General features: G+C 39.3%; 6 protein-coding genes across 6 annotated transcripts; 3 read left to right on the top strand and 3 right to left on the bottom strand.

The window, feature by feature from the left end:
* The first annotated feature begins 16,620 nt into the window (after positions 1–16,620).
* On the top strand, positions 16,621–17,738 carry LOC122320572 (putative nuclease HARBI1). Its single transcript, XM_043208763.1, is given in 4 exon segments — positions 16,621–16,739; positions 16,794–17,220; positions 17,281–17,419; positions 17,422–17,738. Coding segments are annotated over 4 exon segments (1,002 nt in total).
* Positions 17,739–59,702: 41,964 nt separating this feature from the next.
* LOC122320566 lies at positions 59,703–96,841 on the bottom strand. The gene is made up of 3 exons (XM_043208753.1): positions 96,379–96,841; positions 73,420–73,826; positions 59,703–59,997 (listed from the first exon to the last, which is right to left on the bottom strand). The coding sequence occupies exons 2-3, from the start codon at positions 73,733–73,735 to the stop codon at positions 59,888–59,890; spliced, it is 426 nt and encodes a 141-aa protein (XP_043064688.1). The 5' UTR covers positions 73,736–73,826; positions 96,379–96,841; the 3' UTR covers positions 59,703–59,887.
* On the top strand, positions 84,532–85,356 carry LOC108093384. The gene is made up of 2 exons (XM_017193401.1): positions 84,532–84,629; positions 84,683–85,356. The coding sequence occupies exons 1-2, from the start codon at positions 84,536–84,538 to the stop codon at positions 85,354–85,356; spliced, it is 768 nt and encodes a 255-aa protein (XP_017048890.1). The 5' UTR covers positions 84,532–84,535.
* On the bottom strand, positions 93,273–94,020 carry LOC108093385 (arylalkylamine N-acetyltransferase-like 2). The gene is given in 2 exon segments (XM_017193403.2): positions 93,273–93,426; positions 93,429–94,020. Coding segments are annotated over 2 exon segments (648 nt in total). The 5' UTR covers positions 94,009–94,020; the 3' UTR covers positions 93,273–93,358.
* Positions 96,537–98,701, top strand: LOC108093386. Its single transcript, XM_017193404.2, has 2 exons — positions 96,537–96,851; positions 98,594–98,701. The coding sequence occupies exons 1-2, from the start codon at positions 96,537–96,539 to the stop codon at positions 98,609–98,611; spliced, it is 333 nt and encodes a 110-aa protein (XP_017048893.1). The 3' UTR covers positions 98,612–98,701.
* A 28,542-nt stretch (positions 98,702–127,243) lies between these two features.
* LOC108093450 (UDP-glycosyltransferase UGT5) lies at positions 127,244–129,034 on the bottom strand. Its single transcript, XM_017193524.1, is given in 3 exon segments — positions 127,244–128,253; positions 128,309–128,808; positions 128,810–129,034. Coding segments are annotated over 3 exon segments (1,647 nt in total). The 5' UTR covers positions 129,026–129,034; the 3' UTR covers positions 127,244–127,322.
* Between the last annotated feature and the right edge of the window lie 15,145 nt (positions 129,035–144,179).

Here is a 144,179-nt window from a genome sequence, read left to right as displayed (position 1 = left end):
ATGTATTTGGTGAGATTGCGGCAGGTTAACAAATATTCTCTTGTGTTTGTATTTTTCGTAACGTCAAGTGCACAAAGCTGTCCATGCGTGCTGCACATCGACATATTTGTATATCGCCGACATGAATATTTTCTACTTTTTTCAAAATAGTCAATTTTCTTCATATACTCCATATTTTGTTCAATGCTGGCTTCGTCCATATCATTATCGCTCATATGCATTTGCGAAAAAGAATTTTGAGGTTTTTATCATATTTACCCCGTTATCCGATGTTATTAATACAATTTGGTTCTGTGCTATTTCGTATTTGTCGAAAACAGAAATAGTTTCCCTAGCAAGATTTTTAGCAGTACTGAGCCAGCTCCTCTGAGTTCCACCATTCCAAGAATTCGCGATTTTATTTCATCTGAGCTGATGAATCAAGCACTGATGCCGAATATATTTCGTTAAAGCCGCGTTGCACTATCTATTTTTTAAGAGATAAGCCTATTTTTACATTCTTTATGTATTTCAGGTTTTCCGCCACGTGCACTTGGTTCCATCTAATATAAAGTTTTTTCCACTTTTCTCTTTAATACCTTGACATATGGGGTCAAATATATTGCGCATATTACCAGAATTAAGCACACTGAAAGGAACGCTATTTTCAGTGACTAAACCAATGTAAGACCGGATTACATTTTTTTTATTTATTTGAACTTTATTTATGTAATTAATTTTATTTAATCGGCCGGATATCTATCCGGGCAATTCGTAGCTATCCGGTATTCGGCCGGTATTCTTTTTACAAGTTGCACCTGGTCAGTGCTGTTTTAATTTGCAGTCCCAAAATGTCTCATGAGCTTTGCAATATACAGCTGGCTCTGTCTACTCTCCTCTACTCTTTTTAGCCGGTGTTGAAGATGAACTGCTACGTGAAGACTCTTCACAAGACATTTTTAAATATTCCAATAAGATCTCCTTGCGAGCTTTTGCTGTAGTAATTTTCAAGTAGTTTGCATTGAATCTAGGGTCTAGGTAAGTTGCAGTCAAGTAGTTTGGGTCTTGACTTATGGAGGTAAAACGAATTTCTAACTCAGCTTTTAACGAAGCTCGCATAAGTGATAAATCAGGAGTTCTTTGCTCGGTTTCAGTTTTATCTGAGTATTTTTTTAAAGCAGTAACGTGTGGTATAACTTCCGACACGCATGATAATTCTGATCTTGTTATTTTAGTAATTTTTTCTAAGGACTTTAATAAAATGGTACACTGCTCAATTAAACTCCACTGTTGAGCTGTCAAATTTATGAGCACATCGTGATCAGCAACATACAATGATATGGCCCGCTTCTGTTCTAACAAACGCTCAATCATGTAAAAAGTGGAATTCCACCTAGTGCTATGTCTTGCACTAACATATGCTCGGGTAGACTTAGCTCTTTCTGGATCGTCAGCAGTTTTTCTTGAGCTAGACCTGAGTGATTGAAGTGCGTCACAAGTCGCCTTCCAGCAGCAATTGTGGCTGTTACTTCAGTCTGGATTTTGAACGACTCGTTTATGGTTCTTTGAAGCGTATGTATAAAACATCTAGCAGAATCGTATTTAGCCAAACGAACACCCTTCACCATATTGGCACCACTATCATAAATGTACAAATGTATTTTAGTGTGCTCAATATCGGTTTGCGACATTGTTGAGTTCCATTTTCTCCTGTGTGTGAACCTGGGAAAGGCTTCATTTCAAGAACTCTGTGTTCTAGTTTAAAATCATATGATATCCAATGAGCTGTGAAGCGCAGAAAGCTAGCATTATTGTGTAAGCATATCCATATGTCAGATGTCACTGAAATAGCGAAGGCACTCGAAATGTTACGCCTAATTTTCTCGTAAATTCTGTCATACATATCAGGAACGATTTTTTGGGTAATATTAGTCCGGACTGGCAGTTTATAGCGGGGTAAAGCTTGTTCTAAGAGCCTGATAAATCCGGTTATTTCCACTATGGGCAATGGTTCGTTGTCGAGTGAAATCATTTCGGCTACTAAGTAATGGTACTTTATCGCTTTAGCATCATTTATATCCCAGACCAATTTCCTTTCGTAGGATTCTGTCATAGTCAGAAGCTTGTTCTAAGAGCCTGATAAATCCGGTTATTTCCACTATGGACAATGGTTCGTTGTCGAGTGAAATCATTTCGGCTACTACACTACTGGCCAAAATAATAAGTACATAGGTATAGGTATCATTTCTTGAGCCATAGCTTGAAAGCAATCGAATGCAGGGCTGCTAGTTGATTATATTTTGAAAGATTATAGTGTTGTAAAACATTTAAATCAAAAATGAAAAAGGGGAACCCCATTTATCCTGTGCTAAGCCTAAATTTGTTCTGGATGGTCGTTTTTGGTCTGGTCAAAATAATAAGTACACATCCATTATTCACAAATTTGAAAGGATTAAGTTTAGAATTGGACTACGGTATGTTGATTTTTAATGATTTGTTGCATTTTAAGTAAATTTGGGTTACAAAAAATTCATTAGATGGGCCGAAAAAAGCATTGTACCCCGGAAGAAAAGAAGATTGCCTTGAATCTTCAACAAGAAGGAAAAAGCCTACGAGAAATTGCGACAAGCCTTGGACGCTCGGTGTGTTTTGTTCAGAATGCCTTAAAATCGAAAGATCCTACCGAAAAACGAGGAAGAAAGAAGAAATCTTCCCAAACGACGGACACCCGCATCGTCAGTCTGGCAAAAAAGGATCCCTTTATGTCTTCCAAGTCCATTGCCGCTGAAATCGGCAATGAAATATCATCTCGAACGGTTCGGCGCAGACTTAAAGGTGCCGGCCTAACAGGACATATAGCCAGAAAAGTTTCTTTACTTCGGAAAAAAAATTTACAGATGAGGCGCCAGTTTGCACAAAATCATTTGGCATGGTCTGGACCAGAAGGTTCTAAAAAATGGAACAATGTGTTATGGAGCGACGAAACAAAAATAAACCTTTTTGGTAACGACTCTAGACGTTATGTACGACGCCCAAAAGGTAAAGAATTCGACCCCAGGTACACGAAGAAGACCGTTAAGCACGGAGGCGGATGCATAATGGTTTGGGGCTGTTTTTCTTGGCATGGCGTTGGTCCGATACATCGCATAACTGATGTTATGACCCGATTTGGGTATAAAAGCATACTCGCTGATGTTATGCTACCATATTCTGAGGAAAACATGCCTTTGAGATGGGTCTTTCAACAAGACAACGACCCAAAACACACCTCAAAGCTGGTCAAGGCTTGGTTTACCGAAAACGGAGTAAATATTATGAGTTGGCCAAGCCAGTCTCCGGATTTAAATCCGATAGAGAACCTATGGGAGCACCTAAAACGTCGTATCGGCACAAATACTTTTCGAAATGCCGAAGAATTGTGGACATTTTTTATGTTTTTTAGATATAATCAACCACAAACTTTATAAATGAATTGAAAAATGCCTATGTTAACTATTTTTATAATCTTATATATATATAAATGCTATAAGTAAAATTGAGGTTTTCTTTATGATCATTAAAAAAGTTTTACGAGAAGTTAAAGAAACCGTACACGGGTGTACTTATTATTTTGGCCAGTAGTGTAAGTAATGGTACTTTATCGCTTTAGCATCATTTATATCCCAGACCAATTTCCTTTCGTAGGATTCTGTCATTGTCAGATTTTGAGAGATAAAATAAGCTAGATTGATGAAAAAAATAAGCTAGAATAAGCTAAAAATTAAAAAAAGCTAAAAATAAGCTAACCATGGATAACATTAAAATAGTTGATTTTTTACTTTTATTGATACGATATTGATATGATATTTATATAACTATTGTAGTAAAGAAATAATTTCATCAGCTTCATCATTACATTCCATATATTTAGCGGATGATTGAACTAAGGCGATGTATTTCGTTGGAAGTTGGTAGTCATGGCAACATTTGCCATAACGTCGCAGTCCATATCTATAACATTAAACAAAAAATACTTAGTATATTTTAAAGAATTTAAAATTTCAAAAACAAATCTTATTCTTAATATTGCGTTCAAGCTTTTTAAACACATTTTGTTGCGCAACTTTGTTTTTAGATGTTCATTTGGCTGAATACCCTCTCAACCGCAGCATTCGCCTATGGCAGTGTAAGTACACATATGCAAAGCAAATAACGCCAGTTGCTCGAAAGCTTTGTTTTGGCCAGCATCCTTGTACATCAAAACTTCTAACTAAAACTCTATACCAACAAAAAAATACCAACAGCAAATATGACTTTTGTCCAAATTACCGATAAAAATTACCAAAAATTATAATACAATCGAAAAACAAAACATGTTTTGTTATAAATTTTTTTAAGCCGAAATTAGCTAAATGAAATTTGAAATAAGCCAGATTTTCAGCTATATGCATTTCAAGTATTTCTCAAGCTATTTCATTTTAAAATATGCTAAATCTAGCTTGAAATAAGCTTAAATGGCAACAATGACTGAAGATGGCTAAAGAAACTGTAGTAGGCTTGAAAGCGTCCTTGTCTTTATTCAAAGCACTAAATTTAACTGGATGTTTCGATTTTAAATGATTATTTATAGCAGAAGTACCTAGAATAAGTGACATAGTTAGGTATAAATAAATAAAGATAAAATAAGTAGGTCTACCATATAAATACTACTATACATAACATAAATCATTATCTTTACTTAAAATAATATGTGTCTTACAACTAGATACTCGTAAATAAATAATCAATAAGTTACAATTAAAAAAAGAAGAAAAAGAAAAAAAATTCAATAATTTTTCGCAACTTAAAAAAAATTTCTTCTTCTGTAATAAAAATTTCACTTTAGGTTGCTGAAAACCAGGGTTAATCATAACTTTTTTTTAGGGTTTTTTACATTAAACAAGAAGAGAATTTAATGCTGATACAATATCTTTTGTCTCGTTTCGACAAGACATTTTCCTATCTTTCCCGCCAATTAGGCAACATGGAAAAAAACGCACATCAAAGTTTTGGTTTTATATGTAGGGGAATGTTGTCAGGGTTGGGCCGTTGTCAGGGTCGGGACATCTCAATATTTCGAATATTCGTTCTAGAACAATCTGTTTGTGGGTGTCTAGAAACTTCTATCGGTCACTCGAAACTTTCCACGTGACTACTTATTTCGGGATTTCATTCTTCTACGCGTCGTTGCTCCGTGAAGAAAAAGTGCTCGAAAAAGTTTTTTTTACCTGGCCGAAAAATATCACAAGAAAACAACATGTCATCCGCAAGGTGAGCATAAAAATACGTTATATAGTTATTTTTTTACAAAATACTAAGATATAGTTTCATTGTGAGATATAGTTTGGCTATATCATACCATAATAGATTAATACCGCATGTCGTCAGGGTTGGGCCACTTGTGTAGTCAGGCTTGGGCCATCATAATTTTTACATTTTATTCGTGTATTTTCGATTTTTGTTGTAATATTTAAGTTTTTTGTAGCAAAAATATGCAAAATAAATTAAATAGATTTTCTTAAAAAAATATTTCGATGGATTGAAAGAAGATGAATCATTTTTATCTTTTTCTTTAGTGTTTCTCGCTACAAACGAAAAAACAACTCTGAATAATTTTTTATTTAGGGGAGCATGGGGCATTGTCGACAGTGGGGTAAAGTCGACACCCGTTCTTAAAAAAAAAACTATAAATCATATCGACGTAATTTTTTTACCGAATGTAGATCCTAAGAGCCCCACATTACCAACGAAGTTTGGTGGCATTCTGAGTTATGGAAAATTTGTTATTACGCCACATGTGTTTTTGGCACACAAAAGTAAAATTTTCCGATCGTGTGAAGTTTGGTTTTTTAAGAATTGTGCATTGCGAAGAGTTATCAAGGTATGTTGGCTTTATTCAGTAGAGTTCACAGAAGATATAAATGACACTCGTCATAAAATTTTATTAAATTATCATGATTTTTATGTAACTTGTTTGCAAAAATGTCGTGTGGGGCATTGTCGACACTATGTATGTGGGGAAAAGTCGACACCGACATTAAAGCGTGTTTGCCTTTGTGTACTGAACAAAATTGAATGCGTTGCAGAATTTTGGTCAACTTTGATACGTTTGCCGACCGATGGTATGCAATTATAAAAGGAAAACGGTTCCCGTAAGCGTGGAAAATATCATAACGGCCATCCACGCAGTACGATCGGAATGCTTAGCTGTAAAAAAGGCAGCTGAAAAATATGACATTCCCCGAGGAACATTAATTGATTGGCTGAAAAGAAAGTGATGGGTAGATGGCTGTATTTTGTAAACATTTTACTTATTGACGAATAAATTTTGATACCTGATGATTTTGTGTTCATTTTCTTCGAGTTTCAGGTATGTGTCGACTTTGCCCCAGGGGGTGTCGACTTTACCCCACGATTTTTCAATTTCTGAATTTGACAACACTTCAGATTTTTGGTTACCACACTCACCGCCTTGTTAATAGACCAAAAAACTTTTTGAATGTTATTAGCCAGATTTTTTTCGAATACGACGATATGCATTACATTAACAAAAAATATATTTTCACTATGAAAAAACGACTTTGAAAAAAAGTGTCGACAATGCCCCATGCTCCCCTACTGTAAAATCCCAAATAATTAAAAAAATGAACAAAATAATGTCAGATAAACCTGAATTCAATTTTATTCCACCACGTTACGATATTGTCAACGATTTTCTGAAGGTGGCCCAACCCTGACTACATGGCCCAACGCTGACTACATTTTTTTTTTTTTCAAACGCCTATAACTTTTTTTGATTTTGTTTTTTTGTTCTCTATTTTTGGTGAACACTTCCTCTTGCTTGTACCTTTCCAAAAATGTATAAACTTATTCTGAATTGTCATTGGTTCAGAAGTTATGGACATAGGTCAAAACATGGCCCAACCCTGACAACATTCCCCTATACCTGCTTGATGCTTGCTCACTATTTCTTCTGTAACTTCGTAATGTAATAAATATTGAATATTTTACGAAACTTGCAAGGTACTATTTTACTCGATATTAAAATTATTGCATTTATTATTAGATATGTACATACCTGCTTTTTTCCCTTCGCCGCCACGAGAAAAGTAAACATTGCATAGTAAACAAAGATCTAGCTTATTATTTTTACTGCTTATGGCAAAGTATTCCCATTAAGGTGATGTTTTTTTTACCAATTTCTCTTTGCTAATCTTTTTAATTTATTGAGAGCACAAATAAAAAGATAACCGAAAAACAAGCACGCACGTGTCTGCACTGCATGCAATTGACGTCAATGAATGATACAACCATGATACAATTATACAAGGTAGTATTATTGTAACTTCACTCATTAACGAAAAGACTCAAATCGAACCGAGTCCACCCGATCGTTCGCGCGACGTCTACGCAAACGACTAAGTTTTGCGAAGTTTCAACGGTCGGATATTCGGCGGCCGGATATCCGGCCAAATGGCCGGCCGAATATCCAACTAGCAGAAGTGGATGTTAGTAAAGATTGTTTCCAAAAATAAAAATGGTAATACGCCTGAAGGAAAGAGGTATGTGAATACTGTACCTGTAATATTACCAAGGGCACAAACTAATTTGCATAAGGGTCACAATGACGCTGGCAAAGGCTCAGTGCAACTAGCATCTTTTCTGGGACCGAGAAAAGTTTTTTTCTTAGCCAAGATGATAAAGCACACATACGCGTTGGTACTGGTAATTCATTTATCCACCTTTTTAGTTCATTATATACTAGCTATAATCATTATAAAGCAGAATCATAATGATACTATTCGACGTCCAAAGATTTTTTTAAATCTCTTCGTTTTAATAGCTGCCAACAAACAAAGCCCTCTTCTGATGCATATGGAGTATTCGATACGTCTACCAGACCATGATTGGGTAGTCGCGCCATCCCACAAGCTCATTCCATCAGTCTATGCCGGTATTCAGATCGAAGGAAATATGTTTGGGAATTCGAAAGCAGTTAGATACTCAGGATCACTTATGTAGCTGTAAGATCAGGAACACACTCTTCATCAACCGCCCTATCCCATGTATTGAAATTCCGAAAAATGTAGACTTGATCAGTGTTCGATGACATAGCTAAAGTCAAAAATGGTTCCGTAAAACAAATTTTCATTTTCAACGTGGACGCAAGAGTTGTGGCAACAGGGATTCACCGTTTGTCAAGCATGATTAGATGCATTGTATATTGCATTAGATGCATTATATATTGATTAGATGCATTGTATATTATTATTATATTAAAATTATCGATTATTTTTACTGTAAAGCTCTGATGACATAGAGGTGGAGAACTATCGATAGTCGGCGCCATCGATAGCCGACGATTGTTTTTCTCGAACCCTCGATAGTGTCGACAGTGCCATCGATATTCACCGATACTATCCTCCGACATTAAAATTGTTTTATTTTTACCAAAAATTTTGATTTAAAAATAAGAGTATGTTAATATTTTCCTCTTTGAGCCGGGTGCTTCTCTCAGAAACAATTTGCCCTGCCTTGCTGAACGCTCTTTCCGATTCTAAGGATGTAGCAGGAATGCAAAGGTATTTGCAAAACAGGCCTTTTATGAAGGGAAATCAGTTTGATTCACCTGGAATAAAAGTAAAATATGTAAATATTGATAATTTATAATTTGTTTTCGATTATACCTTAATCCATAACAGTGGGTCCACATTGGGCCACAGTGGGCAATTGCCCTCTCCAGATATTGCCTTTTAATAAGGATAGCATCCACTCGTGCGTTTCCGACTTTGCTATTTGATCGCTTACCCAAAAAATTAAATAATGTTTCCTGGGCACTTGTGCCCGGTGAAATGGTCAGATTATTTGAGGTCTCTTTGATTGAAGAATTTGCCAGTTCGATTTCAAAAAAGACTGATGCTTGTTCAGCGTTTAAAGCGTGCTGAAAACAATGGAAAGGCGTTTCTTTGTTGATTTTATTAATATGTTTTGGATAGTTTTTCCTTGCAAAGTTTGTAGCAGAGGTGAAACACTTTCGATTTTGCGGAAAAGTCCATATGCCATGGGTATGATAAGTGATATGGTTACATACTTTCCACCAGAAATTTTTTCACTTGCTGGAAGAAAGACAACATTTTTTCTATATGCTTTAGCACAAGTATTTCCTCAGCAGTAAATGGCTAAGGTGCATTTTTTGTTCCTAATAGGACTTTGGCAATGGCAATTTAAATTTTTCGTTAGCAATCGTGCTTTGTTTGAAAAATCTCACTATTGATTTGCACTTAGTAAACCAATCTTTTATGACTGCGTCATCAACTTTGAATGCATCTTGCATAACTAAGTTGATTGTGTGCGCAAAGTATGGCAGATTTCGAATTTGCAACATTTCACATGCTTTAAGCAGGGAGCTGGCATTATCAGTTACAATGCACACCGTCTTAGTTAAAATGTTCAATCTATTAAAATATTTCGCAAAGTATTTGCAATGTTTTGCGAACAGTGATTTGTTAAGTTTAACAGTTTTTTTTGTAGCCAAAGACGCTGTTTTTAGTTCATAGTTATAAATAAAATGACACGTCACTGTCAAAAAACTGGCATTGGCACTCGATGTCCACAAATCACATGTTATTGATACATCCGACACTTCCTAAAATATCAATGACAATTTGGCAAAGGTTTCCTTTTACAGATTGGACATAAACACCATCGATAGTGGTTGGGTCACTATCGAACGTGTGTGACACTATCGATTGCGGCTCGATAGCGGCCAACCATCGATAGTGTCGATAGCGCCATCGATAGTTCTCCACCTCTATGATGACACTAATGAGAAAGAAAAAGAGTGAATTGAAAAGTAGACGCGCCATAAAACACAAAATTGAAACGCAACGAATAAATATAATTTAAACTTGAATACCTTGTTTCACAGGATTCATTTGAATAAAAGTGGAAAAACAATCGATACAAAAAAAGAAGAAGAAAAATTTGCTTTCGCTGGTGAGACTGCAATTGACAATTTTCCTGTAGTGAGCGAATATTTGCCTCCAGATAATTCTGAAATTCAAGAATGTGATCTAGCCAAAAATTGGCGTCACGAGGTTTATGGATAGCCCCTGAACAGAAATTTCATAGGATCGGGAAAATATGGCCTCGTTTGCTAACCCTATCGGCTTACTTTTGTAGCGTCACAGGCATCACAGATGTCACAGGTAACGAATTAATAAGTCTAATATAGCAATAAAAGGGCATACGACTTAGTCGATAAACAATAGCTTTAAAGAGCCATCGTAAAGTGGTCGCTGCCATAGGCTAAAAATAAAAAATTGATTTTGAGCTATTATAGCGAAAACCGGTTTTACTATAAGCTGATTGTACAAAAATTTACGACGTAATATAGTCTGCTAGAATTTTTTAAAGGGACTTTCTACAAATAGAATGACAAAAGCTAACTTATTTTTATGCATTTTCAATTTGTCCGCAGTGGAGTGCACACACAAAATTGAAAAGTCTTAAATATATTATAAAACGCTTTTAAACCAAAAACGATTGGAAAGGATATTGTATTTAATGGTACAGTCAGCGCCACAAAAAAAGCTGCACTTAAAAAAATTTGGAAATTGTGCAGTCACTATGCTGGGGTTCCTCTAAATTTTATTCTCTGGGCATTATTTTTTTAGGCGGGTTTCCCTTGACTATTTTCGACATAATTTCGTCATTTGAAGAGCGCTGTTGCTTAAGTTGCTTTTGGTAGAATTTTTTTTGTAAAGACCCCTGTAAAATCATGCCAAAGCAAAAGCAGTTCACTGATCGCGATAAAGAAAAAATTATTTTATTGGCTAAACAAAATGTGTCAAATCGGCAAATAGCGGCTGAAACACATTTCAATGAAAGCTCAGTGCGTCGTTTTTTAAAAAAATATCGTGAGACAGATGAAATAAAAAGGAAAAAAAGGGACAGGTGAAAAAAAATACACCACGTCACGTGAAGATCGTTTTATTATGAGAACGAGCCTGCAGGATCGTTTCAAAACTGCAGCGCAGATAAGATCTGAGCTACATGAACAGTTTTCAAAAGATATTTCGGAGCGAACTGTTCAACGTCGGCTTAACTCTATGGGAATGCTCGCAAGATCACCTGCAAAAAAGCCACTTTTGAATCCGCGAATGAAAAAAAATCGTCTAAACTGGGCGAAGGACAAGGAAAATTGGACTGCTTCTGATTGGTCAAGAGTGCTTTTTTCAGATGAGTCCAAATTTAATCTCATTGGATCTGATGGAATCCTCAAGGTGCGCCATAGACGTGGGGAACGTTATTCTGAAAATTGCTGCATAGCCACAGCATTCACCGTATGTTATGGTATGGGGATGCATATCCAAATATAAAACGGAATCAATTTTAATGGTTTAGGGTATGGTCAATGCAGAAAAATACAAAGAAATAATTTTAAGAGGAGTTGTGCCTAGCATTGAGTCCATAAGTGAAGAAGAAGATGAACCCATTTTTCAGGATGATTCTGTACCTTGCCATCGAGCGCGATCTGTGAGTTACTCAGTGTCCGATTATTATCAAAACAACTTTTTCAGTTGAATTTAACATTTTTCTATCTAAAGATAACAAATTTGAAGGAAGAATTGGACATTAAGTCCTTAGATTGGCCAGGAAACAGCCCAGACCTTAATCCAATCGAGAATGTTTGGGCCTATATGGGTGCCAAAATAAGAAAGCGAAAGCCCAAAACTATGGAGGAGCTAACACATATTATAGAAAAAGTATGGATACACGATATAAAGAAGGAATATTTGTGTTCCATTTACGATTCTATGCCCAATAGGGTAAAATCTGTAATTAAGGCCAAAAGCGGCATTTCTAAGTATTAAGCTAAATTAAAAAAATATGCCTATTGTTAAATTGCCCAGAATTAAAATTTTTGTTATAGTTAGTAAGGTGTTCAATTGGAAAAACAAAGTTTTTGTTAAATTTTTTCATTATTATAAGTTTTATGATTTGTTTCCTTAAGTTTGCCATAATAGTGAAAAGTCGTTAAAACTAGGGTGAAACCAAAAAAAAACATTTTTTTAATATTAAAAACAAATTTCAAATAAAAATTGGTATGCACTTTTATTAACATATCATAAGTTAACTTGTTGAAAAAAAAATTGGGCGAATCCGCAATCATATAATGAAACAACAGGCCCTGAAAGTTGAAAATTCGTAAACCTTTAAAGTGCGGCTTTTTTTGTGGCGCTGACTGTATATACTTTACTTGTACAGATAAATACATATATAAAAAATTTGTGCTGTGTTTCAATGTTTATGTACAGTTTTAAGTATTTCCCCCGGTTGCCCCCAATTGAAATGTATGTGCCGTTATTTACTAATATTTAAAGATTATCAGGCAGGCTCCGGTTTTCACTTTTTTTTTCGTTTTCGTTTTTGGGCGAAAACGTACGTTTTCGTTTTAGGTGCTCCGGTTTTCACAAACTTTTTGTCATCGTTTCGTTATCGGAATTGTTCAAACAGCTGACTTTTTTTGGTCAAAAGTAAACAACGCGAAAAAATGACTTTTATATTTTCAATTGCCTGTTTTTTGATGCCAAAAGAAGGCAGAAATTGATTTATTTAAGAAAATCGAGACATCTTAGATGCAACACATGTGTTTTTAATATGTCTGACGATCGGTAAATTAAGTTGTCTTCAGTGGCGGATTAACCATATAGGCAATATAGGCAGCTGCCTAGGGCGGCAAATTTTTAGGGGCGGCAAATTTCGACTGTTAACACTACATAAAATACTACTTTTTAATAGACACAAACAATTTTTACTCTAAGGTCTTCAACTCTAACATATTGTTCAATATACTTCTTTTCGCTGCCGCGAACAAGCGGAAATTCAAAACGCACAATCATTATAACCGAAAATTACCGTGCGTTTGAATTTCCCGCGCGTTCGCGGCAGCCATCTTTGCGCCAATTCGCGAAGGTACGCTCCCGATGTGACCAGGCTCGTGTTATTGTTGTGAAGACATATGTGCAATATCGCGCAATCACATAAAAATTTCTTTTAAGCTTTCATCAATTTGAATTGAAAGATCAATATGTATATCGATAAAGAGAACAGTTATTTTTTAACTTTCAATAAAAATGAGTGACGGGCGAAATCGATTAAGCGGTGCCGAATATCGCAAGCAAGCCGCAAAAAGAAAAATAAAAGATGACGAGGTTATAGCAAAAACCAAAAAAATCTCCTCGTATTTCACGCTTCACGGAAGTCAAAGTGATGCGGGTAGTTCGAGTAGTTTGACCGTTGCTGAAAAAAGCCAAATTTCTGAAGAAACAACAGATTTCGCAGGTAAATTAAAGTTTCGAATTCCATGAATTTTTGTTCCTCTATAATTTACTATTTTTTTTAAATTCTTTTCTCATTATAATTGATTTAAGGTTATACTCCTGGTTTCTAGATTTTCTGTATTTTTGTTTAAAAAAATTTGTGCGCAGATTAAAAAGTACATAACATACATAAACATTTGAACAATTTTTTCAGAATCTACGGAAGAGATAGCATCAGACGTTCATAACAAGTCGAAATTTTTATTCAGCGATGACCCTGCGGAATGGCTTATAAATGACGAATTACGTGATCATATCGCTAAGTATAATTATAAGAGAAATGAACATCTGGATTTTTCGCAGTCAAAAAGAGTGAACAATAATATAACGCGGTCTTTAAATTCATCCATGTTCGAAAGAAAACTTGCGAATGGTGAAAAAACTTCCCGTGTCTGGTTAGTATATTCTGGAAGCAAAGGATCGGTATATTGTGCTCCATGCCTTCTTTTTGGCGGTCAATCTGCTTTCTGTGAAAAAGATGGATTCAGTGATTGGAAAAATGCGGGCGTAAGAATGAGTCAACATGAAAATTCTGAAAAGCATCAAACTTCTTTGAAAACTTTGAAAGATAGAGCGAGTGCTTTTGGTCGAATCGACAAAACTCTGCTCGCAGAATATGACAAAGAAATAGGTTACTGGAAAAATGTTTTGAAACGAGTCGTCGCTGTCATTAAGAGTTTAGCTTCACGTGGATTGCCTTTTAGAGGGCACGAAGAAAAGTTTGGTTCTTTTCACAACGGAAACTATTTGATGCTTTTAGAATTGATAGCCGAATTCGATCCATTTTTGAAAGAGCATATTTCGAAACTTGGAAATAAAGGCATCGGTAGTACCAGTTATCTGTCCAAAACAATTTGCGAAGAGTTCATCCAAATATTAGCTGATAAGGTATTAAATGTAATCATTCAAGAGGTCAAATGTGCAAAATATTACTCTATCATTGTTGATTCCACACCTGACATTTCACATGTGGATCAGCTGTGTCTTTTACTGCGTTACGTGAAAAAAGACGGTATGCCAGTAGAGCGTTTCGTGAAATTTTTACAAAATGCGGGCCACAAGGCTGTCGAAATGGAAAATGTTGTAATTTCTACTTTGGGTGATTTACAAATTGATATCAAAGATTGTCGAGGTCAGTCGTATGACACAGCCCGAAATATGTCCGGTATTTATGCGGGATTGCAACAATTGATCAAAAATCGTAACGAATACGCTGAATATGTTCCCTGTGCAGCTCATTCGCTTAATTTAGTTGGAAATCACGCAGTTGAAAGTAGTTCCACAGCTGCTGCTTTTTTTAATGATCTTCAAAGTTTATATAACTTTTTCTCAGCATCTACGAGTCGTTGGGATATTCTCCAATCTTACTGCAAGAAATCTTAGAAAATTACTGTGAAATCTCTTTCATTAACACGTTGGTCAGCTCGCAACGATGCCGTTCGCACTCTCGATCAGTATATACTGAAATACTTCAAGCTTTGTATTACATAGAAAACGATCTTTCACAAAAAGCTGTTACACGAAATGAAGCCAAAGGTATTAGGACTCGTTTCGAATTGCTTGAAACAGCTTTTATGCAATCTTTTTGGAGTTTTTTACTTTCCAAATTCAATGCTGTGAGCAAAAAATTACAATCCACGCTTACCAACCTGAATGAAGTAGTTCAATTGTATCAAAGTCTTATAAAAGTTGCAAGTGATGCACGTGATGCACGTGATGATTTTGACTTTTTTGAAAAAAAGCATTCGAGTTGTCAGTCAACCAAGAATACAAAACACTTCAAGGCAGGGTTAAACGTCGGAAAATTTATGAAGATGAAACAGGAACAGAGGAGGTAACATTGCTTGGAAAAGATGACTTCAGAGTCAACACGTACAATGTCATCTTTGACAATTTATTATTTGAATTACGTGAAAGGTGCCAAAAATATGAAGAAGTTTGCGATAAGTTCTCTGTTTTGATTGATTTGAAAAACATGAATAATGTGGAAATCCGTGAAAAAGCAAAAGCTTTGCAAGAAGCATTCAATGAAGATTTGGAAAGTTGTTTGGATGATGAATTGATTCATTTCAAAGCATATCTTGAATGTGATCTGGGTTTGAAAACACACACACCTATTGAAACTTTCAACTTTTTCAGATGTAAAGATCTTGCCGAAGTGTTTCCTAATGTCGACATTGCTTACAGAATTTTCCTTTCCATGGCTATCACAAACTGCAGCGGTGAGAGATCGTTTTCTTGTTTGAAACGAGTTAAAAATTACTTTAGATCAACTATTGGACAAAATCGCTTGAATTCTTTGGCTTTGTTGACAATAGAAGCGGAAGTTTTACATGAGGTAGAATGCGATGCAATCATTTCTGATTTTGCGATTCGTAAAGCACGACGTAAGAACACATAAGCCAAATAAACGAACAAACGCACAGATATACAAATACTTATGTTAATATGTACAACTGACACAAAAGGTGATATTAATAAAGAATTCTGAACCATCACTACCTGCTTCTTTGATTAAACCCATATTCCTAATGTGGAAATTCATGCAACCGTGTAACACAAGGTCAATAAAACAATGATATAAAGGTAAAAATTAGGCTGCAGTCTAGGGCGGCAAAATCAAAACTGCCTAGGGCGGCAAATTGTCTTAATCCGCCCCTGAATATGACGTATAACTCATTACTGCGTCTAGCATTCCAGTTTGAGCCCGATATTGAGTATTATGCTCACTCAAAAGTGGTAATTGCTGCTATGGACAAGGAATGTCCGCATTGTCATGCTCTGAAATTTAAAAATGATCCAGCTGGGATGTGTTGCGCGTCAGGAAAAGTGCAACTACCAGAAATTGAAACACCACCTGCACCATTGAACGGCTTACTTATCGGCACGGATCCAGATTCTAACGTGTTCCTGAAGTCAATTCGAACATTTAATTCATGCTTTCAAATGACATCGTTCGGAGCAACAGAAATAGTTCGAAACATAAATGCAAAACTGTTTAATAGTGTTACTGTCGTAATTGTTTAATTAATAATATATAACTGTCAGGCAGGCTCCGGTTTTCACTTTTTTTTCTCGTTTTCGTTTTTGGGCGAAAACGTACGTTTTCGTTTTAGGTGCTCCGGTTTTCACAAACTTTTTGTCATCGTTTCATTATCGGAACGGTTCATTTTTTCATCGTTTCTCACTGTTCAAACTGCTAAATTGTTTTTTTGGTCAAAAGTAAACAACGCCAAAAATGCCTTTTATATTTTCAATTGCCTGTTTTGAAGCCAGAAGAAAACAGAAATTGATTGATTTAAGAAAATCGAGACATCTTAGATCCAACACATGTGTTTTTAATATGTCTGACGATCGGCAAGTCTCATTCACAGATATTTAAAATACCTCTAGTAACTTAAAATTTTACAGGTTTGTTAAATCATTTAGGATTGACAAAAATACTTTCAAAAGCATTTTAGAGACAGTCAAGCCACATTTAAAAGTAACCACACTGTCACACTCAATGCAATTGGCTGCTGTGTTGCGATACCTTGCTACTGGCTGCTACCAGCTTTCAGTGGCCAAGGACCATCATATAAACATTGGGCGAAGCACATTCGGAAAGATTCTGCACATATTTATTCCGTTGATGGACAGGCTTCTATGTAAGGATGCTATTTCCCTTCAGATGTCCAGGCAACAAATGCAGAAATATTCCGAATACTTCTTCAAAAGGTATCAACTTCCAAAAATAGTCGCCTGTGTGGATGGAACTCACATAAAAATTCAGAAGCCTGTAAACAATTCCTCTGTTTTCTTTAATAGAAAGGGTTATTACAGCATGAACGCCATGATGGTAAGTATATCGGTCAAATCTGTTAATTGAAGTTATGTAAAAACCTTTTTATTTCCTGAGGTTTGCAACTATAATATGGAGATCATCGCCATTGATGCCACACACCCTGGGTCCTGCCGTGATTCTTTTATTTGGAACCACTCCGACATCAGGGAATATTTTTCCAGGACTATAAACGGGTTTTTTGTTTTGGCGGATTCCTAGAGAGTTTCGTTTTAACTCCCTACAGGAGCACAGAGATTGGGACGCATCAGCATACTTTTAATTTAAGACATACAGGAGCCACGAATATTATCGAACGGACAATTGGGGTGCTTAAAAGCCGTTTCCGTTGCCTGCAACGATGCTTAAATTACGAGCCAGTTTTTTGTTGCCATATTGTCAATGTATGCTGTGCCTTGCACAACATTTGTAGAAGACGAAATGTGTCAATTACTGAGGACTTTTATTTTGACGACTCTGTCTCTTCCAGTATAAACTTAATACTGATTGTTCCTCTGCTGCAAACTTCTGAATAAAATCTAAAAAAACCCTGCAAGTTTATATAAATAAAACATCTTTACATTTACTTATTTTATTTATTCTCCTAGTTTTTTAATTATTTCATTGAATTTTGAGAGGAGCTCTCTCTTCAACTCCATGTCCTCCCGTTGCAGAGCCTCCATCCTCTGAAAGTGCTCGGACATGGAGTTGCTCAACTGCGACAGAACTTCGAGCTGTGCTGCGCAAAGGGTTTGGAGATCATGTTCAGGGCCACGCCGACGCTTTCGGCTTGGCTCCTCGGCTACCGGGTCCTTATCTGGGGTTTCTTCCTCCTCCCCTTCTAAATCAGGGTTCACGGTGTGCGAAACTCCATGTGATGGCCCAGCCACTCCCTCCACCATTTCGTACAGGCCGCAGATTTTGGCCACCTCCTCCTCCACGTCCGTTATAACCTGCTGCGAGTAAGGACCACCGCCAGTGGCCCTGGCCTCAGCCTTGTTTTTGGCTATCTTCTTTCGGATGTTGGACTTCCAGTCGCACCAAACCTGGAATATTTTTCTTTGATATATTAGCTTTCTTTTATATAGTAATTAATAGTCATACCTTCTTCCATCCTGCAACGTCTTTAATGGGAGGGCCAATTGCGTTCAACGCGCCAGCAAGATCTGCCCACTTCGCCTCTGCAGCCACTCGATCTCCTTTGACAAAGCCCCGGGCCAGATCTGGCTTGTCTTTCATGAAATCCAGGATAATTTCGTCCTGGAGCGACGACTTATGCTTCCCCCTAAAAACAATAGCTTTGCATTTAGTTTTAAATACACGAATTAAGTTGTCTTACTTACATTTTCAAAATTTCAAATAAGCTGTTCCCAGAATAAGGGGCTGCCACCTTTTTTGCAGTTTTCATTCCACTATTCTCAACCACATTTTTACTGCACTTTTGCCATTTAAGAAACTAAATTAATCATATTTATTTATAAAAAGCTTATTTAACTTTTCTTTACAAATATTTTTTCTTCGTTTTCATTTTATAAGTATTTTTAAGTGGGTGTTTCGTTCCACTACAAGTACGGCAGCATTGTCGATAACTTTTGGCAATAGATTTATCGGCCCCTTAGCAAAACGAAATTTGTTGCTGCCGACGGCAAATATTTTATGTATGAAATCAAGATGGGGTCAGAAAATAATTATTTAAAAAATAAATACGAATTAGATTGACCTATTGATGATGTTAAATGAACATCAATAGACCAAGGAGTCAACTATTTTTTTCTTTTTGCAATTAAGAACCGATCTAATGTAGAAAAAGGCATTTACTTTTCATTTCGACAAAAAAAACTTGCCCGTTTTTGAAAACGAAAAAGTCTTGTGAAAGTGAAAACGGAAGCACCAATTCTCGTTTTCGAAAACGAAAACGAGAGAATCTTGTGAAAGTGAAAACCGGACCCTGCCTGTATAAGTAGTAAATTATAATAACTTAAAAATAATGTTTGCTCTTTGTTATTTTTATATTCCCTCATGGTTTACAGCGCTCCGGATGACTTTATAATACATAAGTCTAAAACTGAGTAAATTTTGTACAGAAATTATAAAGTCAAAACAACGTTTGCCGGGTCAGCTAGTTTTTATATAAAAATTACTCAATAACTTTTATTTTCAATTTTTATTATATAAATTGAAAAGTAAAAATTATTCGATAACTTCTAATTTAAAAATTGAAAATAAAGATTGAATCTATATATCTTTTGATCCGTAGAAGCCAGATCCAATATATATGAATATATATGATCTACACATCAATACCTTTCAGATGGTATATAATAAGTATGTATATACAGTCGAGTCCCGATAATTCGAAATGGCAAGGGGATCACTTTTTTTTACGAATTAGACGGGAATTCGATTTATCGAGATTTTTTTCAAGGGAACAGAATTTTGGTAATTGTTTACAAGTGCGGTGCACGGTAAATACAGCTTTAAAAAATAAAGTAAAATATGGAATCGATGTGTTTTTTTCTAAAACTTCGAAATCCGTTGGCGGAGATTAAAAATTTTGCACCGTTTTTTTGTTATTAACAATTAAAGATTCGATTTGTAGTACAAATTCGGATCTGAGTAGGGGAGAGTGGGGTAATGTCGTCAGTGGGGCAAAGTCGTCACTCGCTATTATCTTAAAAAATATAAGGGCTACCAACCCAATTTTTTTAGCGTAAGTGTATTGCACTATTCCTACATTACCAACGGAGTTTGGGAGAATTATAGGTTATGTGTAATTATTTATTCATCAGAAAGTGTTTCGGAGCCTCAAAAGTAATTTTTCTCCGGCGCAGAACTTTTTTCTTCCAAGTACATTTTTGATCAAAGAAGTATAAAGATGAGTTATTATTGTTGAGAAATGTTTGGCGAACACGAGATGGTAGGTTGTGTAACACCTGATTCGAGTTTCGATTTGTTATTCATGTTTTTATCAAAAAATGTCGCGTGGGGCATTGTCGTCACTCAACGGGTGGGGCAAAGTCGTCACTGTATTATCTCAGACTGAAATACAAACTCGTATCAATTTATTATTGTTTTGTGATTGTTTATGTAAAGTATTAAATATAAAATATAATTTCTCCAAAATGTTCTTCAAAAAAAATAAAATTCTAAAAAGAGGTCGCCCAAAGAAAAATCTTTAAGAAATTCTGATTTTTGCTTTCTATCCTTCACTTAGATCTGAATGTGTCAAATTTTTGCAAAAAATAGGTATAGTGTTCCACTTTTTTATATGTATGAATATCAATAAATGTGTGTTTGACAAGTTGAAATAGTTTTGTGCACATGGGTTCCTATATTTGCATTCATTATTCTATGTGACGACTTTGCCCCAGGGGGTGACGACTTTGCCCCACGATTTTTCAATTTTCCAATTTTGACTTCTTTCAGATAACAGTTTCGTATTAATAAACAAGTGAGAGGATGTCCGAAATACTTACTGCATTTTATAGCCAGATCTTTTCCGAATCCAACCATGTATATTACATGATAAAAATAAATTATTTTATCAACAAATTACGCAATTAAAAAAAAAGTGACGACAATGCCCCACTCTCCCCTAACCGTATTTGCAATAATCCGCGACTAGACGACTGCAATAATCGGCACATCACATGCAAATACGGTCACTCAGATCCGAATTTGTACTACAAATCGAATCTTTAATTGTTAATAACAAAAAAACGGTGCAAAATTTTTAATCTACGCCAACGGATTTCGAAGTTGTAGAAAAAAACACATCGATTCCATATTTTACTTTATTTTTTTAAGCTGTATTTACCGTGCACCGCACTTGTAAACAATTACCAGTTTTTTTTATGAATTATCGCGATTTTCGATTTAGCGGGGTACGAATTATCGGGATTCGACTGTATATACATATACAGTATGTCAAGAAACACTTTACACAATGAAAATAAACTTTATTTTTCGACTTTGGATTAAACAAGAAAGGAAGCTAGCTTCGGCAAGCCGAAGCTTATATACCCTTGCAGTCGTCAAACATATCGAACAAAATACCTAAAGGCTAACAACATCGAAGCTATGACGACTTTTCTATTAATTTTCCATATTTTCGACTATTGTTCATATGGCAGCTATATGATATAGTCGTCCGATTTTGATGAAATTTCTTTCTCGGTTCAAGGGTAGTTCATAAAGTCGATGTTGAAAAAATCATGCTCGTGGAATAAAAAACAACAACGTTATGATTATTTTGCCATTATTTCTATATATATTTTTAGATCTTTCCTATGGCAGCTATATGATGGGGTTATCCGATTTTGATAAAATTTAATCCGAAATTTAATAACCGTTAGAAAACGCCATCTTTAAGAATTCAAGTCGATCTGATCAAAAACAACGGCGTAATAATTTTTTATCCTTTATTTTTTTTGACCTCTTGTATGGGAGCTATCCGATATAGTCGGCCGATCTGGCTCGTTCCGACTTATATACTGCGTGCAATGACTACACAACTTTTGGGAAAGTTTCAGCGAGATAGCTTTAAAACTGAGAGACTAGTTTACATAGAAACCGACAGGAGGACAGACGGACAGACGGACAGACAGACAGACAGACAGACGGACAGACGTACATACATATTACGATTCAGATGGTGATGCTGATCAAGAATATATATACTTTATGGGGTCTGAGGTGTCTCCTTCACTGCGTTGCAAACTTCTGACTGAAATTATAATACCCTTTGCTCTGCAAGGGTATAAAAATAAGTACCTTCCAGTTAATTTCATAATTTTTTTTTAATACACAACGATTCTTCGTGGCTTGCTTAATTAATAAGTGAAAAAACAAAAACATAACAATTCATAGGAAAATAATAATTAACTTAAACATGAATATACACATTTTTCATCCTGTCAAGAAACTCTTTACACAATACTAATTATCGTAATTTAAATATAAATATTAAGAAACTTATACATTTTAAATTTAGTTTTAGTATTTTGTATGACCCCCTTAGCATTAGAAACAAGCTGGATACGTTTTTTCATTGAATTGATCAACTTTGGCATATCATATACCAATGGTATTTTTTCCCACTCCTCTATTACCGCCGTTTTGAGCGCTTGACGATTTTTGGGCTGCCTTGTTGCCACTTTTTTCTTTAGGAAGGCCCACAAATTTTCGATAGGGTTAAGGTCGGGGCTCTGGGGGGGTGTATCGATAACCTTACCACAGTTGTAAAGGAGCCAATTCCGCACATTAAGCTCCTTGTGCTTGGGATCGTTATCCTGGTAGAACTTAAATTTGGGCTTATTGTCGGAAATAAAGCCAAATTTTTCAGCACTGGGCTTTAAATGGGCCTTTAAAATTCGAAGATATTGCTCAGCATTCATAGTATTTTCTATGAATGCGAGTTCTCCGACCCCTTTGCTGCTGATGCATCCCCAAATCATAACCGACAATTTTCCGAATTTAACTGTCGGAATGATGTTGCGGTTCTCAAGCGCTGTCAGTGCCTTGCGCCACACTTTGGTTGGACCATCGTTGTAATACAACATTATTTTTGTTTCGTCGCAGAATATTACGTCGTCCCAATATTCTTGCGGCTGCCTAATCATGGCTTCAGCAAAGGCTTTACGTTTTTCAATATTGTTTTGCGACAGAAGAGGCTTCTTTCGAGCGACCCTGGAGGGGTACTTATGTCGCAAAATAACTTGGCGTATTGTTTCATGTGAAACCTCTACACCAACCTCTTCCTGAAGCTCCTTGGCAAGAGTTCTCGTCGAAATTCTGGGATTTCGGTTAACTTTTCGAATTGTTAGTCGGTCTTCTCGTTCCCCAATCTTCTTTTTACAGTGTTAAAATTGTGTAAACTCTTAGTTTGTCTTCTTAATTTTCTGTGGATTGTTTAGATTTTGTTTTTGAACTAACTAACTAGGCATACTCTAATTAATATAATTGCATTTCAAAAATGTCATAAAATTAAACACAAGGGCCTTTTTTTTGCATGCAAAGTCAAAATATAAAAAAAATCTTCAGTGTGTAAAGTGTTTCTTGACATACTGTATATGTTTATCCGCTTATGTGTCTTATGACACAGCTGCACAGACTAAACATTTTGACTTGACCAAATTCTTGTCTAATGCTTAAGCTTACCAGAAGGGAATAGTAATAAGAAAGAGACAAGAAAACAAAATCTATTTTTAGAATTCGCTTTCCGATAAGAAGTGCAACTTGGTCAAATTTTTTGTATGCCTTGATCTTTGCTTCACAAGTAAATGGGTTGCCATGGGACGTAAACGTGATGCTATTGTGCGCGATTTTTTCGACTTTAATTTCGAAAAAAAATGAATCGAAGTGTAAAATCTGCATCAAAAACATACTGGGCTCAATTTGAGCAGTGAAATTGAAAATATTTTGGCAGATTTTTCAATTTCTAAGCAGCAAATCTATACCATCACGTCCGACAATGGCAAAAGTATTTTGAAGGCAATAGAGCATTTAAATGAAGACCCCGAAAGTGCGCTAAGCTCCGAGGATGAAAATGAGGAGCTAGTGCAAGAAATAAGAATTTTTTCCATCGCTTCTATACGATGTGCTGCTCAAGGATTTTTTAAATAACGATGAGAGGTAGAGCTGCAAAAAAATCGATAGTACCATCGATAATATCGATGGCTGGCCGCCGGTCACCGACTTTCATATTTTTCAGACTATCATTTATGTAAAATAGAGCTGCAAAAACATCGATGGTAGCCCCATCGATAGTTTTGATAGTTTGCGGACTAAACCTTGATACTATCGCGATACTATCGCTCATATAAAAACATTAGGGGTATTCATGTACAACCAACATACTTAAAATAATATTTTTTTTAGGGAATACCCCTATTATATTGGTTTTACATAAATAAATTCATTCATGTATCATTTATGTAAATGATAGTCTGAAGTCGGTGACCGGCGGCCAACCATCGATATTATCGATGGTACTATCGATTTTTTTGCAGCTCTAATGAGAGGAGCGAAATCGTGCAAAACGCGCAAAAACTGGTTAAGACATTGCGAACACCGACTTTCAGGTAAGATTTCCAAAAGATTAATTATTTTAATAATAAATAAATAATAAAATAATCGTTACCGCTGCCCATAAATGATGTGCCAACAAGGTGGAGCTTTACGTACGAGATGCTGAAAAGTGTATGCATTTACGAGGAATTCATACACCAACACCAATTCGCCAACTAACGGAGCAGCAATGGACTGACATCAAAGCACTGCTGTCTGTGCTGGAGCCGATATCCGTGGCTACCAAAAAATTGCAGAGCGAACAGCTTTATTTTGGCGACTTTTTCAAGCTTTTGTTGGAGACTAAACTAGTGATTCATTTTATGAGCAGCAATATTCATAGGGCAGATCTTGTCAACAGCTTAGAGAGTCGATAGAATTTTCTTATAGCGAATGAGGTTATTCTCTCTGCAATTTATTTGGATCCCAGACTTCGGCGGAATTTAGTTAAAAATCCGATTCAGCAGGCAGCCGCGAGGAATCATTTGTTGAGACTGATGCGAAAAATACTTGCAATAAGTAGACAAGTAAGCTGAATGATCTTTCTCATATTTACTTTATAATTAATTACACTCTTTTTCTCGTTTACTAGGAAAACCCAATCAATGAAGACCGAATAGCAGCTGATACTAGTACGTCTCAAGCATCATTTTCACAACCGAACGATGGCCCTGAACTAACGTCCCAGAGTACATGCTCATTATTAAATGAATATTTAAATTCATTTGCGGTGAGCTCTGGAAGCGAAGACTCTGAAGACGATGATGAACCCGAGCTCAAATTGGCGGCAACAGAAATAAATGAATATTCACCAAAGCCCATAGATCCAAGCGTGAATATCATGAGCTATTGGGAGTCGAAAAAATTCACGTATCCACGCTTGTGCCGTATGGCTCAGGTAGTACATGCTGTGCCTGCTACGCAGGTATGGTTGAAAGGGCATTTTCGGCCCTTAAATTAGTAATTACTGATCTAAGATGCAACCTTGCCGAAGACTCAGTGCAAAAGTTAATGTTCTTGAAATTAAATAATTAGCCATTTATATTTTAAAAACTAATAAATTTTTGTAATTTAATCTCGATTAATAATTTAATGAACTACTCTTTCTCAGCCGCCGCAACAATAGTTGGGCTATTTATGAATACTGCCAATACTACACAGGCACATAAGCGGATAAACATAAATATTTACATATATACATACTTATTATATACCATCTATATACATATATATTGGATCTGGCTTCTACGGATCAAAAGATATTTAGATTCAATCTTTATTTTCAATTTTTAAAATAAAAGTTATCGAATAATTTTTATTTTTCAATTTATATAAAAAAAATTAAAAATAAAAGTTATTGAGCAATTTTTATATAAAAATTGATACTTAAAAATTATTACTAATTTTTTATTATTAAAATTAATTTTAAGTATTAAAAATCAATTTTTTTTCGTAAAAATTAAGAAACAACTTTTATTTTGTAATTTTTTGCTTTTTTAATTATAACCGTTACAGTCCCTGCTTGTAAATAACTTACAGTAGAAATATTAGCCTGATCTGACCATTCGATGTGACTGCTCTCTCATGAAAGCGCCATATGGGTTCCCTATATTGTATGACATTAAAATACACATTTTTAAGCCAACGAAGTCCATTAAATTTAGAAGTTAGATTGAATATGCTAAATTTGATAAAAATACTTTCATTCTGGTATAAAGGGGTGTTATAATTTCAGTCATAAGGTTGTTGCAGAGAAGGAGACTTGTCAGAAGTTTGCAACGCGGTGACCAGCAACACGATCTGAATCGAAATACGTCTGTCCTTTTATATCGGATAGTTCCGATACGAGAGATCGAGAAATTTGATCATATTGACTAATTTCTTCCAGATGATGTTCTTAACTACTACCGAATTTCAAATCAAAATTAATCAAAAATCGGGTTACTATATAGAGCTTCAATATAAAAAAATAACATCGTTGTTTTTCATCTGTGAAGTTTAATTTTTCGATAATAGAGTTTTCTAAATTTCGAATTAAATTTCATAAAAATCGGACGACTATATGATATATTTATTTATTATATGAACAATCTTCGAAAATGTTCATTGAAAAATCGGCATATGTTCGATGTTGTTTAGCCTTTATGTATTTTGATGACTTTTTAATTTTATATTTTTCATAAGATTTTCCGGAGACCAAATAAAAACAAAGTAAGTGCCTTCTGGAATTGGCCATATTATGTTTAAATCCCGAGTAACTGAAATACCTGTAACATTATACACCACTGGAAACAGAAGTCTGCTTGTTAAAATGCCAGTCATACCAATTTAAGAACCTTTCAAATTGCATTTGAAAGGAGCGGGTTCTTATATTGCCTTCGTTTCCGAGGAACACTAACGAGCCCGGAAGCTCTAACCAGGTTTCTCTGTGGTTTTGCACTATACGAAATGTAGCCCACTTTTAAAAAAGGCGACAGTAGGAGAGAGGGAATAGGTGAACCACTTTCTTTTACACACATTATTATGTCTAAACAATTCGACATACAGTGACGAACATAATTATTCAGTTTCTCCCCTTTTTTTACGAATTAGACGGGAATTCGATTTATCGAGATTTCTATTTAACGGGGCTCAAAAATGAAAAATTCGAATAAACGGGGTTTTTACATTTCACATAATGTTTACATCTGTATTTAACTTTATTAAAATTAAACAAACATTATAAGTATGAACATTCATTTGTACGTTTTTCAAATTAAAGGAAAATTAAACAATAACATAAAATTATAACAGCGAGAGAAACACAAAATTCATAATGCATAGGCGACATAAAGGCGGAATAGCTGTCTGCAAAATCTAAATCTAATCTAAATTTAACTGAAAAAATTTCGCATCGCATTACGATTTATAAGAGGTTACGAAACAAAATTACGATTTATAAGAGGTTCAAAGTTCTTTGCTTTGCGAAAAATACTACGAATTAACGAGGGGACCAAAATGTATGGAATTTTTACGAATTAACGAGTTTTTTTCAAGGGGACAGAATTTTTTACGAATTATCGCGATTTTCGATTTAGCGGGGTACGAATTATCGGGATTCGACTGTACTTAGTGGCTAAGCCCTTATGTTTAATAACAACCTCCAATCGCCTTGGTTTCTGGTCAAATATTAGGCCACTTCTCAAGCAGTGCTATCTTTAGCTCGGCCTTTGTCGTTGTCGAACGTTTCTTCACCCTTCTGTCCAATTCTTCCCATTAATGTTCGATGGGATTTAGGTCTGGAGATTGGGGCGGATGCGGCTGCATCACATTATGTACGACCCACATACGCACATCATGAGCCGTATGTTTTAGGTCGTTATCGTGTTGAAAAGAGAATGTTGGTGGTAATTTCAACTTTTCGGCACTTTTTTTGATGTTACTTTTGAGGGTTTCTAAACAATATTTTTTGTCCATGATTCCTGCAATAAATTCCAACTCGCCAACACCAGCAGTGGACATGCAGCCCCACACCATGGCACCTCCACCGCCATGTTTTACTGTCATTGCAAGATTTTCTTTTCTGTATTAGGCTTTCTCCATACAGTTTGGCGCCCGTCGGATTGAAAAATGTTGAACTTACTTTCATCAGAAAAGATGACATTACTCCAAAAATCAACTGGCTTCTTCAGATATTTATTTGCATAATCCAATCGCTTTTTTTTTGTTGACTTTTGAAATAAGCGGTTTTCTTCTTGCGACTCTACAGTGGAAGTTAGATTCATGTAGTGTCCTCCAAACCGTTATGGGGTGAACATCCTTCCCTTCGCTTTCACTTTTTACTATGTTAGCCCGCTCACGGTCGCTTAAAGCCTTGGGTCGACCTGTGTGCTTTGCACTTTTCAAGGATGAGGCGCCCTTAAAACACTGCACGATGCTTCTAATGGTGTAGCGCCTTCTGCCCATCATTTCTCCGATCTCAGCATATGATTCGCCCTGATTGTGCAAATACATACAAAATAATTTTTCCTCCGTATTCCTCTCATTTTGTCAACAAATGGTAAAAAAGCATTCACTATGACGTTTTTTTTCTTGAAATGTTTGGTCATGCCACTCAGAGGATAATAATAACGGTGCTTTTAAAGAAAAAACTTGACAGATCGATGAAATTGTGTCAATGTTTCAAAATTAGAAGCAAGTGTGCCAACAATTTAGTTAAGCCAGATTCTGCATTTTTTTTCGTTATTTTAATATTAAAAATTAACTATAAGATGAAATAAACTTGGTTGTGAAGTCAATTAAATATACTATGCAAATAAATTTTGTTTCATTTAAATATTCCCCTTATAAAGGGAGAAACTGAGCCCCAAAGTTGAACAAGCCAACTGTGCCAATAATTATGTTCGTCACTGTACGTAAGTGTCTGCTGTACCTATATAGAAATTTTAAGGAGCCCACATACCTTGCAGTATTAAAAATTCTGCAAAGATGCTTCCTTTCGTTTTATAAAAATTATTTGCTTTCCGAGTCTGCAGAGTCTGTAGCAGTGATACTCCTTCCTCGTTTTCTTTCCCGAGTCCACAAGTTTTGGTTTATGTTTCCCCACAAGCACCATAAGTGCGCGCGCACTTTTGCATTGATACATATGCTATATGATTATTAAGTAACTTTTCTAAAAAAAAACTAAACTAAAAACTGAAAAAATATCCTTTTTTTTTTTAGAAATATATATTCAGTAGAATCCTGTTATAACGACTCCGCTTATAGTGTCCGTCCGGGTATTGCGACGAAAACTCGATGGCTTGATTGGTCCCCAGACAGACTTATACACTTATACCCTTTTGCTTAGTGCGTCTTCCGGGTATAACGACGAAAACTCGTCGGTCCCTTGAAAGTCGCCATAAGCGGATTCTACTTTATATTTTCTTTGTAGGCAAGAATCTCAATCGCAACAAATTGCTTCGCTTTCCACCTTTGCCAAAAACGACTGCAGAAGTACATAATTACATTAAAAAAATTAATTTTACTTCTATCCGAGAGGAAGAAATGGTGCTGATGAATCCAGTCATGTCATTATTCTTTTCTGCAAAAGCAATTTTGAATTCCTTTGCTCTTGCGATATCATTTTAATTGACGGCACAAAGTTGTTGCACAAAGCTTTTTTTACAAATGTTTACTATAATTGGATTTCGAAATGAAAAATATGTGCCACTAGTTTTCTCCCTGCTAAGTAATAAAACGGAATTATCGTATAAAAAAGTACTGTCAACCATACAATCAAAATGTAAGGACTTCGGGCTCCATTTTGCCCCCAAGAAAATTGTTTCCGAGTTGGAGAAAGCAATCCTGTCAGCTGCGCTGAAAACGTTCCCAGAAGTAACTTTGGTTGGATGTCGTTTTCACTTAGGTCAGGCCTGGTAAATATTTCTTTCGTTCACTGGAGCGATATTTATGTTTAGTTTTATTTTCTTTTTCCATCAATTACTTCAGGTGGCGTAAGATTTCTTCTCTTGGAATGTCGAAAGACTATAAAGATGAAAATTCGGAGATTAGACAGTGGTTGCGTTACCATTTTGGATTAACCTATCTTCCACCGCATGAAGTGGGAAACGTTTTTGTACAGCTAATAGAAGAACAACCAAAAGATTCACGACTAACAGAATTCTCAGACTATCTTGTTGAAAATTTCATCGACGCAGACAGACGTTTTCCACCATCGATTTGGGCAGATCTCGACGGGAGTGTTTGGAGAACAAATAACGGGAGTGAATCTTTTAATTCAAAATTTAACTCGGAAAATCGATCTTCCCATCCAAACATAAATGAATTTCTGCAATGTATTAACGATATGCAACTCGATACTTATGCTACAATTAACAGTTTTTCTGCTTCGTGCACACCTTGGTCAAAAAAAAAAAAAAACAAAAAATCATTTGTAACTACAAAAATTGACTTATTTTAGATCGTTCACATAGCCGGGCAGGTGGCGTAATGGTATGGGGAGCCATATCCTATTATGGCACCTATGAGTTACAATTTCTCAACCCGAAAATGAACGCCGTGGCGTATAATAATCTTTTAAAAACGGCTTTCCCACATTTCCAAAATTGTTTTGCAAATTTGAAATGGCGTTTTCCACACGACAACGCTCCAATCCACACTGCCACATCTGTAAAATCGTGGATACAGGGCCAAAACGTTGATGTCCTGGAGTGGCCGCCATACTCTCCGGACTTAAATATAATAGAGAACGTGTGGGGATGGCTCTCGAGAAAAGTATACGAGTCTGGAAAGCAGTATAGTACAAAATTGGAGCTCATCGACGGGATTAAAGAAGCTTGGTCTTCAATATCATTACAATACATTGAGAAATTGTATGAGTCACTTCCCAGCAGGATCTGTGAGGTCCTGGATAATGGGGGCGGGACCACCCACTATTAATTTGATTAGAAAATAATAAGATAAAACATAAAACACTACTAGTTGTTAAGCATTAAGTGAAAATTCATTAAATTTAAGCAGGGGGCGCTAATCTGATGACGCAAAATTAAATTCATATTTTTGGTATTTCTTTTCTTTTTAAATAATTAAAATATTATTGTTATACTTATCATTATGTACCTTATCTTATTTTGAAGAATATTATTAAAAGTATCGTCAAAAAAAGTTTTCAGGCTTTAGCCTTGATAGTTTGGATAATATTGGACATTACCCGAGAATGCTCAGGGGGCGCTAATCTGATGACGCGCAGTGTATGAATCATGAAATGGATACGCTGACATTTGTGATATGTATGATATTTGTAAATAAATTAACAATAAATAATATAAATATGAATAAATAATGATTTTGTGTTATTTTTTTTTTTTACCGTTTCGCGCGCACTTATGCATTGAGACATATGCTATATGATTATTACGTAATTTTTCTAAAAAAAAAATGTTATTTTTTCAGTTTTTAGTTTATTTTTTTTTTTTTTAGAAAAATTTGTAAATTGTAAATTTGTATCAATGCGCGCGCACTTATGCATTGATACATGTGCTATATGATTATTAAGTAATTTTTCTAAAGAAAAGGTTATTTTTTCAGTTTTTAGTTTAGTTTTATATGCTATATGATTATTAAGTAATAATTATTTGCAAATAAATGAATAATAAATAATAAATATACGAATAAGTAATGATTTTGATGCATCTCTGACATTGATTTTGCCAAACTCGGATGTTTTTTTTTTACCGTTATCGGTTTTGTGCTCAACTCGGATGTTTATTTTTTATGTTCAAAAATCGTTTCTGGTCAATTCGGACATTAATTTTTTATGTCCAAAAAGAGTTTCTGCTCAACTCTTACAATTTTTTGCAATTTTCTGCTCAACTCGGCGAGCCCCCCTCCTGCATTTTCATTGTCTTTGCAGTTTTCGAGAGGTGTCCCAGGCAACATTCCGTCTTCTTCATTATGTATTTCGATCGATTTCGACAAACCACTGTTCACTATTCTAACATTACTATTTTTACTTCACTGTTCACCGTTACTTTATTCTCTAGCTTTCTTTGTTGCCTTTTTATTCGGGTAGTACCGTATCTGTCAAAAATCTCGTGCAAAACTACCTGTAATACCGATTAAGCACGGGTTATGGATTGGTAATTTTTCTTGCGCATGCATCCCTGAAAAACAGCTGAAATCAGCGATTTACCGCACGGAATACATACAGGCACGAAAAATGCCAATTTTAGGGATTGTAGGACAAAAATAATATTTCTATCGAATAATTATTAAGAGTGCATTTAAATGTATCCGATGTTATAATCAGATGCCAATTCAAGTTTAATAAAATGTATACTGTTTTGTAATTGTCTATTACCTATATATACGTTCTGCGCGAAAAGCCGTCCAATACAAAATAAATTGGCATCGGAACAATTGCCACACCCAACCGATATTTGCAAAATAGTAGTAGGGCAGATTTTTGAACATTTAGGTAAATACTAAAGGTTAAATAAATCGACTTGATTGGCTTGATTTTTATACCCTTGCAGAGCAAAGAGTATTATAATTTCAGTCAGAAGTTAGCAACGCAGTGAAGGAGACACCTCAGACCCCATAAAGTATATACACTCGCCCGCATACAGTGGCGGACTAAAGTCTACATACGACCCCCTTTTTCGTATTTTCCCCACTCCTATAGATTTTAAAAGAAAAGTAATGATGCAGTCTTGTTTTAACTGTTATTATAATACAAAAACCAAAATTTCATTTTTATTCAACATAAACTTTCAAAGTTATAAGCGAAAAACTAAAAAAAGGCACTGACAAAAGTGAACATACGATTCGTTGTACAGCAGCCAATCCTGTACAATCTTCGCCGTGTGCTTAGGATCATTATCCTGTTGAAAGATCCAGCTGCTATCGAGGCATAATTTGTCTACAGATGCCTTCAAATTATTTTCTAAGATGGTCTGATACTAAAAGCGATCCATATTACCCTCAACAAAGACCAAATTACCCACTCCCGAGGCTGCAACTGCTCCCCACACCATGACACTCCCACCTCCGTGCTTTAAAGTCGTAATAAGATGCTTGGGATCCATCGCAGTATTTGGTTTCCTCCAAACTTTTGCTCTTCCATCGTATCCAAATATATTATATTTGGACTCATCCGTAAATAACACTTTTTTCCAGTACTCCATATCCTTGTCAAGATGCTTTTTAGCGAATACCAGACGAAGTTCACAGTTTTTCTCGCTGATGAGGGGCTTCTTGCGGGGAGTTATACTGTGGAATCCTTCATTGTTGAGAGTCCTCGTTATTGTGCGTGGGTGGACAACAATTTTTGACCTTTCAGCAATCTCTTGGGCCAAATCGGTTGCATGTACCTTGGGATTTTGGCTCACTTCATTACGAATGAAGGAGATGTCCCTACGGCCAAGCTTCTTTGGACGGCCACTGCGGGGCTTACTTTCAAATGTGCTCGTTTCTTGGAAATTTTAACAAATTGATTGCACCGTCGCTTTGCTCAAATTTAGCAATTTAGCTATTTCGCCGAAAGATTTCTTGTCTTTTCGATGTTTTATAACCAACATTCGCACAGAAACAGAAATTTCCTTTCGAGGAGACATTTTCGCGATTTTGTCGTTTTTCAAATGAAGAAATAAAATGAATCCAAAGCCAAATACTAAGCAAAGCATAAAACCCAAAAAAGCGGTACTTTACCGTTAGGTTTTATTTGAAAAGAACACGAGAAACAGCTAACCAACGAATCGTATGTTCACTTTTGTCAGTGCCTTTTTTTTTAGTTTTTATACCCTTGCAGAGCAAAAGGGTATTATAATTTCAGTCAGAAGTTTGCAACGCAGTGAAGGAGACACCTCAGACCCCATAAAGTATATATATTCTTGATCAGCATCACCATCTGAATCGAAATATGTATGTCCGTCTGTCCGTCTGTCCTTCTGTCCTTCTGTCCTTCTGTCCGTCTGTCCGTCTGTCCGTCTGTCCGTCTGTCCGTCTGTCTGTCTGTCCTCCTGTCGGTTTCTATGTAAACTAGTCTCTCAGTTTTAAAGCTATCTCGCTGAAACTTTCCCAAAAGTTGTGTAGCTATTGCACGCAGTATATGTATATGTCGGAACGAGCCGGATCGGGCGACTATATCGGATAGCTCCCATACGAGAGAATGAAATTAAAAATTCTTACTCCGTTGTTTTTGATCAGATCGACTTGATTCCTTCCAGATGGCGTTTTCTAACTGATATTGAATTTCGGATTAAATTTTATCAAAATCGGATAACTCTATCATATAGCTGCCATAGGAGAGATCAAAATATATATATATAAATAATGGAAAAAAATTATAATGTCGTTGTTTTTCATGCCACGAGCATGATTTTTGGAACATAAAGTTTTTTAAATACTCTTAAGTTGAGAAAAAATTTCATAAAAATCGGACAACTATATCATATAGCTGCCATGGGAAAGATCGAAAAATCTATATAGAAATAACGGAAATATAATTATAACCTCGTTGTTTTTCATCAGGCAATAATGTCAATAATGTCAATAATGTAATAATGCAATAATGGAATATAGAGTTTTCTAATGAGTCTTGAGTTACAAATTAAATTTCATTAAAATCGGACGACTATATCATATAGCTGTCATATGAACAATATGGAAAATTAATAGAAAAATCGTCATAGCTTCGATGCTCTTTAGCTTTTATGTATTTTGTTCGACATATTTAGTAACTGCAAGGGTATATAAGCTTCGGCTTGCCGAAGCTAGCTTCCTTTCTTGTTCGCTTATAACTTTGAAAGTTTATGTTAAATAAAAATGAAATTTTGGTTTTTGTATTATAATAACAGTTAAAACAAGACTGCATCATTACTTTTCTTTTAAAATCTATAGGAGTGGGGAAAATACGAAAAAGGGGGTCGTATGTAGACTTTAGTCCGCCACTGTATCTCTGCGTACACCCCAAAACAATTTCAAAATCTAACTTTAAACCCTAGCTGTTCGGCCATTTATGCAGATATTATACCCATTCTTTTTATACCCTTGCTGAGCAAAAGGGTATTATAATTTAAGTCAGAAGTTTGCAACGCAGTGAAGGAGACACCTCAGACCCCATAAAGTATACATATATATTCTTGATCAGCATCACGATCAGAATCAGAATACGTCTGTACGCATGTCCGTCTGTCTGTTTCTCTTCAAACTAGTCTCTCAGTTTTAAAGCTATCTTGCTGAAACTTTCCCAAAAGGTGTGTAGTTATTGCACGCATTATATAAGTCGGAACGAGCCGGATCGGCCGACTATATCGGATAGCTCTAATACGAGAGAATGAAATAAAAAATTCTCAGGCCGTTGTTTTTGATCAGATCGACTTGAATTCTTCCAGATGGCGTTTTCTAACTGTTATTGAATTTCGAATTAAATTTGATTAAAATCGGATAACTCTATCGTATAGCTGCCATAGGAGAGATCAAAAAATATATATAGAATTAATGGAAATAAATAGATAACATCGTTGTTTTTTTTCCCATGAGCATGATTTTTTGAATATCAAGTTTTTTAACAACTCTTATATTGAGAAAAAAGTTTCATAAAAATCGGACAACTATATTATAGCGAAAGATCGAAAAATCTATATAGAAACAAGAAAGGAAGCTAGCTTCGGCAAGCCGATGCTTATATACCCTTGCAGTCATTAAATATGTCAAACAAAATACATAAAGGCTAACAACATCGAATCTATGACGATTTTTCTATTATTTACCATATTGTTCATATGACAGCTATATGATATAGTCGTCCGATTTTGATCAAATTTAATATGTAACTTAAGACTCATTAGAAAACTCTATATTCCAAAAATCATGATTGTCTGATGAAAATCAACGAGGTTATAATTTTATTTCCGTTATTTCTCTATAGATTTTTCGATCTTTCCTATGGCAGATATATGATATAGTACTCCGATTTTTATGAAATTTTTTTCTCGATTTAAGAGTATTTCAAAAACTTGATGTTCCAAAAATCATGCTCGTGGCATTAAAAACAACGACATTATAATTTTTTTCCATTATTTATATATATATTTTTTGATCTCTCCTATGGCAGCTATATGATAGAGTTATCCGATTTGATAAAATTTAATACGAAATTCAATAGCAGTTAGAAAACGCCATCTGGAAGAAATCAAGTCGATCTGATCAAAAACAACGGAGTAAGAATTTTTTATTTCATTCTCTTGTATGGGAGCTATCCGATATAGTCGGCCGATCCGGCTCGTTCCGACCTATATACTGCGTGCAACAACTACACAACTTATGGGAAAGTTTCAGCGAGATAGCTTTAAAACTGAGAGACTAGTTTACATAGAAACCGACAGGAGGACAGACGGACAGACAGACAGACGGACAGACGGACAGACGGACAGACGGACAGACGTACAGACGGATTTGGATTCTGATCGTGATGCTGATCAAGAATATATATACTTTATGGGGTCTGAGGTGTCTCCTTCACTGCGTTGCAAACTTCTGACTGAAATTATAATACCCTTTGCTCTGCAAGGGTATAATAACGGAAGTAAAATTATAACATCGTGGTTTTTCATCAGACAAGTATGATTTTTGAAATATAGAGTTTTCTTACGACTCTTAAATTAAGAATTAAATTTGATCAAAATCGGACACTTATATCATATAGCTCCCATATGATCTATAGTCGGAAATATGGAAAATGAATAGAAAAATCGTTATAGCTTCGATGTTGTTTAACCTTTATGCATTTTGTTCGACATATTTGATGACTGCAAGGGTATATAAGCTTCGGCTTGCCGAAGCTAGCTTCCTTTCTTGTTTTAAACAAAATTATAATTTATTGTCTTCATTGACGTATTTTTTAAAAAAAATTCAACAGAGTCTTATATTTTATTTTTAATTTTAAACTTAACTCTACCAAAAAATGTAACCGCAAAAGTCTGCGTACACCTATTTTAAACGTAAATAATATTATTTTTAATAACTGGTAGGGTATCCTTTCCGCTGCAAAACTTCCGTGAGGCGTCTCGGCATGGAATCCACTAGGTTTTTGGTTTCATCTGCAGTAATTTTCCCCCACTCCTCCAGAATCACATCCTTGAGCATTTTTTTTGATGTAATCGTGTGTTTTCGGATTTTCCTCTCAAGAAGATCCCACAAATGCTCAATGGGGCTTAGATCAGGACTCTGGGGAGGGGTTCGCTGCTGATTCTGTGCCGTGTGCTTCGGGTCGTTATCTTGTTGGAACCAATATTCACTTTCGAGCCCTAATTTTTCAGCACTTTCTTTTAAATTGTTTTTTAAAATGTCAAAATAGATTTTTTGATCCATTATTGACTCGATAAATACTAACTTTCCAACGCCACTTGCTGCCGTACACCCCCGTACCCGTACACCATAATTCCGCTTCCTCCGTGCTTTACTGTGCCAACCAAATTTTCTTTATTAAAGGCTTCTCCGCTTTTCCTCCATACTAAAACCTTTCCCTTGATTCCAAATATGCAGAATTTACTTTCGTCGGAAAAAATAACCTTGTTCCAGAAGTCTTGGTTTTTAGAAATATACTCATTTGCAAAGGTTAGGCGTTTTTGTATATTGACTTCCGATATGTCAGGTTTTTTGCGGGCGACTCTGCTGTGGTAGCCAGCCTTTTTTATGACCCGGCGTACAGTATCCTCGGAAACTGTTTTGGAAAAACTATCCTCGACTTGTAGCTTTGCCTGATGAGCTGTCGTCCTTGGGTTGAGCTGGATAGATTTGACAATATTCCTCTGCTCGCGGATTGTAAGCAAAGGCGGTCGGCCAGAACGAGCCTTTGGCAGGATACTTCTAGTCGAGTTGTAATTATTTTTCACTCTTTGGATGGATGAGTGGGTTCTACCAACTAAAGCACCAATTTCTCTATAAGATTTTCCATCCAAAAAAACCTTTTAGAATAATTTTCCGCTCCTCAACAGAAATTTCCTTGCCTTTTTGCTCCATCTTGCAATATGCTCGTTATTGTAATGACAGAGTTTCATTTTAACAGAGTAAAATCTATTTTTAGACATTCTAAAGTAGATCGGCGACGACAAAATTAACGGTAATCGCACAATCCTGCATTCCACGAAGTTGAAAAGCGCTGTACGCAGACTTTAGCGGGTACATTTTTTGGTAGAGTTAGATTTAAAATTAAAAATAAAATATAAGACTCTGTTGAATAATTTAAAAAAAAAAATACGTCAATGAAGACAATAAATTATAATATTGTTTAAAAAAAGAATGGGTTGAATATCTGCATAAATGGCCGAACAGCTAGTGTTTAAAGTTAGATTTTGAAATTTTTTTTGGGGTGTACGCAGAGATATGCGGGCGAGTGTATGTATATTCTTGATCAGCATCACGAGCAGAATCGGAGTACGTCTGTCTGTCTGTCCGTTTTTCTTCAAACTAGTCTCTCAGTTTTAAAGCTATCTTTGCTGAAACTTTCCCAAAAGATGTGTAGGTTTTGCAGGCAGTATATAATTTGGAACGGGCCGGATCGGCCGACTATATTGTATAGCTCCCATACGAGAGAATGAAATAAAAAATTCTCACGCCATTGTTTTTGATTAGATCGATTTGATTTCTTCAAGATGGCTTTTTCTTATTACTATTGAATTTCAGATTAAATTTAATCAAAATCGGATAACTCTATCATATAGCTGCCATAGGAGAGATCGAAAAATATATGTCGGGTCATAAATTATGGTAGTCAGTGTATAAGGAATCAAATCAAGTGTAACGATTCTTCTCGCTGCACTCTAACGATTATGCGTTAGTGCGCTTTAGTCTACCTTTTCACCAGGTGTTCAGAATAGTTCGGTGTGAACATCTTGCGTGAGGTTATAGGTTTGGAAAAGGGTTACGCACTAGGCGATTGTCGTGCGTGTATGCTTGAGCCACTGCGAGAGACAGAGATGCCAGTATGTGCACTAGAACATTGGTGACAGTGCAGTTTTTGGAGATTCTAGACCAGTCTATAACAGGCAGTCGTGCGCTTAAGTTTATTCGCCATCTACAACCGTCTAAAGTTATCAAAAGACATGGACAAGGAGAACCTTAACCCGACATCAGAAGTGGGATCAGTGCCAACTCCTGCATTTTCTGAAGACCAGTGGCGTGCTATTGTGGAACTACAAAATCGAAATTTCGCCGAAATGTGCAAAGTCATGCAAGCGTCTGGGCGTCCACAAAATCCCGTGGTTTTGCCAAAATTCAATCCAGATTTAACTGGGACTGATGCGACTCAATGGTGTGCAACTGCAAGCATTATTATGGACGAACAGAAGATTGATGGCAGCGCACTTATCATGCTGTTAAGTAGTTGCATGCAGGGTAGTGCTTCGGCGTGGCTTGCACAGGTCTGCTATCCAGGCATCAATTGGGAGCAGTTTAAAGAACTATTTATGCAGCGTTTCGAAATTAAAGAATCGTCGGCAGCTATGTTCTTGAATCTGCTCAATAGTCGTCCAGCCCACAACGAGTGCCTTGCAGTGTACGCAAGCCGTATGGTGACGTCATTGACCACAAAATGGCGAAATATGAGCACCGAAGAAATTGCTGTGTCATCGGTACTTGCGCATATGGCCAATTTTGACAACCGTTTGCAGCGCATGGTGTTTTCGTCAAATGTACAAACAAGAAGTCAACTACAAATGGAACTGAAAGCATTTACATTTGATAAAAAGCGGAATGCAGGATGTACCGATGGTAATAGCGGTGACTGCAAACGAGCTAAAATTGTGTGTCACTTATGCAAGGAAACAGGACATAAAATGGCGGAGTGTAAATTCAAACGGTCTGGATCGGAAGACAAACAGCGTCGTGACTTGCAGAATATAACCTGTTACCGGTGTGGACAACTTGGGCATCTTGCGAATCGGTGCACAAACAATGCCAATAAATCTGGAGCAGTTAGTGAGAAGAAATAAAATAAATGTTTTGTGCCTGAACCAAAAGGACTTTTGTCATACCAAGGTGAGATCTTTCCGATTTGCTTTGACTCTGGAACGGAACGTTCGTTAATTCGAAGAAGCGTTGCCGATAAACAAGCTTTTTATACCCTTGCAGAGCAAAAGGGTATTATAATTTCAGTCAGAAGTTTGCAACGCAGTGAAGGAGACACCTCAGACCCCATAAAGTATATATATTCTTGATCAGCATCACGATCAGAATCCAAATATGCATGTACGTCTGTCCGTCTGTCCGTCTGTCCATCTGTCCGTCTGTCCGTCTGTCCGTTTCCGCGCAAACTAGTCTCTCAGTTTTGAAGCTATCTTGATGAAACTTTCCCAAAAGGTGTGTAGTTATTGCACGCAGTATATAAGTCGGAACGAGCCGGATCGGCCGACTATATCGGATAGCTCCCATATGAGAGAATGAAATAAAAAATTCTCACGCCGTTGTTTTTGATCAGATCGACTTGAATTCTTCAAGATGCCGTTTTCTAACTGTTTTTGAATTTCGGATTAAATTTGATCAAAATCGGATAACTCTATCATATAGCTGCCATAGGAGAGATCGAAAATTATATATAGAATTAATGGAAATAAATTGATAACATCGTTGTTTTTTATCCCACGAGCATGATTTTTTGAATATCAAGTTTTTTAACAACGTTTATATTGGAAAAAAAGTTTCATAAAAATCGGTCATCTATATCTTATAGCTGCCATAGGAAAGATCGAAAAATCTATATAGAAATAATGGAAATAAAATTATAATATCGTTGTTTTTCGTCAGACAAGTATGAATTAAATTTGATCAAAATCGGACACCTATATCGTATAGCTCCCATATGATCTATAGTCAAAAATATGGAGAAAATGAATAGAAAAATCGTCTTAGATTCGATGTTGTCTAGCCTTTATGCGTTTTGTTCGACATATTTGATGACTGCAAGGGTATATAAGCTTCGGCTTGCCGAAGCTAGCTTCCTTTCTTGTTAATAATGTTGTTGTAATACGAGGTAATGGTGGTCCTCATATAATAAAGTATTTTAGTAAAACTACTTCCCTTCAGAGTCTAGACACCATTCATATCAATAGGAAACCTTGGCAGGAGTACAATCAGTTAAACAGTTCCGTCCTTATTTGGTTGGTCGTGAGTTTGTAGTTTATACTGATTGTGATTCTCTTAAATCATCTATTTCTAGCATACCGCACCCTATAATAGCTGATCAGGGTAGATGTTTTACTACGACAGGAAGAAGCCGTGCGAACGGGCAAGTTGAACGTGTGATGAGCACACTTAAAAATTTATTGTCAGCAGTTGAGTCAAGTCATCGATCTTGGCAAGATGCTCTAGGTGAGGTACAACTTGCTTTGAATTGCACAGTTAGTAGTACAACCAACGCAAGTCCCCTAGAGTTGCTCGTCAGCAAAGAGACTTGATTTCACCGTATGATACAGAGATGGAAATAAATAAAGTAAATGCTAGAGATAGGGCAATTTTGAACGACATAAAATTGGAGATTTTGTTTTACTGAAAAACGAAGAACGCCATCAAACAAAGTTGGATGCAAAGTTTAAAGTACCATTTTGATTAGTGAAGTACTAGAAGGAGATAGATATGTCTTAAAGTCATTGCATAATAAGAGAACCTACAAATATTGTCATGAAGATTTGAGAAAGATGCCTGATGGTTATGTTCCGAGTGAATTGGAGTACCCGCCTGAGACTTGTTGAAATTGTTATAATATATCCGTGTGAGAGGATATGTTATGTGAAGATATCCGTGTGAGAGGATATGTTATGTGAAGATATCCGTGTGAGAGGATATGTTATGTGAAGATATCCGTGTGAGAGGATATGTTATGTGGAGATATCCGTGTGAGAGGATATGTTGTAATGGAGTTGCAATAGACTTCGATAAGAAAATGTTTGTGAATGGCGGAAGACCATAGTGATGGTGTTTGAGAATTCGAATGGAAATAACCTGGCGGATGTAAAGCTTATGCGTTGTTGTTGTATGACAATATTTAATTGAAATGTATGGTTTGAAGATATGGTTTTGAGATTTGAGATAACTGCGTTATTGGGCAAGCACAAGTGAAAAACGAAAGTTGGAACATGGCGTGTGGCGCTCTTGACGGAACAATGCTCTAAATCAAAAGGAAATCATAGTCGGAATAACTAGAGTCGAATTTTGAATTGCTGAGATGCAAATGAATTAAATGTTAAAATTAATCTGATTATGCAATGATAGTAAGAATTGAAAATTATTTGAATCGTTGAGATAGATGAAAATAAAGAAAGATTTTGAAATAAATGGAAAATGTGTAAGACTACAGTACACGAGGACGTGTAAGTGTCAGAATGGCCGTGTCGGGTCATAAATTATGGTAGTCAGTGTATAAGGAATCAAATCAAGTGTAACGATTCTTCTCGCTGCACTCTAACGATTATGCGTTAGTGCGCTTTAGTCTACCTTTTTACCAGGTGTTCAGAATAGTTCGGTGTGAACATCTTGCGTGAGGTTATAGGTTTGGAAAAGGGTTACGCACTAGGCGATTGTCGTGCGTGTATGCTTGAGCCACTGCGAGAGACAGAGATGCCAGTATGTGCACTAGAACATTGGTGACAGTGCAGTTTTTCGAGATTCTAGATCAGTCTATAACAGGCAGTCGTGCGCTTAAGTTTATTCGCCATCTACAACCGTCTAAAGTTATCAAAAGACATGGACAAGGAGAACCTTAACCCGACATATATATATAATTTATGGAAATAAATTGATAACATCGTTGTTTTTTTATCCCACGAGCATGATTTTTTAAATATCAAGTTTTTTAACAACCCTTAAATTGAGATGAAAGTTTCAAAAAAATTGGACAACTACAGTAGTGGACACGAGTTTAGCACACTATGCAATCCCCATTTTTGAGCTCCAATTTCACCTTTCCCCGGAGATTTTTCGCGGAATTTTTTTTACGTACGTTTGCTCTATTAATAGGAGAACATGCACCGTTAATTTTGTCCCAATCGCTTTTACCGTTTTCCTATACCAAGCCTCTGAACCTAAATACCTCAAAATCAGGCTGGACACCAGTTTAGCACACTCTTCAAATTTTTGGTTTTTAACAACGGCGGTCTCGTTTTTTTTGGTTAAATTTAACTGATAATTCATGTTGTCATTAAGAGAGAATAAAAAGATGTGTTTGCAATCCCACCAGCTTCTAAGTGCTTAAAAGGACAGCAGGAAGTCATCCAGACTCTTAAATCAGCTGGAAAAACGATTTCAGAGATTTCTAAAGACTTAAAATGTTCCCGTAAAATGGCTTACCATGCTCTAGGACATATTAAAATCAATCAAAGTACCAAACCCACCAGGGCAAACCCCAGATCCCGAAAAACATATGAAAAAAGAAAACCGACTTATCAAAAGTGTTTCTGAAAAATACCCTTTTAACGGCTCTAGAACAATAAATATCATCAATATTTAATATAGATTTATACTCGAGGACTGCAAGAAGGCGATGAAATAATAAAAATGTCCGATGGTGCATAGCTTTGCAAAAGCCGCACGTATCCAAAAAAATTTGTATGCCAGATTTCAGTTTGCAAAGGAGCATTTGAAAAAACCACTGATTGTTTGGAAAAATTTTCTGTGGGATGATGAATCCAAGTTTTATCGATTTGGATCTGATAGATCGATCAGATATATTTTTTCTAAATCCGTTTTTCCAAACAATCAGTGGGTTTTTCAAATGCTCCTTTGCAAACTGAAATCTGGCATACAAATTTTTTTGGATACGTGCGGCTTTTGCAAAGCTATGCACCATCGGACATTTTTATTATTTCATCGCCTTCTTGCAGTCCTCGAGTATAAATCTATATTAAATATTGATGATATTTATTGTTCTAGAGCCGTTAAAAGGGTATTTTTCAGAAACACTTTTGATAAGTCGGTTTTCTTTTTCATATGTTTTTCGGGATCTGGGGTTTGCCCTGGTGGGTTTGGTACTTTGATTGATTTTAATATGTCCTAGAGCATGGTAAGCCATTTTACGGGAACATTTTAAGTCTTTAGAAATCTCTGAAATCGTTTTTCCAGCTGATTTAAGAGTCTGGATGACTTCCTGCTGTCCTTTTAAGCACTTAGAAGCTGGTGGGATTGCAAACACATCTTTTTATTCTCTCTTAATGACAACATGAATTATCAGTTAAATTTAACCAAAAAAAACGAGACCGCCGTTGTTAAAAACTAAAAATTTGAAGAGTGTGCTAAACTGGTGTCCAGCCTGATTTTGAGGTATTTAGGTTCAGAGGCTTGGTATAGGAAAACGGTAAAAGCGATTGGGACAAAATTAACGGTGCATGTTCTCCTATTAATAGAGCAAACGTACGTAAAAAAAAAATTCCGCGAAAAATCTCCGGGGAAAGGTGAAATTGGAGCTCAAAAATGGGGATTGCATAGTGTGCTAAACTCGTGTCCACTACTGTATATCTTATAGCTGCCATAGGAAAATCAAAAATTTTATACAGAAATAACGGAAACAAAATTATAGCATCGTTGTTTTTCACCAGATAAACATGATTTTTGGAATAACGACTCTTGAATTACGAATTAAATTTGATCAAAATCGGAGAACTATATAATATAGCTGCCATAAGATCAAAAGTCGAAAATATTGAAAATTAACAGAAAATTCGTGATAGCTTCGATGTTGTTAGCCTTTATGCATTTTGTTCGACATATTTGATGACTGCAAGGGTATATCAGCTTCGGCTTGCCGAAGCTAGCTTCCTTTCTTGTTTGAATCTTTTATTAATACTGTAATTTTTACACTGTGCAGGTACCCAAAATTTGAGATTGACATATTGTGAAAAAGTTAAATATTAAGATATTTAATATGGTACGGCGTTAAGATAATCAGTTTTCCAAAGGTTAATTTTCTAAATAGTGCTCTGCGTTCCTTTGGCAACATAACTTTTGCGTTGGCGACCATGTATACGCGGCTTAAATTTGATTTTCCACTGAAAAAACCATACGACATACATATGTTGGCAGGAGAAAGGGTCGCGCAGTAGGGCTCAGTCGTTGTATTTATATCTTATTGTGTCGGATTCATCATCTGAGCGGCGAAGTGAAAAAACTCAACCGAGCTTGTAAAGTATTTGCGTTTTCAATGCTTCCAAACATGTGTGTAAGATGCTTATAGGATGAGTTCTTCCTCGTTTGTTATACCCTTGCAGAGCAAAGGGTATTATAATTTCAGTCGGAAGTTTGCAACGCAGCGAAGGAGACTCCTCAGACCTCATAAAGTATATACCTATATTCTTGTTCAGCATCACGATCAGAATCGAAATACGTATATACGTGTGTTTGTCGGTCTGTTTTTCTTTAAACTAGTCTCTCAGTTTTAAAGCTATCTTGCCGAAAACGAAAAGATGTGAAGTTATAACTACTATTGAATTTCGGATTGGATTTTATCAATATCAGATAACTCTATCATATAGCTTCCATAGGAAAGATCGAAAAATATATATATAGATAATGGAAAAGAACTTATAACGTTGTTGCTTTTAATCCCACGAGCATGATTTTCATAATCTGAAGTTTAAATAAAATTATACCATCGTTGCCATATAGTCGAAAATATAGAAAATTAATAGAAAAATCATCATAACTGCGATGTTGTTTAGTCTTCATATATTTTGTTGGACATATTTGATGACTGCAAGGGTATATAGGCTTCGGCTTGCCGAAGCTAGCTTCCTTTCTTGTTTTTCATTAAAATTGAATTTTTGTCTTCCATTGTTTTTATGTCAGTTAATGCAATTAAAACGCCATGGCAACAATTTGCACCCAGTCACCTTAAAAAAACACTTTCCGAAATAATAAGAAAGGGAAACAGCAAAGCTCCGTCCACTTTTAAATTAAAAGTGTTTGTCACTTCTTGTCTTCCTAGATGGATTAACATACAGGCCAATATGTTATCAAATATCAGGCCAAAACAGGTGATGCTAATATCCTGTTTCCTTTTCTCAAGTTAAGAATATCCAGTTGGGTAGTTTTTGGCTTAACAATTTGATTTACAATTGAGCTAATTTTGCATACGAAACTTCCGAATCATTCAAATTCCATAGTCTCAAAACTTAAATGCAATAATCGCTAATTCATGTCAAGTATTATTTAAGTAATAATTCAGTTCTAAATTATAAAAGGATTCCAAACAATTATTTATTTATAGTTGAAGAGCGAATTTTAATACTGCAAAGCTTACAATCATTAAAGTCCCTGGTTTGAGCTTAGAAATTGAATAGTTTTAAACGAGTTCAGCTAAAAACTTTTTATTCATGGTTTTAAGTTAGGAGAATTTGCAATTTTAATTTTTAAAAGTTCTAATTTAAAATCTTAACGCAAGCAGGACATAAATAAATTAATAATTTTAAATCGCCTTTACGTAACATTAACAAATGCATACATTTGAAGCACGTGTGTTTGTTATAATTTTGTTTCTAAGCAATTTTATTTATATTTAACTGTTATTTGATAGGACAACTGTCATGATAAGTTGTTGTTTATGTTTCCGTTTCATTTGTAAAGCTGGACGAATATTCAAATATTTTTTACATACAAAAATATACATGAGTTCAGTTTGCGTTGGTGCTTTGTTTTAAAACGCATACAGCTCATCTTTTTTTGCTGTTAGCAAGCGGAACGGAGGATCTTCATTTGACTGGGCTTGGAAGCCGATTGTCCTGCAGATATGATTGGCTAAAATCAATTATCGAATTGGCCTTCCCTGCTACGCTCCTTTAAGTTCCGTACAACTCTTGAAACGTTTCAATGCCATTAAAGGCTGACTTTCCCGCAGCTGTAACCCACATTAGAAGGAAGGAAGGCATCGCATGTATGTATCTCCTCCCCTGCAGAGAATAATGGCTTTTGTGTTATGCTTTTATGATTGAAGTGAAAACAGAGAGCAGAGTGATGGGGTGGTGGGAGGTGGGAGGTGTCCTCAACCCTTGCACGTCGCAAATTGCAATCGGAATGGAGGCCAGCTTCATGAGCGGCAAACATACTTCTGTGTTGTACGTGGGGTGTATCGATTTTCTTTTGGGCCATAAAACGCTAATGGCCGACTCCCCGTCTTACCCGTACCCACCTTGTCCCGCCCACTTTTCTTGCTCCTCGGAAGCTCGGAAGCTGCTGTCGCCATTTTACTTTTCATATTTTCCATTGAACTTTAAGCCGACATCTCCTTTGTTGGTGGGGCTGCTTTGGCTTTATTGTCATCCTTTCCGTTGTAGCCGCTCTGCGTGTTTGCCATTTTTTCCTCCATTCTTGTTAAGTTTTCGCCTAGCAATTTCCACTTGACACAATGGCACACAAAATGCAAAACGCCGCCACCCTTTCCACTTGCTGGCACTACTTTTCACTACCACCTCACGTCGCGGAGCGTTGTCTGTGGGTTTCTAAAGTGTTCCCGGCTTGCAATTCTACTCTCCGCTCTCCCTCGCTTTTCTTTTCCCTTTTCCCGTCGCCCGTTGCCCGTTTCTTTTCTTTGGGTGCGCCGGAGTTGTCCTCAGCATGTCATTTTCCATTTTCTGCCCATTTACGCTGGCTGCTTTTTGGCAGCTGTTTTCCCAGCGTTGCATGTCGGCTTTGGCTGAGTCTCTTGCGGCGCTGGCTTGTTTTCCCTCTGCTTTCTTAAGTCATTATTGTCAGGCGCAATAACTGCGACAAAGTCATCTCCTGCCTTCTCCTGTGGATCCCCGCGGAGGACCCAACTAGCCAGCTTCCTCAAACAGTTTTCCTTGCCCCTTGCTGCTTGAAGTGGCGATGACTTTGCCTTAAGTAGGCTGTCGTACTCTTTACGCAAGAAGGGGGTATTTGCCTGGCGATCACCGATGGAACTCGATTGGCTGCCAGGAAAACTCCTGTGCTTCGAGGCAGAAAATTTTCTAACGCGCATGCGTAACCATCAGCCCATCGGAGATCCAGGCTCCTGCCCAGGGAAAAACGCTGGTTAGAGGTAAACAGCCAAGGCAAATGCCATGCAAAGTTTGCTTTCAGTAATTGAATGGTAAACGGAAGAGACCCGGTCAGCAAGTAGAAGACTGCGAGTGCGCAACTCCATACTCCGCAGTTTCTCTTTGTGATCCGTTGGACAACTCTATCTTCCCCAAGTCGTTGGCCGCTGCTGTTTGCCCTTCCACACTTAAAAAAAAGTCAGCCCCAAAGCTGATTTGCCTCAAAAAGTTTAACACTTTATAATTTTCCTAAGGGTAAGGAAAAACATAGAATTTTATATTATTTTTCAAAGCATTTTATCGAATCAAATTATTAAACATTTATTCATTGGAGCATCACAGAAAAACGAGAAATAACCTTTAAAAATATTTTATAGTTATTTTAAATATTTGTTGTGTCTAAACGGTTAGGCCTGCCGCATTCGTGTTGACAGAAGATTTTTCTCTGCCAACAAACTATGTACATATATTGCAACATCACCAGCGAAACTTGTTGCAATGGCAAGAGGGAGGGACACACACCCAGTAACAGCTTCTTGTCTATTTTTATTTGGTCAAGGGAAATGTTTGAGTTTCGGGTGTCGCGACCGATTGCTATCTTTACAAATATCAGTTTAAACAGGTGCGGACGCAACACCACTCCGATTGTTTTGTAGGAGGTGGCTTGACCAACAAAAACAAGTTATTTCCGACGCATAACCTACAATACAAAGCTCGAAAAGTATTTGAGTGTGACATTAGAACACAAGAACACAAAATTAACTTCATTTTAGACTAGGTGGTGTATATTCTCGTACGTATATAAAGAGATATGTATATTTTGAGTAGATCGACCTGATCGGGTAACTATATCATATAGCTGCCTTAAAAAGATAAAAAATATATATAGAATTAAAGGAAATAAATTCAAAACGTCGTTGTTCTTTTATGCCACGAGCATGATTTTAAGAAATCGATTTTTTAACAACCCTTGAATCGAGAATAAAATTTCATAAAATCGGAAATCGGCTTTTTATTTTATCTGCCTGTCAAATGAACAATCGTCGAAAATATAGAAACTTAATAGAAAAATCGACATAGCTTTGTATTGTTCGTATTGCATTTTGTTCGACATATTTGATGACAGCAAGGGTATACTATATAAGCATCTGCTTGCCGAAGCTAGCTTCCTTTCTTGTTTTTTTTTTAAATAATTAGTTACGTTTCCAACAGAAACTATAAAAATAGTACCCTTCCAGTTGTCCGTGTCTCATTTGTGTTTTATAACCATGCAGACGGTGTTAAGTATTTATTAAAAACACTTAACTTTACCTTTACTTTTACTGCGTGGCAAATTTCAAACTCAAATTATACCCCCTCCCTACAGCAGTGTTCATAGACAAACAATATTAATATTCATCACTACAATAATCTAATAGTTTAATGATTTAACTTGAACGCGTGCAGGCAGCAGGGGAGCGATAATTAAGCTATCCCTCCAAAACTTTGGCAGCCACCAAATTTTAGACATTTTCTTCCAAAATGTTTAGTTTGTTTTCTCCTTCTTTCAACAAATACAGGACACTTCGAACCTTTGCAAGAACAATAAGAACAATCTTAGAAAATCTGTGTTTCTTCCCGCTCAGAATTTAATGCCGAATAACGTTCGCGTGTTGGGGGTGGATATTCAGAGCGAGATGCCAAACCGTTATCAAAACTCGATTTCGGTGAGCCAAAGGACCAACAAGCGGCCTTAAATCATAAAAATTGACTCGCGGAGGACCCAACTAGCCAGCTTCCTCAAACCGTTTTCCTTGCCCCTTGCTGCTTGAAGTGGCGATGACTTTGCCTTAAGTAGGCTGTCGTATTCTTTACGCAAGAAGGGGGTTTTTGCCTGGCGATCGATTGGCTGCCAGGAAAACTCCTGTGCTTCGAGGCAGAAAATTTTCTAACGCGCATGCGTAACCATCAGCCCATCGGAGATCCAGGCTCCTGCCCAGGGAAAAAGGCTGGTTAGAGGTAAACAGCCAAGGCAAATACCATGCAAAGTTTGCTTTCAGTAATTGAATGGTAAACGGAAGACCCGGTCAGCAAGTAGAAGACTGCGAGTGCGCAACTCCATACTCCGCAGTTTCTCTTTGTGATCCGTTGGACAACTCTATCTTCCCCAAGTCGTTGGCCGCTGCTGTTTGCCCTTCCACACTTAAAAAAAGTCAGCCCCAAAGCTGATTTGCCTCAAAAAGGTTTAACACTTTATAATTTTCCTAAGGGTAAGGAAAAACATAGAATTTTTTATTATTTTTTCAAAGCATTTTATCGAATCTAATTATTAAACATTTATTCATTGGAGCATCACAGAAAAACTAGAAAAAATCTTTAAAAATATTTTATAGTTATTTTTTTAGTTTTAGAAATATTTGTTATGTCGTTTTGGGTGTAGGCACTCTAAATGGTTAGGCCTGCCGCATTCGTGTTGACAGAAGATTTTTCTCTGCCAACAAACTATGTACATATATTGCAACATCACCAGCGAAACTTGTTGCAATGGCAAGAGGGAGGGACACACACCCAGTAACAGCTTCTTGTCTATTTTTATTTGGTCAAGGGAAATGTTTGAGTTTCGGGTGTCGCGACCGATTGCTATCTTTACAAATATCAGTTTAAACAGGTGCGGACGCAACACCACTCCGATTGTTTTGTAGGAGGTGGCTTGACCAACAAAAACAAGTTGTTTCCGACGCATAACCTACAATACAAAGCCCGAAAAGTATTTTAGTGTGACATTAGAACCCAAGAACACAAAATTAACTTCATTTTAGACTAGGTGGTGTATATTCTCGTACGTACAAGTATGTATATAAAGAGACAAATTTCTATAACTACGAGCTTTTTCTAATTTTGTATTTGTTTTTATATTATAATTTCAGTCAGAAGTAGCAACGCAAGGAAGGAGACTCCTCAGACCCCATAAAGTACATATAATATATTCTTGATCAGCATGACGATCTGAATCGAAATACGTCTGTACGTCTGTCCGTCTGTCCGTCCGTCTGTCCTCCTGTCGGTTTCTATGTAAACTAGTCTCTCAGTTTTAAAGCTATCTGGCTGAAACTTTCCCAAAAGTTGTGTAGTTTTTGCACACAGTAAATAGCTCCAAAAAGAGCGATGGAAAAAATAATTATGAAGTCGTGGTTTTTGAGTAGATCGACCTGATTTCTTCCAGATTGTGTTTTCTAACTACTATTGAATTTCGAATTAAATTTTATCAAAATCGGTTAACTATATCAGCTGCCATAAAAAGATAAAAAATATATATAGAATTAATGGAAATGAATTGATAACGGCGTTGTTCTTTTATGCCACGAGCATGTTTTTAAGAAAATCGATTTTTTAACAACCCTTGAATCGAGAATACAATTTCATAAAATCGGAAAACTACACGTATATTTATGGCTTTTTATTTTATATGCCTGTCAAATGAACAACCGTCATAGCTTTGTATTGTTCGTATTGCATTTTGTTCGACATATTTGATGACTGCAAGGGTATACTATATAAGCATCTGCTTTCTTGTTTTTTTTTTTAAATAAGTTAGTTACATTTCTAAGAGAAACTATAAAAATATTACCCTTCCAGTTGTCTGTGTCTCATTTGTGTTTTATAACCATGCAGACGGTGTTAAGTCTTTATTAAAAACACTTTGCTTTACCTTTACTTTTACTGCGTGGCCACCAAATTTTCGACATTTTCTTTCAAAATGTTTAGTTTGTTTTCTCCTTCTTTCAACAAATACAGGACACTTCGAACCTTTGCAAGAACAATAAGAACAATAAAAACAAAATCTGTGTTTCTTCCCGCTCAGAATTTAATGCCGAACAACGTTCGCGTGTTGGGGGTGAATATTCAGAGCGAGATGCCAAACCGTTATCAAAACTCGATTTCGGTGAGCCAAAGGACCAACAACCGGCCTTAAATCATAAAAATTGACTCATTTGTAACACAAAAAGAGCATTAACACATTAAGGGATACCTGTCATCGGTCCGAGTTGGGACCGGGAGTAAACTGGGGCTACGAGGGTTGATTGGATCTGCTGACAGCTGGAGCAATATAATTCGGAATTACGATGAAATATTCCAAGCGTCGGGAAACTAATGGCAACAAATGGAATGTAGCTTTAGGCTCGTTACACTTTTACAACTTCAGTGCTATATTACTTCAAGAATTTTTCAATTTAACTCAAAGAAAAATAAATTTTTAAAAATGTTTTAATTTGTTGTTTTTTAGCAAATCGCATTAGTGGCAGTATATATACTTAAGTATATAAAACTCGGAACTTAAGAATATACAGTAGTGGACACGAGTTTAGCACACTATGCAATCCCCATTTTTGACCCCAATTTCACCTATCCCCGGAGATTTTTCGCGGAATTTTTTTACGTACGTTTGCTCTATTAATAGGAGAACATGCACCGTTAATTTTGTCCCAATCGCTTTTACCGTTTTCCTATACCAAGCCTCTGAACCTAAATACCTCAAAATCAGGCTGGACACCAGTTTAGCACACTCTTCAAATTTTTAGTTTTTAACAACGGCGGTCTCGTTTTTTTTTGGTTAAAGTTAACTGATAATTCATGTTGTCATTAAGAGAGAAATAAAAGATGTGTTTGCAATCCCACCAGCTTCTAAGTGCTTAAAAGGACAGCAGGAAGTCATCCAGACTCTTAAATCAGCTGGAAAAACGATTTCAGAGATTTCTAAAGACTTAAAATGTTCCCGTAAAATGGCTTACCATGCTCTAGGACATATTAAAATCAATCAAAGTACCAAACCCACCAGGGCAAACCCCAGATCCCGAAAAACATATGAAAAAGAAAACCGACTTATCAAAAGTGTTTCTGAAAAATACCCTTTTAACGGCTCTAGAACAATAAATATCATCAATATTTAATATAGATTTATACTCGAGGACTGCAAGAAGTCGATGAAATAATAAAAATGTCCGAGGGTGCATAGCTTTGCAAAAAGCCGCACGTATCCAAAAAAATTTGTATGCCAGATTTCAGTTTGCAAAGGAGCATTTGAAAAAACCACTGATTGTTTGGAAAAACGGTTTTGGAAAAAAATATATCTGATCGATCTATCAGATCCAAATCGATAAAACTTGGATTCATCTTCCCACAGAAAATTTTTCCAAACAATCAGTGGTTTTTTCAAATGCTCCTTTGCAAACTGAAATCTGGCATACAAATTTTTTTTGGATACGTGCGGCTTTTGCAAAGCTATGCACCCTCGGACATTTTTATTATTTCATCGACTTCTTGCAGTCCTCGAGTATAAATCTATATTAAATATTGATGATATTTATTGTTCTAGAGCCGTTAAAAGGGTATTTTTCAGAAACACTTTTGATAAGTCGGTTTTCTTTTTCATATGTTTTTCGGGATCTGGGGTTTGCCCTGGTGGGTTTGGTACTTTGATTGATTTTAATATGTCCTAGAGCATGGTAAGCCATTTTACGGGAACATTTTAAGTCTTTAGAAATCTCTGAAATCGTTTTTCCAGCTGATTTAAGAGTCTGGATGACTTCCTGCTGTCCTTTTAAGCACTTAGAAGCTGGTGGGATTGCAAACACATCTTTTTATTCTCTCTTAATGACAACATGAATTATCAGTTAACTTTAACCAAAAAAACGAGACCGCCGTTGTTAAAAACTAAAAATTTGAAGAGTGTGCTAAACTGGTGTCCAGCCTGATTTTGAGGTATTTAGGTTCAGAGGCTTGGTATAGGAAAACGGTAAAAGCGATTGGGACAAAATTAACGGTGCATGTTCTCCTATTAATAGAGCAAACGTACGTAAAAAAATTCCTCGAAAAATCTCCGGGGAAAGGTGAAATTGGAGCTCAAAAATGGGGATTGCATAGTGTGCTAAACTCGTGTCCACTACTGTATAATACAGCTGCAACAATAAAGATTTGAAAGCCTACTTAAATTATGTACATCAAATTGTGGTTTCGTTGATTTTAATATAGAACAATAACACTACGGGTATTTTATTTTACGACTTTTCAAATTCGATTTAAATTGTCTAGAATTCGAAGCACTATTTATATACAGCAGGCAATGTACAATCCGCTCAGAGCTCTGAGAAATTCGCATTTTCGCTTGCTGAAGAATCACTATATCCATATGGGTATTCCTTTTATGATCTCTAAATTTGTTCAGTCTGTTTTTAAGCATAAATGCTTAAGGTAATGCGAAGGTAAAGTATCCTACCAAGTTTGTAAGCTCTATTCTAACATGTAAACCTTGTAACTGAACCTTCTTTAAATGGAAACAGTAGATTTCTTGTTAATGGCTTTCAGAATTAGTACTTAATTAAAAATAAAATTTAAAATCTAGTTTCCGAAGAAGCTCTTGAAAAATGGTGGAATTTTACTGAAAAAAGCCACTTTCCCATAAAGGGTATCCAGCGAGTCGGCGCTCCGGAAGAGATGTCCCGTTAATTGGACTCGTGACTGGCACGCCTTCTCCGGCGCAGAAAGTAGGGAACACGGCCAACCGACGGATAGGCACACGCACACGAGCAATCAATTCAATCGGGCCGACATTAAGCAGCCCGTGAAGCTGGGAAGGGGCGAAAACCATATCAAACATTAATGCAATAAAATGGAAAACGCGTTAACAGCAATTGCTCGGGCAGCCAGCCTGCTAGCCTGCCAGCTACACGTCGCAATCAGTGCCTGGTCCACGCAGGAGCTAAACGGCGGGATTGGGGCTAGAATCGGGCCAAAAGCAACTGCGACGGGCGCCGAAGGCGAAAATCAATGCCGCTGACGGGAAAAGCCCGCAAAGGCGGCCAAGTGAGCAACAATGGAAGGTGAATTCGATAAGCTGTTTGGGCGGAGGCCTCTTTTCGGGGGAGTGCCCGCTGGTTGTGGTGGCCCACTAACTCAACTGGCCGTAGCACAGGGCCAAAAGCAGAGCCTAATGAGGCAACAGAGGCGGTGATTTTGGGGCGTCGATAGAGCCTCACAAAGGAAGGTGATCGAATTCGGGGTGGCAACATAAATAGCCCGGACCACACAAATACTCGATAAATTAATTTTTTTGTAGGACTCCGCTAAAACTTTAATAATAAAATAACTTTAAGATGTTTAAGGCCTCTTATTGAATATCCCTATTACTTTTAGTATATATTAAAAATAAGCATTATAGTATAATCAAACTCTGCTAACACTGATTCCTTTTAATTTTCTGAGCTCGAAAGCTGTGGTTGTACTGTGCTAAATAAATATAAATGTGAAACAAGAAAGAAAGCTTGCTTCGGCAAGCTGAAGCTTATATACCCTTGCAGTCATCAAATATGTCGAACAAAATGCATAAAGTTTATACAACATCGAAGCTAAGACGATTTTTCTATTCATTTTCATTTTCCATATTTTGGACTATAAATCATATGGGAACTATATGATATAGTTGTCCGATTTTGATCAAATTTAATTCGTAATTCAAGAGTCGTAAGAAAACTCTATATTCCAAAAATCATACTTGTCTGATGAAAAACAACGATGTTATAATTTTATTTCCGTTATTTCTATATAGATTTTTCGATCTTTTCTATGGGAGCTATAAGATATAGTTGTCCGATTTTTATGAAACTTTTTCTCAGTATAAGAGTTGTTAAAAAACTTGATATTCAAAAAAACAAGCTCGTGGGATAAAAAACAACGATGTTATAATTTATTTCCATTAATTCTATATATATTTTTCGATCTCTCCTATGGCAGCTATATGATAGAGTTATCCAATTTTGTTCAAATTTAAACTGAAATTCAATAACAGTTAGAAAACGCCATCTTGAAGAATTCAAGTCGATCTGATCAAAAACAAAGGCGTGAGAATTTTTTATTTCGTTCTCTCGTATGGGAGCTTTCCGATATAGTCGACCGATCCGGCCCGTTCCGACTTATATACTGCGTGCAATAACTACACACCTTTTGGGAAAGTTTCAGCAAGATAGCTTTAAAACTGAGAGACTAGTTTGCGCGGAAACGGACAGACGGACAGACGTACATACATATTTGGATTCTGATCGTGATCCTGATCAAGAATATATATACTTTATGGGGTCTGAGGTGTCTCCTTCACTGCGTTGCAAACTTCTGACTGAAATTATAATACCCTTTTGCTCTGCAAGGGTATAATAAAGCTGACTTATTATTTAAACGTGGAATCCAAACACCTCTGGTACAATATTTACTGCCTAAACTGTAACTGAAAGCGATGGTTTTACGACCTTTAAAATTCTGACAGTTAAGAGGAAGAGCAAACTCATTACTATCGGAAGAATCCCAATCGGGGTATCTACTCTGTTTATTTACAGCTATTTTAGTTCTTTGGTTCAAAAGGTCAATTGATTTTTCTTGTTGCATGCTAAGCAAACATGAAACTCGCTTGTTGTTTTTCTTCACTGTTTATGCATTAAGCATTTCAATCAGTTTGTAGCAGAAGCTTAAAGCTTTTCCTTCCGTTAAGTTTCAAATTTCTGTGTCGTAGTTTGTTCAATGACTTTCAGCTTTTTCAGGAGCTAGGAAGTACTTAAATGGGTCAATGGAACATTGTTTAGCTCTTGCTTCAGGAATAACTCTTTAAAGAACTTGAATGGGGTATGAACAATAACGTTTCATCTGAAGCCAAAAATTGTTTGTTTACTTATTTGTTTAAAAATAAAACTTAAGTTTCTTAGACTGAAAAGAGTTCGTATGTGGTATAGGATCATTTTTCCAAGAACCATAAATTGCAATTCCATTATTTTCAGTTTTGCATACCCTGCTACAAATCCTGTTGAATTGTTCTGCTAACCAGAGAAGCTCCCAACCCTCTTCCACCACTTATTTTGTGCCGCCAGAAAAATTAATGTGCAGCCTACTTTTATACCGCGAAAGTGGAACGTCCGAGCGCCTGTCAAAAATAGCCGGCAAAATGTGTGCCAAACGTTGCCATGAAAAGTGAATGGAGTTGGGGAGGAATCAGGGGTTAGTCGCACATTTCCAGCAGAGGACATCCATCAAAGTTAACGCATGCTTCCCAAAACCCAACGAATACGGCACACTGACAATTCCCACTCATAAAACCGAAGGAACAGTACCAAGTATTGGAAATAGGAACACCCAGAACCGCCTGCCAGCGAAAGTTGAGCCGAAATAGGCAAAGGGTTTTTGGTCACGTGAGGCTCGTAAGAAAGCAACTTGCGCTTACCTTAGTTTCGTTTTTGTTTTCTGATTGGGGGCTGGAAAGTAGGCTACCAAGGTAATAAGTTCCATCGACTCCTGCGGCTCTCCCAAGGGGAGAACGGCATAAGTCTTTTCGAAACGGAACCTGAAGACCAACTTTGCCCTCTTAAATATGGAAAGTGAATTGCCCAGCAGTCCTGCACCCTTTTCACTATCTGCCTCTCACTTTGTGTCTCATGCGAAGCCACCTTTTCATTAGCAATAAAATTCATATGACTGCGGCGCATGTTGCCCAAAACCCTGAAAGACGGTCGAGGGGCATCATTAGGCTGGGGCACGCTCCCATTCCCGTTCCCGTGATCGCAGGGCGCCACATGCAAAACGCCATGTGTGACATTTTTACTGCCAAACATTTGTTTTGCGCACCGGAGTTGCTGCCCCTGCATGAACAATTTACGACGTACGTACATATGTACGGTGATGGGGCTGGGAAGGTAGGGGGGAAAGGGGGTGGGGTGAAGGGGAGGGGAGCAGTTGGGGCAGTCAACACGTACCAGGGCACCGTGGTCGCCTGCCTGTCGTTTGCCTGTCGCGGTCGCTTTTCTGTTGACTTTGCATAATTTTATTGCTTTCTTTTATTTTCATGCGAGGGCCCCCTCCTCCCCCTCCTGCCCCCTGTTGCCTTCTTCAGCCCCATTTCACTCTGACTCCTTCCTATCGTGCACACGCAGTGCCCCACAGGCGACATTGACATAATAATCAATATTTCTGCTACTTCGGTCCCTCACTGTTTTCTCGCTTTTGGATCAGTTGTAGCCCTTGCTAAGTTTTATGTTGCCGTTCACGTAACTGGAGGTTTTTCTAGTACCCATCATCCCTAAATCACTTTAATAATGGGTATTTCCAGTTCCAAGCGACTCGAGTAAGCTCTGGGTCCTGTTTTGTTGAGAAAAGTACTACTTCGATATCTGAATATATCAAAATGCGAATGGGTATATCCAAATCTGGTACAGTATTTTTGTTTCAGAAGTTAGAGCAGGATAACATTCATTAATTATATTAATGATATTAAAAAAAATGTATAAACGACCTAAAGTACAAATGAAGGCAGATTTTCGTAGCTATTGGAGGTACTCGGCATTTTATATATTGCTGCCACAGGGAAGATCGAAAAACCTATACACAATTTGATTTAATTAAAAAAATATAACGGGGTTGTTTTTCAGCATTCAAGGAAGATATATCTTACAGTTGTAATATAATACTAACAACTTAAGAAAGCCAATACAAATTTTTAAACATACACTTTTTTTTTTAAATGCATATGTACATATAGCATATGTATGTATATAGCAATTTCTTACGATTCCGGAGGAACAGCATTATGCTAGTGGGGATCAGATGTCTACAAAAGCATAACGAAAATCGATATAACTTCTGTTCTTTAATATAGGTATTCAAATAAAGGCAGAAATCAAAATCTATAACGGACTTGCAAATGGTCCAGCATTTCTTTCTCTTTCAGTTATTCTGAAAAAGTGCGTGTAATTCAAATACGAGCTACTTTGACCACCACTGGTCTTTCTAAGAGTAAGACCTTATACATACTATTATGATTTTGTACATTCCCTCTTGTTTTCCCAAATGTTATATTTTATGACTTGTTTTGCCTTCGACCAACTGAAAATAAAACAAGAAAGGAAGCTAGCTTCGGCAAGCCGAAGCCTATATACCCTTGCAGTCATCAAATATGTAGAACAAAATATATGAAGACTAAGCAAAATCACAGTTATGACGCATTTTCTATTAATTTTCTATATTTTCGACTATTGTTCATATGACAACGATGGTTTAATTTTATTTCCGTTATTTCTGTATAGATTTTTCAATTTTTCCTATGGTAGCTATATGATAACGATGTCGGATCTTAATTAAATTTTTTCCTCGATTCAAGGGTTATTAAAAACTGCATAGTTTGAAAGTCAAGCTCGTGGGATTAAAAACAACGACTATAATTTTTTTTTCCATTATTAATATATATATTTTTCGATCTTTCCTATGGCAGCTGTATGATAGAGTTATCCGATACCCTTTGCTCTGCAAGGGTATAACAAAAAGTTAATCATGCTTGTTTGTTTTGCTGAGCTTGACTTTGACAATGTTCCCTTTCTGTTTGATTTGTGGCGCGTCTCCAAAATGATTTTAGTGCTCGTAAAAACGCGGATATATGTAGGTGGCAGAGGAGTTTATTACACAGAGTATGGAACTGTGTATCATATAGTTAAAATCTCGTGTGTGCCTGGTTGGTCAGTCCATGACTTTCTAAATAATTACCAGGGAATTTTTCTCTCCTTCAAGTTTTCACGGATGGTGATGAATCAGGAAGGCACTTTCCCGCTTTTTATAGGGTGCAGATACACGTCAGCAAAATATAATGTGCCCATAATTTTTATCTTACTCTCGATGTGGATTTAAATTTTTTGCGTATGTTGCCGTACGACTTGATGTTGCTGCTGCTGTGTTTTAATTTATGTCATTTGTGTGTTTGAGTTGTTTCTGTTCCTTTTTTTTTGGTCAAAAACGACATAAAGGCATTTAAACACGCCATTAAATAATTCATAACAATAATTTTCATGTACACGCAGGAAACGAGACAATGTATTATATGTATTTATATGTATGCTGTTAACAAAAGCCCACAGCACATTCCCCGTATTATAAGTCATAATGAAATGGATGATTGCTGTTTATCATTCCCAGACAACATCAGGGACACGTGTGGCAATGATTTCTGTTACTTGGCCCCTACTTAAAGCCGAATATGTTTGCCAAGTCGATTGGGGGGAGCAGCTTTAAAAATCACATAGATGTGGGCAAGTTTCAGCTTACCTGGCGTGTTGGGGCCCCACATTTCCCAAGTCATGAGCCGAGCTAGCCGTTATTTGGGAGTCTCCAATGGCGCCAGACTCCATGCCCAAGGCCGTCCTGCACGTTCCTAGAAAGATAGATCAAGTCACCACAAATTCTATAACACAATGGAGATTTCTAATTGAAAAACAAATCAAAAGGGTTCCATCGCCTGTCAGCGGAGCGCGTGAATTAATGGTAGACTGCATAGGGCGAACAAAACAAACAAATCGGAGGGATTCTTTTCTCTCAGCCTTTCAGCGACTCAATTTCATTCGCCATTAATCTGTGAGAAAGAATGAAAAGCGCAATTATCTCTCCCCCTCCCTTAAGAATGATGCTCTCTGAATACAAGGTGCCTCGAAAAGGTCATAGCCATCACCATTCCCTTATCTGAACCCTCCAAAAAGCATCTAGAATATTACCACTCTGTGAATAATTGGACGCAATTAGTCAGGTCTCAAGCACCAACGGCCAAAGCCGAAGAATTAGGCTGAGAAAGCTGTCAGTCAGACGGTCATCTGCAGATATGGATTCAAATATTTACTCTGCGGGCTATTGAAGAGCAGTTCTTTTGACTGGGACTTATGCAACAATAGTTTTGGGAGAAATGTACCACTTTTTCGGTTTAAAAAACGTTAATTTTTAGTTAATGCAGTCAGTGCAACGACCAAAGGTCTTGAAACAGTAATAAACAAGAAATTAAGCAAGCTTTGGCAAGCCGAAACTTATACACCCTTGCTATCATCAAATATGTCGAACAAAATACATAAAGGCTAAACAACATCGAAGTTATGATGATTTTTCTATTAATTTTCCATATTTTCGACTATTGTTCATATGATTTTGATGAAATTTAGTTCGAAATTCAAAAGTCCCTCCAAAAATTATTCCTGTCTAATGGAAAACAACGATGTTATCATTTTGATATCCTTGCAGAGGGTGTTGTATTCTTATTTTTGTTTATTTTAAATTTCAAATCCACAACGAAAGAACTCAGTGTTATAAATTCCTTTAAAAATTAAGTGCTAAAAAAAATATAAAAAATGAAGAAGGGTAACTCTAAAAAAAGTAGTGTTAAGTAATGTGTGGACTAGCGACAGCAAGCAGCGAAAGCGACAAGAAATAAAAATTAAAATCTGAGTGTTATTTTTGGTCGTTCGATCTGGATACTAATCTATAGCCACAGGTAAACCCCCAACATGGTCGTTCGATCTGGATACTAATCTATAGCCACAGGTAAACCCCCAACATGGTCCTTCGAAGTCAACTGAACAGCAAATGGATTGCGAAATAGATTTCGCAGTTTGCCCAGACAACCACACATACACACTCACACAAATGACGACTTAAGTTGTGTGTATTAGTGAATTTGCGCAAAAAACTACGACGCCAAAGAATAATTTCACCACGATCTCTGTGACGGTAAAATAAGACGCGGACAGCATTATGGCACCAACAAAAGGATCTAAAAAGAAGTTACAAGGCAAAAGCCAACAAAAGGATCTAAGCACACAACAAAAAAATGAAGACGACAGGGTTATCGACACGCCCAGACTTGATCAATCGGAGCAAGAAGTAACCATCATGGAAAATCGCAACAAAAAACTGGTTGCATCTACGCCGGCGATTCTAGCCACACACAATCCTCCTGGACAACTCTGTGATGAACTTGCCAAATCACACATCTCTGAAGGAAGCCAATTATCCCGCAACTCAACCAAGGTGCAACGACTTCAGGTACAGCTTGAGTACTTGAAAAAGCAGCAGAAACTTCGAGATCAGCAGGCACGACAGGAACAGGAGCGAGCACGCCTTGAGTTTGAACAGGAACAATTGGAGCTCGAGCAGAAGTTACAACTGGCACAATTAGGATCAGCCGCAGGTAGCAGAATTGGAGACAACATGGACGAAATCGATGACGACGACAACAAAGATGTCCGCACGCGTGAGTGGGTAGATGGGGCTCAACGTAGACTTAAGTTTGAAAGCGATAATGTGTCCTACAACGAAGTCAATAACCATTACAACATCGAAACGTTTATGGCCAGACAGACAATTAAACAAGATCTTCCATCATTCTCAGGGGACCCATTAGAGTGGCCCATATTCTATGCTGAGTTTGAAAATAGCACAAAAACTTGTAACTTTACTAACTATGAAAACCTAAGTAGACTTAGAAAGGCTCTAGTAGGACGTGCCAAAGAATGTGTTCAGGCTCTATTGGTTTTACCAGAGAATGTCGACTCAATTATCGATATTCTAAAAGAGCGCTATGGGGATCCATCTTACATAATAAGATTGCTTCTTGACAAGATCAAACAACTACCAGTAGTTAGGGACGACAAATACGAGAAGCTTTTTGCATTCTACGACATAATCAACAATCTTATCCACACTTTGTTAAATGTAGGAGATGTGGATCAATTAAGAAACCCATTAATCTTTGATGAAATTTTAGACAAACTACCCGTACCTCAACGTATCGCTTTCATCAAACATTGTCAAAAGCTGAAACCTTCTGAGCCAAAAATAATTGTATTTCAATCATGGCTAGGCGAGACAGTTAAAGCTGCCACAGTTTTAGGATTTGGCCAAAATATCAACAAATCAAAAGATTGCACACTGACAGTTTCAGGTGTTCGGGATGACACATACAAAGGTAAAAACAAAGGTTTTTGTAATTATTGCAAGCTGAGTGATCATTATGTTACAACTTGTTCCAAATTTAAAGATTTACCTACTGACAAGCGCTGGGAACATGTTTCTCAAAATAGCTTGTGTATCTCGTGTCTGGGTAAAAATCATTTACTTAAAGACTGCAAACGTAAAAGGCAATGCAATATTAACAATTGTAGCTTCAATCATAACAACCTTTTGCATAAAGACAAATCTGAAAACATAATAACAAACAAGTCTGACGATGGTGATCAATCAGTTTTCAACAACATTGAGAAAAACTGTAACGTAAATTTGGGTGCAAACAAGGTTTTGTTAAAAGTGGTACAGGTCACCCTTATAGGACCAAAAAATACTATTGACACATATGCTCTTCTTGATGAGGCTTCAACCATATCATTGATTGACGAGAACTTGGCTAACAATCTAGGTCTTGACGGTCCAACAAAGCCATTAAAAATGCAATGGACTAACAATGAAGTTTACGAGCAGGAAGATTCTAAAGTAGTTAGCATACGCATTAAAGGTAATGACATGAATACTAAGACACACATGATGAGAAGAGCTAGGACTGTCTCCAACCTTAATTTGCCAGAACAAACTTTAAGCGTAGACCAGATGACAGACAACTTTAAGTTTTTAAAGAATTTTACACATTGCTCTTACAATCAGGCACAGCCAAGAATACTTATAGGACAAGATAACTGGTCTCTTATAGTGTCCCGCAAGCTAAAGTACGAAACCTTTAGCGGCCCAGTCGCTAGCAAAACATTGTTAGGCTGGGTCGTACATGGTTTAACACAACCTAAAAGACTTCTAGCTGAGACAAATCATACCTTTCATGTACACGAGCATTTTCACGAAAAGGACGATCTAGATGAACTACATAATCTAGTTAAGTCTTATTGGTCAATTGAAAACGAATTTGCAACTCAAAAAGACTTTCCAATGTCTGTAGACGACAAACGATGTATAAGTATTGTTAATAATACATTAAAACGAGTTGGCAACAGCTTCGAATGCGGTCTTTTCTGGAGAAAAGATAACACTCAGCTTCCTGAGAGCTATAAGAACGCTTTCTCTAGGCTATTGACATGTGAACGCAAGATTGACAAAAATCCTGAGTATGGTCAAAAATATTACGAAGTAATGCAATCTTATATTTCGAAAGGGTATTTAAAAAAATTAAATCCCACAGAAGCCAGACACGAAACAAAACTGACCTTTTATCTGCCTCATTTCGGTGTGCAAAATAGCAATAAACCAGAAAAATTGCGAATAGTGTTCGATGCCGCTTCTAAAACTCATAACTACTGCTTGAATGACTTCTTATTACCCGGACCTGACCTCTATACTCAACTATCTTCAGTTCTCATGAATTTTAGAAAACATAAAATTGCCTTTGTAGGAGATATCAAAGAAATGTTTCTACAAATTAAAATACCAGAAAAAGACAGACAGGCTCAAAGAATTCTATGGAGAGGAAATAAAAGACATGATCCTCCGGACGTATATGAAATCCAAGTGCTGTTTTTTGGAGCCAAAAGTAGTCCGAGTATTGCACAACAAGTAAGAAATCATAACGCTAACGAGTTTAAGGAAAAGTATCCCAAAGCCTGTAAGGACATATTAACAAATCATTATATGGACGACTATTTAGGCGGAGCAGATGACATTGACAGCGCCGTTCAACTGATTGAAGACGTATCCTTTGTTCACCAACAAGGCGGATTCCAGATGTGTAACTGGATATCGAATTCAGCAGAGGTTCTGAACCAAATTGATCCTGTCAATTGTCACAAAGCTCAGGCTTCGCCCAAAATAAAAACACTAACAGAAGAACGTGTTTTAGGGTTAATGTGGAATCACGACAACGATACATTTACCTATAATCTGCAATTTACCAAGTCACATAATGAGATAATAAGCACATGCAGACGTCCAACTAAGCGCGAGGTCCTAAAGATTACAATGTCTATCTTCGATCCATTGGGTTTCTTGTCAAACCTTCTTATAACAAATAAGATACTTTTACAAGCCATATGGGACAGTGGTATTGGCTGGGACGAGGAAATAATAGACGAACATTTTGCCATTTGGAAAACTCTTTGCGAATCATTCCTAAAAATCAAAAATTTTACAATACCAAGACTTATGACAAAATTACCCATAAATGATTGTGACATTCAACTACACATATTTTCTGACGCCTCCAAAAATGCATACGCCGCATGTGCATACATTCGTTTCAAAAAAGATGATACCATTGACTGCATGTTGATAACAGCCAAGTCACGAGTCGCTCCCCTTAAGCCTATGTCAATCCCAAGGCTGGAGTTACAGGGCGCCTTGCTAGGAGCCAGAATGAGCAAATCACTTTTGGAATCGTTACAATTACCAATTAGTAAGACATATTTATGGACGGACTCTCAAATTGTGTTGTATTGGCTAAAGTCTAGCAGCAAGCGATTTAAAACCTTTGTAGCTCAGCGTTTAGGTGAAATACAAGAAATAACGAATGTTGGCAATTGGAGATACGTTCCTTCTAAAATGAATCCTGCTGATGAAGCAACGAAGGTCACAAAGGTTGACTTTAATACAAACAATTCATGGATAAATGGACCGGAATTCCTCTACAAAGAGATTGTCGAGTGGCCAACAAGTAAAATAACCTTGGAAGAAGACTCAAACGAATATGTAAATGTAATGACTGACGCAAAACATATACCTATCCTACCTGATGTAAACAGATTTTCTAGTTGGATGAGATATTTACGAACAACAGCTTGGTTATTACGATTTATAAACAATGTTAAAACTAATAAAGAACACCGAACTTGTGGCGAACTAACGGCAAAGGAATTAATGGAGGCCGAAAACGTAATTTATAAAAAAATGCAATCGGATTCCTTTCAAGTTGAAATTCAAAGTGTACAAAGAGGAGAAGCCATAGGGAATTCAAGTCGCCTAAAATCATTGCCACTGCAGTTATCCACTGATGGGTTACTAAGATTGAAAGGTAGATTGGATAATTTAAATGATGATGAGTATGACTTGAATGCCAAAAATCCGATTCTACTGAGTAATGATCACCCAATAACTACACTTCTAATATATTTCTATCATCAACAATACTGTCACATTTGTACCGAAACAGTCATTTCTAATTTGCGAATGAAATATTGGATAGTGAGATGCAGAAATACCGTCAAGAAAATAATTCGTAACTGCCAATTTTGTAAGAATAGACGTGCCAAACCACAGACTGCCTTAATAGGACAGCTTCCCAAATGTAGAATTGAACCAACTGAAAGGGCTTTTTTAAAAGTTGGACTGGACTATTTTGGGCCTATCGAGGTGTTGGTAAATAGGAGTCATGTAAAACGATATGGAGTAATTTTCACTTGTATGGTCACCCGGGCTGTTCATCTAGAAATAGCAGAGGACTTGTCTTGCAATGCATTTATGCATGTTTTTCGTCAGTTTGGTTGCCGTCGTGGTTTTCCGATAGAACTATATTCAGACAATGGGACCAATTTCAAGCGAGCCAGTAAGGATCTTAAATTGATTATAGATAATTGGTCAAAAAACGAAATGACTCAATTTTTGGCACACAAAAATTGCACCTGGACATTCAACCCGCCTTTGTCGCCTCATATGGGAGGAGCATGGGAAAGATTAATTCAATCGATTAAGAAATATTTATGTTTTTTACTTAAGGAACGATTTCCAAAAGAGTATACCCTTAAAACCTTGTTTTGCGAAATTGAATTCATGATAAATAGTCGTCCTCTTTTGTTTATGTCTTCCGAATTACCAGATTCAGACTTATTTACGCCAAATGATTTGTTGATCGGACCAAACTATAGAGAATCTTTCCACTGTGATGTATCAGATGAAGACATGAAATTGTTAAACATGTGGAAGGCTTCTCAGAGACTTGCAGATATTTTTTGGATAAAGTGGAGAAAAGAATACAGACAATATCTTTTGTGTAGCCGCAAGTGGGTTAAAAAATTTGATAATTTGAAAGAGGGTGATATTGTGCTGGTGATGGATGCAGATTTGCCAAGAAATGTTTGGCCGAAAGGCATTATTGTTAAAACTTATCCTGCCAAAGACAACTTTGTTCGAATCGTAGACGTTAAGATAAAAGGTAACATTTATAAAAGACCAATTGTTAAGTTAATTAAATTAGATGTTAAGAAAACTATGTAAAAGAAAGGAAGTATTGCCAAAAACTGAATTATATTACAAGGCAATACTTGGGAGGAGGATGTTGTATTCTTATTTTTGTTTATTTTAAATTTCAAATCCACAACGAAAGAACTCAGTGTTATAAATTCCTTTAAAAATTAAGTGCTAAAAAAAATATAAAAAATGAAGAAGGGTAACTCTAAAAAAAGTAGTGTTAAGTAATGTGTGGACTAGCGACAGCAAGCAGCGAAAGCGACAAGAAATAAAAATTAAAATCTGAGTGTTATTTTTGGTCGTTCGATCTGGATACTAATCTATAGCCACAGGTAAACCCCCAACAGAGGGTATCAGACTGTACGTCTGTCCGTCTGTCCGTTTCTATAAATTATAGCTGCCATATTAATTCGAAACCTGATAGTACTTAAAAAACACCATCTGGATGAGAATTTTTTATTTTATTATGGGGCCTAAGGTGTCTCCTTCACTGCGTTGCAAACTTCTGACTAAAATTATAAAACCCTTTGCTCTGCAAGGGTATTTCTTTCGCCATTTCTTAATTATGTAGGGATTGCTAAAACTTTGACAGTAATTGTTGCCATTGCTCAAATGCCACTTCTTTGAACACCATCAATAGCACCCCTTATTTTGACGAAAATTAATTATTTTACAGTTGTAATAGAGAATGTCAAAACTAAAAGCGAAACTAGCATGAAGTATAATATTAAATCGATAGATCTTATCAGCATCGTGATTACAGTTTTGTTCCCTTTCCTGCAACTTAGTATAAAAGTTTTAAAGTAACCTTTACAATTGTCTTAATTTTATTCCATGTTCCGACTGTAATTGACGTTATGTACTCATTTTTTGTTTAATCTTTTGGATAACCAATCACAACTCAATTAGTGTATGAGTTTATTAAATTGCAATTCGTGGTATCTTTTTATAAATAATACAACCCTTAAAGCTTTCTTCGCAGATCTAAAAACTGAAGAACGTCATATGGGAATGAAGAAGAAAATTGAATACATTGTTGAATTATTTTCTGAGTGGGAGTAATTGATGGGTTCCGACATGGTGTCCAGCATTTCCATACTGGCAGTGGAGCACTTCCACTTTCCGACTCCGGGGAATGTGGGGATTGCCTGGGAAGCGGTAGAAGTTCGCCAACTCAAAGGCGACGGACTAGTAAATGCTTGATGGCTTTGAGCATGTTATTTTTGGTCGAGTAAGCAAACGTGGCGAAAGCCGAGAAAACATCTCCCTGACGGCTCTCGGAGGAAACTATTTTGCGGAACTTTGACTGCGAATCGCAGAACTACAAAGTGAAAAGTAAACAACGCACGGCGGCCAACTCCAATTGTTGCTGCTGGAAACTTTGAGCAGAATAAATTGCACAAAATTTAATTAACTGCACTTGAGTGCGCTCTTCCTTTCTGTCCGCTGCAGTTTCGTGTGTGTGCGATAATCATAATTCAGAGTTCCCCCGAGTTGGCCGGGTAAAACAACGCAAACAAAAGAAAACACCGCGAACTTTGTGAAATTGAAAATTTCACAATTTTACAGTTCGATGCCGGGCCAAAGGGGCGGGCGGGGCGAAGGCGAGGTGCATGTGAGCGGAGGCATAAGCCCTGCAAATTGCTGGCAAACACCCTGGATACACTTTCCCGTGCAGCCAAAGTGCGCACGGGGGAGCACCGAGCTGCCACGCGGTTTGAGCCATTTTCAGGGGATCAAGCCTCCCATCGAGCACTTCGCACTTTTGTGGCAAGAAACAGGCAGGCGGTGTTTACTTTGTGAAGTACATTTCGCATCTAGTAGGCCCAGGGCGTTCCGAGATCGCCTCGCAGGGTATCCAGCCTTCACCCTTTCGCCTCCAGAGGCACAACAACGCAGGGGCATTGGCAAAAGTTTCTGGGCGACCGAAACAGCGCGGAAACAGCGGGCAAAACGCGCCAGAAACGCGCTTAATGACGCGTATCTGCTGGCGCTCATAAACAACAAAAGCAACAAGGCGTGCTTTATGACCAGGTAGTCACTGCCCAGCGGATCCCCACCCTCTAGCCAAATAGAACTTTTGGCCATGGCTCGTTGAAGATGTAAGTAAGCTGAAGCCTGGAAAAGGAACTCAAGAACTGGGTAAACAAATTACGCACGCTTATTAATTGGCTTTCAATTGAGGGTGACCAGAGTAGGGGCATCCTGGAGAAGCAATTAAAAGCAAGTAAGCCCGCTGTTGGTAAATAGAGGATGTAGGCTTCCATATTTCGCTGCCAGCTATTCGATGCATGGTATGTTAAATGTTATTTCAGGGGCAGATGTATAAAAAAGAGAACTACACCCGCAGCCGAAATGCAATTTAGGTATTGTCAGACGAGATGATCGTTACGATCGTTCTTGTATCGTTCAAAAGCGCTGTTTTACTAATGTACTAAAATTGGTGTTGCCACAGAGCATATCCTTCACTAAAATCTACATGTAAAGTCTACAGGTTTACCGTTAACACAAGAGTATTATAATTTCTTATAATAAAGTTTTTGAAAAAACCGATTCTTTTCAAATGAGGCAATTTTTTTGGAAATGCTAAAAATCTTATGTTATTTAAGCTTTTAAAGATTTCTTTACATTAATAAATAAAAAAACACCATAAATCATACGAGTACACAGTCTATTTCCGTCGGTCTAATACAGACCTTAACCGTTAGATCTGAAGATAGACTCCGGTAATTGTTTTTATAGTAAAATAATGGAGTTAAGGATGCAAATTTTACGGATAAGTACGTAAACTTGACGGATATCTAAAAGGCAGAGCACTTGACCATTACGTCCATTTTTTTTTTTTTTTGAAACAATACCTTTATATACTACTTTTCCGTACTTTTCTAATAATCATATAATTTAAATAACATAATAAAATTTGTTAAATTAGTTTTGAGTATAGACGGATCATATATATACCTTGTGTACACTGCAATCCAAATCGCTGACGGAAACTATATTGCCCTCTGCAGGAGTATAAATCAACGTCGTCTGCCATATATCATTTAACCATAGGCGCGTTGAAAAGCTGTTCGAAATGCTGTACATCGAACGAGTAAAAAATGACTCCAGTTCGCCCTTCCCCAAGCTTTAAGCCTGGTCTCACTCTGAACTCGAATTGATAATGGCAAGGCCCAGTTCGCTTAAGCGGCCGCATAAATCGTTTCAAAATGTGCGTTGCCCCACGTATCCCCGCCCATTGTTTCCTTCGGGGTCAAGGGTTCGCATGATAAATGCGCGACAGGTAACAATTAAGGGTCAAGTGGAGTCTGGTCAGCTGCATTATTCACAGGCCTGATTGGGAGAAAAACCCATTCACTTCGGGTGAGTGCGTTGCTCGAAAAAACAAAAGTGTAATTAACCAAATATGTTAATTTTCCACAGTTGCTTGACAAAACAATAAATTAATGCGACGCTAAAATTAGTCTACATCAATGGTTCTGTGCCAATATACACATACATGTGGCACATATATGCGATATATTAGGATATTAATATTTTATGTGTCAGGGATTACAACACCTAACAATACAAGGATGCATTTATTTGATATTCTGCCAATACAATCCTAAAAATTCGGTATTTTTGACTTGCTAAATGTTTTTTATAAGGCCTGGGGCATATTACTTACAATTTACTAATTGACAGAATCAATAATAACTACTGAATCACGAACACAAAGTAATTATGATATTTGCCTAATTTTGATTTGCTTAACATTTTGCTTCGTCTTTTTTTGTCCGACTGCCTACCCCTCCCACTTTTTTCTGGGTTTTGATTGGTTCAAATTCAATACCTGGCTTTCGTGTTCTGTATTTCGACAAGTTCGGTCAGACAGGTTTTTTGAAACAGTTTTATTTACCAGTAACTTGCTTATTAATCGTTTTTTTTTTAGCAATGATCAGGAAACAAAGATAAGACATTGCAATACCTGTATTTAATCTTCCTTTGTTATGGTTGTAGTTTCCAAATATAAATTTTCAGAAGCTTTATCTGCGCATACCCTAATTTTTGAACCTGCATTTTAGATTTCAAGTAGCTAGAAAATTCTGCACAGACACTCAGACAGTTCGCCTTGATTAGCTCGTCTAACTTCTATCTTTGCAAATAATCTACCATTTATACATGTACCTCTCAATGAATAAAGCTTTCTGATTACTTCAGAGGAGATATAAATAGTTTGTAGTTAATCACAACAAAGAATATCTTCTAACCGCAGCCTACAAGATATACATTTTTTAATAAATTTGAAAACTCCTGTAACAGTTAACATCGTGCGGCCATCAGTTCACAGCTGTATTTTAGTTTACATTCGGAAAATTGATAATTATATCTTTTAATTCTGCAATTAAAATTAAAATTCTCGAAAATAATATATCCTTACAATTAAACTTAAAAATTTTACATCGATTTTTAATTATTTACCCACTTATTTGTATGAAAGAGGGTCCATTTCCATTCCATTTAATGCAACAAGCAATTAAATTTAAATATTTCTGTTCATCGTATATCGTAAATACTATCTTACCTTGCTTATCAACGACTAATTGTAATGATTTATGGTTTATATTATTATGGTTTAAATGATTCAAAGTTAAAAAAATAAGTTTTAGCGTTTTAACGAACATAGAAGTTAACATTTGTTTTGTTTTATGACGTAATCGTCAGATCTTTGGCGGTCTACCTGCAGAGCAACGGACGAACAGACTGACATACTGATGTGTATAATAACAAAGCGACCGCACACTCACACACACACACACACACTCGTGAGCGGGTCGAGGGGGAGCGGCTTGGGCATTTAAGCCCGGGTCTCGGCCAATCAGCAATGGTAATGAGCAACAGCGGCTGCGGAGATGTTCTGTCCGAGCGACCAAAGACGCAGTCATCTATCAAAAGAGCCGATGAGGAGCTTCGATTAAGCATCCGTCCCTCCATCCCCCTCCGCCACCCCCCTTATCCCCTCTTGGCTACGACTCGCATCATGTTTATTAATGACGTCGCCAGGAACGGAGAACGGGTGAGGCGTCTACGGATCAATGGCGCTTTGCGTAAATTTTCTGTAATTGGTTGTGGTCGAGTGAGTGCCGGGTTTCCGGCCGGAGAACCTCACCGGCTTCCCGCTCACCTTTCCTCGCCCGCAATTATTAGTTACGGTTTTGAGTTATTGGTGAATACTCGAGGAGTAGTCGCTGGCCAAGAGCGAGGAGTCCGGGAAGTAGGATCACGACCCTTTCCGTTTTTGTGGTTGATTGATTTCTCTGTTGATTGGTAAATGCAAATGCACAGCCCTCTCCAAGCACCGACTATTGTGTGCACCTGAATCGAGTTGTTTCTGCTCCTAACTCAGGCGATTCCTTAAAATATTAACAATTCAATGGGAACAAACCTTTAAAGTTAAGCATACATTCTTCTTCATATATGATGTTAGAAACATCCACCCAAGTTGGGGTCCACAAATATTAAATAATCTCAAATGTAGGTCATTGCCTAATCGAAAAAGCTCGATCGAAATGCACAGACGACTGCCGCTTATTAATCTCTGAAAGTCATTAAGCACCAAAAACAACAGTTTTTATCAATTCAGAACAGCTTACGCTGATTGAATATCGGCGAAAAGTATGCATCACTAATATAGTTAATAAAAAGAAAATTGTTCATAAAATAACGTTTTAAAAATATTGAAACTGAAGCATTTAATAATAATTTCAAAGCATTAATAACGTCGCAAAATTTAATAACACAATTTCTTTCAGTTGGCACGCCTTTTATTACCTCGTTGAGGGAAATTATACCCCGGAGAGCTAAATAGCAAACCTTACCTTTCTGATTATCAGACGAGTCGATATAATTTAAAATTAAACTTGTAATTAATCATAAACTTAAATAATAACTTTATGTCGGGGAGTTAAAACCAAAGAAACTAAAAGTAAATATGTGCCAAAAAAGAAGAGAACCATTATGTACAATGCATTTAACTCAAACGGAGCAAATAATTAAATCAACTTGGTTAAACTCGTATGCAAATTACTTATTATTATTATCATTATGTATAACTATCCATATTTTATTATAAAACTTCAAGAATTCTTATTTACTGAGAAAAACCAATCCCAAGTATGCTTGTTATATTTTTTGAGGTCTGAGGTGTCTCCTTCACTGCTTTGCACACATTTGACTAAATTATAATATCCTCTGCAAGGACAAAACATAATTAATAAATTGGACTAGTCTAAAAACGTTTTTCGTTTTGGGAACGTCTCCAGAAAAATTGTATTTTTTTTGTCATAGGAGTGAACGGCATTTTACATTACATTACACTGCTTTATTACGCTGCCAAAGAAGAACAGTTTGTTGAAAAAACTCCAAATCGGTTCTTATTACAGGAGGTGTATAAATGACAAAAACAATTCGGAGAGTTTCGTAGACCGTGTTTTATATTCACCAAATCATTAAGCTTACACCCTAAATATGTTCCCTTCAACATAGCAGTGAAAAACGCAGTGAAAGGACTGCGTTTCCTTCTAGCGCCTCCACTCCACCATCGGGGTCAAAAAATAAGCGACCTGCAGGTCAGCTGGCTTTCGCTTATACTCACCGATTTGCGATTCCGCCACGCCCCCAAAGGGGCCTCCAATTGATCCTTCGACAGCTGCCGCCGGCTCTCCGACGGCTTTTGCCACGCCAAATCGGTGGGCCAATAAAATCGAAATCAGTGTCAGCACGCATAAAGTTTTACTGTTATTAACACCATGACGCCTAATGCGGCAATAACTTTTAAAATAATTTGTTGCCGAGTGGCAGGAGCCCCGCTCGCAGGCTCCAATTGTTAGGGGGCATTCGTGGTGGATATGCTTCTGGGGGCCTCGTCGGGAATGAATTGAATTTGGGTCGTGTAATTTTATTGCAGGCATTTTGTTGTTTCGTTGGTTTTTCGTTTCCTCTTGCGATTTTCAGGTTCACACGTTGGCGATCTTAATGTTGGCGCATTTTAATGTCCGAGCTCTGCAAAAGAAAGAGGCACACGGATTTAGGTGAATTCAAGACTGGGCTTCCTTTAAAAAGGACAAGCGAGGGGTGCGAAGCAGGAGGGGGCTCCCTAGGGCCTCCCTAAGTACATCATTGTCAGCAAATTAATGTGACGTGACCTTGCAAACTGTCGCGTTTTTGTCACATGACAGCGCGATGGAATATAGAAGGGGCTGGCAGTTTTCCGGCACGATTTCCAGGGCTGAGCCAGCACAAATTTGTGTGAAATGCCAGACCCACCCAGAGGACGGAGCTCCGACATTCCGCAGACCCCCGCTGGCCTGCCAAAACGTGTCAAAATACAATAATACAGACAGCCGGCAACTAAACGAAGGTTCCGCTCGGAACAGCCGGAAGGAGTTCCTTTGGGTCCGCGCCTCTCCGATTTTTGACCTTTTGCAGCCGGAAGCAACGCGTCTGGCCTCTGAGCAACCAACTTAAAGTACTTAAAGTTTCGGTGGGGCGAGAACAACCATCAGCCAAGCAAAACAAAAATGTTAATAATAAAAAGGCTGTGTATTACCGTGACCTACTTGGCTTTCTCTGGTGGCAAACTTCTCACTGAAGGTATACACTTAACTACATTATACAGCTTGCATAAGAATACTCTAATAATCAATACGGATGGCTGGCAAAATTCCTTTCCTCAAAAACAATGTTGCGCGAGATAAAAAAGTATCTTGTTGGACGTTAAATCCGTTGTCTTAAATTTTATTTCTCAATATTTTGTTTAACTTGATGAAACAAAAAATAAAATTGCAAAACTGTCGTCGGCTAAGTTGATATCATATGAACACCCCAGAGGTATACGAAAATTTACCTCAGACATATAAACAAAATAAAGATATGCAAAAGAAATATCAGAAAAATAAAAATATTAAGAAAAACAGTTTCATCATTTTGCTGTTGTTTCATTCATATAATTATGGGTTGAAATACGTCTTTTCAGAGATGCCTATGTAAATTTAAGGTTTATAAAAAAGAGGTCTGATTTGAAGGAAATTCCCAAGCTCTTGACAAGCTTGAGAAATATTCGCCTATAAATGGGAGCCAAGCGTTTTTGACTCCTATATTTTGGTGATTTTGCTATTAAGGCGTGCGAGGCTAAAGTTAGTTTAAGTTTTTTTTTTTCATTTTAGGAGCCTCTCAAGGGAAAAAGATCTAAAGATCTAAAGCGCTATCAAACGAAAATAAAATTTCGCAGGCATTTCGCCGACGCAAAAATGCACTCGAGCAATTAATAAACGTACAACGAAAACAGAAGAAGCAAAACTGGGGCCGTGGGGAAAGAGCGTGCTGGGAAAACGAAGGAAAACCGGCGCCCACACTGCCTTTCATATGCGAAATGAAAAATTTTACGCCAACTTGACAGTGGAAGTGGCAGCAAAGTCGCAAATGTGCCGCAATTCAGCTCTTGTTGCCGTTGCCGCTCGCTGCTTTTCGTCGCCGAAGTCGCCGAAAATAAAAGCCATGCGGCATGGCCTGCTTCCCCACCCCCCCACGCCCCCACTGGATCCCAAAGGAGTGGAGAAGATTGGGGGGGGCAGGAGGGGAGGGCCGCAAGGCGAGCAGGGTTTTTATGGCCGCGGGACGGCCTTTTAACGCCGCCCCCGAGGCGACAGTTGCTTGCAACGAGGCACGGACCCTAGTCGGAGTTGCAACTTGCCACGGTCTGCCCGCGGTCTGGAAACTTTGTAGTTGCTGGCTGGCCGGTGGCTGTTGCCACAGCGAATGGCAATTTGCATGTGACGAAGGCGGAGGAGAACAAGTTGCTGGCAAGACCCCTCGCCGGTTCGAGTACTTTTGGGAACCACTGTGGGCTCGACTTCTCGGAGCTGAAGCATTTCGAAATTAATTTATATATTTTCGATCGGAAGCTGCTCCGCTTGTGGGTTGTGAATAAAACTCTTTCGGTATTTACTGGCGAAATTATTATGACTTCAGCCACAATTAGCAAAATAGTATCGGTCAACGACCTCTGCAAAAGCAATTTGGCAATGAGCAAACTTATCAACATTTCACTCACTCTTTCGCTTCCTTTTTATTTTGTGGAGTTACTTGTTTCCTTCATAAAAGGGCCATAAAACGCACCACAATTACCACGAAATGTAGCACCGCGGAAAGGAAAAATTGTTTTTTTTTTGCCTTCACAGTGTTTTTGCTGTCGCAGTTGTTGTCCTACGCCCGCAAAGGCCAAATTAAAAAATGGTTTAAATGGTTTTTGTCTATTAATATCTGCGAGCTTTCCTTTTTCTCTGGCTTCTGCGTTGTTGCTGCCGCAGGCGACGGCGGCAACATGTGTTGCATGTGGCAATTAAGCGCCGCAGTCGCAACATCCGCGCACTGAGTGAAGGGGAAAATTCAAATGCCCTGGCAACGGAGAAAAGGGAAAGCATATAATTTACGCGTCGTGTCTTGAAGAGCAAATAAAATGCAACTTTTTAGTGACTCACTCGCTTTCGGTGCAGACAAAGCAAAACAAAGCATTGCGAATTTCCGGAGTTCGGTTGAGTGTGAAAATAATACGAGCGAAACGTTGCTCCAAGTTTTGGTTCAGGGGTCCCCGGGAATCGGGAATCGGGGAGAACCCTGCCTTAAAAAACTAAATTGTTACTCGGCCACTCTGCGCATCCTTTGTCTGCAACAGACTTCAGACTTTCGGTTTACGTCGGTTGCAATGGCCTCGATTAATTTTCAGCCTGGCTATTGTTTGCTGCCGTTTTATTGGCGTTTGTTTGAGGGGAGGAGGCGAGGATAGTGGGCAGTTAGTACAGTTGAGACCCTTCGTATTAAGAACTGCCTCCTTAAGCTGCTCTCAGATCAAGAAATTTTCCTATGGTATTTAATACTAACAATATGGAGAAGCCGTGGATACATGGTAACTTATGTTCAAAGGAACAAAAGACTTGTAAACCTTATAGTTACATAAGGGAAATACTTCAATTGCTTAACGATGCAGCAAGTCTTCTATAAAATTATAATACCCTTCGCAAGGAAGGGAAAGACCCAATCCATTAGCTTTGCCATTTAGGTAACCAAAAAAAGAACCTGTCCATAGAAGCCAAACTTTCGCTTCGTACAGCAATAAATCCCCAGAGCCACAATTTCCAAGCGTCTCCAACACCGCATAATTGCAATGTTATTTCCACGAATTTAATTTCAATGTCTAGCAACCTTTACCTTCAAAAAGTTGAGGAAAAGGAGGATAAAGTAAAAATGCGGTGTAAGTTTCGGGTACTCAGGTAAAGGAAAGGGGACATTCGTTTTACTAATTCGCTTTCTGGTGTTTCGAACAGTTTATATACATAGTATGTATTAACTTTTAGTGGTAGTTCTGTGTGTGGAAAAATGTATGGAAAATGCTTTTGCTTGATTTATGTTTCCTTTTGCCATTCTAACTTAAAGAGGCAAGAACTTCGAAAGCAAACAAGGAAAGAGTCTTGGTATTTGATCTTAGTAAACAACAAAGTGTTGTGACAGAACTTGCCATTTGTAGGCGCAGAAGTCCGTCTTGTAAATCATCTCAATTCAAATGGAAAACATTGGCATTAACTATGACTGTGTTGGAATCCACAGCCAACACAATCGTTACTATGGCTAAACGCTTTTCATTCGCGGCACTGTCGGCAAGTTGAAAAGTCAGGAGGGCAAGTGGCATTACATTTAAATCAGACAAACACCTCGCGCCTCTCGGTTGGGAAGGCCCAGCAGGCAGACAGAGACATTGCAATTTCAGTTTTTTTCTCCAAGTGTCAAGTGTCAACACCGAAATGATTAGATAGGCGTTGCCAACCAATAACAGGCGCCCCCGAGGGGCGTGCCCGAAAAAGGAAATAAGAAAAGCCATTACACGGTCCCACATTGAGGCGCAAGGAGTGGAAACCGAAAAGACAATCGGGCCTTTCGACGGCAGCTGCGACTGGGAAGCAGCCACCTCCTCCCAAACGACTCCGTTTAGCATTCGGTTTTATAGTGCAGCCTTGATTCCAAAATATTATGACGACTCTTAAAGCTGCGGCCCTGCGGAAAGCCATTCGTGTGGATATCGAAACCGTTCCCGGCCTCCCACTTTATGTCTTCATCGTTCATATTTATGGGTTTTATTTTAATTTTCCCGCACCCCCTCCTAACTAGACCTGCACCCAGCTCCGCTCCTCCTCGGAGGCAGGCAGGTACCTCAGGGGCCATGGACATGTGTTTCTCCCGACTGGAGTTAGCCAGCCTCCCCGGCTTGTTCGCGAGGTGCGTGCGGCTGCGTGGGAGTGGAGCCTCGGCCCGCCTCCTCGAGGTCAGTTCGCAGGCTCTGCGGGGTCTTCCGGCAATCGTTTGAGTTTATGGCGGCTGTGGCAGGGGTTCTTGCCCCTCGACCTCTTCTCGGTTATGGGGGAATCGTGCAATTTTCTGGTGCGTTCTGCTGTTGTATGTACACTGTGCACCAACAATTCCCGACTCACCTTTGCCCGCGAGCACTTACCTTCGCATTGCCCAGTGCGACTTCAAACTGGTTTGAGGCCCTGGGCCTCCTTTAGGTCTTCCTTTAGGGAAATGAACACCTTTAGAGATTAATATTGCACATTTCGAATGTCTAACGTATGTATGCCTTGAATTGCAATTTCAGCAATGCAATAGTTTGTTTTATCAGTTTATTCAAATAGTTTCAACAGCCCCTTCTTGATTTTTAATCATATACATTTCATATCATATCATTACAGCTAAGGAAAGATATTCTTGTTATTTTACTGGTTATAATACAACTTGGCCTCATAAAACAAAATGTTCAGTGCATCTGCACAATTTGTTATAAATAACCATTTGAATTGGTCAGTGGATATAATCATAATCAAAAAGTTGGACTATAGAGTGCAACTATGTCTTAGACTGATTATGTTACAAGTGTATTAATTTTCTTGTTAGTTCTAAGCAAGTAGTTTTTTTATTTTATATCACTTAGTAGTACTAAGTTAGTATACCTATGAAAATAAAAATCAAGCTACATATGACAAGCTATTTGCATGGATGTTAAGGCTTTCTTAAGTTTTTCCGACAGTTCAGAAATAGCTTCATGGTTTTAAATATAATTTTACTGCTAACTTGGAAATACATTTTCTGATCCTCAATCCTCTCCTCACAATCGAGAACTCATCACTCTGTTTTCACTTAGGGCTTTCGCCAAGTTAATTTGATATGTAGCTGTTTAATGGAGTCCTGTTAGGGCTGAGCCCAATAAATTATAAACCCAGCGAGTCTCCCACGTAGCGAGAATCGGGGCGGGAGGCGTGGCATGCAAAGCAGTGTCTGCGCAAATGACGCATGAAGGCAAAATCAATAAGAGAAGCCTCGATGGGATGGAGGAGAGGGGTCGGAAACTTTATGCCCTTTTTGTGGTCGGTTCATTTCACAGGTTCTGTCCATTACCGGGGTAAAACACGCTTATTTAAGCAATCATTCGCCGGCTCTCCTTCCTCCTTCGCCGGCAGCTCCTCCGCCCCTTTGTTTTTGATTAATGGTCGTGTTCATAAAGTGACACATTGAAAATTGGAAAGCAAATCAAGCACAAAGAGCAACGCCGAAAAGTCGCAGGGCAAACGCATGAAATCAGCACAAAGTAAAAATAAATAAATAATGCTGGCGATGGTGGGCGGTGGGCGGAAAAGCGGGGAAAGCTCCGCTAAAGTGTAAAAAGTTGAGCCTCGGGCCTTAAGGTCGTCAAAGTAAAAAATTCGATAAATGAAAATGGACAGCATCAGCAACGGCAACGGCAACGGCGCTGCGCACGAATTGAAACGGAAATCCTTATTGAACTAGAGTGAGCTGGCCCCGTCTCCAAGGAAGGTCGAGTGGGCGGTGCTTGGTGGGTGGTGGGCGGTGGGCGGTGAGTGGGGGGTGGGTCCTTCTGTGCTCCTGCCCCAGTTGCTGCTGCGTCGGCAAACCGGAAAAGCGTGCTGGCGAAAATGTGTGCTGCTGAGTGGCCGCCGAGACTGCTCCGCCTGCACTGGGAAAACCAGCATTCGCTCTCCGCTCATGGCCCGAATCAGACGGGATGAGCTGCCCTTCCCCAACCTGTTTCTCGCAGTGTAGCCGACGCTAAGCAAGGCTGTCCGGCTCCGGAAGTGAAAAGGCAGCGCGACAGGAGCGCCCGCACAGAAGAGGAAGCGCGCAGGAAATGGAGGGAAATGCCTTTTTCGATGTGGGATCAGCAGAGCAAATGTCAATATGGCATCGACGCAGCTGAGGCCCAAATGTATTTGCAGCTCTATAATAATTTAAGCGTGAAGCATCGTGACGTATTCGACTTAGAACTCGATAGTTCCGGGCTTGCTCCCAGAAAAAAGTGACAGAGAAAGTCTTTGCACCCCCAACTTTCAGAAGAAAAAGAAAAAGTGTATAAAGTGGATGATGAATTAATAACTTAGATGAGTTTCAACACACGTGCCTCAACACTCGGGATCGTTGTTTACCACCTTTTGAAACCACCTTTTAATGAAACAAAAATATTATTATTATTACCATAAGTACTGCCGGAAGGAAAACAGAATAATTACAGGAAATCGTTAAAATCGGAATACGGAATATTCTGTGTGTAGCAAACTCTTTGATTTAAGTTGAAGAAAAACAGAAAATAAGTGTTGTGTTTGCCAGTTTTATGCAGCAACCATGGCTGTCTTTTTTAAATCGAATCAAATAGTGATGCTGATCAAGAATATATAATATATCTCTTATGAGGTCGGACTGTCTACTTTAGCGCGTTGTAAGTTTCTGACTGAATAATAATACCCCCTGCACGTATTTCTGTTCGAAGTTGACGAACTTTTTTACCTTCGCTATATCGTTTAAGTGCCATAGAAAAGTCAAATTAGTAAGAAAATCGACATACGAGTATGTGTTCTTAGTATGTTTAATTTGAGGTGCACTATACAGTACATTTTATAGCCGACATTGTAAGTACATCCATACATTTTAAGGTTAAGCAGCAAATACAGTATCCTTTTAAAATCAGAGAAAAAAGGATAACTTTATAGGAAGGTAAGTGAAGTCATGGGGTAAATCCCGATAAGCTTGTAAAGCGTGCAGATTTTACATTTGGCCAACATAAAACATGAAATTTAAGTAAATGGCAAACAAAAACAAACACGCATTGCAACATCCGGAATCAAACAAAGCAATAACAAAAGTTTAATTAAATATTTAATATTGTTATTTACAAATTCTTGTTCACTTACTACTTTTTATTTAAACATTTAAACATGAATTTGGCCAGTGGTTGCCGAGTTACTAACAATGCCAACTATACTTTACACTAAATAACACGATTTGTTTTTTCCTGGTAGCGTCATATAATAAACATATTAAGTCAACATAAGTTCCAATTGATGTTAAATAATTTTGAAGTTTTAAACTTTCAAATGACAGTTCTTTCCGGTCCCTGGTTGAAACTGTGGAATTCCTTATTCATTTGAATCTAAGGCCATTGCAGCATACACACATCTGAAAGTTGGCCAAGCCACATCAACTTTAATTAAGCACAAAACGCAGCAGAGAGTTCCTTGTCTTCTAATCTGGACACTCTAGTCACCTCATTGCATTGCCACACCTGTCGAATTAAGCTGGGGGTCCCCCAGCTCAGTTCTGTTTGTCAATTTGCGAAAAAATGCCAGAGAAGGTAAAATTTAGGACAGACATCCTGATACGAATTCACTCTTTCTATGACAGGTGCAGGTGCTGCATATTTTTATGATATTGCGTCGAGGGTTTTATTTCAACCCAGCTAAGGCGTCTCTAAAATTGCTGTTATGACTAGCATAAAATAAATGGAACTAAAGTAAATGGGACATTTGATATCAGGTTCTGTCAAGTAATTCGTTTTTAGGTATTATATTGAGTATAATGTGTTCCACTTAACCCAATCAGTTCCCTAACGTGATTGTTTTGATTAAGCGTTAAACAACAACTGACTTTATTCTTTTATGTTTGTATATGAGTATCTTTAAAAGTGCTGAAAGCCCTGACTACTTAAAACTGTGTATAGCTTAACTAATCTAAAGCCTCAAGATACACGAACAAAAGTTACTGCTGAATGGTTTTGCTCTTGGGAGTGTCTGAATCGGAATAGGATAAAACCAGCTTGACATTATTTTTTAATTTTTTGCCATAAAAACCTACCCTTTGTTCGTTTGATCTTTATTAGCTAGTGGTCTACTAATAAAAAGCCGAGTGAAACCAGTTGGAGCGCAGTGGGCAAAACCAAGAGCATTTCCTTTCCATCTGCCTGTGGTCAATAATAAGAGGCAGCTTTTCAAAGAGTTTTCCATAGGGGCTCGGAAAAAAGATTGCTTTCTGCCCTCCCCTTTTTTTCTACTGTTCTGTTCTATGCTCTGACCTAATAGAATTTAAATCTGTTAAATCCCGGTACATGACAGTTTTCTGTGTTCGGCTTTCGGTGCTCTGTTTTAGGTCCTTGGATGGAGCTGCTCCCCTCCTGCGAAGCTGAGGTCCTACCCTCTTATTTATTTGTACTTTCGGCCGCCTCTTGAACCGCCTTGGCAGTAATGTGGAAAGCTTTCGAACTGTTTGCGGTTTGAGGTGATTTTGATTGAGTGCGATTTGTACTTTGTGCAGCCTACGTGTTTTGCTTTTTAAATAATATTTACCTCGTGTGATTCCCAGGACTTATTGTTGTCTTTGGTCTTTGGCTACGTAGATTGAAATGGCTCACTTTTGCGAGGGTCGTAACGGATATTTGTCTGATAGTATTTGCTCTGTCTGTGTACAAGGCCTCTTAAATTTATGTCGGGATCAGGAAGTGGAATTTGAACGGGGAATCAATGGAATCAGTGACGGAAAGCCGCGACCTTTTGAGGAAATGTCACAGCTATTACAATAAATAAATATTTTCAAAACAAAAAGTTCTAAAGGATTTTACCATAGTCCTAAAAAGGTCATCATTATTACGCCCTTTTTATACCCTTGCAGAGCAAAAGGGTATTATAATTTCAGTCAGATGTTTGCAACGCAGTGAAGGAGACACCTCAGACCCCATAAAGTATATATATTCTTGATCAGCATCACGAGTAGAATCAGAATACGTCTGTACGTCTGTCCGTCTGTCCGTCTGTCCGTCTGTCCGTCTGGCCGTCTGTCCGTCTGTCCGTCTGTCCGTCTGTCTGTTTCTCTTCAAACTAGTCTCTCAGTTTTAAAGCTATCTTGCTGAAACTTTCCCAAAAGGTGTGTAGTTATTGCACGCAGTATATAAGTCGGAACGGGCCGGATCGGCCGACTATATCGGATAGCTCCCATACGAGGGAATGAAATGAAAAATTCTCCCGCCGTTGTTTTTCATCAGATCGACTTGAATTCTTCAAGATGGCGTTTTCCAACTGTTATTGAATTTCAGATTAAATTTGATCAAAATCGGATAACTCAATCATATAGCTGCCATAGGAGAGATCGAAAAATATATATAGAATTAATGGAAATAAATTGATAGCAACGCGGTTTTTTATCCCACGAGCATGATTTTTTGAGTATCAAGTTTTTTAACTAGCCTTGATTTATAAAAAAAATTTCATAAAAATCGGACAACTATATCATATAGCTGCCATAAGAAAGATCGAAAAATCTATATAGAATTAACGGAAATAACATGATAACATTGTTATTTCTTATCAGAAAATCATGATTTTTGGAATATAGAGTTTTCTAACGACTCTTGAATAGCAAATAAAATTTTCGAAATATTTGATGACTGCAAGGGTATATAAGCTTCGGCTTGCCGAAGCTAGCTTCCTTTCTTGTTTTTAACTTTGCATTGATAGATTAAATACCTTTTGCATAACCTCAATTTGATATTTACTCGTATTAACCTGATACATTAAGGCACATTTTAATACATTCCTCCCTAAGATAATATAACCCAGCCAAAAAATCTTGATTTTATAATTCAAAAAAATTAAAATCATATTTTTTTTTTCTCGAGACCCAAATTCTAAATTTAGTTGAAAAGGAAAACTTTGACGTTAACGTATCGTATATTTGTTTTGCACCCGATGGAGTCTTTTTGGTTTCAACATCCATTTTTGTACAATAAAAGTCTTTTTGGTTGACTTATGGGTGTAGGCACTTGTGGCACACTTCAACCGAAGATTAATTAAAGATAGGTTTCTTCTTTTTGCCTACAACAATTGACTTAAGTTCAGTGCACTGGCTAGGCGGTTTAGAATTCGAGGTTAATGTCCTATAACCCAGTTCGCAAATGATTGGCTCGAAATGATCGGCTCGACTGTTGGCTTGTGCGGCACAGATCATGAATCAGAATCTGAATCGCCTTCGATTAAACTAAACCACATAGGCGCCCGGAGCGGCTGTAGGCTCCCTTATCTCGAAGTAATCTGCAGATGACTACTCGATGCCTATTTATTGCTGAGTAAAGCATCAAAGGGAAAGAAAGCTGGACTTGCCAAGACGAGGGTCAACTTTACGAGGGTAATAAACAGAGGGCAGAAGTGCGCTGCGAATTAAGTTGATTTACGAGCCGATAGGCACTAATTGCGAGTACGCATAGTTGGCCAGAACAAAAGCTGTGTGTCGCGGTGGAATTCGCAGAAGTGCCAGGTGGGCATTCGGTATAAAAGCCACAAGGGCTTCAGTAGCCGAGCACAGTCACCTGCAAATCCCAGAACCGATATACCATGAGAGTCCTCGGAGTAGCGATCTTTTTGGCGGCCCTCTGCGCCCTCAGTGCTGCCGAGCAGAGCTCGAGTGGCAAGAACAAGAAGGAGAGTGGTAAGTGCCCCCGGTCACCTCCAAAGGACTCTAACCGGCACCTCCCCCCGCAGGCTTCTCCAAGATCGTGCCCCGTCTGCTGTGGAACCTGAAGCGCGGCGACAACCAGGAGAGCCACCGCAACAGCCAGCAGCCCATCATCATAGTGCAGCAGCCGAGCTCCAACCCTGACCGCGACGCGGACCGACACCACCACCACCACAACCCGTACAACCCCTACTACCCCTACTACCCACCGCCCCCACCGCCCAGCCGCCCGCCCCCGCCGTTCCCCGGAATGGAGTACATGAACAGCGCCGGCGGGGGACCCACCTACCTGATCATCAACCCCAACAACATGCAGGGCATCTACCTGCCCAGCTCGAACAGCTCCAACTCGACCAGCTCCCGGCGCAGCGCCTTCGTGCCCTCGATCACCGACCTGCTGCAGGGACTCAGCCTGGAGGACCTGGCCGAGGGCAGCCTCTTCGACTCTGACGACTCCGAGGTGGTCAGTGCCGCGGAGGATCCGGCCGAGGAGGTGCCCGTGGCCGTGGCCGAGGGGTCCGACGAGCGCGAGGAGGACGTGATCAGCGAGGAGGAGGCCGAGGCCCTGGAGCGGCAGACCCGGCGGGGCCTCAGCCCCAAGCACCTGGTCTCGATCCTCATGCAGGACAAGCGGCGGCGGCGCATCCAGGAGGTGCTGGCCGGCATCTACCTGAGGAACTACAACCTGGACAGAAAGTAGACGAACCTGTGCGCCGTGCGGTGTGCGCCGAATAAACGGAGGCATCCTTGCCTTTCCTTGCGATCGAACCCCAAGTTGCTTCCCCCCGGAGCTCTGCGTTTTGTCTTCATTACGGGGCGCACTTTATCATGGCTCCCGGGGGAAATCTGAGCTGAGTTGCTGCTCCCCAGAAGCTCCTCCTCAGCCGGGCCACTCCGCATTGTTACGACTTTCCCAGTTCCCAGTTCCCAGTTTCCCGCTCCGAGTTGCCGTGGCACTAAAATAATCTGCAACTGCAGTTGAAATATTTATTTGCAATTCCCCAACCCGGCGTGAGCTTAGATCTGCCAAAAAGGAACGCCAGGTGGCCGGGACGTAAAAGTTGGGCGTGATGCAGCTGCAGTTATTGTTTCGGCCGGGAAACTTTTTCAATGGGCAAAGTCGGGCCTGTTTGCCGGAGTTTGGAGTGGAGAAGAGAGAGTGTCCGTCCGATATTCGCTCAGACTACGTGGTAACTAATGCAGTGAAATGGCAAGTAATCAGGCGAAATTATTTCTCGATTCTGTCCGGAGGGCCAACATCTCGAGCCGTAATGCTGTTTTCGTTCAATTAGTAAGCCCAGCTGGGCTTAAAGCCTTTTGAGTTCGGTCTTGGAGGCCGGGACCCACAGTTCCCCTCGACTGCCAGCTCGCAATGCACGATTTTTAAGCAAGAAACTCTGTTGACCTTAAACCTGTCCTACGGGCCCTTAAATTTAAATCCCAGGCATTTCGGCTGCTCTGCTGAGCTATGCATAAACCCGAGCCCAGGAATTCCTTTGCCCGCTTCCATTGTTGCCTGGCTGCCGCCGTGAAGTAAGACGAGGAAGGGCGAAGAACAGGATGCCAGGTGTTGTACCTCCCGCCCTCTCCCGAATTCCGCCGGAGTCTGGCAACAGGGCTCCTGCATTTCGATGGCCGGATTTTTTGCGACTACCAGTGTCTGGAAGTTGGCCGTTTGTTGCATGTCCTGCGGCAGGCGAACTTGTTTGAAATTTGACGTGTGTAGTTTTCTGACCAGGCAGGCCCCTCTGCACTGGCTCCTGCAAATTTATATCCGAGCTGCTCCGGATGCAACGGCAGCTCGGAAAAATGTTCGCCTCAGTCCCTCGCTTTTTGCACCGAACTCCTGCAGAACAGCCAGGGATATTCGATTCCTTGCAAGCAGGAAAAGGGGAGAGGGAGGCCCTCGAACCGGGATTCGATCAACCCAGCAACGCAGCCACACACCTGACCATCTTTTCCAGTCCAACTGAAGGTACATTCGAGGTTATCCCTTATCAAATTTGCGACATGACGTAGAGATACTCATCTTCTGCAAGGAAGGTACAAATACCAATATTCGCACTGCAGCTCGCATGGCGGAAGTACGTCGTGCTTATTATATAATTAGATTTCTGAGCCAAAAAGAAAGAACACAACTGAGTACCAAGTATCCTGTTTTCGAGACAGCCGACTGGTGCTGTTACCGCTGCTGATTCTGCTCTGCTGGCTTCCCCGGCAAATTGATGAATCTCTCGGCACGGGGAATGAGCCAAGGGAATGCTTCGGCAGGATGGCTTTTGGGGCAGAGAGATTGGGAGGAGTCTGTGCAAACTTTAGTAAGATGAATGCTGGTTCAGGCAAACGACAGCCAGGAGTGAGTAGCTCTGGGTCTGGATTTTTGAGTCCATAATGACAGGGGAAAAAAACCAGAGTTAAACATCCTGCTTTAGTTAGTTCCGATCGCGCTGAGGAGTGTAGTAATCACCTAAGCTAAGTATTTGCTAAGGATTGCAGCAGACTTAAAGCCCACAAAGTTGTTATACTCATGAACTAATATTTAGGCAACTAGGGTTCAAGTTATATCCCCGTTTTAAAAATGTTGTATCTCTGGTTGATCGGTTTCCTCATGAAACATAAACTCATTCCAAGCAAATAGGTTGTTTATTAATATTATGTAGCATGTAGCTTGTTTCACTGGGTTATTGCTCGAAAATTATTCGAAGCGAAATAGTGTGCTCCCGCAACTTTGTCCTAAACGAATTTACTAAATCAACGCCCGATGGCTGCCACAAAAATAATAGTAACGTAACAACGCCCAACGCAACTCGACCACGCTCCCAAAACTACACTCGTCGCTGCTGACTGGGCCAAAAGGAAGTCCGAAAAGGCCATCAAGAGCAGCGGATAAGCGGAGGAGATGGCTCGGTCTCGGTTTGCAATTTCACAAATGGATTTGTTGTAATTTCTTTTGCCACAGCACCTGATGCTCACACAGTGCAAACAGAGGAGCACAAAAAGCGGCAAAGCACACAACGCAAAAAACAAAGTGGAATAGAAGGCAAAACAACGGGGCAGAATCATTCCAGCAGCCAGCAGCCAGGATGCAGGATCCTGGATTCAGGAGCCACGAGATGCGAGCGGTGGAGAACAACTTTTACACTTTACACATTTTCACATATGAAAATATTTTTTGCAAGTTTTTATCACTACCCACACCCACACCTACATCCCCCTTTCTACCTCCCACTCCCCCCCTCCGAGGCGCACAAAACATTTATGGGATTTGCGTTTGCCAGACATGTTTGCATTTTGTATATGCGATATGTTTGAAAATCCCGTTTCTGCCATTTCGTGTACAAAGCCAGGGAAAAAGGATATGGCCTCGCAGGAGGGGGACGGGGGGCTCTCCGCCTTCTTTCCTCCTTTTGCGAGGTGGGCGTGTGCTGTGCCTGCATCGGTGTTAGTGCGCAGCGGCATGTTACGGGGCGGGGGAGGAGGTGGGGGAGAGGCTGTGCGGTTGGAAAGTTTCTATATATTATGGAAACGAGAAAAATGTTTGCCCACAGAGGCGGTAGCTAATGTGTAATATGATTAGCATTTCTAAAGAGCAAGAATTCGGCCCCGAACTGAAGTGGGTTGGCCAAAAAGTCTGAAATGTTCCCTTTAGTTCGGGAACCTTAATGTCAGGTGAAGATCGTTGATGTCCAAAACTGTAACACACATAATGTGTCGTTTATGATCTGGGCGCAACCATCCGAGAATGTGATTAATGGGATTATAGTGACGAGCGCTTGCATTTTGGCATCATTTTAGGCAACCAATGTCAATTGAATACTGTCACTGCATTATTATTTCTAGTTGGAAAAATTAAAAAACGAATTTTATCTATCTATCATCTATCTTCAGAGCGTATATTTTGTTCATTAAAATTATATTTATTGGTCAAATTTATGTTTACCAACATGGTCCAGAAGGTTAAAAGTTCACCTTAGCTGTTCCAATGACTTTATTTTGGCACAAACAATAAAAATCGGATACACAGGTATTTACACATTTAAATTATCATTTCGTGTGATTCAATGTTAATGTTGTAGTACACTTTTGATTCCAAGCCCCCATTTTAATACTGATTAGGAAGGCTTCCTCGTATCAAAACTGATTTACTCTCAGTGCAGTTTTTGCCATCGACGACTTCAGCGACCGAAACAGGTTTTGTCCAGTGGGCTATCAAAAAAGGTATCTCAAATCGACTTAGTTGTCCAATCTTGTTGTGCTACGTTGGGGGTCAAAGATCCTTGCCACGCCCACGAAAAATTAGTGCCATCCCCGACCAACAGGTGGCGGCGGACCCTGTGAAGAACGCCGATGACAACGGGAAACGTGACCAAGGTCGCCCACAGACAACGACTCTCACTCCTCTCGAGAAGTTCATAAATCAGAAGGCATTAGTCACGCACACGCCCGCTGCCCGCTGTCCGGTACTCGAAATTCAACAATGCCAAGTTGCAGAACCGGAGTTTTGGCCACGTTCGGCTCACTGTACCTGTTGCGCAGGCGCCGCTAAGAGGGTTCTTCTGGCCATGGCTCTCTTCCCAGATCCCAGGCTAGCCCGCCGATAAGAAAACCTGAGCTGGAACCCCGTCACAGAGAGCGGCTAGTCCACGGTTCGGTCTTGCGAAAGGTTGGGAGGTTTCCAAGTGGACGCAAGTGTGCCGCACTGCGCAGACACATAAATCATTTTTTCGGTTATTTTATTTCCTGTCCGCAGTTTTTAAATCGATTTCAAAAACAAGTGTAGTTTGAGCGGTCTGCTCCCTGGGGATTGTTTAGCTTTTATTATGCTTGTAAATAAGGTACAATTTTTTATTTTTTTATTGTTCATTTTAATTAAACATTTAAAAATTATTGGATTGTGATGACAGTTCGATCGGAGCGACAGAGAATTTCCACCCAGACCAAAATATTTGCAGATTTGTTGCTGAAATATGGTTGATACCAAATGTCACAACATGTGCATGACAAACTGAGGAGATCATGCCGATCTCTTTATTTTTGAATAAAAATGCACAATAATCTGAATGTCTTAATAAACAGTGTTATCATCTATTATTAGTGTTATGATTTCAGAGATATCCAACTACTTTTCGCCTTCCTAACATAAAAGAAACCTTATTCGTCGGCTTCGGCATAGATAAAGCAATTAAGCCTTAAAGGTTCACAGGTTTTTGTACAATTTTATATTACAAATAACATGTACAATTTTTATAAGGAAAGCTTTAAATATGTTAAATCCATATTTAAAGAGTTAGTAAAAATAATTCAATTGTGTTGGGCTTAAAATGCCTCGTTATTGGATTTTGGAATGAATATTTTTTTTTGGGAAAGATACTTATCTTTACTTACCAGCAAGTGGTTTGACTACTTATGAAAACACAGATTAACGGATAAAACTGAAAAAGTGCTACACATTGTGTGGGCAGCCAATCCAAATCGAAGCGGCAGAATCTGCCTCTTTAAATATTTAAATATTCATGGGACCTTTCGTTCGTCGCGCACCTTTTTCTTAATTAACAAAACCCAAATTGGTTGAATTCCATTCCGGGAAAGCCAACTCAAAGAAATGTCCCCCACGGAGCTGAATATTAAAACTGTTTAATCGATTAATTACCTCCAGATAAAATCAATAGTATAATCAATGTCCGTGAAACTAATTAAACCATATTGTGTTCGACGACGGTATTTTCTGGACATTTAAACATTTGCTGCTGTGGCAGCGTTAAACGTTTTTAATTTGTTTCAAGCGAACTCACACTAAACTATTTCTGCCACGGCAAAAACTCGGTGAGTTGATTAAAACAAATGATTAAGTTTTTATGCCATTATTTCTCTAATTCGCTTACTTTTATTGTGTGGCTGCTGCTAGACAACAATGTTCAAAATTGTGATCATGAAAACAGAGAGGAGTCCATTTGATTTCGAGCTTTTTGAAATATTAATTTAGACAAAGACGCGTTATTATTGCGTGTTATTTAAATATTAGTAGATATGTACGAGTACAGACGGGCTGTAATAGCAACCAGATTTCAAGTACGATTTCAGAGGGAAAGCTTTAAAACTGATAGATAGGCAAATGTCCATATAGATCTGAAAGGTATATACTCGTACTTATGTACTTTATGGGGACTTCCTGACCCCTCTGATACCCTCTGCAAGGGTACAAATATTTATGTTCACTTTTTAATCTACTTTTAATGATCGGATGAACTATGCCATGAACAAATAAAAACAAAGGATTTCACTGCAGATTTCCCTATTGAATAATCTTGACATCAAAAGGAAAAACGATGTTGCAAAGTTGACAAAGGTGCGGCACTACTTTTTTGTTAAAACTTTTCTACTTTTATCTAAACGTCAGACAAATATCAGTTTTATGTCCACGCAGTCTTGCTGAGCTGGCTATCTTCTTTTTGTTTTAATTGCTTCAAACAAAGCTATACTAAAATGAATAGCCTAATTGCTTTTCAAAGCCCCTTCCATTGTATTTTATATAGCTGGCTCATTTGCACCTGAAACGTTCATGTATGTTGCAGTCCGCGAGCCATCGAATATTTCGGTGCGTCAGCGAGATTTAGTTAATTCAGCATTTTTATAGGCAATCAGCCGCACACACGTTCGCACAAAGAGTGTGGCACTTGCTCTAAATTAATCTTCATTAGGGCCACTTAAACAATAACAAAATCAGCGGAGGTCGGACCGTACGGGGCAGCCATATGTTGCAAGTTCTCCTCCCTGCAACAACGTAAGCTCGCCGAGAGTGCCGCAAACTTTGATTGAATTTTCATTAAATTTCCCGTTGCGGTTGGGAAGTTCGCGCCATAAATCAAAAATTCAACTAGAAAATGTCAACTTTTCACTTTTAATTAGTTTGGCAGAGTATGCAAAATTTTCAGGTCACGCTTTGCTGGCATAAATCAAAAATTCACTTGCGCAAATATTTGGAGGAACTTCAGTGCCCCAAAACTGTTGTGCTTTGCAAATATGTCGAGCTAACATAGTTCAGAGCTCCGAGCGCTGGATGTGTTCCCTCGATTTTTGGCGCACTGGTTGAATAGCACTTCCCAAAACCGTTTAGGTTTAATTAAAATTAACCCTACTAGTGGCTTTCAATCTTCACTTCTGATTGAGCAATTCGGCATCTCCCCTCTTGGATTTCGGCTTATTCAGGGAGCAGCAGCAACTGTTGCCAGTCTGGCAAAACATGCCGAACAGACGGACCAGAATGCCGCTCCTAAAAGCCTCCTGCCCTCCTTGCTGCCAAAAACCTCCACATGGCCACTGGTTTACTGTCGAACTTATCCTGCAGACATGTAAATTACTTCGGTTTTTGTCTGTTTGTGGAGTTTTCAACCGGCCAGGACTTTGTCTGGCCACCCGATGACCCCTCCATCGCAACTCTTATGTATCTCCTCTCACATCTTTGAGTTTCCCGCCTACCATATACGCTCAAAAGTATATTTAACTGTTTCCGATAAACTTTAAGTTACCCCCAAGACTTTTGCTGAGAATTCTTTTCTCACCGCTACAATCTTATCAAATTATTAGTGCTGAGGTGATATAGGGTCCGAGTGGCTCAGATTGCCTGGGAAGCCGCAAACATTACGAATTGAAAAAGCTTAAAAATAGTCATTATGCGAGAAAAAGCTTCCAAGGTAACCGAGTGCGAGCAACAAATTAGTGTTTTCTGCGCTGCGACCAATCAAAACAAAAACGACAGACAAACTAACGCAGATGTTATGTAATCGCTTTTTTCGAAGCCAAAGTCAATGCCCCAAGTGGCGAGATAAGGCGGTGATGAATATCTTATTTACGCTTTTCGCTTGTGTCGCATGTGGTAAGTGCTCGCCATTGGATCGGATTACAGACACAATAAAACAACAATTAGTTTTAGTATAGAAGAATAAAAGCGGCGCAGCCGACATTCCGACAGCGTTTCTGTTGCCCTTTAATGGCAGATGAAGTGCGATGAATTAGGTTCCAAGGCAGAGAAAAGTCAATGCAGCAGGGAGCATCAGGCAAGTCAACTCTTATTTTGCGGTGGAACCCAAAAAAGCACAAGGTTTCTTAAAGTCTGACAAATTTACTGAAAGAGTATTTTAGTGGGGTAGTTGGTCAGAAAGTGGAGATAAGCTAGCCATTAAAAGAAAGGCTCTATTAGGCTCAAACTTTCCCTAGCAACATTTGTTGTAGATGTACTACCTGAAATAGAACCCATATTTTTATAGAAAAACGTACAAATGATGGGATAATAGCTTGCATATTTCGACTCGAATGGTGGTAATGATGAAGAATGCACTTTAGAGAATTCTTTAAACACACACTTACTGATCTATAACTATACAAATTTTCCTAATTCCCACAGAACTCAGCAAAAGCACCGGTCAAAATTTAACTGAGTTACTGGTTGCCATGGACAAAGTGTAAGATTGTTAACAGAACCTTTTCAAACATTTTCAGAAACTCATTAACAGAAAGCCTTTTCCTCTCCTGGTAAACTGCCAGATTTCTAAGCGCAAGTTGAACGAATTCTGCTCAGAATGGTCTGATTATTCCATTTCGAAATTAAAGGAACGTCAGTGCAGTTTCCAAATGTTTTTCACTTTTCCTTTATTGCCCTAAGCCTAGCTGTGTATCTAAATTCTTTGGAGAGCTTCCTCGGGGTCCTACAGGCGGATGCCCACGACGCTGGCCGAGGTGTGGGGACTCGCCGCCCGCAGGACCACCTCCCCCGGGGGTCCTTGAAGTCCGCGTAGTCCTGCGAGAGGACGCACTCCATCTGGAGCCCGGCCATGAGGCGCTTGGAGTGCTCGTTGGTGCAGGTGGAGGCCACCAGGGGGAAGCCCCGCTCGCGACCCAGCTCGATGAGGGCCGCCACCAGGCGGGAGCCCACCCGCTGGCGCCGCACGGAGGAGTCCACGCCGAGCATGTACAGGTAGAGGGCCCGCTCCACGCCGAAGTGCGCGAAGACGTCGGCCTGCCGCTCGATGCGCGCCAGGAACTTGTGGATCTTCTCGAGGTGGCACTGGGGCTCCTTCTGCTCGCTCTCCCGGAACTCCCGCTCCAGGTCCGCGGGCAGCAGCTCCCCGGCCAGGACCACGCCCACGATGCGCTCGCCCTCGACGGCCACCAGGGAGAGCCCCTGAGCAATTAGGCCGCGGTGCAGCTCTGTCTCCGCCGGGGTCACCGCGGCCTGCGCCGGGTCCTCCTGGGGGATCAGCATGAGCGGCTCCTGCTGGAAGAAGTGCACGGCGAGGAAGGCCTCCACCTGCTCGAAGTCCTCGGCTCGCATGCGGCGTATGGCGATCGCGGTCATTCTGAGTGGAAAGCTCGCGGAGACTGAGAGAAATTGTGCGCAACCTACTTGTTATATATCGCCACATTCGCCACATTCCGAGCTTTTCGCGAGAATGGTGACCCCACCCGCCCACAGCCCATCCACCCACTGACCCGACGCACTGTTCTTATCAGAGCTTTTTGTTTTTCGAGAGCATCCGAGATTTTCGAGCGTGAGAGTGATGCTCTCGAGCACTTTGGCGGTCCGACTGACGCCCCTGAATCGAGGCTCGTTCCCGAGGAATCACTTTCAGGTCTTGTGAACCTCGCCGCCCCACCGCAGAGTGAGTGGTTGTGCGGGGTATTCATTTCAGCCGATCCGAGGTGGTCGGGGTGGGTCCGGAGCTGGACTGGATGAGCTTGGCACGGCTAGAACGGGTAATTCAGGATAGAGTTTCGGGAGAGTCGAGAAGCAACCGCATTCAAATGCAAAAGCACTGCGATTATTCAAAGGTTACCCAAAAGTGTGAAAGCGGGGGCTACCTTGCTCCAAGCTTGCTACCAACGAGCGACAAAATAGAACGCTTGTTAACAATTCGTGGCCGAAAGCGGACTCTGGGTAGCAGGTATATTGGGGTCGGAAGGGGCCGGTTCCACTTTTGAATGACAAATAATTCGCTGACGATAAGTGGTCGGTGAACCTCGAATTGAACAGGTTTAAGGCAGCGCATTGTTTGCGTTTCGCGTGCCTCCCTGCGACACATGCCAGTTGTTTGGTTCCCACACCTCTCACCTTTCCCCGGATCTCACGCACTCCACACCTCTGTTTGAATTGTGAATACGAAATGCAGGTCATTAGTGCAATCTCCACTCCCTCCGCCTCCTCGGCCAGGTTGGGATTGACCTCGTCGATTGCCACACGCACCTCTGACTTGCAACCCTTTGCCGCGATCACAGTGCGAGTCCCCGCCCCGAGGCGACCTCCCCCTCCTGGTCGTCCTATCTGACCGTTTAGGGTTATCGCAGGGCCCATTTGAACTTAAAATACCTTTTATTTGTTTTCTTTACTCCGCTCTTTTCGGCTTCGTTCGAAGCCTTTATGGGAATTTAATTAGATTTAAAAGCCATAAACAAATCGTTCTGACCGCTGCCTTCGGTCGCTTTTTATATGATATTTTTGACTGAGCAATTATTTTAAATTATTGGCGTTTAATTTGTTGCGTCACTTTCAGGGCTTCTGCTCCGATGACTTCAGAGGGAAAACGAATTAAAGTTTATTGAAATCAATTTTCGCAGGGGCGTAAGGTGGGAGCAAGACCATTTGTTGCCATTTTGAGCGCTTCAAGTTTAATTTTCTATTTTTATTTTCGTGTTGATGACAACACTGGGAGGGGTGGTGGGATTTCCCGGAGTACGTGACCCGCTTAACAAATTTGTGCGTGTTCGGTCCGCCCGGCATGCGACTCCCCAACTTCGATGGCACTTACGCCACCCCGGCTTTATAGTTATTGCAGTTTTATCTGCTCGACCATTTCAAACTCACTTTTGGCCTTCACTGTCCGCTCTCCTGTTTAATTAAAAGCAACTGCACTGAAGTGCTTTGGGAGGGGTAAAGCGGCTGTGGACTACATTTGAGCCCCGCCATTCGTTCCCACGACTCCTTATCAAGGTTGTTTCAAAGTGCGTACGTATGGATTATATGAAATGTCCCTGCATTCGTCCATCTACTAACCTCTAATCAATAAGTCAGTTTGGTATAGAAGTAAAATAAATTTTAAGCCAATTGAGGCCGAACCCAATCCAACAACGATTACATAATATGATACCGAAAAGGCATATAGGCTAATTAAGGCGAATTTCGCGATAAACCAAACCAGTAGAATTGTATTTTAATTTTGATCGCAATAGTACTTTATTATACAAGCCTTGTACAAACAAGTCAGTGTAGAGTAAAAAAATCGAATTTTAATTTTAACATATATTTTGAGCTTACGCAGCTTCTTTTTTTACTCCAATCATTTTTTTTTTGTTTGCTTACAAATATTTGCAGGTATTCACATATGATTTAATCTTAAGGTTATGTTATTGTTAGCATTTTCCTACAAAATATTTTATTTTTTTTATGCGTCAATTTCTTTGAAAAAGTTTTAAATAGTTACAACTTGCGCGTAAACTTTTTATTTAATCACCCCTGACCGAAAACCATTCATCCCCCATTAAGATAAGCCAAGAACCGGAGAACGAGAAAACTAATTTTATTTTCACATAATTAAATTGACATTAGACGTCGTTAAACTTTATTTAACTGAGTTTAAGGGCAACCGCGACCAACTTTCGGGGCGGGTAATCGGTTTTTCCGGTGGGTGGTGACTGGGGGAGGGGAAGGCGGTGGGAAAGCATCTGGCCTCACCTGGACTTTCGGAATCCCCAAAAATCATGGGGATGATGCTGTTGCACGTGGGCCAACACAAGTCGGCGGCCCCAACTCGCCCGCTTCAACGGTCGCGCTAAACACTCGCGATTAACGGCAGACGATAGTCGATTAACAATACCGACAACCGATTGCTGATGACCGATAACGATAGTCCAAACGCCGCCAATTGTGTGGCACGTTTCTTCAGCAGAAGTTTCGCAACGACTACTAGGCTGCCAATTGGAGCTGCCCCAACGTGCGCCACAATGTCATCCACAAACACACTCATGGTGGCGGCACTCAAAGGGGAGTTGCGAAGAGAAAGTAGTTGGACGCAAGAGCGGAAAGCGGAGAGCGGCAGTCTCTTTTCCCGTTGGCGCAACTCAACGAAACTCTCTCGGCAGCCGAAAGAGCACAGAGAGCGGCGTGTGGACCGCATTGGGTGGCGATGCGGGTTGTTGCTGGCACAGGTGAGTCCATAATTCTGGTCATTAAATACCCACTAAGGTACACATTTTCTCCATTATAAGTATTTATTATTCCAATGTCCATATGTGCATACCAAGCTTTTAAAAGGAAAACATCTTTTTCCATACGCTGTTTTGAAAACCTCGATAACTGCCACATTAAATATTTAAAATTATTGATTTCATTTAAAGACCTGCTTCACCTTTCGCCACCCAGACCGCCCACACAAACAAAACAAACTCAACGTTACTTTGTATTAACTTGAAAAGCGGCGAAGAGATTCGCAGTTTTCTCTTCGCTCTCTGCTCTCTCTGCTACGGCGCGGCGTATAAGACGGCACGCTGGAAACGAAACGGTGGCTGCCTGTTGATAAGCATTTACATAAGGTAAATAAGGGGCTGTGGATCCCGGTGGGCGTGTTCTGCGGGGTGGAATCCATAAGAACGACTCCAAAAGTTTTCACTAATAAATACTTCTTTTAAACGAACAAGGAATATTAACGTCAGTTAAATAACATGCCTAATGCAATGTCGATAAGACAATATCTCATTAACTTTACACAATTGCTAGTACGAATGGAAAAAGCAATTTTAACTTGTACTTGGGGTAAAAATGTCTACATTACATCCGATGTGGCATTTAAACATTGTATTCAAATCGGTCCACGCCCAGCCTTCCGCCCTTACGCATTTTAGTGGCGTATCTACTTTAGTTCCGTTTTATGTCCGATACTTGTTAGCGCAAGATCCTGTATCTTATAAAATCAATTACAGTTAGTTTTCCACTGTTAATATTACTTACCAGAACTTTAGAGTACGGCAATTCTGTCCGTTGCTCTCTTTAACAACAATTGGTTTTTAGTTTTCTCACTGTTTTTGAAAAAAACAAAGAATTATATTCTGCAGTTAAGTAAGTATTAAAAAGAGTTCATATTTTGAGCGTAACCGAGCCAAAGGTATTTTCAAACCTGTATTTCATTCAAAAACACTTAATAGTTTCAATTCCTTATGAACTAAAATAACAAAGAATAGTTTCAGAAAAAATGCATTAAATAACTGTTGATAATAATAATTAATTATTGATACAAACTAAACTTATAAGAACAACACAGTAGATGAAGCCAATCTACCACGAAGAATAAGTTTAAGTGGTTGAATACTTTTCAATATATAATATATAATATATATAACCAACAGTGCAATGTGTGTAGATGCCCAATATACACAATAAATTCAGGGCAAGCCCTATCCAGCGAATGTCTGGATGGCCCCAGCAGACCTGCAGTTTAGATAACCTTTTTGGAATGCCGTAGTTAATCCCCGATGTCGCTGGCAAACATTCAATCAAACATTATCAAGGGTTTCGGCGACAGAGCTTAACGTAACTTTGAAAATTCGAAAAGTTTCTGAGACAGAGAGCAATGTGTTTACAAAAGCAAAAACTGCATATCAAATTGTTTACCTAATTCTGAAGGGGATTGAATTTTTATACCCTTGCAGAGGTTAGCAGTTGCCTCCCCAAGTATTTTTTTTGTGTGTGGGATTACAGTAAATGCCATTAAAATATGAGAAAATGAATAGAATTACTAACAAACAAATTTCTATTTTTACAATAAGTAATTTTGAATTTTTTTTAGGTACAGTATATTTAGTTGTTTTCTAGGTTTAATTTTTAAGTTGGTATTTTTTGTTTTTTTCCCCCTTAAGAAAATGTTGCCTTTAGCTTCCTTTTCTTTTCTTTTCAGATTTTGGTGACAGTTTGAAAGGGCTTAATGTCTGCAAAGTTTTGCATTTGTTGCTGCCACAGAAAAGAAAAATGTAATATGATTATTTATTTTTAAACGGTGTCAAAATGTAGATAAACTTTCATGACATTAAAAAGTTTCCTATTTAAAAGTTTCTGTTTTTGTTAACTAAGTAAGAATCAATGAACGATACTTAAAATAATATATTTGCATTGTGAACCCTTATAATTTCATATTATTTTTCGGCTTTTACGTTAATTTTACTACCTTTGCTACCAAATGATTAAGTTGGTTAAAACGGCTTTATCTTGAACGCAGTTTGCTAGAAAATAAGAGGCTACGCTTTCTGTTTGTCGAACGACAAATAAACGAAGGTATGATTTTTTTATAGCGGTTTTGGAGGGTCTTCTTTTTCAACGGTAGTGAGATGATTAGATAAACTCGACTGTTATACTACCGATTAATAAACATTACTACTTGGTTGTGGGTTCTTCGCGGTGTTGCCAGCTTAGCAAGGAAGCCACCTTTGAAAGGGTATAAAACGAACTATGAAAAAAGGTTCCCCGTTCAGGTTTGCTACTGACCTTGGGAGTCCTGTAAGGTAAAACGATTTGTAAACCTGGAAAGGATTCGAAACCAATGGCGACACCTTCGCCCTCGTCTCTAAAGTCAATGACTTGACACAAAAGTTGCGGCAATGCCACATCAAAGAAAAGGCGAAATCACGAGAAAAGTGGTAATCAGAAAAGAGCCATTCTTTTATTTTCCAATACACCGGTCGTTTGTGGGTTCCTTGGGTCTTAAGTCGGACCATCGGAGTGATGGTCCTGGCACCTATGAAGGGCAGACAGCGGTGGAAAATCAATAGGAGGCAGCTAAAAACGCAGTTGCCTGACGAGGCAAACTACTTCACACCTGAACTGTCTGACCTGTCAAAAGTGAACTCGGGGTGAGTTCGGGAGTGAGGTTTCGGAAAACAAATAGAAACTCGCTTCAGGTCTGCCATCAGGGAAAGAGGCAGTACGAGCGCTCCGAAGTAATGAAGATTTTATACAAGTCTCTGAGGGAAAGGGTTCCCGTCTGACAGCTATGACGGCCATAATAAGGCAGGTGTCATAAGCTGGTGAAAGGCGATTGAAAGGTCGGTGGAATCAATCCTCTCACAACCGAATTTGTCTACAGCCAAACATGGTATTCGATCGAAAAGGAGCGCAGAACATTTAAAATAAAGTGAAAGAACACTGACCTGGTCTATTTTTGGTTTACTTCAATTTGTTTATGTTATTCTGTGTGCTTAGTGTCTAGGTGTGGCAATAAGTTTATTCAATGTTTAATTGTTTTACATTAATACCTAATGTCAGAATGAACTGCTAACTGTCGAGCAAAATGCATCCGATCCGACAATAACTACACAATTTTAGGAAAGGTTTCATCGAAACCGAAGCAGACAGATGGACAGACGTTTCAGATGGTGTTGCTGATCAAGATTTTATATGAACTATATGGGGTCTGATAAGTCTCCTTTTCTGCGTTGCAAACTTTTGACTGGATTTATACTATCCTCTTCAGGGGTCAACCCACTTATAAATTCTTTACAAAAAAACAAAAATAAACAAATTGATAACCTCTTTAAAGAAAACACCACTTTGCTCGATGTAAAGAGCAAGGGGCGTAATTCAAACTTTTCACTTTCAGTCCCGCTTTTTTTGTTTTGTTTATTTGAGTAACGGGTACCCTATGGTCGAGACAATTGAAGATATTTTATGTAATACATATTACCAAAATTCTTGAACAGGTATTTTAGACAGCTCTGTAGTAACTTCTTTATCTCATAGCTGCTTAAGAAAAAGAGAAACAAGAGAACAAAATACATTAACATACTTAACAACATCGAAGCTATTTTCTATACATTTTCCATATCTTCGACTATAATTCATATGACAGCTATATGATATAGTTGTCCGATTTTGAAAAAATTTAATTCGTAATTCAAGACACATTAGAAAACTCTATAGTCCTAAAATGGTGCTTGTCTGATAAAAAACAACGATGTTATAATTTTATTTCCGATATTTCTATATAGATTTTGCGATCTTTCCTATGGCAGCTATATGATAACGTTGTCGGATTTTAATGACATTTTTTTCTCGATTCAAAGGTTATTAAAAAGGTTCGTATTTTAAAATTCATGCTTGCTTCTCTACTAGTTCCAAATTAAAATTAATTAAAACTTATTAAAGATGTACCATTTCTCAAGAACGCTTATGTGATATGACAACTATCTTGATGGGAAAAAATGTTCTCCAGTTTACTGGGTATGGCTACGACAATCAGAAATTTTGCAGCAAGAAAAATAAAATTGTAAATTCAGTTGTTCATCTGCATGAATATGAATAATCTTATAATCTTATTCAAAAAACTCTAAAAAAAAACTGGTATGTTGTGTTTTTAAATAAATCTTATTTCTTCCCGACAGTTTGAGAATTTTTTTCAATATTTATTGTTTATTAATATGATGATCTTTCTTAGAGTTTAAGTTATGATTCCGTCAACTTAAATACGGATGACTCTGTGCTTCGCCGGGCTTCTTTTTCAGCTCGGTTATTTTGAATCAAAATACATAGTTCAAATTTAATTGTATAAACTTGTGTCATTCTGGGCACAAATGTTTGTTCTGGTACCCATACAGTGATGTTATGAGACTGTTTCAGTGTTAAACTTTTTTCTATTTAGCGATCAACCTCTTCAACTCATATTGAAGACGATCGCTTCAGATGTTTCTTGTTCTCCTTTGTGATCATCAACTTACCTTTTGCTTAACTTAAGGGGTTATATACCTTTTTTTTTTTAAAAAACGAAAAATTTTTTTTAGCTGAATCCTAAAGTATATCCCCTAGAGAACATTTTCCCAAATTTTTGAAGAGATCCGAATAATAGTTCGATAGGAAAACAGCGTTTTGAGGCGCGGTTCGTCACTCTTTGTAACGCAACGTAAAACTTTGAATGCGATTATCTCAAAGTCGTTTTTTTCCAAAGGTGCCTTTGCTGTGACCGCGATTGCACAAGAACTATTTGATCGATCTTCTTCAATTTTTTTTTAAAACATTCGTAATGATTGTGCCGAGTTCGCCATTGAATCAGTTTTTCTGCGGCAATTTCGATTTTGCAGATAAGAAATTTTTAATAAAATTTTTAGAGCTCGAAAAATCAATTTTTTGAAAAAATTGTTACTGTATGCAGAAAAAACCAAATATTCTTGAAGTAATTCAATGACGAACTAGAAATAATACTTAACTAATAAAAATTTTTTGGTTTATTGATTTTAGTTGACCCGCTGGACTTCCATCGTGGTCACCGCAAGCCGCTATAACAAAAAAAGGGTTATGAGAGAATTGCCATAACTTCGAAAGTTATTTATATTTTTTTAAGAACAAACGTTTGTTGTGTCTATAAAAACATGTACTATCAATAAATAATAACCTCAGTATCATAAAAAAAATTGCTACACACCTGAAAAAAAATCCAAAGTTCCCTCATTTTTTTCGCTCAAAAAGGTATATAACCCCTTAAAGCAGTCTTTGAGGGGATGTCGAAATCAACGTAGTTTTCGGAATGCAGACTTTGGTTTCTCCAGTTAATGTTGATGTTTATGCCGGCGGACGAGCGGACAGTCTGTCCTTATGAGGCACGAACGACTTCCATCTTGTAGTTTATCACGAATATAATGCACCGCTCTCCTCAGCGAATAACTTATTAAACTTTTTCCTCGGCCTGCTTTTCGAGGACGCCTTCAAAGGGAGCGGCCATTCCAGGGAACCGACAACAACAACAGCAGTTGCCAACCTGTCAGCCGACAGGCATGCGGAGTTCTTGGGGCTGTCCTGGGGGTCCTGGGGATCCTGGCTTAGCCCCTCAAGCCGTCAACCGCCCCACGTCAGCCGAACCTTGTGGGCGGAGAAGGACGATGGAGCCGCAGGGGGCGCAGGGGGAAGGGGAGGGGGAACGAAATTCAAAGGCTGCCAATTGCCAATTGAAGCCGTAAAGTATGCTAAGCAATTTGCGTCGTGTGTGCGCTGTTCGTGAGGAAGTGAGGCAGTTGCTCCATGTGCGGAGCGGCGTTTATGGTTGTTTTCTGCCGAACGGGGGATTGGGGCCAAAGTCAGCTGACAGGGGGGTGGGGGAGGGTGGCTTTCCCAGCTCCGAGCACCTGGCACCTGTCGTATCACCCCTCCACCCTTCCACCCTCCTCCCGTCGAGGGTCCTTCACAAGTGGAACAGTGTGATTTTGATTTTGGTTTCGGTGTTCGATGTTGGCTCTTGAGCTCTGCTGTGGTGGGAGGTGGAAGGTGGGAGGCCCACTTTGAAGGGGTGAAACTAATTTAACTTTGTTGTCAAAATATTAATTTTTCAGCAACGAAAGCTCGGCCCATTGCCAACGTGTGAACTAGAACGACAAAAAGTGCTGCCCTCCTTGGACTTTTTCAGTGGGTACTTCCCTTCCAAAAAGTGTCTCATGATCAAGTACACTCTGCACCAAAGACCCGGCCTTTCCATATGGCCGATTCCGGCAGACGACCAGCCACAAAGCTAATCAAAATGTCCGATACATGCACTTCACTTATTCAAACACTCGCCAGCTTTTCCTCACACGCACTTCGAGTGCATACTTTGAATCCCCGTGTGGCTTGTGTTGTTTTTCCTTGGACTTTGGAGTGCCATTCAAGGCGGGCCTCTACTGGGGAGTCCTTTATTGGGCTTCTCCGAACACACTTCAATAAGTGGTCCTTGACGAAGGGACTCGACTAATTTCACCTACCACGTCTTCACGCCTGTATTTATACCAAAGTTCCTTAAATGGACGAGGACCCTAATGATGGCATAGGCAATGGCCAGCACCGAACTTGGATCGCTGGTAGGCTCCATTTAGCGTCACCGTTTAGGCTCCATCATATTGATAAATATGTTTTATGAATACGAGTACATATATGTAGCATACTCAAATAAGTCTAAAGAAGTTAGAGATCCTTCACTATTACTTTTCTTTAGTCTCTATTAAGTCGGGAGTGAACATAAATGACTGAGGTGAACAATTTTAATAAACGTGGCAACTTTTATACAGGCAGAGAGGCGAACACACCCACTAGCCATGTTTTGCTGATATTGTAGTTTAGGATTCCAAATTATCAACTTCAAATGGCGTACATACAGATTGGAGTAATGAAGATGCAGTAAAAGAAGGTTTTAACAACTTGCCACGCCCAGTAAAATTGTGCATGTAAGTAAAAGATCTTTGACATTCGACTGTGCATGTTGCTTAACCGTAATGGTTCTGATCATTTCTTAATTCCTGTGGACGCTAATTAGATATTTGACAAATATTAACTGAAAAAAGTCCGGATAAGTCGTGCCGATAAATGAAAACGATCTGCAATACGTTCAAGAGTTTTTGTTTCGGCCTGAGAGACATCTGCAAAGAAACAGGCAGATTGGCACGGCGATATCGACTTGAATAGTAATGCTGATCAAGAATATATATGCATTAAACTACGTTGCAACTTAAACTGCGGGAGCGAGAGGAACTGAAGTTTATCGAAACCGAACAGCAAAGCTACCCAATCAATTTTCGAAGTCCCCATTTGCGCCATGTCTGTTTGGGCACTAAAATTTCCACTGATAAATTTCAAAATCAATAAGGGCTGGGATAATGTCGGCCTGTGCTGCACTCGTAGATTAAGGCGAAAGTAAACAATATGTTATTAACATCGGCATCCTGCGGGGAAGGACCGACGTTCAAGATGAAGGTTAGGATGCATAATGCAGGTTTTGAGTGTTTACCCGAGGATTACCGATTGAGATTTATGATAGAGCTCAAAGCCGAGCTTAATGGCAGTTTTATGATTGCTCCCCTTTCCCTTGATTGATGGACCGAGCAAGTCGAAAAGGTGGAAGGTACGAGACAGTCGGGCTCAGCTGCTGTCGAAAAATTTGTCACAGAGGAGGGAAAACTTAAGCGAAACTTACACATGTAATCGAATCCGTTCTCCGCTCTTTCTCGAACTGCATCTGGGCAAGCCAATCCATCAAAAGAAGTGCCAGTGTGTGCATCGCCACTCAAATTACAAACAATAGCAGTGGGGAGAAGCCGACCCTCACTCGGACTCACCCACTCGGTCCCGGAACGCACCACCCAAGGAAAACCCGAGCCTTATGCGGAGCACTCATCCCCTGGGAAAACAAAAACACTTTCTTCCGTGACTTTCCCTGTGATCTGCTGCAGATGCCTGCATTTGTTTTGTAATTACTGTCACGCAATGTGGCCATCAAATCAAATAAGACGAATTTCCATTTACCGAGAGGAGTGGGTGTTGGGAGAGTTCTAGGGTTATCCGCTCGACTTGAAGAATTAAGTTACAAATGGGTCCTTTTTTAGCTCGTTCGGAGGTGACTTTGTGTGACAGAGTAAGAGTCAAGATTGGCGATGTAAGTTAGTCACTCAAGGAGAGAATAGAGACCAACAAGCATTAGCTTATCAGGAGCAGAGTGTGGGCATAACTACTGTATTAAAGTTCACTATTTCGAGTTGTCAAACTTCTCAATAAAAATGATCACAATTTTTGGCTGCCCAAGCCCTAGGAGAACAGACAGAGACCTCTCGAGATAATTTTATATTCGTTGGTTGAAATAAGCATTCTTGTTTTATACCGATCTACCAGCTTTTATAGACAGGCATTGCCAGCTGAATGATAAACGATTCCCAAATGCAAAAGACACTGACTAATAACTTATATATGAAGCTGGTTTATTGTTATGACTACGACTATGGCGATGTCTGAATCTATATGCGCCGCGAGGACTTTGGGGAGAGACAGCCATAAATACGGGCTAAAACTTTTCAATATTGATAAACTTTTTCTGCACTTTGGCCCGGCCAAGCAGACATATAGACACGGGTACGGGTACGGGTAGGGAACTACGGCCCAGCCGGAAGCAACATCCATAACACCGGAAATGGCGCAACACAGCGCCGAGACGATTGCCATTTACAATTTTTGCGAATAAAGCCGCTTAAGCAGCGCTCTCACCTCCCCGCCACATGTAATTTGTTTTTATGTCTGTCCCAATACGTGAGATAAGGCCACGAACCGAGCACATTTTTTCGCCTGCACACAACTTCGATTAACATTGGCAACCTCGCAGGCGGAAATCCAGGACTCGGCGAACGGGCGATTGGGTGGGAAAGGGGGTGGGGAGGGGGGAGGGTTTGGGCCGAGGCCAACAAGTGGCTTCGGCCGTGGCCGTGAATTCCATTTATAATTTCCGCTCGGTGATGTCATGTGAGAGGCGCTGTCTTCCCCTGCGAACTTTTTGTCTTCCTCCAGAAAAAGTATTCAGGCCGCTTGGCGGTGCACTTGGGCTGCAGCCACGAATGAGTTGGGTTCCGAAGTGGGTTATATATGGGGTCCTTCGCCTGACCGGCTCCTTTCGCTTGCCCTTTTTTGATTTTTTCCGAACGGCTGCTTTGATTTTGTGATTTATGTTTCGTTCAATTCCGGGGCTATACTCGTAGTTTAACTGCACACACTTAAATAGTCCTGAAATGTATGTAAACTCAGCTCTTCCATATAGTTGCGACCATTTGAGTAGCTTATCCTTGATGCCTGTGACCTAAATCTAGTTTTATTAAATCAATTCCTAATGAACCCCTTTAGCAGGTGACCTCAGAAATACACTGTTTTCTTACAAAGTGCAGACAGAATGAAAGAGTTCACGCAGGAAGCACCCTTGGCATTGATTTTCTCTTATTTCGTGCCGAGTGGTTTTGGCACTTTAAGCATCGGTCGATAGTTTCTGATTATTTTCGTTCTATTTCGGGGTACGAGCTCCTCGGAGTTAGCTACGACAATTAAAGTGATTAGACGCCTATCATGTTGATGGGCACCGTTCCACCCACAGTCGTCCTGCCCCACCCCCACAACCGCCCACCTTCCGCCGCCCCAATGATGTCGCATGTGTTCCCCAGTGTGTTTGTGTCTGGCCGAGTTGCGAAAAGTGCCACAAAAACTTTGGCTAAAACCATCCAGCCGCGCCCCCAAATCCCCAGAAAGCCTCCTCCTCCTCCTGCCCCTCCTCCTGCTCCTCCTCCTTCACCGCCCTCCAAACGCCACTTCCACGGGGACACGCCACCTCCGCCCTGAAACGTTTAGCATACAATTAGCCTGCAGAAGACAGGGGAACGAGGGGGTGGCGACGCACGGGGAAAGTTGAAGCCTGGGGAAAACTTCGGGAAAATTATTAAAATTTCGTTGGGTGGCTGCCTTCGGAAGGGTTGACCATATGGAAATTAGCATATGACAGCCATTTCGGGCCACTGGGCGGAGCAGTGCCTCCCCTTTTCCGCAGTTTCACTATCCTGCTGGAGACTTTAAATTTAAGGCCAGGAGCAAACTTTGTGACTGTTTGGGCGGCAATGGAGCCCTAGTGGATTAAAAAGAATTCGTTTTGATTTTTCAGTGACTAGATAGTTCTGGTTTTTTATTTTAATTATTTGTGTGACTACCAAGGGTACATCGGTAAATTTACTCTGTTGCTCCTAGGCAAACTATTTTAAATAGTCGTCCGAATGTATGAAATGTATTTTGTATATCCGATTGCAAAAATGGTATCAGCATATTTAATCAGTATGTGTATTTTAACTAAACTTTCCCTACACCAACTTTTTTATAGTGTCAGCTAGTAATAATAAATAAATATTTTTAGTTTTCTAGTTCTAAAGAAAATATGTTGTATATGTTGTACAACTTAAAGATTTCATTTTTTAAAACGTTAATAACGTGAATTTTTGGGTTTGAATATATGTAGTATTTTGTATCTGCAAAATAATAACCGAAAAATTGAATTGAATGCGAGAAACAGCATCGAGATAATGATGCGAAATAATTTACACAATGACTTGTAGACTTGGAGTAGCCAAATTTTATTACTTGCAAGCTGTTGTGTTCGGCTCTGAGCTTTTTTCGACTATGACTTTTTACGCATTGTGCTTCCGATTAATTAGATCGCCTTTTAGGGGCACACGTGCCACAGGGAAGGAGTCAGCATCCTGTGCCTCATCTATTTTTGAATAAACCACCATCGTTCGAGAGTTTTTAGGCTTATCGGGCGGCGTAACTCTCCTCATAATCAGCATCAAAAAGCACTCAAGTCATCCCTCCAGTGTGCACATCGTGAGCAGCAGCTATCATAATCCCTGTGAAAAGCATCTTCCCCCAAACAAGGCGCTTAAAACGGAAGGAATCGACGTGATGTTTTCCTCAAAAACGCTGTAAGCAGACCCCACTCCATCAGATTTGAACAGCTGCGGTTGGCTGGATGGGTATGTTGATCAAAATTTGTTTTGTCACATCGATAGGCTATGACTTTTACAGCCCTCTCGCTCGTCGTGGCCATTTCTCAAGCGATTTTAAGGCAGTTCAATAACCGACCCGTTGTGCCTTATCGAGTTTTCACGAGCAAGCCATCTCGTTCATCGAGGCTTTGGGCTGCTAAGGTGGGCAAATGACACTGCATAATGAGTACACAGCTTGGAATATCTTTGGGAAAATTATAGAAACTTCAATCACACCAGAAAGCCACAGGGGTAGAGAAACTAAAAAATATAGCTTACATCTTTATAAAGTAACAGTTTAATATTGAACCAAGAATTACAAGTTGAGCCTACGGCGATCAGAAGTACGTTACTTCTCACTGCGCGAAGCTAATTTTTAATGCTGTACCATCAATTGTCAGTTGTCAGTGACAGTCATCAGTGACAGTCATCAGAGATTGTATTTCCTTCACTTCTGACTGAAATTAGAATACCCTTTGCTTTGCAAGGGTATAAAAAGTCTACGTTTCTGTATGAAGTGATTGAACCTTGTTCTTTGGTTTAGGTTTCTTTAAATAAAAGTGGCCAAGACTTAACATTTAAGCACCGTCAGGAAATTCGCTTTAAATTCAATATAAGCGTGATTTAGCTTTCACTTGTCAAGTTCATCAAAACTTTTAATCGAATCGTTTAGTATCTCTCCAATGTAACCTTAATACAAAACGATGCAATTTCCAATTCATAATTCATTTGCAGGAAATTGTTTGGAATGTGTATGCGCTTTCGTAGCATTTCTATTTACGCACAAAATAATTTGAATTACTGCATAGCCCTTAACCAAACGCAGTCCCATCACTTCCACACTCCCCCACACGGAAAACAAATGAAATGCGAAGCGAAGTGGTTTTTGCGAAAAACAAAGCAATTCAAATCGGATATACCCTGCACATATGTGTGCGTCGAAAGGGTCCTTAGCTTGTCAGCGCAATTTGCCGCAATGTCCTTGCGATCAAATGTAATTTAAAACCGAACATGAAGCGAAATAATGGCCACTCTCCTGAAAGCCAACCTATGGAACGTTAGGGGAGGGCTTTGCTTTAATTAATGGAAGAAACCACAAGAATCTATTTCCCACGCTGTGGAAAATTCTGATGAGCATCATTGAAATTGAATTTTCTGCAAATTATTGCCTCACGGTGCAGTCTGTGTTTTCCCATCGTTCAATTTCGGGCTGTAAATATAATTGTAATTGCACTCGGTTGAAGGTTGATGTTCGCACACGTGCGGGGTGCAAATTGCACAGAGAACCCCTAAAAATTCTGATTGGCCCTCTACTTTTTTTCATTTGAGTAGACCGAGGGGTAGATGGCGGCTTTTATTAGATCACGAGAGTCCAAGTACTTCGTTCTCTTAGTAAGATCAGGGTGTTTTCGGTGGCTTAACAATTTCTTTTCAGCTGCGTAAAATTTTAAAAATAAATATTCCTTTTTATCAGTTACAAACTCCTAATAAATATACTAATTTTTGGCTTTTTTTATGACAATTGTTTTTCATTTTATATATGTAATATGTAAATATATTTTTTAACGCATCCTTTGTATTGGATATACCTTTTGCATGAATATGCCTTGTGTATGTATCCTATTTGTATATGAAAATGCAAGTCGACACCAGCCAAACCTTGGAAACGTACTTAATCAAACAAAGAAAAAATCTGCATGTACTCTACTGTATAAGTTACTATATAATTTCAGATCAACTTAAGTGACCTAGAAACGGATTGTTATCAGTGTTTTAAAATAATAAGTTGGCACCCCTTTTAAATCATAAAAATAAATTTTGTTATTTAGAATATGAACTTATCCCTTAAATCGAAAAAGAAACTAAAGCCAAATGTATCTCTTCAGCTGTAGAGTTTTATGGTTTTTTTTCGGTTTCAGTAGCTGTTAAACAGAGAAGCTGATTCTATATTAACTTCACTTCGTTGAAAACTACTAACTGAAATATTAATTCACTCTACAGTGAACAAACTTACCATCTCGCTCAAATGCATATTGCATTGAGTTCCAAAACAAGTTTTCAAACAAAATTAAGATCGAAATTATGTTATTTAATTAAGAAATGCATCTCTCCCCTCTGAGTAACAAAAGCTTAAGAAACATGTTTTTGGCAAGAAGTTCATACTGGTTAAGGTAAGTGTAATTGGCAACCTTTTTGAATTAATTTAGTACCAATTTTGAATGAAATTAGTTTCAAATAGATTTGTCAATGCAATGTTGAAGTACCATCAATTTGATAAAAATAATAATAATGAGTGCAAATCGTGCATTAGAAACTAAATAATAGCAGATCAATCAAGACCATTTGCCACTTTGGGATCGACCTTAGTGTCTAAGTAGTTTGATATTGATTGAAATGAGTTTATTATTTAAAAATAACAAAAAGTAATTTCGTTTCTTCTGAAATATTTAAAACCTCTTTTACTTTGCACCTCAAGCGACTGAATTTCCTTATTGAGGCATTATCCGATTGTTCTTAATCCGTTTCGAATCGAAATTCACAGTTTCGGCAAGTTCAGGAACTTCGGATTGATTTATTTCCGCTTACCAACTGTTTTTCTCGAGCAGGTAGGCACCGCACCTGTGTACCCTATAATGGTGCCACATGTTTGGGCCACACACTTTTCGAGCACATGAATGACATGTGTGGCGGCTGAGGCGAACAAAGGACACCGTGGGCTTGATCCCGATTTCAGGTATAGGCCAATACCATTTTTTGGGAAACCGCTTGAAAGTAATTACGAAATTGGCCACCAGTAGAGGAAGCGAAGGATGAAAGAGAGCTATTAGGGTCGTCTGGGAGGGACAGACCATATTATCGGATTGTCATTTTTCAAAGCCTTTGTCTATCTTATGTTTTCCTTTTCCTCACCACATTTCGTTCATTTTTCTAGTGGTTAGCTGACGTCAATTGTCAGTTTCCGCTCACATTTGTTATTTTCTGTTCCACAACATTTTCTCAATTTACTCCGGCGAATGTGACAGACAGGTTATGTCATTTTGCCGGCCTTTTACCTTCTACCAGTGCTAAGACGTTTGGGAATAGACAATTATTAAAAGACATCCTGACAAAGTTAGAACTTATATATATATAAGTTGTAGCAATAAACTTATTGGACTTAGTATTAAAATTTAACTAATTCAATTAAAACGATTACCTTCTGATAGCCAAACTCAAACAATACATTCATAAATACTTAAGGGGCACAACAAGTGTAGTTTTAAAAAAATCCAAAATTTTTTTTTCATATTTCGGTAGAATACACCTTTAAAAATAAGATATTAAAATTTCAAATCGATATTTCAAATAGTTTTTGAGTTATAGCAATTTTAAGAGCAGCCGCTCGCAGAACAGTGAATACGATCATTTTATCTTTAAAGGCGTTTTTCTCGAAACAGCATTTTCCGAATTTGCTGCAGTGATAACTTAAAAACTAATGATCCGATCACTATCAAATTTTTTTGACACGTTCTATATAAAGTTCTCCCTACAATGACCTATCGATTTTTTGATCCGATCAAAACTCGAATTTTGGCAGGCCAAAAACGACCAAAAATTCGATTTTTTTTTTTAAACCCCGCCATTTTGTCAATTTTTGATATTTTTATTTTATCGTAGTTCATGGTATAGACAATATCATCTATTTTAACGAGAATTTTTAATTTTTTATATTTCATCCACGGAGATGGCCGGAATCACTGCAGCAGTTAAGGCCCTTTTTTTTAGCGCCGTTGTAGATCGACTCGAACTTAAGAAATATTTAATTTTTTTCTTTAAAAACTTCACTGTACATTCTTAAAACATGTATAAATATATTCTTAAAATTTGGAAATAATTGATCAAGTAGTTTTTTTATAAAAATTCCCAAAAATCATCTTTTTTTAGGCCGTATCACTAGTTGTGCCCCTTAAATAAATGTTTCCGATGAAAAACAAACAGACAAAGACAGCTATATGATATAGTAATCTGATTTTGTTAAAATTGAATTCGAAATTCAATAGTTGTTAGCCAACTGAAAGAAATCAAGTCGGTATGGATTGATATCTTTTTTTCGTTATTTTTCCGATGGGAGTTATCCGATATAGTCATCCAATCCGGCCCTTTCCGACTGATATACTGCGTGCAATTACTACACAACTTTTGGTAGAGTTTCAGCAAGTTAGCTTTAAAACTGAGAGACTGGTTGACATAGAAAAAGACAGATTAAGACAGATGGGGAAAAAATATAAAATTTACGAAACTGTAGAGGAACCATAATGTACACATTATCGCTTATGTTTTAAGGATCGGACTATAACAAATGGAAAAAACTAGTTATAGACAAAAGCCCTAACTGCAAGGGTTATTTTGTACTCATACTGAAACGCAAAAGGAATTTGAGAATTTTAATTTTTTAACTGTTTTCAAGCACAATCGCTATTGGGCGCTAATCCATTTTCTCGATATTTCTTTCTGTGTACCAAAAAATCTGTGTAATTTCTGTTCGGAGGAAGCACTGACATCACCGTCAAATGTCAAAAGTGAACAAGACCAACAACATTTGAAAGTGGTTGGGTGCTATTTGCGTTTTAAGTAGATTCTCCGCTAAGCTGTTCGGTGACATGGGTGAGCTGGAGATCACCTTACACAACCCCCTCCTCCCCTTAATTCTCCCCCGCCCCCTCCCCACCCTTCCATCGCAATCCCTTCGGGTTGTTCCCCTGTCGACTCGTTGAAGTTTCCGTTTGAAATTTGATGGCAACCAAATTGACATCGAAAATTGTTTCATTTGTTATTTGGCTTTAAAAGAGAGGTCGTCGGATTTTTGGACAGTTTCTCTAATTGCTTGCCGAACGATTTTCTCCCGTCAGGAAAAGTGAGGGAAAAGGGGAAAAGAAAAGAGATGGGAAATCAGGGAACGGTTGGCGTTCGGGGGAGTCGCGAGCTAATTTGCAATTAGGCCAACGAAAACTAAAATGAAATCAATGCATTGCATAACCCGAGGAGCTTTAGTTTAATTGGAATCTGCGCCAAGCAGGAGCAACTTTTAATGAAGACTGAGCTCGGGCTCGGAGTGATGCAGATCCCACTCCGAGTTCTGGGTCACTAAAATGCGGCTGAAGAGGCGGTTAAGTGGGGCAATTGCAATTCAAAGCAGAGAAAATATGGAGAAAATTGGGGGGCTTGCATTTGCTGAAATGTGTATTCAAATCATTCATAGGTCTTTTCCAACAACATTCCTTCTTGAGGTTGTTTTGATTTCCAATTGTGTGTGTGTAACTTAAGAACAAAGTATTTACAGTATTGTAACACTCATTTTTGGATAAATGGGCCTTTTAATACAGTCGACCGATTTTAATGAAATTTTTTCGTTAATCTTGGATCCTAAAAATGTGCTACATCTCCGGTTAAATATATGTATATGGGCAACACAAAAAGAACCTTTACGACTTTTAAGTCATTTCAGTTCCGACATACGAGTTTATCTGCCTGCAATGGTAACAAGACTTAAGGGAGATTTCAAACTTGTAAGCGTGGGATACAAGTTTACATTGCTTAAAACATATATAAAGTCCAGAATATCACTAACAAGAGCTTTTTATTGAGACCACAGAAAACATTAGAACATTGATATATGGAGCGAGTTAGTATTTTTTATTAAAATTAAATCATTTGAGTAAAATATGAGAATACATCTTAAGAAATGTTGTGAGTGCAGCACTGTTTGCAAGCCATAGTTTCGAAACTAGGCGGTATTTTCAAACTTACTTGGGAAACCTTTTTATCCAAACCCTTAAATTGGAAATGATGCAGTTCCTCCTTTCCTTTGGAAATGAACTGAGTGAACCCGGCTTCAAAGTGACCACAGATGAGGCTTTGCATCCCGCTCACACGACTCCTGCTCCGCTGCTGCTTATTACGTTTGTTTATTTTTTGATTAAGGGAATCCACGGCGCACATTCAATCCCCGAAACTGCCACGTGTGCCACCCTCGAAGGCAGAACTAGGGGTGTGGGGAATACCTGCTGCAGTTGAGCCTGAAAAATATTTATTTAAAAAGCCAGCACGCTTGAAAAATGATTTTTGGCAATTAGCAGGGACGTCGTTCGCCAAGAGTAGGGAAAATATTAACCCAACTCCCCTCCTCTTCCGTCTTTTGTGCGAGGAACACGCGCTCGCTTTATTATCCTGATGCGGCGATTGCAACCTGAGGGATTCGGGAATAAATTATCTGGCTGCACATTTCCCTTCGTTTTTTGCAGCTGCGCGTGCTGGTGCGTGTGGCACGCCCACCTGGACACGCCTTGCCCCACAGAAAAGCCCAACAGGGCTGCGTAATAATGTTATAAAATTAAATATTTGCTTTGGGGTGTACAATTTCATAATTTAATTAATTTTTTACATGCTCGACTCGAGCGTCTTGAACAAGTTCGAAGCAGACGGAGAAGGGCCCGGGGAAATATTGAATTTTACGGAGCTTGTTGTTTGATAAATGATTGCCATGGCTGCAGCTTGGGGACGGGCTGAATGTGGGTGGTTGTGGGTGGTTGCGGTGGCAGAGTGGCAGGGGGAAGTGTATACTGATGAAGCGGCTGCCGCCGTGGGTGTTTATTGGGCGGCTGCCACTCCGATTGATTTCCTGCCTGCGCGGGGTGGTGATTCAAAGAGACTGTGGATCTAAATATTACACTGGCCGACAAAAGGTCAACCTTATTACTTCCCTGCGGACCTAAACGATGATTATTTTAAGCAACGCTTAAATTTGCGCCACTGTTTTTCACCATCAGCAGTGGTACCTTAAACATTTATCGGAGTGGATTCTGTCTATACTTTATTTTGCAAACCAAGAAATCTTATTGCTGGGTTAACTTAACCTACAACCTATGGCATATAATCGAAATCAGAATAAGTTAAAGACCCGAAAGCTCAGTTGTCCGAAATGTAAGTAATCTTGAGTTTCGTTCACTGAACCTTTAGTTTTTCTACCTCAGTTTGGAATCGCCTTGTTAAAAGTTGTGTTATTGTTCTTTAGTAAAACTCTGCCTTGGATTTTGTTGATGTACCACTTTAAATCCTATTTATAACGCCTTGAACGTTCAGTTCTTTACAATAAATGCATATCTGGTTAGTAACTTTCGGTACATCTATACTTTTCTCTTGTTCTTCCGGAACTATCCACTTCTTGTTCGGGGAGCAATGCTTTACGCTTCCTTTTTCTTCGGGTCCTGACGACCATTAGGAAACTCGTCTCTCATACAATTTGCGAGCATTGAAGGCCTGCGGCTTGAGCCTAGAAAGGCAGGATTCCCCGTCCTGCCAGTCAGAACCCATTCGAGGAGAACGAGCAGAACTTTTAGCTAATTTCACGGAATTGTTTGGGGACCGTGGTGAGCGGGACCGCCGGAGAAGCAGCAGCTGCAGTTGCAACTTTTACATACATTCTATGCAATTTGCCACGGCTCACATTTCGGAAAGCCCTCCTGCCACGCAATCCTCATTCATATTTAAGGCGGGTGGGTGGAGCGGGTGGGTGGAGGACCCATTCAGAGCTACAGCTGGCTAGGAGGTTTTTGAAAACGTAAAATTTCTAATTTTATTTGCCCGGGCAGTATACAAAAGCATCCTGGCGTGCGCTTATTATCCTGTGCGTGCCATAGCCACCCACCCAGCCCCAACTGCATCCCGAACCACCCTAGAACCACCGCGGGCCCAGCTGGGCATTGTCCTGTCCCAGGACACGGCGCTGTTGCTGCTGCTGCCGGGCATTTGCTTTTAATGCCTATTAAGCCTAGCAATTAGTGAAGTATTGGTTTTTGAATGGGAGCCGCGCTGGGCAGGGCCATGCATTTGGCCGGACGGCAGAGTGTATATCCTTGCGCTCGGATACCATGATTTATAGTTTAAAAAGCCCAGCCGAGCACCCCGTCCCGCTTCCCGGGAGAAATACGCGAAATGTGAAAATGAAGTTGATCATTTTCCGAGAGAGTCGGTACTTGAGAATTTGGGTAAGCGAATACAACCATACCAAGTCGGGTCCGAAAAAAGCATATAGATTACTCGACTTGAATTAAGTTTTAACCATAAGTGTATATCAGCATCGAATCGCCGAAACATCCAGATTATATCCTGATTTAAATGAAAAATGTATAACTGATTTCCAGGTAAAGTTAACTTAACAATTTGAATTATTTGGAAAACATTTGGAAAGTGCTGTTCTCCTCGCAAAAACGGGAAATGAGATTGCCGCTGAAAGGAAAAAGGTTAACAGACACGGAGGTTCAAAGGTCACTGCATTTGGCCAGAAGCCGTGAGCTTAAGTAGTAATAAGGGGCACTTAAATTAAGAAACTGTTTTCGAGATAGTGTGTCCTTCTACCTAATACCTATCCTTTCTTTACAAATACATATTCCAAAGCAAAGAAATTATATATATATTTAAAAAAAAATGCCAACAATCTAATTACTACCTTCGGAAAATATCCATACTTGCATTGATTGCTTTTTAACCACAGTTTACAGAACCCCTGTTTTGCGCAAATTGTAGTTTAGTTCGGCTAAAGTGGGGAAATCAACCCCTGGCATAACCAAGGCACCAGGGCGTCACGAACCAAATGAAACGGAAAAGCACTCAATTAGAACAGCAACTTTACCTTTTTCGCATTCAAATCGCAATTAACCCATTGGAGGAGTTCAGCCGTCGCTGCATTGTGCCTGCCCGCATTGATTGACAACTTCGGACGGGCGGGTCGAGTAGTTAACTTGGCTCTCAGGCGGCCCGAGTCAAAGGAATGCAGGAACGTGACAGCAAAATTGGCATATGCGTTGAAAAATTTCCGGGTCGCAGATATGCTGAGTCAGGACCCGACAGCACAGGCAGGACAACTAATACTGATGGAACTTCCCTATGAAAACCACTCACCCACAAACCCAGTCCCAGTCTCTGTCTGTGTGCGTTCGTAATCACAAATCCTGCCAAAGTTGACATATTTTGCAACATGAAAACGGAAATTGGCTGCAGATGCAGTCAGGCTTCATTCCTGAATTCTTGCAGCTCTATGGAGCACATCCTCTCGGACACTGCTTGACTTCAGCTCGACTGGATTCCTCTATTTTAGGATTTTTTCACACTTTTTTCTCAGCTTTTGCAAGGGCTTGTGTCTAATAAAAAATAAACAGAATTATAAGTCAAAGGTTTTGGAAATTATTAGTTTTTTTCGAAAGCAGAAATGCTAAGAATCAATCATTCCTTTATTGTGTTAATCAAGTTTCAGTTATTACACCCTTGCTGCGGATATTATAACTTCGGTCAAAAGCCATCTCAGAATTTACTTTCTTGATCTCCCAAAAAGTGTATATTCTTGATCAGATCTACTATCGAATTTCGTATAAAATTTTATCAAAATTGAATAACTATATCATATAGCTGACATAGGAAAGATCTAAAAATATATATAGAATAAGTGGAAATAAATAGATAACGTCGTTGTTTTTTATTCCACGAGCATGATTTTTAGAATATCTAGTTTTTTAATAATCGAGAGAAAAAATAAAACACAACATCGTTGGTTCTCATCAGACAAGCATGATTTTTGGAATATTGAGAAAATTTCATTAAAATCGGACGATAGCTGTCATATGAACAATCGTCGAAAACATAGAAAATTAATAGAAAAATCGTCATAGCTTTGATGTTGTTAATCCTTTATGTATTTTGTTGTACATAATGCAAGGGAATATAGACTTCGGCTTGCCGAAGCTTTTCCTTTCTTGTTTTACCGATAGTTTATATTGCAATTATATTATAAAGTCCTTGTATCTCCGCGTATTCGACTTATATACTATTATTCTTATACTTATAATTCTTACATAGCGATACAAACTTTAAATGTACAAATTACATTTTATGAGAATCGGACGACCATTTAATTGAGTTTTTATATGCCATTTAGACATTTTTTTAGAGTTTAGTTATTATTTCAAGAGCATATCATCTTTTTTTAACCACATAAGTTAATATCATAGAAATGATAAGAAACCTAAAAGCAAGTTAAAAGAAATCAAAAAATGTTTTTCGCATTTAATTTTTTAATTCGATTTTGATATACATTTATACATACGTACATACATACATACTTACATGTATATTTTATAATTTTCTACTGTACATTATTGTAAAAACTCTTTTTATCCGACTATTTTAAGCAGAATAGCCAGCATTTATGGTAGCAAGCCCGCGTGTAGAGAGTATCTTTAGTCGTAAAAACGCATATCGCCTTTTTTTATTTTATTGGTTAAAACTCCCCATCTCAAAGTCCTCGTTCCCCTGCTTAGGTCATTTTACTCGCAAGGCGTGCTGTAAAAAGCAGAAAAAGTGTATTTAATTTTATTGACATATTGCTAATTAGACAGAACATGACAGCGTATCAAGATTTATTGCGCCCGATAAGCGACAGAAGCTATTTCCCCACAACAATTCGAGAAACGGGACTGGGGACTGGTGACTGGGGACGGCAGGGCGGATCAATGAACGCATTCGCTTTAATTGGTAGACATGGAAAATATGCCAAACAAAGGAGCCGAGGAAAGAACATAAAGTGAGTGATTGGGAAAGATGTGTGGCGAAGAGAGGAATCCCTCTCTCCGCAGAGCACAGCCGCAGTCGTTCTAATTAAATGCACTTGAGAATGCGGGAGCGAGTGTTTCCTTCTCTTTCATTTCGAAGGGAGGGAGAGGTGCACGGTTTCGGTTCACTGGAATTTATGTGACTTCGAGGGGAGTTTCCCCTCGAAATGTCTCGTAACTCTCAAAACAACAAAAAAGTGCATAAAACCCAACATTTGTTTTCAAACAATTTGATTTTTTTTTTTATTGTTTGCTCGAATGATGTTTACCTTTCAGAACTGCTTGAGGAGGCATGGAAGTGGTGGGAGTTGCACTAGTGATTGCATGGCAGTCTGCCCTGCGATATCATACATGCATATGTACATGCATATGTACATACATATGTGAAAGCTGTGTGTGTATATATGCATAAAAAACCAAATTCCTTGGGAGAGCGGAAAACACAAAAATTGCTGTCGTGCGTCATAAATTCACCTGAACGTGCATAGTAAGGTTAGGTGGCTGTCGGGGGAGTCGGCGAAAAATGCAATAATAACTGAAAATACGCAACTGAAATTGGAGACATTTCAGAAACATATATACATATATGCATTGCAGGTGTACAGTGGCGGTCAAAAAAAAGAGCACGGAAGGCCATTCAGTGGACATTTTTATATCCTTGCAGAGCAAAGGTTTTTCTATGGTTTTTCTGTATTACACTTTTATATGCATGGAACTAAAAAATGTATTTATTTGAATTTAAATATCAAACGAGTCCAGCTAGACATGTCTGTCTGTCTGTCTTTCGTTATGATCGGAAAGGTCTTGGGCGTAAACCCTATTGTTATTTTAATGATTTATTCGCTGCGAATTTAAAAGGATGTAGGTAGGGTCTTTTGGAAAAATTGAATCTACCTGCCCATAAAGTTTGTTATTTCTTGTAATAAGAAGCCCCCATTAAAATAATTGCAATATTTTAGTTTTCTTTCAGAAAACCTTAGATAAAGTAAGCTTAATTTCGAGCATGTTGTACACACCGCTTTCAATATCAATGCCTGGTTTCCCGCTGGTCTGGATTTTAAGCCGTGCTCTCTCCGTAACTAGCTGCTTAATTCCTTTTCCCGCTTTCGCTGCAGGGCGTTACTAAGCAGATACGAGGAAAGCGAGGAAAGGATGAAGAAGCACCGATCCCGCCCACAACACCAACAGGACAAACAAGGGAATCATGCGTGAACATTAATTCGATTTGCGCAGATGTTCGGCCAGCAGGAACACGAAGGACCACGGACAAAGGAGGGTGCCGTCCTCAGCTTTAATTTCGCATATTACTCGGTGAACTGTTGACAACGCTACCTTTCCCCTTTGTTCCTGCCCTGCTCCACCAGCTGCGGAGGACGAGTGGCGAGTCCTGCCCTGTCCACACCTCCCTAGTGACTGCCACCAGTGCCCTGACCTGGAGTTGTATTCCGCTTTGGTGGTGGTGTGTCCTTTTGATCTGGTCGCCGGGCGGGTTGGGGTTTTGTTTCCGTGTTTGCCGCGGGTAATGCAATTAATGTGATTTTTGGTTGCAAATTAAATGTATTTATCAGCGTTTATCAATTAATTTTCTTTTTCATTTACGGTCAACCGTATCCTCCCCTCTCTGCCGCACTCTGAATCTGCGGGAGCTTGACAAATTACGGAAAAAGTATTAAACGTGACACTTTAGTTTGCATCCTGCACGCTTCCATCAAATTTAATTAAACGTTCTGCTGGGACTTAGCCCCGATGGCGGTCATCGCAGGTCAAAACAAGTACATATTCAGTACTTTCAATATTAATATGCCAAAAACCGAACAATCAGTCTGCCGGCACACCCCTCATTCACGGTTCCTTCTGCTTTAGTTTGCTAAATTATACCTTTGGCCACGCCCCTTTACTCGGAGTCCCCCTCCTATATGTGCCCCTATGCTAATAATGTATCGCAATTTATTTCCGAATGTTGACAGCCGATGCCGCATTTTGGTGCCGTAAATTGTGTTTTGTGCCGCACAGCAAGCAACTTTTGTCGGACCTGTAGATGTTTCTGTGCTGCTGCTGCTGCTGGTGTACTAATGATTGATTTTAGGAAATTATATTAAAATAGCTAAGCTGTGGTCGGCTTCTATTTCAGCAGGAATTGATGTGTGTGATATATATTTGTGTATTTGCCGTGTCTGTGATTCTCATTTAAACTAACTGACTATTGTTACAAAGTGCAACAGCTGAAGCTCGCAATCAAGAACAACGTGTTCCTATTTATCGACTATTATTTTCTGCTGCGTGTTAGCGTTGAATGGGGAAGTATATCCGATGCATTAAAAAATCATATTCGAAATCGCGGGATGGCTTTTAGAATGTGTGAATGAGAAATGTGCAGCACATAGTACTGGAGGAGCAGTACTGATCGTCTACGTGGTATTAGCTACCACAACATGTAGGGGAGAAGTGGGGGTTGTGGGCATGGGTCGGTTGTGGGCACCCCTACGTATATTTTCACAAAATTAAGATTGAATTTTTTTGGTAATGTCATTCGCAAGCAATTACCCTATGTATGATTTATGTCAAATATCAAAGTAAACGAACGCGTTTGCTTTTTGAAATTAACGAATTGGTTTTTCTTGTGCTTGGAAAAGGTGGTGAAACTTTATTCAAAGATTTTCAATAGTGTATCAATTAAAGTGAATCGATTAAAAAGGTAAGTGTAATGTATTTTTATTTAGTCAAAGCATTATACTAAATGGAACAATATCGATTTGAACCAAAAAATTTATGCAAACACATTTTTTAATTACTTCTTAAAATGCCTGCGAAAGTTGGTTGTGGGCACCAAAATTGGGTGGGTTGTGGGCACCCCTTTATTTTTGGCCAATTTTTTTATTACCTACAATTTCTTGTTAAATTGTTTTCAAAATTTGTTTGGAACCCTCTAGAACATTCTTGTAGGAATCTTAGGCTCTTGGAAAAGGATCCTCTCCCGCTGAGAGGGATTATCACTCAATTGTGACATCTGCGATCGAGCTTTTCATCCGAAATGTGTGGACATGCGGGGCAGTCATTATATGTTACATGTCAAAATTGTGTTTCCGACGATGAATAACGCCTATGTAGTCTTTGAAATAAATAAATTGTCATTTTGTTGATATTGGTTGCGGGTTTTTTTTCCATATTATTCCATTTGCAGCATTTTTTCCCAGGGTGCCCACAACCCCCCCAAAAAAAAATTTTTGCTGAAAATTACGATTTTACAAAAGTCCATATGAAATTTTTTCCCATGACAAAATCAAGTATGTTTCTTCATAATTAGTTAGCTTAGGTCTCTAGCTTTACACAGATACCCATATGTCCAAATAATATGCACTAGTTCGGTAATTATAAGCCAAAAACAAAACTATGCCCACAACCCCCACATCTCCCCTACCTATTCTTAAAAACAAAATGCAACATACTACCTCAGCAACCCATCACAAGAAAACATAAAAATAGTAATTGAATTCCTTAAAATTACCAAACTATAACATCATATAACACCTAAATAAAAAAAAAAAATTGTAAAATGTAAAATAACGATGTAAATAATAATGTAAATGTAATTGTAATTGTAAATTGTAAACCATAATATAAGTACAGACAGTCGATGGCCTCAGCAGCTAGTACTGAAACTTTCATTACTTAGTTTTAGTTTTTTAAGCTATTCTAACTACAATATAAATAAATAAATAAAATAAAATAAACATGTAGCTCTATACTTGGCCTTAACAGCTCTGACCCTCTGTGAGTATGGGTTTAACAGATTTTTAGATTAGATTATATATTCTTGTCAGCATCACGATCTGAATCGAAATACGTCTGTCCGTCTGTCCTGCTGTCTGTTTCTATGTAAAAAAGTCTCTCAGTTTTAAAGCTATCTTGCTGAAACTTTCCCAAAAGTTGTGTTTTTAATCCCACGAGCATGATTTTCAAAATATACAGTTTTGCAATAACCATTGAATCGAGAAAAAAATTTCATTAAAATCCGACAACGTCATCATATAGCTAATTGAGGAAAGATCGAAAAATCTATATACAAATAACGAAAATAAAAATTATAACATCGTTGTTTTTCATCAAACAAGCGTGATTTTTGGAACGTTGATTTTTCTCACGACTCTTGAATTACGAATTAATTTTATCAAAATCGGACGACTATATCATACAGCTGTCATATGAACAATAGTCGAAAATATGGAAAATTAATACACAACTAGTCTTCGATGTTGTTTAGCCTTTATGCATTTTGTTCGACATATTTGATGACTGCAAGGGTATATAAGCTTCTAAGACTAACTTTTGTTACAATCCTTTTATATGACTCTAAACAAAATAAATTATTACAAAACGGAGGATATCAAACCTATTTTTCGATATAGGTGACTAACTGTTTAACTGACACCAAAGGACAACTGCAGTTAAAATTGGGGAAACTCGGAAATACAGATAAGGCATGATTTTCAGTTGTTTAAGCAGAAAGCCAAACAAAGTCTGAGAGGTGATAAAAGTATAAAACGAAAAAAGTCAAACATTAAATGGTGATTCCGGGAGACAACGTCCTGTGGGTAATCAGCCACTTAATTATTGCAAATGTAGATAGAGCGCTGCCAATACAAACTGCCATTTTGAGGGAGTGCTTAATGGACTTTTAATAAAATCCATAGACGCGAAGCGGGGCAGGTGGCCTCCGATATGGAGTCGAGGGGCAGCAAGCTAAACAGAAAGTGTAATGAACCGCAGGACACATTGTGCAGACATTTTCCAAATGAAAAGCCATTCAAAAGCGTTCGGCAATGGCCAAACAATGGCAAAAGAAAAAAGATAAAAGGGAGCGTGGTGCCGAGGAAAGCAGTAGTCGACTCTTGCCTACCTATTTATTCTGAGAACACGAAATATCGCAAGGAATTACCGAAGTGGCATTAGTTTTTTCATCTGCCTTGCGTAAAGATTTTCGTTCCTTTTCTTCTTTATTTTTAACTTAGAACTTGATATGGTTATTCAAGTGTATTAAGAACCCTTGGCCGCAAAGCCTGATATTGTCCCACGGAATACCTATTTTACCGCCCCGGAACGAAAACTTACAAAAGCCAAACTGGGCGAATCAAGGCTGACTGTCTGGCAGACAAACACAACAATAAAGATAGAAATCAACGCAGACGTGTGCATAAAATATTAATTATCAGCAGTTTGCTGGCAGCTCGAGCGACAGCCTCAACATATTGCCAATGGCTCTGGGCCCTCTCAGCCCTCTTAGCCCGCTCAGCTTGGCGAGACGGCAACAATGCTCGGAAATGCAACTGACTTTGGCAGCAGACGCTCGACACGCAACCAAATGCTCCGCACTCCCTGGGAGGAGTGAACGGGTTGAGGGCGAAGGGTGAAGGGGAGCCAGTGGGTGGCTATTGGGCTTGCTTTGGCATTGGCATTGGCAGAGGTCGAAGAAGAGGAAGAGGAGGAGAAAGGGGAAATCGGCGGAGGTCGGTGCTTAAAATTAGTACGTTTGCCAGTTAGCAGCAGTGGGTTCTGGGCGGGTGCTTCAGTCGGAGGGGAGTGCATAAAAGCCAGATGTGTGCACGAGCGAAAATGAGGTGGTGTGTGGGAGGATAGGAAAGAAAATGGAATAGAATAAATTCAGTATTAAATGTTATTGGGACTTTGGTTTCCAGCATAAAATCTTTATCCAAATGCCTTGCGCAGTCATTTATGTTTATGCGCACATACGTAAACACAAATGAGAAAAGTTTAAAGAAAGTCACCAATAAGGTGTAAGGTTTTAACCCAAGCCAATTAGTAATAAAAAAGGTTAATATTTCATTTTATTTATTTAAAATAATTTAGCTTATTCCAGTTGACTAGTAATCCGACCCTATTTGGCTGCCTCTAATGCTCCGTCTAAAATTTGCAAGACCCTTAGCCGATTTCTACAAAATGTAATGAAACAACAAAAAATGTGAGAAATTGATCATAGTGTTACGGTCACGTTGGTTCATAACATCTTATGAGAGAAACGAAATGATTATCCCGATAGATATAGTTATAATAATAGTTATAATAAGAGGAGCTGACCGAGTTTTAGTTATTTTGCCCCCGGGAGTGGTATGACTATTTGATACAAAACAAGCGAAGGCCTACCAAAAAGTAACCTAATTACTGTTTGGATATAAAAGTCAAAATATATAATTTGTTCCCGACCTCTGTCTTTCTTACACAATCACGTATGTATCCCTTGTTTGTAGCATCTGGTAAATTGTTTGGGCAGGCCTCCATTTGTCAAGCATTTCCTGTAAAAACACACGCTTCTTATTTCAAAAAGCGATTATATATTGTTTCGGGGCGGCTTCACATTAGCAACCAAATTAAGCAAGGAAAAAAGTGTTAACAGTCGCCAACTCGAACGGTTTTGTGTCTGGGAGTTATTTCTAGTTCGTGTTTCATTTGATAGGAAAGAAAACCGCTTACGCCGGGGAGAAAGTCTGGTGTGAGCCGATCATCCAGTTTGGATCCGAAAATAGAAAATTTACAAGCCACTCAAGGGCGACGCTACTGAAATATGTCACCCAATGTAGCAAAACAAACTGGACTTGCACCACTTGAAGCCATGAATTTCTGAGCGTCCTGCCTGCTGGAGGCTCTGGCACGCTGCCCGTGCAATACTTTCCGGGAACTGTGTGCGTCGTGAAATACAATCCCAACAGTAATAATGTCTACGATTAGTGCTAAATAGGACGCGGGTCTGGAAAATTGGTTTTCCTTAAAGTGTTCGTTTTTGTATATCCTGAGTACTGGCGCCTATGTGTGCACCCCGCCTTCGTCTTCCTTTTTCTCGGCTGCTCAATTAGACACCCGACAGGTCGGGATTTAGGGATATTTCCCCGGCTTCTCGGCACAGCGGGATAATGCCGGGACCACCGCAACTACTGCTGCTGATTTGTAAGGAACGGCAAAGTTGTTAAGTCTTGTTACTTTCACCGCTTAAGAAATGTCCCCGTTAAGTAAAACAAGCCCGTCGAATTTGGAAACTCGTATTGTTTCAAGAACAAAAACAAGATCCTTTCAAATCCAATTATATAAATTTAAATAAATAAAATAAATATATAAATACCAAAAGTAAAACTATATTCACGAATTTCATTTATAAATCATTTTGCCTTAGGTTGGTTTTATTTACAATTGATAGCACACAATCGATACAATTTGATATTAATTTAAATTGCGATTTCTATTGGTTTTCTGACTAACTTGATTTAATGCACGATCTCACACAGCGTACTTCTTATTTTGAAGTCGTAAGAAAACATATCAACATTTTGTGAATGGCTATTTTAAATTGGTGAGGTTTTAACCCTTTCTTTCTCCTTTCATACCCAAATCTCCTTGTAATGACCACTTTCTGTTTATCAATTGTTGCTCAACTGTTAACTGATCTGTTAGCAGTTACCTCCACTTCATTAAGTCGGTTACAATGCGCGTCAACTTCAAAGAACCCACTGGGCGGAAAACCCTTCTTGGCGGGTTTTTCCGCAGGCTGGCCACTTACTGCTGACCGACAATAGCCTCTGCTCCGCAGCATTCCACTCTATTTTGGCGAAACCACAAAAGGCACAAAAGCTGCGTCCTTCTTTGAGGCCCGGCCATCAACAGCGGCCCAATCAGCAGGAGCTTTTGACAAAAACCGGGGAGCACGAAGCCCCGGAGTCGCATGGAGGTCTGCGAGCTGGTCGCGGCTTCTGGTGGAGTGTGCACACTCCGCTGATAAGGAAAATAATGCTCGTTTTTCTCGGCATCGCTCGATCGGCCTCGAGTGCAATTTTCAATCATGCAATTTCCCTTTTCCCAGCTGAGACCGTAAAACGTCCATAAACGTGCGAGGAGCTGATGGCCATGTGCGTCCTTTGTCCTCATCCTGCCATCGACATTCGAGGTCCTGTCAGCCCGCCCTGTGTCACTCACTCATTCATTCGGCCGTCTGAAGGCTTTTCATTAAAAATCGTTTAATCCACGCTATCATTTTCCCTGCGCTTCTACCATTTCCACCCGCCCACGTCCTTATGCTCGTTACTCTGCTTGCCAATTGCTCATTGATGCAAACGTCATTTGATTGTCGTCATTGTTGCACTGACAAGGACAGACGCCGTCGTCATTGGCAGTAGTGTTTTCTGGGAGCTGGCTCTGCGATTTGTTTTCCAAGTTCCAAGTTCCCTCATGTTCCTGACAAATGTTGCTGCGGTGCGAATGAATGAATCGGACGATTTTGCGGATTTTCTGCTTAATTCTTTATTGTCTATGATTATGGGACTTAGGTAGTATGGGGCCTTCGTAGCGCTATTCACAATGCCAAGTCAAAAAATTGTATCGCTTAATCGTATTTTCGAATCTTTTTTCTTTTGTGCGTTTTTATTTTATTTTCTATCTTTTGATGAATTGTCTAACTGATTTCTTCATTATTCAGTGTCAAATACAATTTATTTACTATTCGAAAGGAATTCAACTTTTAATAATTTCTTATTTATTATAGGTTTCCAAAGCCTCAACGTTTGCGCCTCCGCCAATAAAACCAACAAAACTTGCCGATAAACAAAATAATAGGACACAAAAAAATGCAATTTTTAGTTCATTTTAATTGTTCTATTTATGTAGCCGGTTTTAATAGAGCTATTTGCTTATCTGGTTGCGACAATCATCTTTTCTTTTTGCTCAACTTACGATTATTGTTAGATTGAGACTTTTTGAGAGCGCTCTTGAGCTTCTTGAGAGTAAAGCAGAAAACCAACTTGCTGATAAAAATTACAGCAGCGATAGCCACCAGAAGGAGAGCGTATACGTCAATGTTGTTGGCTGCTATGTAGGTCATGTGCACCACAGGACTCTGCAGGTGCGGAGCTCCGCGGTGTCGGATCACGTACTCCACCCAGTAGACAAAAGTCTCCCGGGCGCTCATGGGGCGATCCCGGTAGAGAGCGGAGAACGACTTTACGGCCTGGGCATACTTGGGGTTCCCGAGCACCTCCTGGATGCCTTCGAGGAAGGAGGCCTCCTCCAGTGCGAGGATGCTCTGCGAGAGTCCGAAGCCCTGCTTTTGCATGGCGTCGGCGTTGGTGGGCTGGTCCCCGAAGACGGGAAGGGCCAGCATGGGCTTACCGTGGTACTGGGCCTCGGTCACTCCGCCCTTTCCCGCGTGGGTTATGAACAGCGAGATGTTCGGGTGCGCCAGGATGTCGTCCTGGGGCAGCCACTTCAGGAAGAGTATGTTCTCCGACCTTCCCGGCGTGTTCTCCAGATCGTCCCACTTCCAGACCACCTTCTGCTTCAGCTTTGAGACGACGTTGAACATTTTCCGCACCGTGTCGGGTTGGAGGTGCTCTTTCTTTAGGTTCGAGCCCAGACTGAGAAGAATAGCGCCGTGTGGAGTGTCTCTGAGGAACTCCTCAATGTCTCGGGGAAGTGGGTCGGGACGGTCCTTGACCTGGATGCCCCCCACCTCGATTACAGCCGGAACGTTGGGTCTGATGGGACCCTCGCTTATACCGTGGGAGGCAAAGAAGACCAGAGAAATGTTTTTGTTCAAGTCCCCGTAGCTGGGGAGGGAAGGGTCGTCTCCATAGATCTCCCTGGAAGTGGAGGTAATGCAGGTGCTGGCTCTGCTTGGTGTAGTTAGCTACCAACCTGTATGTCCTTGCGTTTCCCTGCTCGAGCACGAATGTGAACAGCCGATGGCCCAGGCTCGACAAGAGGTTGACCACTCGCTTTCCAAAGCCCATCGGTCCGGGTTCGGTGGCCAGCTGCATCGAGGGCACGTAGGAGACCTCCCTGGGGTTTCCCAGAACGTCCCCCAAAAGGGACGGCGGGTTCGAGAGGGCCACCACCTGCGGCACCTTCAGCTTGTGGGCCAGGGCCAGCTGGAAGCTGTTCATGAAGTAGCCCACGATAACCAGGTCAAAGCTGTTGTCCGGGTGCTCGTAGAGGTCTCTGACTTTCTGGTGCTTCATTACGCTGCCCATCTTGGAGAAGGCCTCGCTCATTTGTCCCACCGATCGCAGCATCGTCAGGTGGGAGTTGCTGTTCTCCTTCTTGGTCAGTCCGCCAACCAGTACGCTGAAGGCCTGAAGGTCGTTCTCTTCCAGAGGCACGAGGATGTGTGTGATGTTCTTGTGCAGGGACGGGGGGCTTCAGCGTGGTGACTACAGTCACGTTGTGGCCCCTCTCTGCCAGAATCCGGGCCATCGACATTTGGATTACCAGGTGCGATGGACTCAGACTGGTGAACAGACCCAGAATAGAGGCTCCATGGGCTCCGGCGACCAGAGCCAGAACCTGGAGGAGAAGCCAACTCGAGTTTCCGACCATCTTGGCAAGTAGGCGTCTGCCAGTAAACTGGATCATTAGGGCAATGGTCTAGGCTGAGGCGGTATCAAAAGACAGATAAGCCTTATCAACCAGCCTACGTTATCACTAGTGTCTACCGATTCTCTATGTTCCGGAATGCTGATCAGCGACGTCAGTTCATTTAGGCCTCTTAAGTACCTCCGTTTCGATCGATAATAGTCATACGATTATGTGTTAGCTTGTCGAGTCATCGTGTAAGCGCAAACTGTTCACCAAACGAATATAAAAAACAAGAAAGGAAGCTAGCTTCGGCAACCCGAAGCTTATATACCCTTCCCATCAAATACGTCGAACTAAATATATTAACAACATCGAAGCTATGACGTTTTCTCTATTCTCTATTCTACTCTATTTTCGACTTTTATTCATGTGACAGCTATATGATATAGTCGTCCGATTTTGATAAAATTTAAATAGAAAATCAAGAGTCGTTGAAATTCCAAAAATCATTTTTGTCTGATGAATAACAACTATATTATTATTTTATTTCCGTCCATTCTATATAGATTTTTAAATCTTTCCTATAGCAGCTATATAATAAGTTGTTCAATTTTTATGAAACTATTTTCTTAATTTAGGGTAGTTAAAAAACACAGACGTTATAATTTTCGGTCTTTTCTATGGCAGCTATATGATATAGTTATCCAATTTGGTCAAAATTCAATTCGAAATCTAAAAGTAGTTAACAAACACCACCTAGAAGAAATCAAGTCGCTACGATAAAAAACTACGGTGTGGTAATTTTTTTTTCAATCTCTCGTATGGGAGCTATCTGGTATAGTCGCCCGATCCGGCCTGCGTGCGATGTCTACACAACTTTTGGTGAAGTTTCAGCAAGACAGCTTTAAAACTGAGTGACTAGTTTACATAGAAACAGACAGACGTACAGATGTATTTCGATTCGGATCGTGATGGTCTCTCCTTCACTGCGTTGCAAAGTTCTAGCTAATATTATTATACCGTCTGCAAGGCTATAACAAAAGGAAATGTCTGGTCGGATGTCAGATACTTGTTATAAGCAAACAGGCTTAAAAGGCGTGATATCTCTTTGAATATCTCGACAAATATTTTCAGATAGAAGGATGTTAAGCGAGCGAGTCAAAATGTTAAACAGCCATTCGCTGCTTGCTCATAAATAGAGTCTAAAGAAGTCATTAGTCATTAGCCTTTTAAAGCTGGGCGTGGCACAAAAACGAAAACAAATAGCGCTGCCTACGAATGACAAGAATCTGTATTGAAAATCCCAATATTTTGAGTCTTAAAGGTCCGGAGGTCTCGACGTTCATACGGACAGACAAGCATACATACATCGATTATTCTAATGATCCTTATTAATAATGTATATCCTTAATGGGGTCCAAAATGCCTTCTTCCACCTTATACATTCTTTTCAACAAATACAATATACCCGTTCACTCTACGAGTAACTGAAACGACCTGTCAGTTAAAACTGGAACCTATTCTAAATTTATTAGAATACATTTAAGCTATTTAGTGAGCTGCACTATTCCTAATAAACTTCATAAAAGTCCTGCCTCCTTTGGAAGCGTAACTCAGTTTCGAACAGAAATAGATTTTGAGAGGTTACTCATAGGCAGTGGTCTATATATGTACACATTATAAATATAATATATATATATATAAAATATAATAAGTTAGTTCTTAAAAAATATAGTTCTTCTTTTTTGTCTCCAGACTTCACAACAAATATCTTTTGTGGTATTATGGAAACCTATTACTGATATTAAATGTGGACCTAGAAAGCTACAAAAAGTTTTTAGTACTGATTCTGTTGAGACCATTAAACAACGTGTTCGTTTCCACAAAAACTCAAATGCATACCTATTAATTAAATTTGGTCTGCTGATAGCAGGTCACATAGACCTTTTGTTGGTCAGTTGTAGGAAAAAATAGAAGGTTGGCCAGCTTCAAAACATATTCTGCTTCCCGACTGACCGACGAAGAAGCACTTGTTCTTGCTTTTCGAACGGGAGTTCCTAAAATCCATTCTTTTAGGCTATGTGATGGGTAAATGGCAAAGACGGACTCCGCTCAGTACATAAAACTTAACGAAATTTAATAACGGAAGGCTGCCCCACCGAACGTCAAATATTTGATTAGCCCCATTAGAACAACCCCTCGAGCAGCCCTCGGGGATCCAGTCGCCCCACCGAATGACCCACATGCGAGCGCAAGGGTTGCTCGTTCCCAGAATAATTCATTATAATTCTCGCTCATTAACCCGTGTTTCCATATGCGCGATTCGCGAGCTTCCCACAACTTCGCCTCGGTCCTTGGCCAGGACTAACAAAAGGAAAAACACTTTTCATAATTAAGCGTTGTAATTTTTGTTTGTTTCCCTTGCCGGGAGCCTCTGCCTCGATATCCCCTTGCTCTCAATATTCCTCCCATACTCCTTCGGACTGCTTCCCAACTCAATTTCGTTTTCTGTTTTTGGCAAACCCAAAAGAAAGGTTTTCCCTTGATGGACATATGATTGCCTTTGAATTGCGGCTGACCCTTTGCTTCCTCCACTCATGTTTTCATGTTGCTGAAGAACATTCGATGAGCAAAGGGGAAGATCGATTGGCATTGCGTATCAGTGCTACTTTAATTCGGGCTCTGAATTTATCATCATCCGAGTGTTTTGGGAGCTCATCTGTATTTGGTGCGAGAGCTGAGGAATTTTCAATTAGTGCAACCGAAAAATGTCAGCTCACTTGTCTCCCCCACAAAGCCCCCTCGAAATGGAATTTCCATAATTATGCTGAGCTGGCGGGAAGTTGTCGAATTTACATTAATTTTGTAGTAAATTTAATTAGGAAACAAACTTTTCGCCCGGCTCATGTCATATCAAAAATTCGCTAACCCCTTAACCCCCCGGATCCACCTGGCGTCGGAAAACTCTGCTCTGAGCCCTGAAGAAAACCGTCATTAAGGGGTAGCTACTAAATACAGATTTAAGACCGAAATGTCTATAATTTCCATGGACATGGAACCAAAAGCCGATCCCCCTCCCCAGAGCCGCTGTTCTCTAGCAGTTTGCTGAGCATTAGTTATTACTACCAACTATAATTTAAAATAAATGCCAAAGTATCCGAGGTCTAAGCCGCAAACCCCGAGCCTCCCAGCCCAGAGCTAGCTATTAAGCCCACTCCAAGCCGGCTTCCGGGAACTAGCTCCACTAACCACTCCTTCGCCTGCGCTGCTGTTTCTGCTGGCTTTATAATAAATTTATAAATGAAAATATGAAAAATGGTCGCTGCGTGTTTTCGCCAAACTAAGCAGCAAAAAACATGGAGAGAAACCCCTAAAAATTCTCTCTAACAGCAGAGAAGGCCAAAAGAGCTGAAAGGGACCAAGGAAAGTGGGTGAGTTGGGACTGCAATCTGGGTTGTGGATAGGTCATCACAGGTCTGCGGTCGATTTTCAAAGTTTTACTTTAAAGCTGCCAAGCTTCTGATGTACGTAGGATGTATATATTTAAAGTAATTGGGGGGTCAAAATATGTATCGTCCTCATAAACTACTAACCAAACAATCTAAAAGGTAATGAAAATCATTTACGTAATACATTTGGTTTATGAAAACTTTTTTTTTATTGAAATTGTTCTCCATGCCAAGTGACCTTAAAACATGAAGTCAATTCGATTTCGGAGTCCAAGATATCCAACTAGGCCAGTTATTTTCTTGAACTGACCAGTACATAACGAGAAAATAAGCAGACTTCCCCAAGTCAGAGTCATAACTAAATTTTGGGTCAAAAACTTGTTTAGCTGGACTCAATTCAAAGCAGCTTCATGATTACAGTTCTGTATTAACAAACCTACGATATAACCACAATCTTATCAAACGTTTTAAACAAAACTAAACTGGGGCACTGTTAAGTGTTATTTGCCAATGAAAAAGCGGACATTGAGTCGGCGCTGATCAGGAATATATTATTTACGGGCAGCTTCGGACTACACTCTGTGCTAAAAGTGTACGGACAGAGGGGGAGGAAAACGAAACAAACTTTCCTCGCAGGAGGGGGAGGGACCGGAATATGTGTGGGGAAACAAACGAGAAAAGAGCAAATGGCCGTGGGCATCAGCAGAACAAACAAATACATTCTGGTCGCCATTCGCATCCTGTTTAAAGGGCACATGGTCACCAACACCACCGCAAGCGCATTTCTGATTAGATGTTGCCATTGTGTGTGTGCACACATATATTCCACTGTTGTTGCGAATTCTGCTGGGAAAGTTACTGCTGTGGGGTATTTCGCCATGTACTGCGATGGCTTTTCAAAGTTATTAAGGCAGGTTTTTTATTTTATATCTAATAACTACTCACTGATTATTTGCTGCCTTGAAAAACATTTTACGGGATGGCATAATGCGAAAAGGTTAGTAGGGTTAACTACACTTTCATCGCACATTCTAAACATGAGTTCACTTATTCTCATATGCTGTACAGCATTTGAAGGTTATAGTTTCAAGTTACGCAAGACAGCAGTCTGTTTATACTTCCTTAAAAGCATAAAAGCTGCAATTTCGGTGGTTTCCTGAAGAACCCATCCAATTATTCGCTTAAAGGCCTAATGGGGAGCTGGATGTCTTCTTCCAGGGCGACTTAAAGTGTTCGGAAAGGTGGCCACTTCACCCGCCTTTCTCGCAGGAACACGGATATATAATAAAATACAAGAAAGTGTAAAAACTTTCGCCATTTTCTTTGCCAACTTTCCGTTGCATTTGCAAGAGCAAAATGTCTCTTTGCCAAGTAGTCAACGGTGCACATAACTCAACCGTGCCTTCCTCCCCTCTGCCGCCCCTCTGCCAACCCTCTGCCAGGCCACTGGCTCCATCTATCTTGGCAGCACCCTCTGGCGGCAACAGCTGCAACCATGCCGGACTAAGCTGAGCGTAAAAGCAGAAAGAATAGAAAAATTTGCATATCCTGTGACCCACTTATAATCATTTTTCATGGAGCGCTTGCGAGACAACAGCAGCGGTGCACTGCCAGCAGCGCAATATTAGCCAAGAAGGCTGATGTAAAACGAGGTTATGTTTGCTCCGGGCAGCTCCCAAACCCCCAAACCTCCGACATTAGAGGCAACCTTATGAGGCAACCGCACACAGCATCATTTGCATAAGTTGTGCATGGCGAGGTGTGGGCACCCGAAAGCAAATAAAGTTTCCCGGGAAGGGGAGGAAACTTGGGGAGGGGAGTGTGTTTCTACGTATAAACTTGGGACAAATTATGGACTGGGTTCTATTTCGGTGCTCATTAGCGTGGGCCAAGCTGTCTGGTAATTAATAATCAAAATAGGGATTGAACCGCGTGCTAAGTATTTTTATTATCCTGCACACGCCAGAAAATGGAAGTGTGTTGTCTGCAATTAATCACGGCCCAAAGCGGGGGAGGAGGGGTGGATGGGGCTGGATTTCAGGTGGATCCCTTAAAGTTTGACCACACACGGAGCGCCAATTAAATTTGATTGCTTTTGAGCGAGCAACAATGGCATTAAAATTAATCAGACCGCTTACCATCACATCGATATCTTAATCAAAATAATGTAAATGTTCGTGTATTTATTCGATTCGGCGAAAACATGTCCGTGCCAGCGAATTGGGTCAACAACTCTAGTTGCCCTGTGCAAATAATCAGCTTTGATCAAATTTATTTTGGCAAAACCAACCATCATATATAACATTTGTGCAATGCATTGCGGATTGCTCATGCCTCACTTTGGTCTCTCTGTTTGTTCTGCCTTTATGCAGATTTGCACAATTTTTCATTACAGGACTCACACAAAGCGAGTTTTGTGAAGCGTCAAAATGTATTCAAATATTCTAATCAAGTTTTCGCTGGCCTGCTCGGTGAGCGTGCCGTTCTTCATAAATGTTTTAAATATGAGATAAAGGAATTAAAACACCGGCAAGGATGTTTTCTCAACCAGTTTGTGGGCCTTCAATATTTCGAGAGGAGCAATTTTCAATTACCCTTCTGCTTTCGTTCATCATCTTTACTCCATCTTTACTTCTTCTCCGCAAAGGTTTCAAACCGAGTCCTTCTGGATCCGCAATCCAATTCAGCCCAAGTTTTGGCCACTCGGCCGGGCGAGTCAGTTCATTTATCTCACTGGCCACATGCAAACATACATACATACTATATAGGAGTATATCGCGTCTATCAATCGGTTGTAACTTTTCGGTTCGCGCCGAGAACGTGACGTGAATGGGACTTAAGTGATTTTAATAGTTCACGTGCTCCTTTGACAAAACGCCGACCAGGAGCAGTTTTAGGATGTGGGGCCTTGGGTTAGAGGTCGGCCACTCGATCCGAGTACTTCCGCTTCCTTCCCCGCCCCCACCCCCTTCCAATCCGCCTCCCCCTCCCCCTCCCCCATCGAAGGCAGTGGATCCGAACCACCGACCACAATTTCCGCGCCGCTTGGCCCGATTCTCGGCGGTCTAAGTAAATTTAGCTGCCTGATTTGATTTGCAAATGCCGCTCGGGGAAGGCACGTGACTCAAAACTGTCAGCCTAGCTGGAAGTATGTATTGTCTTTCCCCAGTCTTCCGCCCGTCGGAGATGGGAGCGTGATCAGGTCGAGAGTCTAGCCCAACGACAATCACTACTTTATGGAATCACAAAACCCCTCAAAAGTTGTGTGTGGTATGCATTGCTACTGGCCAGCAAATACAAATTATTAAATAATCAGTCAATAAATGTAGTACATTGTTTTGTACTAATAATTTGGAAATATGGTTCCTTCTCCCATCTCTATTTATGTACCTTCTGTACACCCATATTTTCCCTTAATTTTAAACTGCAGTGCGTGTAATGGACACGCGCCAACTGACTTAATATCAATTTCGACCACACCCCGCCCACCTCAGCTCATGTTCACTTTCTTCTTTTTTTGTTTGCCTCTTGTCTCTGAAAGTTTTAAGTCAAATGAATTTTTTATGGCAGGTTGGCTGGCTTGCAGCTGGCCTTACGTGTTTTGGGTTTGTAATTCAGAGTTCTGCGCACCTGAGTCCAGTTTGGGCTCCGAGGCGGTGGGCCGTTTCAAAATAAATGGTTTTAAAATACTTTCGATTATGTGGAGGGTAGAGATGTCAGATGGACTGGGCCTAGAGGTCGATTGGCTGAGTTATGATTTCTCTGCTTGCTCGGAAAGGAAGCAAATTTGGTTATTAAAATGATATAATTAATAAGTGGGTTTTGCATATTCATTTATGGTATGCCATTTAATCATCAATCCTTTTGAATGTTCAGCACATTGTAACAATAGTTTCAGCAAACAAGCTATTTTAATTCCGACAACAAGCACTCGCCTCCCTCAGGAACCATTTACGGAATCTGATTAGCAAGATCTAGTCAGGCCTGAACTTTTATTCCCAGCTCTCGTAATAATTGTTTCCCGCAATCCTATGCAAAATTCATGCAGTTTATTGAGTGTCTAACCAGTGCTGCGTGTTTTACGACTCCTGGGGAAAAGAGCCCAAATAGTATTGGCCAGATGTGTGGTTATCCCTGCCCCTCCCCTTCAAAGCTGTCAGTTGGATTTACCTCGTTGATTTAGGTTCGACCCGAAAATTTATGGAGCCGACCAGTGTCTCAAAACTTGAACCTGAAGAGTCCACTTAGCGCCAACTAATTGAAACTTCGCCTAATACCTAATACCTGTTTATGGCCCAGAAGGGGCAGGGGTGGCGGGGCAGCGCAGATTGCTGGCTTACCAGATTATAAACAGCAAGCTAAGACTTGGCAATAATTTGATAATTTAATTACACTTAACCTCGTTGAACCTGCCCCCTCTCCCCGCCCCTCTCCCGCTGGGGACACCCCACCCATGCATAATTATTGCAACTACTTGCGAGCGTGTGTGCTGCCTCTGCTGATGTGGCAGGCGATGGCAACATTTTACTACTAGAAACGTATGCATAAATAAGTCGCTGCAGAGGCCTCCCTCCGGCATCCCACCCCCTACCCCCTACCCCCACCTCCACCCCCTACCCCTGGAACAGCCCGTCTCCGTCTCCGATTCGTCCGCCATAGCCACATAATTGTCGGCCATGTATCTTACAAATGCAAATTAGATGCAAATGTTAATAATCTGCGTGGATGAATTTTAATGAGCAGCCAAGTGTTTGGCGACTTGTCGCCGGCAACGCCTCCCCGGGTGCCACGCCCCCAACTCCTCGGAGTTCCTTTGGCCAGGCTCTAGTTGCACAGACGAGCGAGTACGACACTTTGGAAGTGAAGGCCTCTGACAGGCTTCGAGGATTGGGGTAATGCTCTGAGGAGCTTCTCCGCAGCCAAGGATCAGGGGGAACTATCCTGTGTGCTTGCCTCCTTAGATCGAATTTCAGATTCGCGTACTACGCTCTTAAAATCAAATGGGCTTTGTAATCAGGTTCTTTTGCCAGTTTATTTTTGATAAAATTGATTAACTCCGCGTGTTCGCCAATTCAATTCATCTGGTTGATGTTGTCTCCTCAACATTTACATTTCATAATTAAGATCATGGAGTTACTTTATTATTTTCTTTTCTTTTTATGAAAACATATAAAATAAATTAAAATAATTCACAATTCCGTAACACATTGGAATAATTTCATGATTGCTTGTAATGCTTTTATATCAAATGAAATGTAGAACAGAACACTGTGACTGCATTTATACATTTTCCGCATATTTATAAATATATTTCAGCCTAAAATGTATTGGCAGTCATTGGGTCTGGGGTATTACAATTTCAGTTTAAGTTTGCAATAGGCTATCAGCATAATCATCGTGTCAATCTTTCCGTCTGCTTTGTTAAAGCTTTCCCTCTGCTATTTTACAAAACCTTAATAATGGATGGTGATCCAAAAAGCTGGCCGTCACAGAATTCGCTCTTTAATATTTATGGAAACTGTTGTCGGTGTCGATGTTTTCGTATCCTAACTTATATTAATTTGAACCCGAATTTATGGCAGGTTCTGTTAGAAAACCGAGGAAGGCTTTTTTTCTGTTTATACTTTTCTTGAGGTAACTAGTTTTTCAACTCGACTAACTAGTCAATCTGTTCTTCGAGTTAAACATCCCTCTAAGGCTTAAATTGAACTCTTCGGTTTGTTTTAAATGTTTTGTTAAAACTGAACGGGTTTCACGTACATTTGTATTTGGTTAAAAGAGAATTCCGTGGCATACCAAATATTTTTTTTATAAAAAGCTCATAAAAATTAGTACAATTCTTTTTACAGTTTCAAAGCCTGAAAAATTTTTATTAAGGGATAGGTGTCTTTCATTTCCCATATTTGACACAAGCAGCTGTGCCCGAGCAGAACTCAAATCAAATCAGAAACGAGTTGCGGCTAATTAACGCCGCTTTATGTGTCTACATACAATGGAAGACCCCGGACGAACCTAAAAAAAAGGAAATGCACGTGCCTCTGAAGTGTGTGGATTTGCGGAGTGCTGCGTTTTAGAATTATGGCTTCTGACACTTTTCCATTTCCAAATTTAGACGCGACCAGCCGGTTGACGGCGTCTGTATGATTTCCTCCTCATTGCCCTTTAGTCATGAACACGAGGAAATCCGAACATGAGAACAGATGTTGAAAATCAGTTTCATATTAAGGCGACTCATGCGGAAACTTAATTGTTGCCGCAAAATCGTCGGGGCTCGTCAGAAACAACGGACTCAGACCTCGATCTATCACAATCGATAGAGGGTGTTTGACAAAACGCTGTATGTGTTTCGCCAAAACGCTGTAGTATGTTTTAAAATTATAATGCTTTTGCAATTTGATTTACTAAAATAACTCGCACAGGCGACAAAACCTTAAAAAAAAGATGACTACTTGTCATCGGATTACAAGTACAAACAATTGAGGCTTTACTCTTAAAAAAATTTAAATTAAAATATACAACCTTAACGTTTGCTTCCGATTTTAGTTCCGAATGATTCATGAGTAGAATAAAGGGGAGAACTAGGATACAAAAAGACAGCTTGAAAAACTGTTTTGGTTACTTTTAGAATCAGAACTCAAAATTAAAATTACACCTTTCGTTTTTCGGGAAATTTCGACTGAAAGGAATTTCTAGCTTAGCCTCGATCCCCGTCGAATCGATCACCGAATTAGTATGCATTACATTAATTTGCGAATTAACACGCCAACAACGAAAACAAAGGGGCATGAAATTTCAGAATAGCGCGTCGCACATGATGCATTCCCACATTTCAGAGGAGGGTTGTTCGGAGGTGGGGAGGGGGTTCAAGGGTTCTGTGCAACAACTGCGCAATATATCAAACAAATACACCTGGGACTGAATGGAAATCGGGGTGGTTCGGCTGGAGCGCGAAGGGCCGGACAGGAAAAAGATACGGCGCTGGGAAAACAATGGAGAAATCCAAATGGAAAGCGAATGTGAAAGGAAAAAATTTATTTATATGCGATTAAGTGCAATGGCAAAACGAGGAGGGGGAAGGGACGGAGGGCAGGACTTCAAATAATGGATTAAATCAAATTTTGGTAACCATCCGGGGAAGCAGGGGAGAGACAGGAAGAAGGTCGTTGGAAACCCTTGTGGCATCGGTCGGCTTGCAAGATTTCCACCGATGCAACTGCAGGCGATGGCGTCACGGGAAAAACAGCAAATGGAGAGGAGGTAGCCAGCTACAAGTGTGTTGGCAGGAGGCATAGGGAGGATAAGCATTATGGAAGGAAAGCCAAACCGAAAAGTGGCCTTGGCCCAAGTGAGTTTTGGTTGGGCCGGCAGAAAAGGACCAAGTCCGTTGGGCGGTAATTCTGTAACTGCGACTCCGGCGACCCAAAAGGGGGATTAGGGCCACACATTAACCGCCTGCCAGGGAGCGAAATCTGCTCCGCTAAGCTGACATGACCAATGACGAGCACTTGTTAATTTCCCATACTAGAGTTCCAAAAGTCATTTGGGGAGTTCTGCGCCGCTCGGGGTTTTTTAGGCGCTGCCTCTCCATTAATCACGCTGATCGGGCTTTTGGCACGAACTGCGACCACGCACCTTGGCCATCATTTTTCAGGAACGCCTGCCTAAGCAGAGTGAATTTCCCCGGGGTCGAGTGATAAATTCGGGGGTTAAGCGCATGATTAGCGCATTTGTGCCGCACTGCCGTCGAAGTCGCCTATTGAATTAGCGGTGAAATGTGGTCTCCCCGAAATCAATCCTCCGAAAGTTATTAACGAACGAAAAGGATTCAAATGAAATGAGAATCTGTCGAGCAATGAAATAAAGACTCGAATAAGAACTCTAGTTCTGAATAATGACACCTACTTATATTATTAGCCGACAGCTATTTTGAGCACACAAATCACACCAATAAAGTTGACCAACTTACGCAAAATGGCCATTCATAAATATAGCTCTTTCAACAATTTTAATAAGTAAGCTTCCAAAAAACATCCCCCTCTCTTTTTTAGTAGAAATAGATAGATGTATTCATTTCTTAACAACAAGTTTACGTTGCTGATCAAATAGTCTTCAAGAAAATTGAAAAGGTTATTTCCCCTGCACACCGCAAAAAGGCGGTTTTAACGAGAGCACTGGGTCCCGTCTACTCAGCGGCTCATTCAGTTTCGTTTCCTCCAGTTTTTTGCCTAATCCACGGTATCAGCTGCACTGCTGTTTGCCAAATGCTACTGCCATTATCAAAATACCAACATAAGCATCCTATTAACTAGATACAAGGCTCTGCGAAGGGGACTTCCTCCACTAAGCCGTCTGGACAAATACTCAAGGCCTGCCTGCAGAAGCGCAGAAATATGCTTTTTATGGCGGCGGCATAGAGTACACTCGCACTCGTCCTTGGCATCTGTTTGTTCTCCGCTCGGGCTCTCCAACAACTGTGCAAATAAGTAAAAAGTAATCCTAATTACAATTGCAAGCTATAAATAAACATGGACAAGGCGAAAGTAGGAAGCAGTGCCCGAATTGCGAAGGCAGATAATAATGGAAATCCCCGAACAAGCCATAAAAGAGATAAACCCAACGAAACGAAATGAGTGAATAAAACGAGATACTGACGTGTGTGTTTATTATTTTTGTTTTCTGAGCGAAGGGACATTCGGTCCGAGGACCCTTTCTGCTTAGGTAAATATTCTTGCACTGCTCCCATTCGTGTTACAAAATAGAAAAACACGAATTGAATATCTGTAGTTTTGTTATCGTAAGTTATGATATTTTAATTGCCCTGTGTTACATCTTAGAAAGGCGTTGGAGATCAATGCACAACATCACTAGCATTTATATTAAAAATTGTTAATAATATATGCAATCTGTCATTCGAAAGTAAAACAATTTATTAACAAGTATGCCTTCTTGTCTAAAGATTCCAACTGCCATAAAAATCGGGAAAATAGCTACGCTATTGGTAAAGTTTCAGAGAGATATTCTAAACAGCAAATAATAGTGTTTGTCTCCGAAACTTCTGAATTAAATAAGACCTCCATCACTTTGGCTTTTATTGATTTTTCTAAAGACTAGACTTATACGTTTCGATCGGTATATCTTTCATTCTGGTGGGAATACCATTTGATTATTAGTTGTATGTACCAATTATCTATGAGTTGTTTGTGTTGCTGAATATTCTGCGTCTATTACCTAGGTGGCTTGTGCTTTCCACATACAATTCTAGTGTTATCTTATTTTGAATGAGACTTTATGTCTTCTAATTCCGTATTCAGGTTTGAGCCTCCTAAAAATGGATCAATTTTTGACTTTTGAGAGGGATTAGCTTCATTTGGTACCTGGCATCGACGAGATTAAAAACGCGCATAATCATATAGGGTTCCCGACTCACCCGTGAAACGCCCTTCTGTGAAGCGTTAAATTGAAGCAATTTGACACATTATTGTGCCAGTCAACGCCACCCACAATGCCGGAGAGCCGGGTTTATTTGCATTGGGAAGTCGCTCGATTCGGAGCCGCCTAAAAACAAAGTGAAACTCGAAGTCGTCCTTCCTCCGGTCCGGTCCGGTCGTCTGTGCGGTGGCCACTGCAACTAATGCAATTCATGTGATGACGCTCCTTCGATCCGACCTCCATCCATCTCTGTGTCCTTTGTTTGTGTTTGCCCATGTCCTGACAAACGTCCTGTCTGTCAATTTGCATGTTACCTTGCGTTTCTGTCGGTATTGAATTACTTCCCCGCTCCCTCTCGCTCCTCGCAGCTCCTTCCGCTAGTCCTTGCCGGCATCCTTTGCCCGGCCGGTGGGGTGGACCAGTATTTGCTTATCTAACTATCGGAGTGCCGCTTGCGTAACTCCAGATTCGAGTGTGTTAATTGCTCTCCTCCAGACCCACCCTCGATCCCAGTGTCTTTTGTGCAGTGTTAGTATTTTCCCAGCAGAGCTCCTCCTGTTTATCTGCTGTTCGGTCCTGCTACTCCGCTAAGTGTGCACAATTTATTGGTCGATACGTTAACAAACGATCGAACAAAGTATTTGGACAACTCTGAAATTGGAGCTTTCTTTTTGTCAGCGATTAATGTATCTACTTGCTTTACTCTGCTAAGTGTAAAAGGCTACGCTAATATATAATATTGTTTATATAGTTAATGCCGTTCATTACTCCAAAATTCCGAAGGTACATATTCCGAAAGTATAATTCTGCAATCGCAATTATGCTTTAGGATATGGTTTCTGTCAAGAAGCTTTATAACAAATTGAAAGACACACATACTTTAAACTGAATTGTTATGTCAATATGTTCTTGGGGAATGTGTATACTCTATTTTTTTGCAGAATTCTAAACGAGTAGCCCATTCAAAGGGTGGGTTAAAAAACAATTTATAATTGAAAACATAAGAACCCGTCAACCCCCAAATCTCCTTTGAATGTATTTTGACGCAGTATTTTTCCAATTAAGAGCGGTACTTTTTCAGTTTAGTTTTTTTTTTTATATGCAATAACTTAACTGGTTTTTGTCACAGTTCACGCTTTAAATGTTTTCCCGTTGACAAATCGAATTCTCCTTGTGTATCCTCGGGTCAGAAGCACATACTCAACTGGAGGAGAAAGAGACACGTCGAACCCTTTTATTCGCAAATATTTTCGGAAGGTCTACATAATGAAACAAATAAAGTCATTTGAAAGGAGCGATAAACGACGACAAGTGTTACAAATTGAAAGCCAGCAAAATGAACAACGGGCACAAAACCGAAAAGTGCAATGAAAATAAATAAAGTAGAACAAAATCAAATAAAATCGTTTAACACTCGGCGTTGGGACTCGAACTGAGCAAACTGGCAGACAATGCGACGAATCGAGAGAGTTTTTTACGCATTTTTACATCCGACAAAAGAAGGAAATAAACACATTTGCTCCTTTCCCTTTCGTAAATTGCTTTCAGCTAATTTTGACTGGCATGTTTGACAGGTGGGACAGCTGGAATGGTCCGCGAATTGAATGCCTGTCACTCAGTTGTTCATCAGGGCATCCTTTAATTCATTCTCCAGTGCCAAAAATCCCAAAGTGACAATTTAAACACGGTCGAGTGAAATGCAATCTGGTTATTGGAGAAAAAATCAGATGACCAAAGTAATTAAGCAGTGTCTTAAATAGTAACAGAGCTTTGTCAACTATGTATTTTCTGGATCTATCCCAAAGATAAATAAAGTAAAGCTATCTTTGAAAGTTTTCAAAACTCGATCAAACTGATTTTTTGCATTATTTCGGTGAATTCTTTTCTGGCACGACGCAATATCCGGTTAATTTGTGAAAAATTTCGTTCGTATTAGAGGTTTTTCGCTAAAAAAAAGAGGACCATCGAGTTTTCATCACAAAACCCCTACGGACACTATAAGCGGAGACGTTATAACAGGATTCTACTGTATGCTTTTAAAGTCTTCACAGAATCAAGAGTTGGCTTACACTACTTATTGGGATCAATGGCTTGTAATAAAAGTTTTTCTACAAAAAAGGTCGGTTAAAAAAATTATATAAAAAATGCAGAATCATTCGTTAAGATACAAATTTATTTTGGTAAAAAATGTTATATTCTTCGGATTTTTATACGCTTCTGCCCATTGCCTCTGTGTGACCCCACTGTGCGTTGGTCGTCAGTCGTCAATTTGCGGTCAACAGTTTCATTATGTTGTCGATTTCTGCATTCAAACGGAATTGGCGTGAAATTAA

This window comes from Drosophila ficusphila, unplaced genomic scaffold, assembly GCF_018152265.1.
Source record: "Drosophila ficusphila isolate 14025-0441.05 unplaced genomic scaffold, ASM1815226v1 contig_636, whole genome shotgun sequence".
Lineage (NCBI taxonomy): Eukaryota > Metazoa > Arthropoda > Insecta > Diptera > Drosophilidae > Drosophila > Drosophila ficusphila.
This window is presented reverse-complemented; position numbering and strand designations above follow the sequence as displayed.

Coding starts and splice junctions, on each gene's coding strand:
- LOC122320566 (XM_043208753.1), bottom strand. CDS start 73,735: ATGCCTGCAATAAAATTACACGACCCAAATTCAATTCATTCCCGACGA. Junction 59,998..73,419: donor CGTGGCGGAATCGCAAATCG/GTGAGTATAAGC, acceptor CTATCTTTCTAG/GAACGTGCAGGACGGCCTTG.
- LOC108093384 (XM_017193401.1), top strand. CDS start 84,536: ATGAGAGTCCTCGGAGTAGCGATCTTTTTGGCGGCCCTCTGCGCCCTC. Junction 84,630..84,682: donor CAAGAACAAGAAGGAGAGTG/GTAAGTGCCCCC, acceptor CTCCCCCCGCAG/GCTTCTCCAAGATCGTGCCC.
- LOC108093386 (XM_017193404.2), top strand. CDS start 96,537: ATGACCGATAACGATAGTCCAAACGCCGCCAATTGTGTGGCACGTTTC.